Source organism: Biomphalaria glabrata, chromosome 10 (assembly GCF_947242115.1).
Source record: "Biomphalaria glabrata chromosome 10, xgBioGlab47.1, whole genome shotgun sequence".
Taxonomy (NCBI): Eukaryota; Metazoa; Mollusca; class Gastropoda; family Planorbidae; genus Biomphalaria; species Biomphalaria glabrata.
This window is the reverse complement of record NC_074720.1, coordinates 43,704,505-43,848,683: the sequence shown is the minus strand read 5'-3', so window position 1 is coordinate 43,848,683 and position 144,179 is coordinate 43,704,505. Positions and strand designations below refer to the sequence as shown.

Sequence of the window (144,179 nt, the reverse complement as noted above, 5' to 3'; positions counted from 1 at the left end):
AGCCACATGAGGAGGCATAAAACCCCAGTGCAAAGCCCTCAGCCCCCTGGATGACAAAGTGGTCATCATCGAACCACGATGGACGAACTATATATATATCTCTTTGTGGAACAAGAAGTTAGATCGTAATAAATACTAGTGTATCTGAGATATTGTATTTTGAACGTACTGAAAATTGAATATTTCAAGTATGATTGGCCCTTCAACTTGTTTTTTTGAAAGTATACTCTTATAAATATTCAGTTGTTGTTTTGTATTCAAATAATCAATCACATTCCATGTTTGTAAAAAGTTAAGACTAGTGGCTCTTCTACAGTCCTTCGAAAGTACACAAGACTTGTTTTGTTTGGTTATTAATTTAAGTAGTTGGATTTCCTTTTAGAATTTGCGATCTATAGAGTAGAAAATGATCTGATCATCTGCTTCGTTAACGAACAATGTTGCCAGCACCAGTCTGAAAGTCTTTTTTCCCCAAATTACGTTACAATACTGGGTTTGGATGGACTTAGAATAGCTAAGGACAATTATGAAATTGTAATATCTTTGTCGAGATATCAAACCAAGATTTCAGTGTCGGAAGCCAAACGGTTGACTGGTTACTCTTTATGTCGTAATATGTTGGAAAATAATGGGCATTAGATGCTTCAAGATATATAAAGAAGGTATAAAACGTATATTTGGTTGTTTATAAAAACGTACAAGTTTTAATAACTTTTAATTGTAGGTTTCAAAAATAAATAGAAGATAATGGATATTTTAGATTTTTTATAATATAGAATTGTAAAATATTTATCTAATTATTGTGCCTATTTAATTCTAAAACTAAAACAAATATTTTTTTATTATAAAAAATGCAAAAATTTTCATTAGAAAATGTCAATAGAGTTCTCTATGTCATTCTGTTACGAAAATAATGTACGGAAAGGTCAACCTTCAAAGGTAGATAACTGTTGGAAAAAAGGTTTATCTATTTTTAATATGTATAAATATTACTAGACTAACAATTTTAAAGGTCAACCGTAAGAAAATATGACACATAAAACCTATTTTTTTTTTGTTCATGCTTATTCTTTTAGGATAATCTATAACGTTTTAGTTATTTAAAGTTACAGATTTAAAAAAAAATGTTTATGAAGTATAGCCGAAAAAGAAGATTAAGATTTATTATTCAAAAGAAAATTTTTTTGAAAGTAATTTATATATAGAAATATTTTAAATCTTTCATATAGGACGTGTGGCTTTGTACGTTAAATGGTGGCTTTTGGAGCCAAAGGTACGAGGTTCAAATCTCTCTGTAAGCATAAATATATACAAATTTTTTTTGTCAAAAAGAAAAATCTGTACAACGATATCGTAAGTAAATAATGATAATGTTGTCTAGATATATATATATATATTCTTAGAAAAAAAACAATGGTTAGTCCGATGTATTGTTTTTTATTGTTCATATACATTTTCAAAAAATTTTATGACGTCCTGTTAAATATGTCTGAAAGTGAACAGATATCTAGAACTTTTTTTGTTTTCTTTTTTTTTTTTAAGAAAACCTCAGCTTTTTAGCTTTTGACTTCAGTTGTCTAGCTTAGTACATCCTAGGAATCCTTGGGCTTTTGCCTCTTTTCTTTGCCTTTTTTTTGGGGCGTTGCCTCTTTTTTCGGCTCTTGGCCTCTTTATTGGGCTTCTTTTTTTTTTTTTTTAATTTTTTTTTCAAAGAAAACACACAAAACATTATTCTAAATTAATAATAACACAAGGAAAATTTTATAAAAAAAAAAAAAATTTTTTTATCAAAGTCATTTTCCAGGATTTTCAGTATGATCGCAGAGTAGGCTGCAGCGATGATCCATAAAATGGTGACAGCAAGGGGTTCAGAAAATGATGACAGCAGAGGTCCAAAAAATGATGACAGCAAAGGTCCAGAAAAAGGTGACAGCAAAGGTCCATAAAATGATGACAGCAAATGTCCAGATATCGGTGAAAAAAACATTCACCAAATTTTTTTGAAAGTGTTCCTAAAAATAAGTATTGCCAAACTATATTTTAAATATATTTTTATAAGACTTATAAGTTATTAGCATTCATTTTTATTTAAATTATTTTTGCAACAATTTTTTCCTTAAGAACCTAAGACAAAGGACCTCCATCCTATATCCAATGGAGCCCTCTGGGGTATGCTAGATTTATAAAAATGTACATATATTGAAGCCATTTGGTTTCTATTAAAGTACAGAGCTCAAAGTAAGTATGTGTATGAAGAGCTTAAAAAATATTTCATTTTGGCATATAACTCATTTTTAAGATTAAATTTATTTTTATTATTATTTATTGTAATAGTGTTGTTGTTTTTTCATTTTCTGTTTCTGTTTTATTTTTTTTTAACAATTTAGTAGTCCATTTGGTCCATTTTCATGAAATCCTCTCCTGTTTGGGTTGTCTTGAAAATTTATTAATTTGCTCAAAGGGATGTAACCAAAAGAAATTACCACCTTGCATCTTCCAGTCCTAATTGTCTCTCTTGTTGAAAAAAAATTTATAAATAATTTATAGCTAATTTTTAGTAATTATAATTTTAAAGCAAATAAATGATGTATTAAATACATACACATGCACATTTTTAATAGTTATTACTTATACAAACACACACACCCATACATTCAAACTTATTTTCTTCATTGTTTAAACAGACGTTGAACGTTGTTCAAAGTTTATATATGAGGCATGGTCATGTCAGGGTTATGTATGGGATAATTAAATGGATTGTTTATTTGTTGTAACTTTGGTATGAGTTGTATCCATTTTTTATGTACTTTGAGGTTATGAATGTGATAAGTCTGCACGTGATGTAAACTTATTTTCTAAATTTTCTTTCTATGTGTTTGAGAAAGAGTAAGTATGTTTGTCCTTCGTTATCTCTGCAGAATGGAAGACCACCGCATCCCTAAACGACTCTTGTATGGCCAACTAAGCAAAGGAAAGCGCTCGCTAGGTGGTCAAAGAAAGCGCTTCAGGGACACCCTTAAAGCTTCTGTGAAGGCGTTTAGCATAGACCCAGCCACCTGGTAGACAGAGGCACATGACAGAGCATCATGGCGTCGCGCTGTGAAAACTGGCTCACAGGTTGCTGAGAAAAAAAAAAGAACAACGCTGGCAGAAGAAAAACGCCAGAGAAGAAAAGCAAGGCAAACGACACTAGCTCCAGCTGGAATAACCCGCCAAGTGTGCCGCTGAACATCCTGGGCTCACATAGGTCTCACCAGCTACATGAGGAGGCATAAAACCCCAGTGCAAAGCCCTCAGCCCCCTGGATGACAAAGTGGTCATCATCGAACCACGATGGACGAACTATATATATATCTCTTTGTGGAACAAGAAGTTAGATCGTAATAAATACTAGTGTATCTGAGATATTGTATTTTGAACGTACTGAAAATTGAATATTTCAAGTATGATTGGCCCTTCAACTTGTTTTTTTGAAAGTATACTCTTATAAATATTCAGTTGTTGTTTTGTATTCAAATAATCAATCACATTCCATGTTTGTAAAAAGTTAAGACTAGTGGCTCTTCTACAGTCCTTCGAAAGTACACAAGACTTGTTTTGTTTGGTTATTAATTTAAGTAGTTGGATTTCCTTTTAGAATTTGCGATCTATAGAGTAGAAAATGATCTGATCATCTGCTTCGTTAACGAACAATGTTGCCAGCACCAGTCTGAAAGTCTTTTTTCCCCAAATTACGTTACAATACTGGGTTTGGATGGACTTAGAATAGCTAAGGACAATTATGAAATTGTAATATCTTTGTCGAGATATCAAACCAAGATTTCAGTGTCGGAAGCCAAACGGTTGACTGGTTACTCTTTATGTCGTAATATGTTGGAAAATAATGGGCATTAGATGCTTCAAGATATATAAAGAAGGTATAAAACGTATATTTGGTTGTTTATAAAAACGTACAAGTTTTAATAACTTTTAATTGTAGGTTTCAAAAATAAATAGAAGATAATGGATATTTTAGATTTTTTATAATATAGAATTGTAAAATATTTATCTAATTATTGTGCCTATTTAATTCTAAAACTAAAACAAATATTTTTTTATTATAAAAAATGCAAAAATTTTCATTAGAAAATGTCAATAGAGTTCTCTATGTCATTCTGTTACGAAAATAATGTACGGAAAGGTCAACCTTCAAAGGTAGATAACTGTTGGAAAAAAGGTTTATCTATTTTTAATATGTATAAATATTACTAGACTAACAATTTTAAAGGTCAACCGTAAGAAAATATGACACATAAAACCTTTTTTTTTTGTTTATGCTTATTCTTTTAGGATAATCTATAACGTTTTAGTTATTTAAAGTTACAGATTAAAAAAAAAATGTTTATGAAGTATAGCCGAAAAAGAAGATTAAGATTTATTATTCAAAAAGAAAATTTTTTTGAAAGTAATTTATATATAGGAATATTTTAAATCTTTCATATAGGACGTGTGGCTTTGTACGTTAAATGGTGGCTTTTGGAGCCAAAGGTACGAGGTTCAAATCTCTCTGTAAGCATAAATATATACAAATTTATTTTGTCAAAAAGAAAAATCTGTACAACGATATCGTAAGTAAATAATGATAATGTTGTCTAGATATATATATATATATTCTTAGAAAAAAAACAATAGTTAGTCCGATGTATTGTTTTTTATTGTTCATATACATTTTCAAAAAATTTTATGACGTCCTGTTAAATATGTCTGAAAGTGAACAGATATCTAAAACTTTTTTTGTTTTCTTTTTTTTTTTTAAGAAAACCTCAGCTTTTTAGCTTTTGACTTCAGTTGTCTAGCTTAGTACATCCTAGGAATCCTTGGGCTTTTGCCTCTTTTCTTTGCCTTTTTTTTTGGGCGTTGCCTCTTTTTTCGGCTCTTGGCCTCTTTATTGGGCTTCTTTTTTTTTTTTTTTAATTTTTTTTTCAAAGAAAACACACAAAACATCATTCTAAATTAATAATAACACAAGGAAAATTTTATAAAAAAAAATTTTTTTTTTTTATCAAAGTCATTTTCCAGGATTTTCAGTATGATCGCAGAGTAGGCTGCAGCGATGATCCATAAAATGGTGACAGCAAGGGGTTCAGAAAATGATGACAGCAGAGGTCCAAAAAATGATGACAGCAAAGGTCCAGAAAAAGGTGACAGCAAAGGTCCATAAAATGATGACAGCAAATGTCCAGATATCGGTGAAAAAAACATTCACCAAATTTTTTTGAAAGTGTTCCTAAAAATAAGTATTGCCAAACTATATTTTAAATATTTTTTTATAAGACTTATAAGTTATTAGCATTCATTTTTATTTAAATTATTTTTGCAACAATTTTTTCCTTAAAACCTAAGACAAAGGACCTCCATCCTATATCCAATGAAGCCCTCTGGGGTATGCTAGATTTATAAAAATGTACATATATTGAAGCCATTTGGTTTCTATTAAAGTACAGAGCTCAAAGTAAGTATGTGTATGAAGAGCTTAAAAAATATTTCATTTTGGCATATAACTCATTTTTAAGATTAAATTTATTTTTATTATTATTTATTGTAATAGTGTTGTTGTTTTTTCATTTTCTGTTTCTGTTTTATTTTTTTTTAACAATTTAGTAGTCCATTTGGTCCATTTTCATGAAATCCTCTCCTGTTTGGGTTGTCTTGAAAATTTATTAATTTGCTCAAAGGGATGTAACCAAAAGAAATTACCACCTTGCATCTTCCAGTCCTAATTGTCTCTCTTGTTGAAAAAAAATTAATAAATAATTTATAGCTAATTTTTAGTAATTATAATTTTAAAGCAAATAAATGATGTATTAAATACATACACATGCACATTTTTAATAGTTATTACTTATACAAACACACACACCCATACATTCAAACTTATTTTCTTCATTGTTTAAACAGACGTTGAACGTTGTTCAAAGTTTATATATGAGGCATGGTTATGTCAGGGTTATGTATTGGATAATTAAATGAATTGTTTATTTGTTGTAACTTTGGTATGAGTTGTATCCATTTTTTATGTACTTTGAGGTTATGAATGTGATAAGTCTGCACGTGATGTAAACTTATTTTCTAAATTTTCTTTCTATGTGTTTGAGAAAGAGTAAGTATGTTTGTCCTTCGTTATCTCTGCAGAATGGAAGACCACCGCATCCCTAAACGACTCTTGTATGGCCAACTAAGCAAAGGAAAGCGCTCGCTAGGTGGTCAAAGAAAGCGCTTCAGGGACACCCTTAAAGCTTCTGTGAAGGCGTTTAGCATAGACCCAGCCACCTGGTAGACAGAGGCACATGACAGAGCATCATGGCGTCGCGCTGTGAAAACTGGCTCACAGGTTGCTGAGAAAAAAAAAAGAACAACGCTGGCAGAAGAAAAACGCCAGAGAAGAAAAGCAAGGCAAACGACACTAGCTCCAGCTGGAATAACCCGCCAAGTGTGCCGCTGAACATCCTGGGCTCACATAGGTCTCACCAGCCACATGAGGAGGCATAAAACCCCAGTGCAAAGCCCTCAGCCCCCTGGATGACAAAGTGGTCATCATCGAACCACGATGGACGAACTATATATATATCTCTTTGTGGAACAAGAAGTTAGATCGTAATAAATACTAGTGTATCTGAGATATTGTATTTTGAACGTACTGAAAATTGAATATTTCAAGTATGATTGGCCCTTCAACTTGTTTTTTTGAAAGTATACTCTTATAAATATTCAGTTGTTGTTTTGTATTCAAATAATCAATCACATTCCATGTTTGTAAAAAGTTAAGACTAGTGGCTCTTCTACAGTCCTTCGAAAGTACACAAGACTTGTTTTGTTTGGTTATTAATTTAAGTAGTTGGATTTCCTTTTAGAATTTGCGATCTATAGAGTAGAAAATGATCTGATCATCTGCTTCGTTAACGAACAATGTTGCCAGCACCAGTCTGAAAGTCTTTTTTCCCCAAATTACGTTACAATACTGGGTTTGGATGGACTTAGAATAGCTAAGGACAATTATGAAATTGTAATATCTTTGTCGAGATATCAAACCAAGATTTCAGTGTCGGAAGCCAAACGGTTGACTGGTTACTCTTTATGTCGTAATATGTTGGAAAATAATGGGCATTAGATGCTTCAAGATATATAAAGAAGGTATAAAACGTATATTTGGTTGTTTATAAAAACGTACAAGTTTTAATAACTTTTAATTGTAGGTTTCAAAAATAAATAGAAGATAATGGATATTTTAGATTTTTTATAATATAGAATTGTAAAATATTTATCTAATTATTGTGCCTATTTAATTCTAAAACTAAAACAAATATTTTTTTATTATAAAAAATGCAAAAATTTTCATTAGAAAATGTCAATAGAGTTCTCTATGTCATTCTGTTACGAAAATAATGTACGGAAAGGTCAACCTTCAAAGGTAGATAACTGTTGGAAAAAAGGTTTATCTATTTTTAATATGTATAAATATTACTAGACTAACAATTTTAAAGGTCAACCGTAAGAAAATATGACACATAAAACCTTTTTTTTTTGTTTATGCTTATTCTTTTAGGATAATCTATAACGTTTTAGTTATTTAAAGTTACAGATTAAAAAAAAAATGTTTATGAAGTATAGCCGAAAAAGAAGATTAAGATTTATTATTCAAAAAGAAATTTTTTTTGAAAGTAATTTATATATAGGAATATTTTAAATCTTTCATATAGGACGTGTGGCTTTGTACGTTAAATGGTGGCTTTTGGAGCCAAAGGTACGAGGTTCAAATCTCTCTGTAAGCATAAATATATACAAATTTTTTTTGTCAAAAAGAAAAATCTGTACAACGATATCGTAAGTAAATAATGATAATGTTGTCTAGATATATATATATATATTCTTAGAAAAAAAACAATAGTTAGTCCGATGTATTGTTTTTTATTGTTCATATACATTTTCAAAAAATTTTATGACGTCCTGTTAAATATGTCTTAAAGTGAACAGATATCTAGAACTTTTTTTGTTTTCTTTTTTTTTTTTAAGAAAACCTCAGCTTTTTAGCTTTTGACTTCAGTTGTCTAGCTTAGTACATCCTAGGAATCCTTGGGCTTTTGCCTCTTTTCTTTGCCTTTTTTTTGGGCGTTGCCTCTTTTTTCGGCTCTTGGCCTCTTTATTGGGCTTCTTTTTTTTTTTTTTATAATTTTTTTTTTCAAAGATAACACCTAAAACATCATTCTAAATTAATAATAACACAAGGAAAATTTTATAAAAAAAAATTTTTTTTTTTATCAAAGTCATTTTCCAGGATTTTCAGTATGATCGCAGAGTAGGCTGCAGCGATGATCCATAAAATGGTGACAGCAAGGGGTTCAGAAAATGATGACAGCAGAGGTCCAAAAATGATGACAGCAAAGGTCCAGAAAAAGGTGACAGCAAAGGTCCATAAAATGATGACAGCAAATGTCCAGAAATCGGTGAAAAAAAACATTCACCAAATTTTTTTGAAAGTGTTCCTAAAAATAAGTATTGCCAAACTATATTTTAAATATTTTTTTATAAGACTTATAAGTTATTAGCATTCATTTTTATTTAAATTATTTTTGCAACAATTTTTTCCTTAAGAACCTAAGACAAAGGACCTCCATCCTATATCCATTGTAGCCCTCTGGGGTATGCTAGATTTATAAAAATGTACATATATTGAAGCCATTTGGTTTCTATTAAAGTACAGAGCTCAAAGTAAGTATGTGTATGAAGAGCTTAAAAAATATTTCATTTTGGCATATAACTCATTTTTAAGATTAAATTTATTTTTATTATTATTTATTGTAATAGTGTTGTTGTTTTTTCATTTTCTGTTTCTGTTTTATTTTTTTTTTAACAATTTAGTAGTCCATTTGGTCCATTTTCATGAAATCCTCTCCTGTTTGGGTTGTCTTGAAAATTTATTAATTTGCTCAAAGGGATGTAACCAAAAGAAATTACCACCTTGCATCTTCCAGTCCTAATTGTCTCTCTTGTTGAAAAAAAATTAATAAATAATTTATAGCTAATTTTTAGTAATTATAATTTTAAAGCAAATAAATGATGTATTAAATACATACACATGCACATTTTTAATAGTTATTACTTATACAAACACACACACCCATACATTCAAACTTATTTTCTTCATTGTTTAAACAGACGTTGAACGTTGTTCAAAGTTTATATATGAGGCATGGTTATGTCAGGGTTATGTATGGGATAATTAAATGAATTGTTTATTTGTTGTAACTTTGGTATGAGTTGTATCCATTTTTTATGTACTTTGAGGTTATGAATGTGATAAGTCTGCACGTGATGTAAACTTATTTTCTAAATTTTCTTTCTATGTGTTTGAGAAAGAGTAAGTATGTTTGTCCTTCGTTATCTCTGCAGAATGGAAGACCACCGCATCCCTAAACGACTCTTGTATGGCCAACTAAGCAAAGGAAAGCGCTCGCTAGGTGGTCAAAGAAAGCGCTTCAGGGACACCCTTAAAGCTTCTGTGAAGGCGTTTAGCATAGACCCAGCCACCTGGTAGACAGAGGCACATGACAGAGCATCATGGCGTCGCGCTGTGAAAACTGGCTCACAGGTTGCTGAGAAAAAAAAAAGAACAACGCTGGCAGAAGAAAAACGCCAGAGAAGAAAAGCAAGGCAAACGACACTAGCTCCAGCTGGAATAACCGGCCAAGTGTGCCGCTGAACATCCTGGGCTCACATAGGTCTCACCAGCCACATGAGGAGGCATAAAACCCCAGTGCAAAGCCCTCAGCCCCCTGGATGACAAAGTGGTCATCATCGAACCACGATGGACGAACTATATATATATCTCTTTGTGGAACAAGAAGTTAGATCGTAATAAATACTAGTGTATCTGAGATATTGTATTTTGAACGTACTGAAAATTGAATATTTCAAGTATGATTGGCCCTTCAACTTGTTTTTTTGAAAGTATACTCTTATAAATATTCAGTTGTTGTTTTGTATTCAAATAATCAATCACATTCCATGTTTGTAAAAAGTTAAGACTAGTGGCTCTTCTACAGTCCTTCGAAAGTACACAAGACTTGTTTTGTTTGGTTATTAATTTAAGTAGTTGGATTTCCTTTTAGAATTTGCGATCTATAGAGTAGAAAATGATCTGATCATCTGCTTCGTTAACGAACAATGTTGCCAGCACCAGTCTGAAAGTCTTTTTTCCCCAAATTACGTTACAATACTGGGTTTGGATGGACTTAGAATAGCTAAGGACAATTATGAAATTGTAATATCTTTGTCGAGATATCAAACCAAGATTTCAGTGTCGGAAGCCAAACGGTTGACTGGTTACTCTTTATGTCGTAATATGTTGGAAAATAATGGGCATTAGATGCTTCAAGATATATAAAGAAGGTATAAAACGTATATTTGGTTGTTTATAAAAACGTACAAGTTTTAATAACTTTTAATTGTAGGTTTCAAAAATAAATAGAAGATAATGGATATTTTAGATTTTTTATAATATAGAATTGTAAAATATTTATCTAATTATTGTGCCTATTTAATTCTAAAACTAAAACAAATATTTTTTTATTATAAAAAATGCAAAAATTTTCATTAGAAAATGTCAATAGAGTTCTCTATGTCATTCTGTTACGAAAATAATGTACGGAAAGGTCAACCTTCAAAGGTAGATAACTGTTGGAAAAAAGGTTTATCTATTTTTAATATGTATAAATATTACTAGACTAACAATTTTAAAGGTCAACCGTAAGAAAATATGACACATAAAACCTTTTTTTTTTGTTTATGCTTATTCTTTTAGGATAATCTATAACGTTTTAGTTATTTAAAGTTACAGATTTTAAAAAAAATGTTTATGAAGTATAGCCGAAAAAGAAGATTAAGATTTATTATTCAAAAAGAAATTTTTTTTGAAAGTAATTTATATATAGGAATATTTTAAATCTTTCATATAGGACGTGTGGCTTTGTACGTTAAATGGTGGCTTTTGGAGCCAAAGGTACGAGGTTCAAATCTCTCTGTAAGCATAAATATATACAAATTTTTTTTGTCAAAAAGAAAAATCTGTACAACGATATCGTAAGTAAATAATGATAATGTTGTCTAGATATATATATATATATTCTTAGAAAAAAAACAATAGTTAGTCCGATGTATTGTTTTTTATTGTTCATATACATTTTCAAAAAATTTTATGACGTCCTGTTAAATATGTCTGAAAGTGAACAGATATCTAAAACTTTTTTTGTTTTCTTTTTTTTTTTTAAGAAAACCTCAGCTTTTTAGCTTTTGACTTCAGTTGTCTAGCTTAGTACATCCTAGGAATCCTTGGGCTTTTGCCTCTTTTCTTTGCCTTTTTTTTTGGGCGTTGCCTCTTTTTTCGGCTCTTGGCCTCTTTATTGGGCTTCTTTTTTTTTTTTTAATTTTTTTTTCAAAGAAAACACACAAAACATCATTCTAAATTAATAATAACACAAGGAAAATTTTATAAAAAAAAAATTTTTTTTTTTATCAAAGTCATTTTCCAGGATTTTCAGTATGATCGCAGAGTAGGCTGCAGCGATGATCCATAAAATGGTGACAGCAAGGGGTTCAGAAAATGATGACAGCAGAGGTCCAAAAAATGATGACAGCAAAGGTCCAGAAAAAGGTGACAGCAAAGGTCCATAAAATGATGACAGCAAATGTCCAGATATCGGTGAAAAAAACATTCACCAAATTTTTTTGAAAGTGTTCCTAAAAATAAGTATTGCCAAACTATATTTTAAATATTTTTTTATAAGACTTATAAGTTATTAGCATTCATTTTTATTTAAATTATTTTTGCAACAATTTTTTCCTTAAGAACCTAAGACAAAGGACCTCCATCCTATATCCAATGGAGCCCTCTGGGGTATGCTAGATTTATAAAAATGTACATATATTGAAGCCATTTGGTTTCTATTAAAGTACAGAGCTCAAAGTAAGTATGTGTATGAAGAGCTTAAAAAATATTTCATTTTGGCATATAACTCATTTTTAAGATTAAATTTATTTTTATTATTATTTATTGTAATAGTGTTGTTGTTTTTTCATTTTCTGTTTCTGTTTTATTTTTTTTTAACAATTTAGTAGTCCATTTGGTCCATTTTCATGAAATCCTCTCCTGTTTGGGTTGTCTTGAAAATTTATTAATTTGCTCAAAGGGATGTAACCAAAAGAAATTACCACCTTGCATCTTCCAGTCCTAATTGTCTCTCTTGTTGAAAAAAAATTAATAAATAATTTATAGCTAATTTTTAGTAATTATAATTTTAAAGCAAATAAATGATGTATTAAATACATACACATGCACATTTTTAATAGTTATTACTTATACAAACACACACACCCATACATTCAAACTTATTTTCTTCATTGTTTAAACAGACGTTGAACGTTGTTCAAAGTTTATATATGAGGCATGGTCATGTCAGGGTTATGTATGGGATAATTAAATGAATTGTTTATTTGTTGTAACTTTGGTATGAGTTGTATCCATTTTTTATGTACTTTGAGGTTATGAATGTGATAAGTCTGCACGTGATGTAAACTTATTTTCTAAATTTTCTTTCTATGTGTTTGAGAAAGAGTAAGTATGTTTGTCCTTCGTTATCTCTGCAGAATGGAAGACCACCGCATCCCTAAACGACTCTTGTATGGCCAACTAAGCAAAGGAAAGCGCTCGCTAGGTGGTCAAAGAAAGCGCTTCAGGGACACCCTTAAAGCTTCTGTGAAGGCGTTTAGCATAGACCCAGCCACCTGGTAGACAGAGGCACATGACAGAGCATCATGGCGTCGCGCTGTGAAAACTGGCTCACAGGTTGCTGAGAAAAAAAAAAGAACAACGCTGGCAGAAGAAAAACGCCAGAGAAGAAAAGCAAGGCAAACGACACTAGCTCCAGCTGGAATAACCCGCCAAGTGTGCCGCTGAACATCCTGGGCTCACATAGGTCTCACCAGCCACATGAGGAGGCATAAAACCCCAGTGCAAAGCCCTCAGCCCCCTGGATGACAAAGTGGTCATCATCGAACCACGATGGACGAACTATATATATATCTCTTTGTGGAACAAGAAGTTAGATCGTAATAAATACTAGTGTATCTGAGATATTGTATTTTGAACGTACTGAAAATTGAATATTTCAAGTATGATTGGCCCTTCAACTTGTTTTTTTGAAAGTATACTCTTATAAATATTCAGTTGTTGTTTTGTATTCAAATAATCAATCACATTCCATGTTTGTAAAAAGTTAAGACTAGTGGCTCTTCTACAGTCCTTCGAAAGTACACAAGACTTGTTTTGTTTGGTTATTAATTTAAGTAGTTGGATTTCCTTTTAGAATTTGCGATCTATAGAGTAGAAAATGATCTGATCATCTGCTTCGTTAACGAACAATGTTGCCAGCACCAGTCTGAAAGTCTTTTTTCCCCAAATTACGTTACAATACTGGGTTTGGATGGACTTAGAATAGCTAAGGACAATTATGAAATTGTAATATCTTTGTCGAGATATCAAACCAAGATTTCAGTGTCGGAAGCCAAACGGTTGACTGGTTACTCTTTATGTCGTAATATGTTGGAAAATAATGGGCATTAGATGCTTCAAGATATATAAAGAAGGTATAAAACGTATATTTGGTTGTTTATAAAAACGTACAAGTTTTAATAACTTTTAATTGTAGGTTTCAAAAATAAATAGAAGATAATGGATATTTTAGATTTTTTATAATATAGAATTGTAAAATATTTATCTAATTATTGTGCCTATTTAATTCTAAAACTAAAACAAATATTTTTTTATTATAAAAAATGCAAAAATTTTCATTAGAAAATGTCAATAGAGTTCTCTATGTCATTCTGTTACGAAAATAATGTACGGAAAGGTCAACCTTCAAAGGTAGATAACTGTTGGAAAAAAGGTTTATCTATTTTTAATATGTATAAATATTACTAGACTAACAATTTTAAAGGTCAACCGTAAGAAAATATGACACATAAAACCTTTTTTTTTTGTTTATGCTTATTCTTTTAGGATAATCTATAACGTTTTAGTTATTTAAAGTTACAGATTTAAAAAAAAATGTTTATGAAGTATAGCCGAAAAAGAAGATTAAGATTTATTATTCAAAAAGAAATTTTTTTTGAAAGTAATTTATATATAGGAATATTTTAAATCTTTCATATAGGACGTGTGGCTTTGTACGTTAAATGGTGGCTTTTGGAGCCAAAGGTACGAGGTTCAAATCTCTCTGTAAGCATAAATATATACAAATTTTTTTTGTCAAAAAGAAAAATCTGTACAACGATATCGTAAGTAAATAATGATAATGTTGTCTAGATATATATATATATATTCTTAGAAAAAAAACAATAGTTAGTCCGATGTATTGTTTTTTATTGTTCATATACATTTTCAAAAAATTTTATGACGTCCTGTTAAATATGTCTTAAAGTGAACAGATATCTAGAACTTTTTTTGTTTTCTTTTTTTTTTTTAAGAAAACCTCAGCTTTTTAGCTTTTGACTTCAGTTGTCTAGCTTAGTACATCCTAGGAATCCTTGGGCTTTTGCCTCTTTTCTTTGCCTTTTTTTTGGGCGTTGCCTCTTTTTTCGGCTCTTGGCCTCTTTATTGGGCTTCTTTTTTTTTTTTTTATAATTTTTTTTTTCAAAGATAACACCTAAAACATCATTCTAAATTAATAATAACACAAGGAAAATTTTATAAAAAAAAATTTTTTTTTTTATCAAAGTCATTTTCCAGGATTTTCAGTATGATCGCAGAGTAGGCTGCAGCGATGATCCATAAAATGGTGACAGCAAGGGGTTCAGAAATTGATGACAGCAGAGGTCCAAAAATGATGACAGCAAAGGTCCAGAAAAAGGTGACAGCAAAGGTCCATAAAATGATGACAGCAAATGTCCAGAAATCGGTGAAAAAAAACATTCACCAAATTTTTTTGAAAGTGTTCCTAAAAATAAGTATTGCCAAACTATATTTTAAATATTTTTTTATAAGACTTATAAGTTATTAGCATTCATTTTTATTTAAATTATTTTTGCAACAATTTTTTCCTTAAAACCTAAGACAAAGGACCTCCATCCTATAACCATTGGAATCCTCTGAGGTATGCTAGATTTATAAAAATGTACATATATTGAAGCCATTTGGTTTCTATTAAAGTACAGAGCTCAAAGTAAGTATGTGTATGAAGAGCTTAAAAAATATTTCATTTTGGCATATAACTCATTTTTAAGATTAAATTTATTTTTATTATTATTTATTGTAATAGTGTTGTTGTTTTTTCATTTTCTGTTTCTGTTTTATTTTTTTTTAACAATTTAGTAGTCCATTTGGTCCATTTTCATGAAATCCTCTCCTGTTTGGGTTGTCTTGAAAATTTATTAATTTGCTCAAAGGGATGTAACCAAAAGAAATTACCACCTTGCATCTTCCAGTCCTAATTGTCTCTCTTGTTGAAAAAAAATTAATAAATAATTTATAGCTAATTTTTAGTAATTATAATTTTAAAGCAAATAAATGATGTATTAAATACATACACATTTTTAATAGTTATTACTTATACAAACACACACACCCATACATTCAAACTTATTTTCTTCATTGTTTAAACAGACGTTGAACGTTGTTCAAAGTTTATATATGAGGCATGGTCATGTCAGGGTTATGTATGGGATAATTAAATGAATTGTTTATTTGTTGTAACTTTGGTATGAGTTGTATCCATTTTTTATGTACTTTGAGGTTATGAATGTGATAAGTCTGCACGTGATGTAAACTTATTTTCAAAATTTTCTTTCTATGTGTTTGAGAAAGAGTAAGTATGTTTGTCCTTCGTTATCTCTGCAGAATGGAAGACCACCGCATCCCTAAACGACTCTTGTATGGCCAACTAAGCAAAGGAAAGCGCTCGCTAGGTGGTCAAAGAAAGCGCTTCAGGGACACCCTTAAAGCTTCTGTGAAGGCGTTTAGCATAGACCCAGCCACCTGGTAGACAGAGGCACATGACAGAGCATCATGGCGTCGCGCTGTGAAAACTGGCTCACAGGTTGCTGAGAAAAAAAAAAGAACAACGCTGGCAGAAGAAAAACGCCAGAGAAGAAAAGCAAGGCAAACGACACTAGCTCCAGCTGGAATAACCCGCCAAGTGTGCCGCTGAACATCCTGGGCTCACATAGGTCTCACCAGCCACATGAGGAGGCATAAAACCCCAGTGCAAAGCCCTCAGCCCCCTGGATGACAAAGTGGTCATCATCGAACCACGATGGACGAACTATATATATATCTCTTTGTGGAACAAGAAGTTAGATCGTAATAAATACTAGTGTATCTGAGATATTGTATTTTGAACGTACTGAAAATTGAATATTTCAAGTATGATTGGCCCTTCAACTTGTTTTTTTGAAAGTATACTCTTATAAATATTCAGTTGTTGTTTTGTATTCAAATAATCAATCACATTCCATGTTTGTAAAAAGTTAAGACTAGTGGCTCTTCTACAGTCCTTCGAAAGTACACAAGACTTGTTTTGTTTGGTTATTAATTTAAGTAGTTGGATTTCCTTTTAGAATTTGCGATCTATAGAGTAGAAAATGATCTGATCATCTGCTTCGTTAACGAACAATGTTGCCAGCACCAGTCTGAAAGTCTTTTTTCCCCAAATTACGTTACAATACTGGGTTTGGATGGACTTAGAATAGCTAAGGACAATTATGAAATCGTAATATCTTTGTCGAGATATCAAACCAAGATTTCAGTGTCGGAAGCCAAACGGTTGACTGGTTACTCTTTATGTCGTAATATGTTGGAAAATAATGGGCATTAGATGCTTCAAGATATATAAAGAAGGTATAAAACGTATATTTGGTTGTTTATAAAAACGTACAAGTTTTAATAACTTTTAATTGTAGGTTTCAAAAATAAATAGAAGATAATGGATATTTTAGATTTTTTATAATATAGAATTGTAAAATATTTATCTAATTATTGTGCCTATTTAATTCTAAAACTAAAACAAATATTTTTTTATTATAAAAAATGCAAAAATTTTCATTAGAAAATGTCAATAGAGTTCTCTATGTCATTCTGTTACGAAAATAATGTACGGAAAGGTCAACCTTCAAAGGTAGATAACTGTTGGAAAAAAGGTTTATCTATTTTTAATATGTATAAATATTACTAGACTAACAATTTTAAAGGTCAACCGTAAGAAAATATGACACATAAAACCTTTTTTTTTTTGTTTATGCTTATTCTTTTAGGATAATCTATAACGTTTTAGTTATTTAAAGTTACAGATTTAAAAAAAAATGTTTATGAAGTATAGCCGAAAAAGAAGATTAAGATTTATTATTCAAAAAGAAATTTTTTTTTAAAGTAATTTATATACAATAATATTTTAAATCTTTCATATAGGACGTGCGGCTTTGTAAGTTAAATGGTGGCTTTTGAAGCCAAAGGTACGAGGTTCAAATCTCTCTGTAAGCATAAACATATACAAATTTTTTTTGTCGATAACAAAAATCAAAATCTGTACAACAATATCGTAAGTAAATAATGATAATGTTGTCTAGATATATATATATTCTTAGAAAAAAAACAATAGTTAGTCCGATGTATTGTTTTTTTTTTGTTCATATACATTTTCAAAAAATTTTATGACGTCCTGTTAAATATGTCTTAAAGTGAACAGATATCTAGAACTTTTTTTTTTCTTTTTTTTTTAAGAAAACCTCAGCTTTTTAGCTTTTGACTTCAGTTGTCTTGCTTAGTACATCCTAGGAATCCTTGGGCTTTTGCCTCTTTTCTTTGCCTCTTTTTTGGGCGTTGCCTCTTTTTTGGGCTCTTGGCCTCTTTATTGGGCTTCTTTTTTTTTTTTTTTTTATATTTTTTTTTTGAAAGAAAACACACAAAACATCATTCTAAATTAATAATAACACAAGGAAAATTTCATAAAAAAAAAAAAAAATTTTTTTTTCAAAGTCATATTCCAGGATTTTCAGTATGATCGCAGAATATGCTGCAGCGATGATCCATAAAATCGTGACAGCAAGGGGTCCAGAAAATGATGACAGCAGAGGTCCAAAAAATAATGACAGCAAAGGTCCAGAAAAAGGTGACAGCAAAGGTCCATAAAATGATGACAGCAAATGTCCAGAAATTGGTGAAAAAAACATTCACCAAATTTTTTTGAAAGTGTTCCTAAAAATAAGTATTGCCAAACTATATTTTAAATATTTTTTTATGACTTATAAGTTATTAGCATTCATTTTTATTTATATTATTTTTGCAACAATTTTTTCCTTAACAACCTAAGACAAAGGACCTCCATCCTATAACCATTGGAATCTTTCGTAGTCTGCTAGATTTATAAAAATGTACTTATATTGAAGCCATTTGGTTTCTATTAAAGTACAGAGCTCAAAGTAAGTATGTGTATGAAGAGCTTAAAAAATATTTCATTTTGGCATATAACTCATAGTCCATTTGGTCCATTTTCATGAAATCCTGTACTGTTTGGGTTGTCTTGAAAATTTATTAATTTGGTCAAAGGGATGTAACCAAAAGAAATTACCACCTTGCATCTTCCAGTCCTAATTGTCTCTCTTGTTGAAAAAAAATTAATAAATAATTTATAGCTAATTTTTAGTAATTATAGTTTTAAAGCAAATAAATGATGTATTAAATACATACACATGCACATTTTTAATAGTTATTACTTATACAAACACACACACCAATACATTCAAACTTATTTTCTTCATTGTTTAAACAGACGTTGAACTTTGTTCAAAGTTTATAAATGGGGTATTTTCATGTCAGAGTTATGTATGGGATAATTAAATGCATTGTTTATTTGTTGTAACTTTGGTATGAGTTGTATCCATTTTTTATGTACTTTGAGGTTATGAATGTGATAAGTCTGCACGTGATGTAAACTTATTTTCTAAATTTTCTTTCTATGTGTTTGAGAAAGAGTAAGTATGTTTGTCCTTCGTTATCTCTGCAGAATGGAAGACCACCGCATCCCTAAACGACTCTTGTATGGCCAACTAAGCAAAGGAAAGCGCTCGCTAGGTGGTCAAAGAAAGCGCTTCAGGGACACCCTTAAAGCTTCTGTGAAGGCGTTTAGCATAGACCCAGCCACCTGGTAGACAGAGGCACATGACAGAGCATCATGGCGTCGCGCTGTGAAAACTGGCTCACAGGTTGCTGAGAAAAAAAAAAAGAACAACTCTGGCAGAAGAAAAACGCCAGAGAAGAAAAGCAAGGCAAACGACACTAGCTCCAGCTGGAATAACCCGCCAAGTGTGCCGCTTAACATCCTGGGCTCACATAGGTCTCACCAGCCACATGAGGAGGCATAAAACCCCAGTGCAAAGCCCTCAGCCCCCTGGATGACAAAGTGGTCATCATCGAACCACGATGGACGAACTATATATATATCTCTTTGTGGAACAAGAAGTTAGATCGTAATAAATACTAGTGTATCTGAGATATTGTATTTTGAACGTACTGAAAATTGAATATTTCAAGTATGATTGGCCCTTCAACTTGTTTTTTTGAAAGTATACTCTTATAAATATTCAGTTGTTGTTTTGTATTCAAATAATCAATCACATTCCATGTTTGTAAAAAGTTAAGACTAGTGGCTCTTCTACAGTCCTTCGAAAGTACACAAGACTTGTTTTGTTTGGTTATTAATTTAAGTAGTTGGATTTCCTTTTAGAATTTGCGATCTATAGAGTAGAAAATGATCTGATCATCTGCTTCGTTAACGAACAATGTTGCCAGCACCAGTCTGAAAGTCTTTTTTCCCCAAATTACGTTACAATACTGGGTTTGGATGGACTTAGAATAGCTAAGGACAATTATGAAATTGTAATATCTTTGTCGAGATATCAAACCAAGATTTCAGTGTCGGAAGCCAAACGGTTGACTGGTTACTCTTTATGTCGTAATATGTTGGAAAATAATGGGCATTAGATGCTTCAAGATATATAAAGAAGGTATAAAACGTATATTTGGTTGTTTATAAAAACGTACAAGTTTTAATAACTTTTAATTGTAGGTTTCAAAAATAAATAGAAGATAATGGATATTTTAGATTTTTTATAATATAGAATTGTAAAATATTTATCTAATTATTGTGCCTATTTAATTCTAAAACTAAAACAAATATTTTTTTATTATAAAAAATGCAAAAATTTTCATTAGAAAATGTCAATAGAGTTCTCTATGTCATTCTGTTACGAAAATAATGTACGGAAAGGTCAACCTTCAAAGGTAGATAACTGTTGGAAAAAAGGTTTATCTATTTTTAATATGTATAAATATTACTAGACTAACAATTTTAAAGGTCAACCGTAAGAAAATATGACACATAAAACCTTTTTTTTTTGTTTATGCTTATTCTTTTAGGATAATCTATAACGTTTTAGTTATTTAAAGTTACAGATTTAAAAAAAAATGTTTATGAAGTATAGCCGAAAAAGAAGATTAAGATTTATTATTCAAAAAGAAAATTTTTTTGAAAGTAATTTATATATAGGAATATTTTAAATCTTTCATATAGGACGTGTGGCTTTGTACGTTAAATGGTGGCTTTTGGAGCCAAAGGTACGAGGTTCAAATCTCTCTGTAAGCATAAATATATACAAATTTTTTTTGTCAAAAAGAAAAATCTGTACAACGATATCGTAAGTAAATAATGATAATGTTGTCTAGATATATATATATATTCTTAGAAAAAAAACAATAGTTAGTCCGATGTATTGTTTTTTATTGTTCATATACATTTTCAAAAAATTTTATGACGTCCTGTTAAATATGTCTTAAAGTGAACAGATATCTAGAACTTTTTTTGTTTTCTTTTTTTTTTTTAAGAAAACCTCAGCTTTTTAGCTTTTGACTTCAGTTGTCTAGCTTAGTACATCCTAGGAATCCTTGGGCTTTTGCCTCTTTTCTTTGCCTTTTTTTTTGGGCGTTGCCTCTTTTTTCGGCTCTTGGCCTCTTTATTGGGCTTCTTTTTTTTTTTTTTAATTTTTTTTTTCAAAGAAAACACACAAAACATCATTCTAAATTAATAATAACACAAGGAAAATTTTATAAAAAAAAAAATAAATTTTTTATCAAAGTCATTTTCCAGGATTTTCAGTATGATCGCAGAGTAGGCTGCAGCGATGATCCATAAAATGGTGACAGCAAGGGGTTCAGAAAATGATGACAGCAGAGGTCCAAAAATGATGACAGCAAAGGTCCAGAAAAAGGTGACAGCAAAGGTCCATAAAATGATGACAGCAAATGTCCAGAAATCGGTGAAAAAAAACATTCACCAAATTTTTTTGAAAGTGTTCCTAAAAATAAGTATTGCCAAACTATATTTTAAATATTTTTTTATAAGACTTATAAGTTATTAGCATTCATTTTTATTTAAATTATTTTTGCAACAATTTTTTCCTTAAGAACCTAAGACAAAGGACCTCCATCCTATATGCATTGGAGCCCTCTGGGGTATGCTAGATTTATAAAAATGTACATATATTGAAGCCATTTGGTTTCTATTAAAGTACAGAGCTCAAAGTAAGTATGTGTATGAAGAGCTTAAAAAATATTTCATTTTGGCATATAACTCATTTTTAAGATTAAATTTATTTTTATTATTATTTATTGTAATAGTGTTGTTGTTTTTTCATTTTCTGTTTCTGTTTTATTTTTTTTTTAACAATTTAGTAGTCCATTTGGTCCATTTTCATGAAATCCTCTCCTGTTTGGGTTGTCTTGAAAATTTATTAATTTGCTCAAAGGGATGTAACCAAAAGAAATTACCACCTTGCATCTTCCAGTCCTAATTGTCTCTCTTGTTGAAAAAAAATTAATAAATAATTTATAGCTAATTTTTAGTAATTATAATTTTAAAGCAAATAAATGATGTATTAAATACATACACATGCACATTTTTAATAGTTATTACTTATACAAACACACACACCCATACATTCAAACTTATTTTCTTCATTGTTTAAACAGACGTTGAACGTTGTTCAAAGTTTATATATGAGGCATGGTCATGTCAGGGTTATGTATGGGATAATTAAATGAATTGTTTATTTGTTGTAACTTTGGTATGAGTTGTATCCATTTTTTATGTACTTTGAAGTTATGAATGTGATAAGTCTGCACGTGATGTAAACTTATTTTCTAAATTTTCTTTCTATGTGTTTGAGAAAGAGTAAGTATGTTTGTCCTTCGTTATCTCTGCAGAATGGAAGACCACCGCATCCCTAAACGACTCTTGTATGGCCAACTAAGCAAAGGAAAGCGCTCGCTAGGTGGTCAAAGAAAGCGCTTCAGGGACACCCTTAAAGCTTCTGTGAAGGCGTTTAGCATAGACCCAGCCACCTGGTAGACAGAGGCACATGACAGAGCATCATGGCGTCGCGCTGTGAAAACTGGCTCACAGGTTGCTGAGAAAAAAAAAAGAACAACGCTGGCAGAAGAAAAACGCCAGAGAAGAAAAGCAAGGCAAACGACACTAGCTCCAGCTGGAATAACCCGCCAAGTGTGCCGCTGAACATCCTGGGCTCACATAGGTCTCACCAGCCACATGAGGAGGAATAAAACCCCAGTGCAAAGCCCTCAGCCCCCTGGATGACAAAGTGGTCATCATTGAACCACGATGGACGAACTATATATATATCTCTTTGTGGAACAAGAAGTTAGATCGTAATAAATACTAGTGTATCTGAGATATTGTATTTTGAACGTACTGAAAATTGAATATTTCAAGTATGATTGGCCCTTCAACTTGTTTTTTTGAAAGTATACTCTTATAAATATTCAGTTGTTGTTTTGTATTCAAATAATCAATCACATTCCATGTTTGTAAAAAGTTAAGACTAGTGGCTCTTCTACAGTCCTTCGAAAGTACACAAGACTTGTTTTGTTTGGTTATTAATTTAAGTAGTTGGATTTCCTTTTAGAATTTGCGATCTATAGAGTAGAAAATGATCTGATCATCTGCTTCGTTAACGAACAATGTTGCCAGCACCAGTCTGAAAGTCTTTTTTCCCCAAATTACGTTACAATACTGGGTTTGGATGGACTTAGAATAGCTAAGGACAATTATGAAATTGTAATATCTTTGTCGAGATATCAAACCAAGATTTCAGTGTCGGAAGCCAAACGGTTGACTGGTTACTCTTTATGTCGTAATATGTTAGAAAATAATGGGCATTAGATGCTTCAAGATATATAAAGAAGGTATAAAACGTATATTTGGTTGTTTATAAAAACGTACAAGTTTTAATAACTTTTAATTGTAGGTTTCAAAAATAAATAGAAGATAATGGATATTTTAGATTTTTTATAATATAGAATTGTAAAATATTTATCTAATTATTGTGCCTATTTAATTCTAAAACTAAAACAAATATTTTTTTATTATAAAAAATGCAAAAATTTTCATTAGAAAATGTCAATAGAGTTCTCTATGTCATTCTGTTACGAAAATAATGTACGGAAAGGTCAACCTTCAAAGGTAGATAACTGTTGGAAAAAAGGTTTATCTATTTTTAATATGTATAAATATTACTAGACTAACAATTTTAAAGGTCAACCGTAAGAAAATATGACACATAAAACCTTTTTTTTTTTGTTTATGCTTATTCTTTTAGGATAATCTATAACGTTTTAGTTATTTAAAGTTACAGATTTAAAAAAAAATGTTTATGAAGTATAGCCGAAAAAGAAGATTAAGATTTATTATTCAAAAGAAAATTTTTTTGAAAGTAATTTATATATAGAAATATTTTAAATCTTTCATATAGGACGTGTGGCTTTGTACGTTAAATGGTGGCTTTTGGAGCCAAAGGTACGAGGTTCAAATCTCTCTGTAAGCATAAATATATACAAATTTTTTTTGTCAAAAAGAAAAATCTGTACAACGATATCGTAAGTAAATAATGATAATGTTGTCTAGATATATATATATATATTCTTAGAAAAAAAACAATAGTTAGTCCGATGTATTGTTTTTTATTGTTCATATACATTTTCAAAAAATTTTATGACGTCCTGTTAAATATGTCTTAAAGTGAACAGATATCTAGAACTTTTTTTGTTTTCTTTTTTTTTTTAAGAAAACCTCAGCTTTTTAGCTTTTGACTTCAGTTGTCTAGCTTAGTACATCCTAGGAATCCTTGGGCTTTTGCCTCTTTTCTTTGCCTTTTTTTTGGGCGTTGCCTCTTTTTTCGGCTCTTGGCCTCTTTATTGGGCTTCTTTTTTTTTTTTTTATAATTTTTTTTTCAAAGAAAACACACAAAACATCATTCTAAATTAATAATAACACAAGGAAAATTTTATTAAAAAAAAAAAAAATTTTTTATCAAAGTCATTTTCCAGGATTTTCAGTATGATCACAGAGTAGGCTGCAGCGATGATCCATAAAATGTTGACAGCAAGGGGTTCAGAAAATGATGACAGCAGAGGTCCAAAAAATGATGACAGCAAAGGTCAAGAAAAAGGTGACAGCAAAGGTCCATAAAATGATGACAGCAAATGTCCAGAAATTGGTGAAAAAAACATTCACCAAATTTTTTTGAAAGTGTTCCTAAAAATAAGTATTGCCAAACTTTATTTTAAATATTTTTTTATAAGACTTATAAGTTATTAGCATTCATTTTTATTTAAATTATTTTTGCAACAATTTTTTCCTTAAAACCTAAGACAAAGGACCTCCATCCTATATCCATTGGAATGCTCTGGGGTATGCTAGATTTATAAAAATGTACATATATTGAAGCCATTTGGTTTCTATTAAAGTACAGAGCTCAAAGTAAGTATGTGTATGAAGAGCTTAAAAAATATTTCATTTTGGCATATAACTCATTTTTAAGATTAAATTTATTTTTATTATTATTTATTGTAATAGTGTTGTTGTTTTTTCATTTTCTGTTTCTGTTTTATTTTTTTTTAACAATTTAGTAGTCCATTTGGTCCATTTTCATGAAATCCTCTCCTGTTTGGGTTGTCTTGAAAATTTATTAATTTGCTCAAAGGGATGTAACCAAAAGAAATTACCACCTTGCATCTTCCAGTCCTAATTGTCTCTCTTGTTGAAAAAAAATTTATAAATAATTTATAGCTAATTTTTAGTAATTATAATTTTAAAGCAAATAAATGATGTATTAAATACATACACATGCACATTTTTAATAGTTATTACTTATACAAACACACACACCCATACATTCAAACTTATTTTCTTCATTGTTTAAACAGACGTTGAACGTTCTTCAAAGTTTATATGTGAGGCATGGTCATGTCAGGGTTATGTATGGGATAATTAAATGAATTGTTTATTTGTTGTAACTTTGGTATGAGTTGTATCCATTTTTTATGTACTTTGAAGTTATGAATGTGATAAGTCTGCACGTGATGTAAACTTATTTTCTAAATTTTCTTTCTATGTGTTTGAGAAAGAGTAAGTATGTTTGTCCTTCGTTATCTCTGCAGAATGGAAGACCACCGCATCCCTAAACGACTCTTGTATGGCCAACTAAGCAAAGGAAAGCGCTCGCTAGGTGGTCAAAGAAAGCGCTTCAGGGACACCCTTAAAGCTTCTGCGAAGGCGTTTAGCATAGACCCAGCCACCTGGTAGACAGAGGCACATGACAGAGCATCATGGCGTCGCGCTGTGAAAACTGGCTCACAGGTTGCTGAGAAAAAAAAAAGAACAACGCTGGCAGAAGAAAAACGCCAGAGAAGAAAAGCAAGGCAAACGACACTAGCTCCAGCTGGAATAACCCGCCAAGTGTGCCGCTGAACATCCTGGGCTCACATAGGTCTCACCAGCTACATGAGGAGGCATAAAACCCCAGTGCAAAGCCCTCAGCCCCCTGGATGACAAAGTGGTCATCATCGAACCACGATGGACGAACTATATATATATCTCTTTGTGGAACAAGAAGTTAGATCGTAATAAATACTAGTGTATCTGAGATATTGTATTTTGAACGTACTGAAAATTGAATATTTCAAGTATGATTGGCCCTTCAACTTGTTTTTTTGAAAGTATACTCTTATAAATATTCAGTTGTTGTTTTGTATTCAAATAATCAATCACATTCCATGTTTGTAAAAAGTTAAGACTAGTGGCTCTTCTACAGTCCTTCGAAAGTACACAAGACTTGTTTTGTTTGGTTATTAATTTAAGTAGTTGGATTTCCTTTTAGAATTTGCGATCTATAGAGTAGAAAATGATCTGATCATCTGCTTCGTTAACGAACAATGTTGCCAGCACCAGTCTGAAAGTCTTTTTTCCCCAAATTACGTTACAATACTGGGTTTGGATGGACTTAGAATAGCTAAGGACAATTATGAAATTGTAATATCTTTGTCGAGATATCAAACCAAGATTTCAGTGTCGGAAGCCAAACGTGCTTACTCTTTATGTCGTAATATGTTTGAATTATAATGGGCATTAGATGCTTCAAGATATATAAAGAAGGTATAAAACGTATATTTGGTTGTTGATAAAAACGTACAAGTTTTAATAACTTTTAATTGTAGGTTTCAAAAATAAATAGAAGATAATGGATATTTTAGATTTTTTATAATATAGAATTGTAAAATATTTATCTAATTATTGTGCCTATTTAATTCTAAAACTAAAACAAATATTTTTTTATTATAAAAAATGCAAAAATTTTCATTAGAAAATGTCAATAGAGTTCTCTATGTCATTCTGTTACGAAAATAATGTACGGAAAGGTCAACCTTCAAAGGTAGATAACTGTTGGAAAAAAGGTTTATCTATTTTTAATATGTATAAATATTACTAGACTAACAATTTTAAAGGTCAACCGTAAGAAAATATGACACATAAAACCTTTTTTTTTTTGTTTATGCTTATTCTTTTAGGATAATCTATAACGTTTTAGTTATTTAAAGTTACAGATTTAAAAAAAAATGTTTATGAAGTATAGCCGAAAAAGAAGATTAAGATTTATTATTCAAAAGAAAATTTTTTTGAAAGTAATTTATATATAGAAATATTTTAAATCTTTCATATAGGACGTGTGGCTTTGTACGTTAAATGGTGGCTTTTGGAGCCAAAGGTACGAGGTTCAAATCTCTCTGTAAGCATAAATATATACAAATTTTTTTTGTCAAAAAGAAAAATCTGTACAACGATATCGTAAGTAAATAATGATAATGTTGTCTAGATATATATATATATATATTCTTAGAAAAAAAACAATAGTTAGTCCGATGTATTGTTTTTTATTGTTCATATACATTTTCAAAAAATTTTATGACGTCCTGTTAAATATGTCTTAAAGTGAACAGATATCTAGAACTTTTTTTGTTTTCTTTTTTTTTTTTAAGAAAACCTCAGCTTTTTAGCTTTTGACTTCAGTTGTCTAGCTTAGTACATCCTAGGAATCCTTGGGCTTTTGCCTCTTTTCTTTGCCTTTTTTTTGGGCGTTGCCTCTTTTTTCGGCTCTTGGCCTCTTTATTGGGCTTCTTTTTTTTTTTTTTATAATTTTTTTTTTCAAAGAAAACACACAAAACATCATTCTAAATTAATAATAACACAAGGAAAATTTTATAAAAAAAAAAAAAAATTTTTTATCAAAGTCATTTTCCAGGATTTTCAGTATGATCACAGAGTAGGCTGCAGCGATGATCCATAAAATGTTGACAGCAAGGGGTTCAGAAAATGATGACAGCAGAGGTCCAAAAAATGATGACAGCAAAGGTCAAGAAAAAGGTGACAGCAAAGGTCCATAAAATGATGACAGCAAATGTCCAGAAATTGGTGAAAAAAACATTCACCAAATTTTTTTGAAAGTGTTCCTAAAAATAAGTATTGCCAAACTATATTTTAAATATTTTTTTATAAGACTTATAAGTTATTAGCATTCATTTTTATTTAAATTATTTTTGCAACAATTTTTTCCTTAAAACCTAAGACAAAGGACCTCCATCCTATGACCATTGGAATGCTCTGGGGTATGCTAGATTTATAAAAATGTACATATATTGAAGCCATTTGGTTTCTATTAAAGTACAGAGCTCAAAGTAAGTATGTGTATGAAGAGCTTAAAAAATATTTCATTTTGGCATATAACTCATTTTTAAGATTAAATTTATTTTTATTATTATTTATTGTAATAGTGTTGTTGTTTTTTCATTTTCTGTTTCTGTTTTATTTTTTTTTAACAATTTAGTAGTCCATTTGGTCCATTTTCATGAAATCCTCTCCTGTTTGGGTTGTCTTGAAAATTTATTAATTTGCTCAAAGGGATGTAACCAAAAGAAATTACCACCTTGCATCTTCCAGTCCTAATTGTCTCTCTTGTTGAAAAAAAATTAATAAATAATTTATAGCTAATTTTTAGTAATTATAATTTTAAAGCAAATAAATGATGTATTAAATACATACACATGCACATTTTTAATAGTTATTACTTATACAAACACACACACCCATACATTCAAACTTATTTTCTTCATTGTTTAAACAGACGTTGAACGTTCTTCAAAGTTTATATGTGAGGCATGGTCATGTCAGGGTTATGTATGGGATAATTAAATGAATTGTTTATTTGTTGTAACTTTGGTATGAGTTGTATCCATTTTTTATGTACTTTGAAGTTATGAATGTGATAAGTCTGCACGTGATGTAAACTTATTTTCTAAATTTTCTTTCTATGTGTTTGAGAAAGAGTAAGTATGTTTGTCCTTCGTTATCTCTGCAGAATGGAAGACCACCGCATCCCTAAACGACTCTTGTATGGCCAACTAAGCAAAGGAAAGCGCTCGCTAGGTGGTCAAAGAAAGCGCTTCAGGGACACCCTTAAAGCTTCTGCGAAGGCGTTTAGCATAGACCCAGCCACCTGGTAGACAGAGGCACATGACAGAGCATCATGGCGTCGCGCTGTGAAAACTGGCTCACAGGTTGCTGAGAAAAAAAAAAGAACAACGCTGGCAGAAGAAAAACGCCAGAGAAGAAAAGCAAGGCAAACGACACTAGCTCCAGCTGGAATAACCCGCCAAGTGTGCCGCTGAACATCCTGGGCTCACATAGGTCTCACCAGCTACATGAGGAGGCATAAAACCCCAGTGCAAAGCCCTCAGCCCCCTGGATGACAAAGTGGTCATCATCGAACCACGATGGACGAACTATATATATATCTCTTTGTGGAACAAGAAGTTAGATCGTAATAAATACTAGTGTATCTGAGATATTGTATTTTGAACGTACTGAAAATTGAATATTTCAAGTATGATTGGCCCTTCAACTTGTTTTTTTGAAAGTATACTCTTATAAATATTCAGTTGTTGTTTTGTATTCAAATAATCAATCACATTCCATGTTTGTAAAAAGTTAAGACTAGTGGCTCTTCTACAGTCCTTCGAAAGTACACAAGACTTGTTTTGTTTGGTTATTAATTTAAGTAGTTGGATTTCCTTTTAGAATTTGCGATCTATAGAGTAGAAAATGATCTGATCATCTGCTTCGTTAACGAACAATGTTGCCAGCACCAGTCTGAAAGTCTTTTTTCCCCAAATTACGTTACAATACTGGGTTTGGATGGACTTAGAATAGCTAAGGACAATTATGAAATTGTAATATCTTTGTCGAGATATCAAACCAAGATTTCAGTGTCGGAAGCCAAACGTGCTTACTCTTTATGTCGTAATACGTTTGAATTATAATGGGCATTAGATGCTTCAAGATATATAAAGAAGGTATAAAACGTATATTTGGTTGTTGATAAAAACGTACAAGTTTTAATAACTTTTAATTGTAGGTTTCAAAAATAAATAGAAGATAATGGATATTTTAGATTTTTTATAATATAGAATTGTAAAATATTTATCTAATTATTGTGCCTATTTAATTCTAAAACTAAAACAAATATTTTTTTATTATAAAAAATGCAAAAAATTTCATTAGAAAATGTCAATAGAGTTCTCTATGTCATTCTGTTACGAAAATAATGTACGGAAAGGTCAACCTTCAAAGGTAGATAACTGTTGGAAAAAAGGTTTATCTATTTTTAATATGTATAAATATTACTAGACTAACAATTTTAAAGGTCAACCGTAAGAAAATATGACACATGAAACCTTTTTTTTTTTGTTTATGCTTATTCTTTTAGGATAATCTATAACGTTTTAGTTATTTAAAGTTACAGATTTAAAAAAAAATGTTTATGAAGTATAGCCGAAAAAGAAGATTAAGATTTATTATTCAAAAGAAAATTTTTTTGAAAGTAATTTATATATAGAAATATTTTAAATCTTTCATATAGGACGTGTGGCTTTGTACGTTAAATGGTGGCTTTTGGAGCCAAAGGTACGAGGTTCAAATCTCTCTGTAAGCATAAATATATACAAATTTTTTTTGTCAAAAAGAAAAATCTGTACAATGATATCGTAAGTAAATAATGATAATGTTGTCTAGATATATATATATATATTCTTAGAAAAAAAACAATAGTTAGTCCGATGTATTGTTTTTTATTGTTCATATACATTTTCAAAAAATTTTATGACGTCCTGTTAAATATGTCTTAAAGTGAACAGATATCTAGAACTTTTTTTGTTTTCTTTTTTTTTTTTAAGAAAACCTCAGCTTTTTAGCTTTTGACTTCAGTTGTCTAGCTTAGTACATCCTAGGAATCCTTGGGCTTTTGCCTCTTTTCTTTGCCTTTTTTTTGGGCGTTGCCTCTTTTTTCGGCTCTTGGCCTCTTTATTGGGCTTCTTTTTTTTTTTTTTATAATTTTTTTTTTCAAAGAAAACACACAAAACATCATTCTAAATTAATAATAACACAAGGAAAATTTTATAAAAAAAAAAAAAAAATTTTTATCAAAGTCATTTTCCAGGATTTTCAGTATGATCACAGAGTAGGCTGCAGCGATGATCCATAAAATGTTGACAGCAAGGGGTTCAGAAAATGATGACAGCAGAGGTCCAAAAAATGATGACAGCAAAGGTCAAGAAAAAGGTGACAGCAAAGGTCCATAAAATGATGACAGCAAATGTCCAGAAATTGGTGAAAAAAACATTCACCAAATTTTTTTGAAAGTGTTCCTAAAAATAAGTATTGCCAAACTATATTTTAAATATTTTTTTATAAGACTTATAAGTTATTAGCATTCATTTTTATTTAAATTATTTTTGCAACAATTTTTTCCTTAAAACCTAAGACAAAGGACCTCCATCCTATGACCATTGGAATGCTCTGGGGTATGCTAGATTTATAAAAATGTACATATATTGAAGCCATTTGGTTTCTATTAAAGTACAGAGCTCAAAGTAAGTATGTGTATGAAGAGCTTAAAAAATATTTCATTTTGGCATATAACTCATTTTTAAGATTAAATTTATTTTTATTATTATTTATTGTAATAGTGTTGTTGTTTTTTCATTTTCTGTTTCTGTTTTATTTTTTTTTAACAATTTAGTAGTCCATTTGGTCCATTTTCATGAAATCCTCTCCTGTTTGGGTTGTCTTGAAAATTTATTAATTTGCTCAAAGGGATGTAACCAAAAGAAATTACCACCTTGCATCTTCCAGTCCTAATTGTCTCTCTTGTTGAAAAAAAATTAATAAATAATTTATAGCTAATTTTTAGTAATTATAATTTTAAAGCAAATAAATGATGTATTAAATACATACACATGCACATTTTTAATAGTTATTACTTATACAAACACACACACCCATACATTCAAACTTATTTTCTTCATTGTTTAAACAGACGTTGAACGTTGTTCAAAGTTTATATGTGAGGCATGGTCATGTCAGGGTTATGTATGGGATAATTAAATGAATTGTTTATTTGTTGTAACTTTGGTATGAGTTGTATCCATTTTTTATGTACTTTGAAGTTATGAATGTGATAAGTCTGCACGTGATGTAAACTTATTTTCTAAATTTTCTTTCTATGTGTTTGAGAAAGAGTAAGTATGTTTGTCCTTCGTTATCTCTGCAGAATGGAAGACCACCGCATCCCTAAACGACTCTTGTATGGCCAACTAAGCAAAGGAAAGCGCTCGCTAGGTGGTCAAAGAAAGCGCTTCAGGGACACCCTTAAAGCTTCTGTGAAGGCGTTTAGCATAGACCCAGCCACCTGGTAGACAGAGGCACATGACAGAGCATCATGGCGTCGCGCTGTGAAAACTGGCTCACAGGTTGCTGAGAAAAAAAAAAGAACAACGCTGGCAGAAGAAAAACGCCAGAGAAGAAAAGCAAGGCAAACGACACTAGCTCCAGCTGGAATAACCCGCCAAGTGTGCCGCTGAACATCCTGGGCTCACATAGGTCTCACCAGCTACATGAGGAGGCATAAAACCCCAGTGCAAAGCCCTCAGCCCCCTGGATGACAAAGTGGTCATCATCGAACCACGATGGACGAACTATATATATATCTCTTTGTGGAACAAGAAGTTAGATCGTAATAAATACTAGTGTATCTGAGATATTGTATTTTGAACGTACTGAAAATTGAATATTTCAAGTATGATTGGCCCTTCAACTTGTTTTTTTGAAAGTATACTCTTATAAATATTCAGTTGTTGTTTTGTATTCAAATAATCAATCACATTCCATGTTTGTAAAAAGTTAAGACTAGTGGCTCTTCTACAGTCCTTCGAAAGTACACTAGACTTGTTTTGTTTGGTTATTAATTTAAGTAGTTGGATTTCCTTTTAGAATTTGCGATCTATAGAGTAGAAAATGATCTGATCATCTGCTTCGTTAACGAACAATGTTGCCAGCACCAGTCTAAAAGTCTTTTTTCCCCAAATTACGTTACAATACTGGGTTTGGATGGACTTAGAATAGCTAAGGACAATTATGAAATTGTAATATCTTTGTCGAGATATCAAACCAAGATTTCAGTGTCGGAAGCCAAACGGTTGACTGGTTACTCTTTATGTCGTAATATGTTGGAAAATAATGGGCATTAGATGCTTCAAGATATATAAAGAAGGTATAAAACGTATATTTGGTTGTTTATAAAAAACGTACAAGTTTTAATAACTTTTAATTGTAGGTTTCAAAAATAAATAGAAGATAATGGATATTTTAGATTTTTTATAATATAGAATTGTAAAATATTTATCTAATTATTGTGCCTATTTAATTCTAAAACTAAAACAAATATTTTTTTATTATAAAAAATGCAAAAATTTTCATTAGAAAATGTCAATAGAGTTCTCTATGTCATTCTGTTACGAAAATAATGTACGGAAAGGTCAACCTTCAAAGGTAGATAACTGTTGGAAAAAAGGTTTATCTATTTTTAATATGTATAAATATTACTAGACTAACAATTTTAAAGGTCAACCGTAAGAAAATATGACACATAAAACCTTTTTTTTTTTTGTTCATGCTTATTCTTTTAGGATAATCTATAACGTTTTAGTTATTTAAAGTTACAGATTTAAAAAAAAATGTTTATGAAGTATAGCCGAAAAAGAAGATTAAGATTTATTATTCAAAAGAAAATTTTTTTGAAAGTAATTTATATATAGAAATATTTTAAATCTTTCATATAGGACGTGTGGCTTTGTACGTTAAATGGTGGCTTTTGGAGCCAAAGGTACGAGGTTCAAATCTCTCTGTAAGCATAAATATATACAAATTTATTTTGTCAAAAAGAAAAATCTGTACAACGATATCGTAAGTAAATAATGATAATGTTGTCTAGATATATATATATATATTCTTAGAAAAAAAACAATAGTTAGTCCGATGTATTGTTTTTTATTGTTCATATACATTTTCAAAAAATTTTATGACGTCCTGTTAAATATGTCTTAAAGTGAACAGATATCTAGAACTTTTTTTGTTTTCTTTGTTTTTTTTAAGAAAACCTCAGCTTTTTAGCTTTTGACTTCAGTTGTCTAGCTTAGTACATCCTAGGAATCCTTGGGCTTTTGCCTCTTTTCTTTGCCTTTTTTTTGGGCGTTGCCTCTTTTTTCGGCTCTTGGCCTCTTTATTGGGCTTCTTTTTTTTTTTTTTTTAAATTTTTTTTTTCAAAGAAAACACACAAAACATCATTCTAAATTAATAATAACACAAGGAAAATTTTATAAAAAAAAAAAAAAATTTTTTATCAAAGTCATTTTCCAGGATTTTCAGTATGATCGCAGAGTAGGCTGCAGCGATGATCCATAAAATGGTGACAGCAAGGGGTTCAGAAAATGATGACAGCAGAGGTCCAAAAAATGATGACAGCAAAGGTCAAGAAAAAGGTGACAGCAAAGGTCCATAAAATGATGACAGCAAATGTCCAGAAATTGGTGAAAAAAACATTCACCAAATTTTTTTGAAAGTGTTCCTAAAAATAAGTATTGCCAAACTATATTTTAAATATTTTTTTATAAGACTTATAAGTTATTAGCATTCATTTTTATTTAAATTATTTTTGCAACAATTTTTTCCTTAAAACCTAAGACAAAGGACCTCCATCCTATAACCATTGGAATCCTCTGGGGTATGCTAGATTTATAAAAATGTACATATATTGAAGCCATTTGGTTTCTATTAAAGTACAGAGCTCAAAGTAAGTATGTGTATGAAGAGCTTAAAAAATATTTCATTTTGGCATATAACTCATTTTTAAGATTAAATTTATTTTTATTATTATTTATTGTAATAGTGTTGTTGTTTTTTCATTTTCTGTTTCTGTTTTATTTTTTTTTAACAATTTAGTAGTCCATTTGGTCCATTTTCATGAAATCCTCTCCTGTTTGGGTTGTCTTGAAAATTTATTAATTTGCTCAAAGGGATGTAACCAAAAGAAATTACCACCTTGCATCTTCCAGTCCTAATTGTCTCTCTTGTTGAAAAAAAATTAATAAATAATTTATAGCTAATTTTTAGTAATTATAATTTTAAAGCAAATAAATGATGTATTAAATACATACACATGCACATTTTTAATAGTTATTACTTATACAAACACACACACCCATACATTCAAACTTATTTTCTTCATTGTTTAAACAGACGTTGAACGTTGTTCAAAGTTTATATATGAGGCATGGTCATGTCAGGGTTATGTATGGGATAATTAAATGAATTGTTTATTTGTTGTAACTTTGGTATGAGTTGTATCCATTTTTTATGTACTTTGAAGTTATGAATGTGATAAGTCTGCACGTGATGTAAACTTATTTTCTAAATTTTCTTTCTATGTGTTTGAGAAAGAGTAAGTATGTTTGTCCTTCGTTATCTCTGCAGAATGGAAGACCACCGCATCCCTAAACGACTCTTGTATGGCCAACTAAGCAAAGGAAAGCGCTCGCTAGGTGGTCAAAGAAAGCGCTTCAGGGACACCCTTAAAGCTTCTGTGAAGGCGTTTAGCATAGACCCAGCCACCTGGTAGACAGAGGCACATGACAGAGCATCATGGCGTCGCGCTGTGAAAACTGGCTCACAGGTTGCTGAGAAAAAAAAAAGAACAACGCTGGCAGAAGAAAAACGCCAGAGAAGAAAAGCAAGGCAAACGACACTAGCTCCAGCTGGAATAACCCGCCAAGTGTGCCGCTGAACTTCCTGGGCTCACATAGGTCTCACCAGCCACATGAGGAGGCATAAAACCCCAGTGCAAAGCCCTCAGCCCCCTGGATGACAAAGTGGTCATCATCGAACCACGATGGACGAACTATATATATATCTCTTTGTGGAACAAGAAGTTAGATCGTAATAAATACTAGTGTATCTGAGATATTGTATTTTGAACGTACTGAAAATTGAATATTTCAAGTATGATTGGCCCTTCAACTTGTTTTTTTGAAAGTATACTCTTATAAATATTCAGTTGTTGTTTTGTATTCAAATAATCAATCACATTCCATGTTTGTAAAAAGTTAAGACTAGTGGCTCTTCTACAGTCCTTCGAAAGTACACAAGACTTGTTTTGTTTGGTTATTAATTTAAGTAGTTGGATTTCCTTTTAGAATTTGCGATCTATAGAGTAGAAAATGATCTGATCATCTGCTTCGTTAACGAACAATGTTGCCAGCACCAGTCTGAAAGTCTTTTTTCCCCAAATTACGTTACAATACTGGGTTTGGATGGACTTAGAATAGCTAAGGACAATTATGAAATTGTAATATCTTTGTCGAGATATCAAACCAAGATTTCAGTGTCGGAAGCCAAACGTGCTTACTCTTTATGTCGTAATACGTTTGGATTATAATGGGCATTAGATGCTTCAAGATATATAAAGAAGGTATAAAACGTATATTTGGTTGTTGATAAAAACGTACAAGTTTTAATAACTTTTAATTGTAGGTTTCAAAAATAAATAGAAGATAATGGATATTTTAGATTTTTTATAATATAGAATTGTAAAATATTTATCTAATTATTGTGCCTATTTAATTCTAAAACTAAAACAAATATTTTTTTATTATAAAAAATGCAAAAATTTTCATTAGAAAATGTCAATAGAGTTCTCTATGTCATTCTGTTACGAAAATAATGTACGGAAAGGTCAACCTTCAAAGGTAGATAACTGTTGGAAAAAAGGTTTATCTATTTTTAATATGTATAAATATTACTAGACTAACAATTTTAAAGGTCAACCGTAAGAAAATATGACACATGAAACCTTTTTTTTTTTGTTTATGCTTATTCTTTTAGGATAATCTATAACGTTTTAGTTATTTAAAGTTACAGATTTAAAAAAAAATGTTTATGAAGTATAGCCGAAAAAGAAGATTAAGATTTATTATTCAAAAGAAAATTTTTTTGAAAGTAATTTATATATAGAAATATTTTAAATCTTTCATATAGGACGTGTGGCTTTGTACGTTAAATGGTGGCTTTTGGAGCCAAAGGTACGAGGTTCAAATCTCTCTGTAAGCATAAATATATACAAATTTTTTTTGTCAAAAAGAAAAATCTGTACAACGATATCGTAAGTAAATAATGATAATGTTGTCTAGATATATATATATATATTCTTAGAAAAAAAACAATAGTTAGTCCGATGTATTGTTTTTTATTGTTCATATACATTTTCAAAAAATTTTATGACGTCCTGTTAAATATGTCTTAAAGTGAACAGATATCTAGAACTTTTTTTGTTTTCTTTTTTTTTTTTAAGAAAACCTCAGCTTTTTAGCTTTTGACTTCAGTTGTCTAGCTTAGTACATCCTAGGAATCCTTGGGCTTTTGCCTCTTTTCTTTGCCTTTTTTTTGGGCGTTGCCTCTTTTTTCGGCTCTTGGCCTCTTTATTGGGCTTCTTTTTTTTTTTTTTATAATTTTTTTTTTCAAAGAAAACACACAAAACATCATTCTAAATTAATAATAACACAAGGAAAATTTTATAAAAAAAAAAAAAAATTTTTTATCAAAGTCATTTTCCAGGATTTTCAGTATGATCACAGAGTAGGCTGCAGCGATGATCCATAAAATGTTGACAGCAAGGGGTTCAGAAAATGATGACAGCAGAGGTCCAAAAAATGATGACAGCAAAGGTCAAGAAAAAGGTGACAGCAAAGGTCCATAAAATGATGACAGCAAATGTCCAGAAATTGGTGAAAAAAACATTCACCAAATTTTTTTGAAAGTGTTCCTAAAAATAAGTATTGCCAAACTATATTTTAAATATTTTTTTATAAGACTTATAAGTTATTAGCATTCATTTTTATTTAAATTATTTTTGCAACAATTTTTTCCTTAAAACCTAAGACAAAGGACCTCCATCCTATGACCATTGGAATGCTCTGGGGTATGCTAGATTTATAAAAATGTACATATATTGAAGCCATTTGGTTTCTATTAAAGTACAGAGCTCAAAGTAAGTATGTGTATGAAGAGCTTAAAAAATATTTCATTTTGGCATATAACTCATTTTTAAGATTAAATTTATTTTTATTATTATTTATTGTAATAGTGTTGTTGTTTTTTCATTTTCTGTTTCTGTTTTATTTTTTTTTAACAATTTAGTAGTCCATTTGGTCCATTTTCATGAAATCCTCTCCTGTTTGGGTTGTCTTGAAAATTTATTAATTTGCTCAAAGGGATGTAACCAAAAGAAATTACCACCTTGCATCTTCCAGTCCTAATTGTCTCTCTTGTTGAAAAAAAATTAATAAATAATTTATAGCTAATTTTTAGTAATTATAATTTTAAAGCAAATAAATGATGTATTAAATACATACACATGCACATTTTTAATAGTTATTACTTATACAAACACACACACCCATACATTCAAACTTATTTTCTTCATTGTTTAAACAGACGTTGAACGTTGTTCAAAGTTTATATGTGAGGCATGGTCATGTCAGGGTTATGTATGGGATAATTAAATGAATTGTTTATTTGTTGTAACTTTGGTATGAGTTGTATCCATTTTTTATGTACTTTGAAGTTATGAATGTGATAAGTCTGCACGTGATGTAAACTTATTTTCTAAATTTTCTTTCTATGTGTTTGAGAAAGAGTAAGTATGTTTGTCCTTCGTTATCTCTGCAGAATGGAAGACCACCGCATCCCTAAACGACTCTTGTATGGCCAACTAAGCAAAGGAAAGCGCTCGCTAGGTGGTCAAAGAAAGCGCTTCAGGGACACCCTTAAAGCTTCTGTGAAGGCGTTTAGCATAGACCCAGCCACCTGGTAGACAGAGGCACATGACAGAGCATCATGGCGTCGCGCTGTGAAAACTGGCTCACAGGTTGCTGAGAAAAAAAAAAGAACAACGCTGGCAGAAGAAAAACGCCAGAGAAGAAAAGCAAGGCAAACGACACTAGCTCCAGCTGGAATAACCCGCCAAGTGTGCCGCTGAACATCCTGGGCTCACATAGGTCTCACCAGCTACATGAGGAGGCATAAAACCCCAGTGCAAAGCCCTCAGCCCCCTGGATGACAAAGTGGTCATCATCGAACCACGATGGACGAACTATATATATATCTCTTTGTGGAACAAGAAGTTAGATCGTAATAAATACTAGTGTATCTGAGATATTGTATTTTGAACGTACTGAAAATTGAATATTTCAAGTATGATTGGCCCTTCAACTTGTTTTTTTGAAAGTATACTCTTATAAATATTCAGTTGTTGTTTTGTATTCAAATAATCAATCACATTCCATGTTTGTAAAAAGTTAAGACTAGTGGCTCTTCTACAGTCCTTCGAAAGTACACTAGACTTGTTTTGTTTGGTTATTAATTTAAGTAGTTGGATTTCCTTTTAGAATTTGCGATCTATAGAGTAGAAAATGATCTGATCATCTGCTTCGTTAACGAACAATGTTGCCAGCACCAGTCTAAAAGTCTTTTTTCCCCAAATTACGTTACAATACTGGGTTTGGATGGACTTAGAATAGCTAAGGACAATTATGAAATTGTAATATCTTTGTCGAGATATCAAACCAAGATTTCAGTGTCGGAAGCCAAACGGTTGACTGGTTACTCTTTATGTCGTAATATGTTGGAAAATAATGGGCATTAGATGCTTCAAGATATATAAAGAAGGTATAAAACGTATATTTGGTTGTTTATAAAAAACGTACAAGTTTTAATAACTTTTAATTGTAGGTTTCAAAAATAAATAGAAGATAATGGATATTTTAGATTTTTTATAATATAGAATTGTAAAATATTTATCTAATTATTGTGCCTATTTAATTCTAAAACTAAAACAAATATTTTTTTATTATAAAAAATGCAAAAATTTTCATTAGAAAATGTCAATAGAGTTCTCTATGTCATTCTGTTACGAAAATAATGTACGGAAAGGTCAACCTTCAAAGGTAGATAACTGTTGGAAAAAAGGTTTATCTATTTTTAATATGTATAAATATTACTAGACTAACAATTTTAAAGGTCAACCGTAAGAAAATATGACACATAAAACCTTTTTTTTTTTTGTTCATGCTTATTCTTTTAGGATAATCTATAACGTTTTAGTTATTTAAAGTTACAGATTTAAAAAAAAATGTTTATGAAGTATAGCCGAAAAAGAAGATTAAGATTTATTATTCAAAAGAAAATTTTTTTGAAAGTAATTTATATATAGAAATATTTTAAATCTTTCATATAGGACGTGTGGCTTTGTACGTTAAATGGTGGCTTTTGGAGCCAAAGGTACGAGGTTCAAATCTCTCTGTAAGCATAAATATATACAAATTTATTTTGTCAAAAAGAAAAATCTGTACAACGATATCGTAAGTAAATAATGATAATGTTGTCTAGATATATATATATATATTCTTAGAAAAAAAACAATAGTTAGTCCGATGTATTGTTTTTTATTGTTCATATACATTTTCAAAAAATTTTATGACGTCCTGTTAAATATGTCTTAAAGTGAACAGATATCTAGAACTTTTTTTGTTTTCTTTGTTTTTTTTAAGAAAACCTCAGCTTTTTAGCTTTTGACTTCAGTTGTCTAGCTTAGTACATCCTAGGAATCCTTGGGCTTTTGCCTCTTTTCTTTGCCTTTTTTTTGGGCGTTGCCTCTTTTTTCGGCTCTTGGCCTCTTTATTGGGCTTCTTTTTTTTTTTTTTTTAAATTTTTTTTTTCAAAGAAAACACACAAAACATCATTCTAAATTAATAATAACACAAGGAAAATTTTATAAAAAAAAAAAAAAATTTTTTATCAAAGTCATTTTCCAGGATTTTCAGTATGATCGCAGAGTAGGCTGCAGCGATGATCCATAAAATGGTGACAGCAAGGGGTTCAGAAAATGATGACAGCAGAGGTCCAAAAAATGATGACAGCAAAGGTCAAGAAAAAGGTGACAGCAAAGGTCCATAAAATGATGACAGCAAATGTCCAGAAATTGGTGAAAAAAACATTCACCAAATTTTTTTGAAAGTGTTCCTAAAAATAAGTATTGCCAAACTATATTTTAAATATTTTTTTATAAGACTTATAAGTTATTAGCATTCATTTTTATTTAAATTATTTTTGCAACAATTTTTTCCTTAAAACCTAAGACAAAGGACCTCCATCCTATAACCATTGGAATCCTCTGGGGTATGCTAGATTTATAAAAATGTACATATATTGAAGCCATTTGGTTTCTATTAAAGTACAGAGCTCAAAGTAAGTATGTGTATGAAGAGCTTAAAAAATATTTCATTTTGGCATATAACTCATTTTTAAGATTAAATTTATTTTTATTATTATTTATTGTAATAGTGTTGTTGTTTTTTCATTTTCTGTTTCTGTTTTATTTTTTTTTAACAATTTAGTAGTCCATTTGGTCCATTTTCATGAAATCCTCTCCTGTTTGGGTTGTCTTGAAAATTTATTAATTTGCTCAAAGGGATGTAACCAAAAGAAATTACCACCTTGCATCTTCCAGTCCTAATTGTCTCTCTTGTTGAAAAAAAATTAATAAATAATTTATAGCTAATTTTTAGTAATTATAATTTTAAAGCAAATAAATGATGTATTAAATACATACACATGCACATTTTTAATAGTTATTACTTATACAAACACACACACCCATACATTCAAACTTATTTTCTTCATTGTTTAAACAGACGTTGAACGTTGTTCAAAGTTTATATATGAGGCATGGTCATGTCAGGGTTATGTATGGGATAATTAAATGAATTGTTTATTTGTTGTAACTTTGGTATGAGTTGTATCCATTTTTTATGTACTTTGAAGTTATGAATGTGATAAGTCTGCACGTGATGTAAACTTATTTTCTAAATTTTCTTTCTATGTGTTTGAGAAAGAGTAAGTATGTTTGTCCTTCGTTATCTCTGCAGAATGGAAGACCACCGCATCCCTAAACGACTCTTGTATGGCCAACTAAGCAAAGGAAAGCGCTCGCTAGGTGGTCAAAGAAAGCGCTTCAGGGACACCCTTAAAGCTTCTGTGAAGGCGTTTAGCATAGACCCAGCCACCTGGTAGACAGAGGCACATGACAGAGCATCATGGCGTCGCGCTGTGAAAACTGGCTCACAGGTTGCTGAGAAAAAAAAAAGAACAACGCTGGCAGAAGAAAAACGCCAGAGAAGAAAAGCAAGGCAAACGACACTAGCTCCAGCTGGAATAACCCGCCAAGTGTGCCGCTGAACATCCTGGGCTCACATAGGTCTCACCAGCCACATGAGGAGGCATAAAACCCCAGTGCAAAGCCCTCAGCCCCCTGGATGACAAAGTGGTCATCATCGAACCACGATGGACGAACTATATATATATCTCTTTGTGGAACAAGAAGTTAGATCGTAATAAATACTAGTGTATCTGAGATATTGTATTTTGAACGTACTGAAAATTGAATATTTCAAGTATGATTGGCCCTTCAACTTGTTTTTTTGAAAGTATACTCTTATAAATATTCAGTTGTTGTTTTGTATTCAAATAATCAATCACATTCCATGTTTGTAAAAAGTTAAGACTAGTGGCTCTTCTACAGTCCTTCGAAAGTACACAAGACTTGTTTTGTTTGGTTATTAATTTAAGTAGTTGGATTTCCTTTTAGAATTTGCGATCTATAGAGTAGAAAATGATCTGATCATCTGCTTCGTTAACGAACAATGTTGCCAGCACCAGTCTGAAAGTCTTTTTTCCCCAAATTACGTTACAATACTGGGTTTGGATGGACTTAGAATAGCTAAGGACAATTATGAAATCGTAATATCTTTGTCGAGATATCAAACCAAGATTTCAGTGTCGGAAGCCAAACGGTTGACTGGTTACTCTTTATGTCGTAATATGTTGGAAAATAATGGGCATTAGATGCTTCAAGATATATAAAGAAGGTATAAAACGTATATTTGGTTGTTTATAAAAACGTACAAGTTTTAATAACTTTTAATTGTAGGTTTCAAAAATAAATAGAAGATAATGGATATTTTAGATTTTTTATAATATAGAATTGTAAAATATTTATCTAATTATTGTGCCTATTTAATTCTAAAACTAAAACAAATATTTTTTTATTATAAAAAATGCAAAAATTTTCATTAGAAAATGTCAATAGAGTTCTCTATGTCATTCTGTTACGAAAATAATGTACGGAAAGGTCAACCTTCAAAGGTAGATAACTGTTGGAAAAAAGGTTTATCTATTTTTAATATGTATAAATATTACTAGACTAACAATTTTAAAGGTCAACCGTAAGAAAATATGACACATAAAACCTTTTTTTTTTGTTTATGCTTATTCTTTTAGGATAATCTATAACGTTTTAGTTATTTAAAGTTACAGATTTTAAAAAAAATGTTTATGAAGTATAGCCGAAAAAGAAGATTAAGATTTATTATTCAAAAAGAAATTTTTTTTGAAAGTAATTTATATATAGGAATATTTTAAATCTTTCATATAGGACGTGTGGCTTTGTACGTTAAATGGTGGCTTTTGGAGCCAAAGGTACGAGGTTCAAATCTCTCTGTAAGCATAAATATATACAAATTTTTTTTGTCAAAAAGAAAAATCTGTACAACGATATCGTAAGTAAATAATGATAATGTTGTCTAGATATATATATATATATTCTTAGAAAAAAAACAATAGTTAGTCCGATGTATTGTTTTTTATTGTTCATATACATTTTCAAAAAATTTTATGACGTCCTGTTAAATATGTCTGAAAGTGAACAGATATCTAAAACTTTTTTTGTTTTCTTTTTTTTTTTTAAGAAAACCTCAGCTTTTTAGCTTTTGACTTCAGTTGTCTAGCTTAGTACATCCTAGGAATCCTTGGGCTTTTGCCTCTTTTCTTTGCCTTTTTTTTTGGGCGTTGCCTCTTTTTTCGGCTCTTGGCCTCTTTATTGGGCTTCTTTTTTTTTTTTTTAATTTTTTTTTCAAAGAAAACACACAAAACATCATTCTAAATTAATAATAACACAAGGAAAATTTTATAAAAAAAAAAATAAATTTTTTATCAAAGTCATTTTCCAGGATTTTCAGTATGATCGCAGAGTAGGCTGCAGCGATGATCCATAAAATGGTGACAGCAAGGGGTTCAGAAAATGATGACAGCAGAGGTCCAAAAAATGATGACAGCAAAGGTCCAGAAAAAGGTGACAGCAAAGGTCCATAAAATGATGACAGCAAATGTCCAGATATCGGTGAAAAAAACATTCACCAAATTTTTTTGAAAGTGTTCCTAAAAATAAGTATTGCCAAACTATATTTTAAATATATTTTTATAAGACTTATAAGTTATTAGCATTCATTTTTATTTAAATTATTTTTAAAACAATTTTTTCCTTAAGAACCTAAGACAAAGGACCTCCATCCTATATCCAATGGAGCCCTCTGGGGTATGCTAGATTTATAAAAATGTACATATATTGAAGCCATTTGGTTTCTATTAAAGTACAGAGCTCAAAGTAAGTATGTGTATGAAGAGCTTAAAAAATATTTCATTTTGGCATATAACTCATTTTTAAGATTAAATTTATTTTTATTATTATTTATTGTAATAGTGTTGTTGTTTTTTCATTTTCTGTTTCTGTTTTATTTTTTTTTAACAATTTAGTAGTCCATTTGGTCCATTTTCATGAAATCCTCTCCTGTTTGGGTTGTCTTGAAAATTTATTAATTTGCTCAAAGGGATGTAACCAAAAGAAATTACCACCTTGCATCTTCCAGTCCTAATTGTCTCTCTTGTTGAAAAAAAATTAATAAATAATTTATAGCTAATTTTTAGTAATTATAATTTTAAAGCAAATAAATGATGTATTAAATACATACACATGCACATTTTTAATAGTTATTACTTATACAAACACACACACCCATACATTCAAACTTATTTTCTTCATTGTTTAAACAGACGTTGAACGTTGTTCAAAGTTTATATATGAGGCATGGTCATGTCAGGGTTATGTATGGGATAATTAAATGGATTGTTTATTTGTTGTAACTTTGGTATGAGTTGTATCCATTTTTTATGTACTTTGAGGTTATGAATGTGATAAGTCTGCACGTGATGTAAACTTATTTTCTAAATTTTCTTTCTATGTGTTTGAGAAAGAGTAAGTATGTTTGTCCTTCGTTATCTCTGCAGAATGGAAGACCACCGCATCCCTAAACGACTCTTGTATGGCCAACTAAGCAAAGGAAAGCGCTCGCTAGGTGGTCAAAGAAAGCGCTTCAGGGACACCCTTAAAGCTTCTGTGAAGGCGTTTAGCATAGACCCAGCCACCTGGTAGACAGAGGCACATGACAGAGCATCATGGCGTCGCGCTGTGAAAACTGGCTCACAGGTTGCTGAGAAAAAAAAAAGAACAACGCTGGCAGAAGAAAAACGCCAGAGAAGAAAAGCAAGGCAAACGACACTAGCTCCAGCTGGAATAACCCGCCAAGTGTGCCGCTGAACATCCTGGGCTCACATAGGTCTCACCAGCTACATGAGGAGGCATAAAACCCCAGTGCAAAGCCCTCAGCCCCCTGGATGACAAAGTGGTCATCATCGAACCACGATGGACGAACTATATATATATCTCTTTGTGGAACAAGAAGTTAGATCGTAATAAATACTAGTGTATCTGAGATATTGTATTTTGAACGTACTGAAAATTGAATATTTCAAGTATGATTGGCCCTTCAACTTGTTTTTTTGAAAGTATACTCTTATAAATATTCAGTTGTTGTTTTGTATTCAAATAATCAATCACATTCCATGTTTGTAAAAAGTTAAGACTAGTGGCTCTTCTACAGTCCTTCGAAAGTACACAAGACTTGTTTTGTTTGGTTATTAATTTAAGTAGTTGGATTTCCTTTTAGAATTTGCGATCTATAGAGTAGAAAATGATCTGATCATCTGCTTCGTTAACGAACAATGTTGCCAGCACCAGTCTGAAAGTCTTTTTTCCCCAAATTACGTTACAATACTGGGTTTGGATGGACTTAGAATAGCTAAGGACAATTATGAAATTGTAATATCTTTGTCGAGATATCAAACCAAGATTTCAGTGTCGGAAGCCAAACGGTTGACTGGTTACTCTTTATGTCGTAATATGTTGGAAAATAATGGGCATTAGATGCTTCAAGATATATAAAGAAGGTATAAAACGTATATTTGGTTGTTTATAAAAACGTACAAGTTTTAATAACTTTTAATTGTAGGTTTCAAAAATAAATAGAAGATAATGGATATTTTAGATTTTTTATAATATAGAATTGTAAAATATTTATCTAATTATTGTGCCTATTTAATTCTAAAACTAAAACAAATATTTTTTTATTATAAAAAATGCAAAAATTTTCATTAGAAAATGTCAATAGAGTTCTCTATGTCATTCTGTTACGAAAATAATGTACGGAAAGGTCAACCTTCAAAGGTAGATAACTGTTGGAAAAAAGGTTTATCTATTTTTAATATGTATAAATATTACTAGATTAACAATTTTAAAGGTCAACCGTAAGAAAATATGACACATAAAACCTTTTTTTTTTGTTTATGCTTATTCTTTTAGGATAATCTATAACGTTTTAGTTATTTAATGTTACAGATTTAAAAAAAAATGTTTATGAAGTATAGCCGAAAAAGAAGATTAAGATTTATTATTCAAAAAGAAAATTTTTTTGAAAGTAATTTATATATAGGAATATTTTAAATCTTTCATATAGGACGTGTGGCTTTGTACGTTAAATGGTGGCTTTTGGAGCCAAAGGTACGAGGTTCAAATCTCTCTGTAAGCATAAATATATACAAATTTTTTTTGTCAAAAAGAAAAATCTGTACAACGATATCGTAAGTAAATAATGATAATGTTGTCTAGATATATATATATATTTTTAGAAAAAAAACAATAGTTAGTCCGATGTATTGTTTTTTATTGTTCATATACATTTTCAAAAAATTTTATGACGTCCTGTTAAATATGTCTTAAAGTGAACAGATATCTAGAACTTTTTTTGTTTTCTTTTTTTTTTTTAAGAAAACCTCAGCTTTTTAGCTTTTGACTTCAGTTGTCTAGCTTAGTACATCCTAGGAATCCTTGGGCTTTTGCCTCTTTTCTTTGCCTTTTTTTTTGGGCGTTGCCTCTTTTTTCGGCTCTTGGCCTCTTTATTGGGCTTCTTTTTTTTTTTTTTTAATTTTTTTTTCAAAGAAAACACACAAAACATCATTCTAAATTAATAATAACACAAGGAAAATTTTATAAAAAAAAAAATAAATTTTTTATCAAAGTCATTTTCCAGGATTTTCAGTATGATCGCAGAGTAGGCTGCAGCGATGATCCATAAAATGGTGACAGCAAGGGGTTCAGAAAATGATGACAGCAGAGGTCCAAAAAATGATGACAGCAAAGGTCCAGAAAAAGGTGACAGCAAAGGTCCATAAAATGATGACAGCAAATGTCCAGATATCGGTGAAAAAAACATTCACCAAATTTTTTTGAAAGTGTTCCTAAAAATAAGTATTGCCAAACTATATTTTAAATATATTTTTATAAGACTTATAAGTTATTAGCATTCATTTTTATTTAAATTATTTTTGCAACAATTTTTTCCTTAAGAACCTAAGACAAAGGACCTCCATCCTATATCCAATGAAGCCCTCTGGGGTATGCTAGATTTATAAAAATGTACATATATTGAAGCCATTTGGTTTCTATTAAAGTACAGAGCTCAAAGTAAGTATGTGTATGAAGAGCTTAAAAAATATTTCATTTTGGCATATAACTCATTTTTAAGATTAAATTTATTTTTATTATTATTTATTGTAATAGTGTTGTTGTTTTTTCATTTTCTGTTTCTGTTTTATTTTTTTTTAACAATTTAGTAGTCCATTTGGTCCATTTTCATGAAATCCTCTCCTGTTTGGGTTGTCTTGAAAATTTATTAATTTGCTCAAAGGGATGTAACCAAAAGAAATTACCACCTTGCATCTTCCAGTCCTAATTGTCTCTCTTGTTGAAAAAAAATTAATAAATAATTTATAGCTAATTTTTAGTAATTATAATTTTAAAGCAAATAAATGATGTATTAAATACATACACATGCACATTTTTAATAGTTATTACTTATACAAACACACACACCCATACATTCAAACTTATTTTCTTCATTGTTTAAACAGACGTTGAACGTTGTTCAAAGTTTATATATGAGGCATGGTCATGTCAGGGTTATGTATGGGATAATTAAATGGATTGTTTATTTGTTGTAACTTTGGTATGAGTTGTATCCATTTTTTATGTACTTTGAGGTTATGAATGTGATAAGTCTGCACGTGATGTAAACTTATTTTCTAAATTTTCTTTCTATGTGTTTGAGAAAGAGTAAGTATGTTTGTCCTTCGTTATCTCTGCAGAATGGAAGACCACCGCATCCCTAAACGACTCTTGTATGGCCAACTAAGCAAAGGAAAGCGCTCGCTAGGTGGTCAAAGAAAGCGCTTCAGGGACACCCTTAAAGCTTCTGTGAAGGCGTTTAGCATAGACCCAGCCACCTGGTAGACAGAGGCACATGACAGAGCATCATGGCGTCGCGCTGTGAAAACTGGCTCACAGGTTGCTGAGAAAAAAAAAAGAACAACGCTGGCAGAAGAAAAACGCCAGAGAAGAAAAGCAAGGCAAACGACACTAGCTCCAGCTGGAATAACCCGCCAAGTGTGCCGCTGAACATCCTGGGCTCACATAGGTCTCACCAGCTACATGAGGAGGCATAAAACCCCAGTGCAAAGCCCTCAGCCCCCTGGATGACAAAGTGGTCATCATCGAACCACGATGGACGAACTATATATATATCTCTTTGTGGAACAAGAAGTTAGATCGTAATAAATACTAGTGTATCTGAGATATTGTATTTTGAACGTACTGAAAATTGAATATTTCAAGTATGATTGGCCCTTCAACTTGTTTTTTTGAAAGTATACTCTTATAAATATTCAGTTGTTGTTTTGTATTCAAATAATCAATCACATTCCATGTTTGTAAAAAGTTAAGACTAGTGGCTCTTCTACAGTCCTTCGAAAGTACACAAGACTTGTTTTGTTTGGTTATTAATTTAAGTAGTTGGATTTCCTTTTAGAATTTGCGATCTATAGAGTAGAAAATGATCTGATCATCCGCTTCGTTAACGAACAATGTTGCCAGCACCAGTCTGAAAGTCTTTTTTCCCCAAATTACGTTACAATACTGGGTTTGGATGGACTTAGAATAGCTAAGGACAATTATGAAATTGTAATATCTTTGTCGAGATATCAAACCAAGATTTCAGTGTCGGAAGCCAAACGGTTGACTGGTTACTCTTTATGTCGTAATATGTTGGAAAATAATGGGCATTAGATGCTTCAAGATATATAAAGAAGGTATAAAACGTATATTTGGTTGTTTATAAAAACGTACAAGTTTTAATAACTTTTAATTGTAGGTTTCAAAAATAAATAGAAGATAATGGATATTTTAGATTTTTTATAATATAGAATTGTAAAATATTTATCTAATTATTGTGCCTATTTAATTCTAAAACTAAAACAAATATTTTTTTATTATAAAAAATGCAAAAATTTTCATTAGAAAATGTCAATAGAGTTCTCTATGTCATTCTGTTACGAAAATAATGTACGGAAAGGTCAACCTTCAAAGGTAGATAACTGTTGGAAAAAAGGTTTATCTATTTTTAATATGTATAAATATTACTAGACTAACAATTTTAAAGGTCAACCGTAAGAAAATATGACACATAAAACCTTTTTTTTTTTGTTTATGCTTATTCTTTTAGGATAATCTATAACGTTTTAGTTATTTAAAGTTACAGATTTAAAAAAAAATGTTTATGAAGTATAGCCGAAAAAGAAGATTAAGATTTATTATTCAAAAAGAAAATTTTTTTGAAAGTAATTTATATATAGGAATATTTTAAATCTTTCATATAGGACGTGTGGCTTTGTACGTTAAATGGTGGCTTTTGGAGCCAAAGGTACGAGGTTCAAATCTCTCTGTAAGCATAAATATATACAAATTTTTTTTGTCAAAAAGAAAAATCTGTACAACGATATCGTAAGTAAATAATGATAATGTTGTCTAGATATATATATATATTCTTAGAAAAAAAACAATAGTTAGTCCGATGTATTGTTTTTTATTGTTCATATACATTTTCAAAAAATTTTATGACGTCCTGTTAAATATGTCTTAAAGTGAACAGATATCTAGAACTTTTTTTGTTTTCTTTTTTTTTTTAAGAAAACCTCAGCTTTTTAGCTTTTGACTTCAGTTGTCTAGCTTAGTACATCCTAGGAATCCTTGGGCTTTTGCCTCTTTTCTTTGCCTTTTTTTTGGGGCGTTGCCTCTTTTTTCGGCTCTTGGCCTCTTTATTGGGCTTCTTTTTTTTTTTTTTTAATTTTTTTTTCAAAGAAAACACACAAAACATCATTCTAAATTAATAATAACACAAGGAAAATTTTATAAAAAAAAAAAATTTTTTTTATCAAAGTCATTTTCCAGGATTTTCAGTATGATCGCAGAGTAGGCTGCAGCGATGATCCATAAAATGGTGACAGCAAGGGGTTCAGAAAATGATGACAGCAGAGGTCCAAAAAATGATGACAGCAAAGGTCCAGAAAAAGGTGACAGCAAAGGTCCATAAAATGATGACAGCAAATGTCCAGATATCGGTGAAAAAAACATTCACCAAATTTTTTTGAAAGTGTTCCTAAAAATAAGTATTGCCAAACTATATTTTAAATATATTTTTATAAGACTTATAAGTTATTAGCATTCATTTTTATTTAAATAATTTTTATGCAACAATTTTTTCCTTAAGAACCTAAGACAAAGGACCTCCATCCTATATCCAATGGAGCCCTCTGGGGTATGCTAGATTTATAAAAATGTACATATATTGAAGCCATTTGGTTTCTATTAAAGTACAGAGCTCAAAGTAAGTATGTGTATGAAGAGCTTAAAAAATATTTCATTTTGGCATATAACTCATTTTTAAGATTAAATTTATTTTTATTATTATTTATTGTAATAGTGTTGTTGTTTTTTCATTTTCTGTTTCTGTTTTATTTTTTTTTAACAATTTAGTAGTCCATTTGGTCCATTTTCATGAAATCCTCTCCTGTTTGGGTTGTCTTGAAAATTTATTAATTTGCTCAAAGGGATGTAACCAAAAGAAATTACCACCTTGCATCTTCCAGTCCTAATTGTCTCTCTTGTTGAAAAAAAATTAATAAATAATTTATAGCTAATTTTTAGTAATTATAATTTTAAAGCAAATAAATGATGTATTAAATACATACACATGCACATTTTTAATAGTTATTACTTATACAAACACACACACCCATACATTCAAACTTATTTTCTTCATTGTTTAAACAGACGTTGAACGTTGTTCAAAGTTTATATATGAGGCATGGTCATGTCAGGGTTATGTATGGGATAATTAAATGGATTGTTTATTTGTTGTAACTTTGGTATGAGTTGTATCCATTTTTTATGTACTTTGAGGTTATGAATGTGATAAGTCTGCACGTGATGTAAACTTATTTTCTAAATTTTCTTTCTATGTGTTTGAGAAAGAGTAAGTATGTTTGTCCTTCGTTATCTCTGCAGAATGGAAGACCACCGCATCCCTAAACGACTCTTGTATGGCCAACTAAGCAAAGGAAAGCGCTCGCTAGGTGGTCAAAGAAAGCGCTTCAGGGACACCCTTAAAGCTTCTGTGAAGGCGTTTAGCATAGACCCAGCCACCTGGTAGACAGAGGCACATGACAGAGCATCATGGCGTCGCGCTGTGAAAACTGGCTCACAGGTTGCTGAGAAAAAAAAAAGAACAACGCTGGCAGAAGAAAAACGCCAGAGAAGAAAAGCAAGGCAAACGACACTAGCTCCAGCTGGAATAACCCGCCAAGTGTGCCGCTGAACATCCTGGGCTCACATAGGTCTCACCAGCTACATGAGGAGGCATAAAACCCCAGTGCAAAGCCCTCAGCCCCCTGGATGACAAAGTGGTCATCATCGAACCACGATGGACGAACTATATATATATCTCTTTGTGGAACAAGAAGTTAGATCGTAATAAATACTAGTGTATCTGAGATATTGTATTTTGAACGTACTGAAAATTGAATATTTCAAGTATGATTGGCCCTTCAACTTGTTTTTTTGAAAGTATACTCTTATAAATATTCAGTTGTTGTTTTGTATTCAAATAATCAATCACATTCCATGTTTGTAAAAAGTTAAGACTAGTGGCTCTTCTACAGTCCTTCGAAAGTACACAAGACTTGTTTTGTTTGGTTATTAATTTAAGTAGTTGGATTTCCTTTTAGAATTTGCGATCTATAGAGTAGAAAATGATCTGATCATCCGCTTCGTTAACGAACAATGTTGCCAGCACCAGTCTGAAAGTCTTTTTTCCCCAAATTACGTTACAATACTGGGTTTGGATGGACTTAGAATAGCTAAGGACAATTATGAAATTGTAATATCTTTGTCGAGATATCAAACCAAGATTTCAGTGTCGGAAGCCAAACGGTTGACTGGTTACTCTTTATGTCGTAATATGTTGGAAAATAATGGGCATTAGATGCTTCAAGATATATAAAGAAGGTATAAAACGTATATTTGGTTGTTTATAAAAACGTACAAGTTTTAATAACTTTTAATTGTAGGTTTCAAAAATAAATAGAAGATAATGGATATTTTAGATTTTTTATAATATAGAATTGTAAAATATTTATCTAATTATTGTGCCTATTTAATTCTAAAACTAAAACAAATATTTTTTTATTATAAAAAATGCAAAAATTTTCATTAGAAAATGTCAATAGAGTTCTCTATGTCATTCTGTTACGAAAATAATGTACGGAAAGGTCAACCTTCAAAGGTAGATAACTGTTGGAAAAAAGGTTTATCTATTTTTAATATGTATAAATATTACTAGACTAACAATTTTAAAGGTCAACCGTAAGAAAATATGACACATAAAACCTTTTTTTTTTTGTTTATGCTTATTCTTTTAGGATAATCTATAACGTTTTAGTTATTTAAAGTTACAGATTTAAAAAAAAATGTTTATGAAGTATAGCCGAAAAAGAAGATTAAGATTTATTATTCAAAAAGAAAATTTTTTTGAAAGTAATTTATATATAGGAATATTTTAAATCTTTCATATAGGACGTGTGGCTTTGTACGTTAAATGGTGGCTTTTGGAGCCAAAGGTACGAGGTTCAAATCTCTCTGTAAGCATAAATATATACAAATTTTTTTTGTCAAAAAGAAAAATCTGTACAACGATATCGTAAGTAAATAATGATAATGTTGTCTAGATATATATATATATTCTTAGAAAAAAAACAATAGTTAGTCCGATGTATTGTTTTTTATTGTTCATATACATTTTCAAAAAATTTTATGACGTCCTGTTAAATATGTCTTAAAGTGAACAGATATCTAGAACTTTTTTTGTTTTCTTTTTTTTTTTAAGAAAACCTCAGCTTTTTAGCTTTTGACTTCAGTTGTCTAGCTTAGTACATCCTAGGAATCCTTGGGCTTTTGCCTCTTTTCTTTGCCTTTTTTTTGGGGCGTTGCCTCTTTTTTCGGCTCTTGGCCTCTTTATTGGGCTTCTTTTTTTTTTTTTTTAATTTTTTTTTCAAAGAAAACACACAAAACATCATTCTAAATTAATAATAACACAAGGAAAATTTTATAAAAAAAAAAAATTTTTTTTATCAAAGTCATTTTCCAGGATTTTCAGTATGATCGCAGAGTAGGCTGCAGCGATGATCCATAAAATGGTGACAGCAAGGGGTTCAGAAAATGATGACAGCAGAGGTCCAAAAAATGATGACAGCAAAGGTCCAGAAAAAGGTGACAGCAAAGGTCCATAAAATGATGACAGCAAATGTCCAGATATCGGTGAAAAAAACATTCACCAAATTTTTTTGAAAGTGTTCCTAAAAATAAGTATTGCCAAACTATATTTTAAATATATTTTTATAAGACTTATAAGTTATTAGCATTCATTTTTATTTAAATAATTTTTATGCAACAATTTTTTCCTTAAGAACCTAAGACAAAGGACCTCCATCCTATATCCAATGGAGCCCTCTGGGGTATGCTAGATTTATAAAAATGTACATATATTGAAGCCATTTGGTTTCTATTAAAGTACAGAGCTCAAAGTAAGTATGTGTATGAAGAGCTTAAAAAATATTTCATTTTGGCATATAACTCATTTTTAAGATTAAATTTATTTTTATTATTATTTATTGTAATAGTGTTGTTGTTTTTTCATTTTCTGTTTCTGTTTTATTTTTTTTTAACAATTTAGTAGTCCATTTGGTCCATTTTCATGAAATCCTCTCCTGTTTGGGTTGTCTTGAAAATTTATTAATTTGCTCAAAGGGATGTAACCAAAAGAAATTACCACCTTGCATCTTCCAGTCCTAATTGTCTCTCTTGTTGAAAAAAAATTAATAAATAATTTATAGCTAATTTTTAGTAATTATAATTTTAAAGCAAATAAATGATGTATTAAATACATACACATGCACATTTTTAATAGTTATTACTTATACAAACACACACACCCATACATTCAAACTTATTTTCTTCATTGTTTAAACAGACGTTGAACGTTGTTCAAAGTTTATATATGAGGCATGGTCATGTCAGGGTTATGTATGGGATAATTAAATGGATTGTTTATTTGTTGTAACTTTGGTATGAGTTGTATCCATTTTTTATGTACTTTGAGGTTATGAATGTGATAAGTCTGCACGTGATGTAAACTTATTTTCTAAATTTTCTTTCTATGTGTTTGAGAAAGAGTAAGTATGTTTGTCCTTCGTTATCTCTGCAGAATGGAAGACCACCGCATCCCTAAACGACTCTTGTATGGCCAACTAAGCAAAGGAAAGCGCTCGCTAGGTGGTCAAAGAAAGCGCTTCAGGGACACCCTTAAAGCTTCTGTGAAGGCGTTTAGCATAGACCCAGCCACCTGGTAGACAGAGGCACATGACAGAGCATCATGGCGTCGCGCTGTGAAAACTGGCTCACAGGTTGCTGAGAAAAAAAAAAGAACAACGCTGGCAGAAGAAAAACGCCAGAGAAGAAAAGCAAGGCAAACGACACTAGCTCCAGCTGGAATAACCCGCCAAGTGTGCCGCTGAACATCCTGGGCTCACATAGGTCTCACCAGCTACATGAGGAGGCATAAAACCCCAGTGCAAAGCCCTCAGCCCCCTGGATGACAAAGTGGTCATCATCGAACCACGATGGACGAACTATATATATATCTCTTTGTGGAACAAGAAGTTAGATCGTAATAAATACTAGTGTATCTGAGATATTGTATTTTGAACGTACTGAAAATTGAATATTTCAAGTATGATTGGCCCTTCAACTTGTTTTTTTGAAAGTATACTCTTATAAATATTCAGTTGTTGTTTTGTATTCAAATAATCAATCACATTCCATGTTTGTAAAAAGTTAAGACTAGTGGCTCTTCTACAGTCCTTCGAAAGTACACAAGACTTGTTTTGTTTGGTTATTAATTTAAGTAGTTGGATTTCCTTTTAGAATTTGCGATCTATAGAGTAGAAAATGATCTGATCATCTGCTTCGTTAACGAACAATGTTGCCAGCACCAGTCTGAAAGTCTTTTTTCCCCAAATTACGTTACAATACTGGGTTTGGATGGACTTAGAATAGCTAAGGACAATTATGAAATTGTAATATCTTTGTCGAGATATCAAACCAAGATTTCAGTGTCGGAAGCCAAACGGTTGACTGGTTACTCTTTATGTCGTAATATGTTGGAAAATAATGGGCATTAGATGCTTCAAGATATATAAAGAAGGTATAAAACGTATATTTGGTTGTTTATAAAAACGTACAAGTTTTAATAACTTTTAATTGTAGGTTTCAAAAATAAATAGAAGATAATGGATATTTTAGATTTTTTATAATATAGAATTGTAAAATATTTATCTAATTATTGTGCCTATTTAATTCTAAAACTAAAACAAATATTTTTTTATTATAAAAAATGCAAAAATTTTCATTAGAAAATGTCAATAGAGTTCTCTATGTCATTCTGTTACGAAAATAATGTACGGAAAGGTCAACCTTCAAAGGTAGATAACTGTTGGAAAAAAGGTTTATCTATTTTTAATATGTATAAATATTACTAGACTAACAATTTTAAAGGTCAACCGTAAGAAAATATGACACATAAAACCTTTTTTTTTTTGTTTATGCTTATTCTTTTAGGATAATCTATAACGTTTTAGTTATTTAAAGTTACAGATTTAAAAAAAAATGTTTATGAAGTATAGCCGAAAAAGAAGATTAAGATTTATTATTCAAAAAGAAAATTTTTTTGAAAGTAATTTATATATAGGAATATTTTAAATCTTTCATATAGGACGTGTGGCTTTGTACGTTAAATGGTGGCTTTTGGAGCCAAAGGTACGAGGTTCAAATCTCTCTGTAAGCATAAATATATACAAATTTTTTTTGTCAAAAAGAAAAATCTGTACAACGATATCGTAAGTAAATAATGATAATGTTGTCTAGATATATATATATATTCTTAGAAAAAAAACAATAGTTAGTCCGATGTATTGTTTTTTATTGTTCATATACATTTTCAAAAAATTTTATGACGTCCTGTTAAATATGTCTTAAAGTGAACAGATATCTAGAACTTTTTTTGTTTTCTTTTTTTTTTTTAAGAAAACCTCAGCTTTTTAGCTTTTGACTTCAGTTGTCTAGCTTAGTACATCCTAGGAATCCTTGGGCTTTTGCCTCTTTTCTTTGCCTTTTTTTTGGGCGTTGCCTCTTTTTTCGGCTCTTGGCCTCTTTATTGGGCTTCTTTTTTTTTTTTTTATAATTTTTTTTTTCAAAGATAACACCTAAAACATCATTCTAAATTAATAATAACACAAGGAAAATTTTATAAAAAAAAATTATTTTTTTTATCAAAGTCATTTTCCAGGATTTTCAGTATGATCGCAGAGTAGGCTGCAGCGATGATCCATAAAATGGTGACAGCAAGGGGTTCAGAAAATGATGACAGCAGAGGTCCAAAAATGATGACAGCAAAGGTCCAGAAAAAGGTGACAGCAAAGGTCCATAAAATGATGACAGCAAATGTCCAGAAATCGGTGAAAAAAAACATTCACCAAATTTTTTTGAAAGTGTTCCTAAAAATAAGTATTGCCAAACTATATTTTAAATATTTTTTTATAAGACTTATAAGTTATTAGCATTCATTTTTATTTAAATTATTTTTGCAACAATTTTTTCCTTAAGAACCTAAGACAAAGGACCTCCATCCTATACCCATTGGAGCCCTCTGGGGTATGCTAGATTTATAAAAATGTACATATATTGAAGCCATTTGGTTTCTATTAAAGTACAGAGCTCAAAGTAAGTATGTGTATGAAGAGCTTAAAAAATATTTCATTTTGGCATATAACTCATTTTTAAGATTAAATTTATTTTTATTATTATTTATTGTAATAGTGTTGTTGTTTTTTCATTTTCTGTTTCTGTTTTATTTTTTTTTTAACAATTTAGTAGTCCATTTGGTCCATTTTCATGAAATCCTCTCCTGTTTGGGTTGTCTTGAAAATTTATTAATTTGCTCAAAGGGATGTAACCAAAAGAAATTACCACCTTGCATCTTCCAGTCCTAATTGTCTCTCTTGTTGAAAAAAAATTAATAAATAATTTATAGCTAATTTTTAGTAATTATAATTTTAAAGCAAATAAATGATGTATTAAATACATACACATGCACATTTTTAATAGTTATTACTTATACAAACACACACACCCATACATTCAAACTTATTTTCTTCATTGTTTAAACAGACGTTGAACGTTGTTCAAAGTTTATATGTGAGGCATGGTCATGTCAGGGTTATGTATGGGATAATTAAATGAATTTTTTATTTGTTGTAACTTTGGTATGAGTTGTATCCATTTTTTATGTACTTTGAGGTTATGAATGTGATAAGTCTGCACGTGATGTAAACTTATTTTCTAAATTTTCTTTCTATGTGTTTGAGAAAGAGTAAGTATGTTTGTCCTTCGTTATCTCTGCAGAATGGAAGACCACCGCATCCCTAAACGACTCTTGTATGGCCAACTAAGCAAAGGAAAGCGCTCGCTAGGTGGTCAAAGAAAGCGCTTCAGGGACACCCTTAAAGCTTCTGTGAAGGCGTTTAGCATAGACCCAGCCACCTGGTAGACAGAGGCACATGACAGAGCATCATGGCGTCGCGCTGTGAAAACTGGCTCACAGGTTGCTGAGAAAAAAAAAAGAACAACGCTGGCAGAAGAAAAACGCCAGAGAAGAAAAGCAAGGCAAACGACACTAGCTCCAGCTGGAATAACCCGCCAAGTGTGCCGCTGAACATCCTGGGCTCACATAGGTCTCACCAGCCACATGAGGAGGCATAAAACCCCAGTGCAAAGCCCTCAGCCCCCTGGATGACAAAGTGGTCATCATCGAACCACGATGGACGAACTATATATATATCTCTTTGTGGAACAAGAAGTTAGATCGTAATAAATACTAGTGTATCTGAGATATTGTATTTTGAACGTACTGAAAATTGAATATTTCAAGTATGATTGGCCCTTCAACTTGTTTTTTTAAAAAGTATACTCTTATAAATATTCAGTTGTTGTTTTGTATTCAAATAATCAATCACATTCCATGTTTGTAAAAGTTAAGACTAGTGGCTCTTCTACAGTCCTTCGAAAGTACACAAGACTTGTTTTGTTTGGTTATTAATTTAAGTAGTTGGATTTCCTTTTAGAATTTGCGATCTATAGAGTAGAAAATGATCTGATCATCTGCTTCGTTAACGAACAATGTTGCCAGCACCAGTCTGAAAGTCTTTTTTCCCCAAATTACGTTACAATACTGGGTTTGGATGGACTTAGAATAGCTAAGGACAATTATGAAATTGTAATATCTTTGTCGAGATATCAAACCAAGATTTCAGTGTCGGAAGCCAAACGGTTGACTGGTTACTCTTTATGTCGTAATATGTTGGAAAATAATGGGCATTAGATGCTTCAAGATATATAAAGAAGGTATAAAACGTATATTTGGTTGTTTATAAAAACGTACAAGTTTTAATAACTTTTAATTGTAGGTTTCAAAAATAAATAGAAGATAATGGATATTTTAGATTTTTTATAATATAGAATTGTAAAATATTTATCTAATTATTGTGCCTATTTAATTCTAAAACTAAAACAAATATTTTTTTATTATAAAAAATGCAAAAATTTTCATTAGAAAATGTCAATAGAGTTCTCTATGTCATTCTGTTACGAAAATAATGTACGGAAAGGTCAACCTTCAAAGGTAGATAACTGTTGGAAAAAAGGTTTATCTATTTTTAATATGTATAAATATTACTAGACTAACAATTTTAAAGGTCAACCGTAAGAAAATATGACACATAAAACCTTTTTTTTTTGTTTATGCTTATTCTTTTAGGATAATCTATAACGTTTTAGTTATTTAAAGTTACAGATTTAAAAAAAAATGTTTATGAAGTATAGCCGAAAAAGAAGATTAAGATTTTTTATTCAAAAAGAAATTTTTTTTGAAAGTAATTTATATATAGGCATATTTTAAATCTTTCATATAGGACGTGTGGCTTTGTACGTTAAATGGTGGCTTTTGGAGCCAAAGGTACGAGGTTCAAATCTCTCTGTAAGCATAAATATATACAAATTTTTTTTGTCAAAAAGAAAAATCTGTACAACGATATCGTAAGTAAATAATGATAATGTTGTCTAGATATATATATATATATATTCTTAGAAAAAAAACAATAGTTAGTCCGATGTATTGTTTTTTATTGTTCATATACATTTTCAAAAAATTTTATGACGTCCTGTTAAATATGTCTTAAAGTGAACAGATATCTAGAACTTTTTTTGTTTTCTTTTTTTTTTTTAAGAAAACCTCAGCTTTTTAGCTTTTGACTTCAGTTGTCTAGCTTAGTACATCCTAGGAATCCTTGGGCTTTTGCCTCTTTTCTTTGCCTTTTTTTTGGGCGTTGCCTCTTTTTTCGGCTCTTGGCCTCTTTATTGGGCTTCTTTTTTTTTTTTATAATTTTTTTTTTCAAAGAAAACACACAAAACATCATTCTAAATTAATAATAACACAAGGAAAATTTTATAAAAAAAAATAAATTTTTTTTATCAAAGTCATTTTCCAGGATTTTCAGTATGATCGCAGAGTAGGCTGCAGCGATGATCCATAAAATGGTGACAGCAAGGGGTTCAGAAAATGATGACAGCAGTGGTCCAAAAAATGATGACAGCAAAGGTCAAGAAAAAGGTGACAGCAAAGGTCCATAAAATGATGACAGCAAATGTCCAGAAATTGGTGAAAAAAACATTCACCAAATTTTTTTGAAAGTGTTCCTAAAAATAAGTATTGCCAAACTTTACTTTAAATATTTTTTTATAAGACTTTTAAGTTATTAGCATTCATTTTTATTTAAATTATTTTTGCAACAATTTTTTCCTTAAAACCTAAGACAAAGGACCTCCATCCTATATCCATTGCAATCCTCTGGGGTATGCTAGATTTATAAAAATGTACATATATTGAAGCCATTTGGTTTCTATTAAAGTACAGAGCTCAAAGTAAGTATGTGTATGAAGAGCTTAAAAAATATTTCATTTTGGCATATAACTCATTTTTAAGATTAAATTTATTTTTAATATTATTTATTGTAATAGTGTTGTTGTTTTTTCATTTTCTGTTTCTGTTTTATTTTTTTTTAACAATTTAGTAGTCCATTTGGTCCATTTTCATGAAATCCTCTCCTGTTTGGGTTGTCTTGAAAATTTATTAATTTGCTCAAAGGGATGTAACCAAAAGAAATTACCACCTTGCATCTTCCAGTCCTAATTGTCTCTCTTGTTGAAAAAAAATTAATAAATAATTTATAGCTAATTTTTAGTAATTATAATTTTAAAGCAAATAAATGATGTATTAAATACATACACATGCACATTTTTAATAGTTATTACTTATACAAACACACACACCCATACATTCATACTTATTTTCTTCATTGTTTAAACAGACGTTGAACGTTGTTCAAAGTTTATCCATTGAGTATGGTCATGTCAGGGTTATGTATGGGATAATTAAATGAATTGTTTATTTGTTGTAACTTTGGTATGAGTTGTATCCATTTTTTATGTACTTTGAGGTTATGAATGTGATAAGTCTGCACGTGATGTAAACTTATTTTCTAAATTTTCTTTCTATGTGTTTGAGAAAGAGTAAGTATGTTTGTCCTTCGTTATCTCTGCAGAATGGAAGACCACCGCATCCCTAAACGACTCTTGTATGGCCAACTAAGCAAAGGAAAGCGCTCGCTAGGTGGTCAAAGAAAGCGCTTCAGGGACACCCTTAAAGCTTCTGTGAAGGCGTTTAGCATAGACCCAGCCACCTGGTAGACAGAGGCACATGACAGAGCATCATGGCGTCGCGCTGTGAAAACTGGCTCACAGGTTGCTGAGAAAAAAAAAGAACAACTCTGGCAGAAGAAAAACGCCAGAGAAGAAAAGCAAGGCAAACGACACTAGCTCCAGCTGGAATAACCCGCCAAGTGTGCCGCTGAACATCCTGGGCTCACATAGGTCTCACCAGCCACATGAGGAGGCATAAAACCCCAGTGCAAAGCCCTCAGCCCCCTGGATGACAAAGTGGTCATCATCGAACCACAATGGACGAACTATATATATATCTCTTTGTGGAACAAGAAGTTAGATCGTAATAAATACTAGTGTATCTGAGATATTGTATTTTGAACGTACTGAAAATTGAATATTTCAAGTATGATTGGCCCTTCAACTTGTTTTTTTGAAAGTATACTCTTATAAATATTCAGTTGTTGTTTTGTATTCAAATAATCAATCACATTCCATGTTTGTAAAAAGTTAAGAGTAGTGGCTCTTCTACAGTCCTGCGAAAGTACACAAGACTTGTTTTGTTTGGTTATTAATTTAAGTAGTTGGATTTCCTTTTAGAATTTGCGATCTATAGAGTAGAAAATGATCTGATCATCTGCTTCGTTAACGAACAATGTTGCCAGCACCAGTCTGAAAGTCTTTTTTCCCCAAATTACGTTACAATACTGGGTTTGGATGGACTTAGAATAGCTAAGGACAATTATGAAATTGTAATATCTTTGTCGAGATATCAAACCAAGATTTCAGTGTCGGAAGCCAAACGATTGACTGGTTACTCTTTATGTCGTAATATTGTTATAATATAATGGGCATTAGATGCTTCAAGATATATAAAGAAGGTATAAAACGTATATTTGGTTGTTGATAAAAACGTACAAGTTTTAATAACTTTTAATTGTAGGTTTCAAAAATAAATAGAAGATAATGGATATTTTAGATTTTTTATAATATAGAATTGTAAAATATTTATCTAATTATTGTGCCTATTTAATTCTAAAACTAAAACAAATATTTTTTTATTATAAAAAATGCAAAAATTTTCATTAGAAAATGTCAATAGAGTTCTCTATGTCATTCTGTTACGAAAATAATGTACGGAAAGGTCAACCTTCAAAGGTAGATAACTGTTGGAAAAAAGGTTTATCTATTTTTAATATGTATAAATATTACTAGACTAACAATTTTAAAGGTCAACCGTAAGAAAATATGACACATAAAACCTTTTTTTTTTTTGTTTATGCTTATTCTTTTAGGATAATCTATAACGTTTTAGTTATTTAAAGTTACAGATTTAAAAAAAAATGTTTATGAAGTATAGCCGAAAAAGAAGATTAAGATTTATTATTCAAAAGAAAATTTTTTTGAAAGTAATTTATATATAGAAATATTTTAAATCTTTCATATAGGACGTGTGGCTTTGTACGTTAAATGGTGGCTTTTGGAGCCAAAGGTACGAGGTTCAAATCTCTCTGTAAGCATAAATATATACAAATTTTTTTTGTCAAAAAGAAAAATCTGTACAACGATATCGTAAGTAAATAATGATAATGTTGTCTAGATATATATATATATTCTTAGAAAAAAAACAATAGTTAGTCCGATGTATTGTTTTTTATTGTTCATATACATTTTCAAAAAATTTTATGACGTCCTGTTAAATATGTCTGAAAGTGAACAGATATCTAGAACTTTTTTTGTTTTCTTTTTTTTTTTTAAGAAAACCTCAGCTTTTTAGCTTTTGACTTCAGTTGTCTAGCTTAGTACATCCTAGGAATCCTTGGGCTTTTGCCTCTTTTCTTTGCCTTTTTTTTGGGGCGTTGCCTCTTTTTTCGGCTCTTGGCCTCTTTATTGGGCTTCTTTTTTTTTTTTTTTAATTTTTTTTTCAAAGAAAACACACAAAACATCATTCTAAATTAATAATAACACAAGGAAAATTTTATAAAAAAAAAAAAAATTTTTTTATCAAAGTCATTTTCCAGGATTTTCAGTATGATCGCAGAGTAGGCTGCAGCGATGATCCATAAAATGGTGACAGCAAGGGGTTCAGAAAATGATGACAGCAGAGGTCCAAAAAATGATGACAGCAAAGGTCCAGAAAAAGGTGACAGCAAAGGTCCATAAAATGATGACAGCAAATGTCCAGATATCGGTGAAAAAAACATTCACCAAATTTTTTTGAAAGTGTTCCTAAAAATAAGTATTGCCAAACTATATTTTAAATATTTTTTTATAAGACTTATAAGTTATTAGCATTCATTTTTATTTAAATTATTTTTGCAACAATTTTTTCCTTAAGAACCTAAGACAAAGGACCTCCATCCTATATCCATTGGTACCATCTGGGGTATGCTAGATTTATAAAAATGTACATATATTGAAGCCATTTGGTTTCTATTAAAGTACAGAGCTCAAAGTAAGTATGTGTATGAAGAGCTTAAAAAATATTTCATTTTGGCATATAACTCATTTTTAAGATTAAATTTATTTTTATTATTATTTATTGTAATAGTGTTGTTGTTTTTTCATTTTCTGTTTCTGTTTTATTTTTTTTTTAACAATTTAGTAGTCCATTTGGTCCATTTTCATGAAATCCTCTCCTGTTTGGGTTGTCTTGAAAATTTATTAATTTGCTCAAAGGGATGTAACCAAAAGAAATTACCACCTTGCATCTTCCAGTCCTAATTGTCTCTCTTGTTGAAAAAAAAATAATAAATAATTTATAGCTAATTTTTAGTAATTATAATTTTAAAGCAAATAAATGATGTATTAAATACATACACATGCACATTTTTAATAGTTATTACTTATACAAACACACACACCCATACATTCAAACTTATTTTCTTCATTGTTTAAACAGACGTTGAACGTTGTTCAAAGTTTATATATGAGGCATGGTCATGTCAGGGTTATGTATGGGATAATTAAATGGATTGTTTATTTGTTGTAACTTTGGTATGAGTTGTATCCATTTTTTATGTACTTTGAGGTTATGAATGTGATAAGTCTGCACGTGATGTAAACTTATTTTCTAAATTTTCTTTCTATGTGTTTGAGAAAGAGTAAGTATGTTTGTCCTTCGTTATCTCTGCAGAATGGAAGACCACCGCATCCCTAAACGACTCTTGTATGGCCAACTAAGCAAAGGAAAGCGCTCGCTAGGTGGTCAAAGAAAGCGCTTCAGGGACACCCTTAAAGCTTCTGTGAAGGCGTTTAGCATAGACCCAGCCACCTGGTAGACAGAGGCACATGACAGAGCATCATGGCGTCGCGCTGTGAAAACTGGCTCACAGGTTGCTGAGAAAAAAAAAAGAACAACGCTGGCAGAAGAAAAACGCCAGAGAAGAAAAGCAAGGCAAACGACACTAGCTCCAGCTGGAATAACCCGCCAAGTGTGCCGCTGAACATCCTGGGCTCACATAGGTCTCACCAGCCACATGAGGAGGCATAAAACCCCAGTGCAAAGCCCTCAGCCCCCTGGATGACAAAGTGGTCATCATCGAACCACGATGGACGAACTATATATATATCTCTTTGTGGAACAAGAAGTTAGATCGTAATAAATACTAGTGTATCTGAGATATTGTATTTTGAACGTACTGAAAATTGAATATTTCAAGTATGATTGGCCCTTCAACTTGTTTTTTTGAAAGTATACTCTTATAAATATTCAGTTGTTGTTTTGTATTCAAATAATCAATCACATTCCATGTTTGTAAAAAGTTAAGACTAGTGGCTCTTCTACAGTCCTTCGAAAGTACACAAGACTTGTTTTGTTTGGTTATTAATTTAAGTAGTTGGATTTCCTTTTAGAATTTGCGATCTATAGAGTAGAAAATGATCTGATCATCTGCTTCGTTAACGAACAATGTTGCCAGCACCAGTCTGAAAGTCTTTTTTCCCCAAATTACGTTACAATACTGGGTTTGGATGGACTTAGAATAGCTAAGGACAATTATGAAATTGTAATATCTTTGTCGAGATATCAAACCAAGATTTCAGTGTCGGAAGCCAAACGGTTGACTGGTTACTCTTTATGTCGTAATATGTTGGAAAATAATGGGCATTAGATGCTTCAAGATATATAAAGAAGGTATAAAACGTATATTTGGTTGTTTATAAAAACGTACAAGTTTTAATAACTTTTAATTGTAGGTTTCAAAAATAAATAGAAGATAATGGATATTTTAGATTTTTTATAATATAGAATTGTAAAATATTTATCTAATTATTGTGCCTATTTAATTCTAAAACTAAAACAAATATTTTTTTATTATAAAAAATGCAAAAATTTTCATTAGAAAATGTCAATAGAGTTCTCTATGTCATTCTGTTACGAAAATAATGTACGGAAAGGTCAACCTTCAAAGGTAGATAACTGTTGGAAAAAAGGTTTATCTATTTTTAATATGTATAAATATTACTAGACTAACAATTTTAAAGGTCAACCGTAAGAAAATATGACACATAAAACCTTTTTTTTTTGTTTTTTTGTTTTTTTGAACGTACTGAAAATTGAATATTTCAAGTATGATTGGCCCTTCAACTTGTTTTTTTGAAAGTATACTCTTATAAATATTCAGTTGTTGTTTTGTATTCAAATAATCAATCACATTCCATGTTTGTAAAAAGTTAAGACTAGTGGCTCTTCTACAGTCCTTCGAAAGTACACAAGACTTGTTTTGTTTGGTTATTAATTTAAGTAGTTGGATTTCCTTTTAGAATTTGCGATCTATAGAGTAGAAAATGATCTGATCATCTGCTTCGTTAACGAACAATGTTGCCAGCACCAGTCTGAAAGTCTTTTTTCCCCAAATTACGTTACAATACTGGGTTTGGATGGACTTAGAATAGCTAAGGACAATTATGAAATTGTAATATCTTTGTCGAGATATCAAACCAAGATTTCAGTGTCGGAAGCCAAACGGTTGACTGGTTACTCTTTATGTCGTAATATGTTGGAAAATAATGGGCATTAGATGCTTCAAGATATATAAAGAAGGTATAAAACGTATATTTGGTTGTTTATAAAAACGTACAAGTTTTAATAACTTTTAATTGTAGGTTTCAAAAATAAATAGAAGATAATGGATATTTTAGATTTTTTATAATATAGAATTGTAAAATATTTATCTAATTATTGTGCCTATTTAATTCTAAAACTAAAACAAATATTTTTTTATTATAAAAAATGCAAAAATTTTCATTAGAAAATGTCAATAGAGTTCTCTATGTCATTCTGTTACGAAAATAATGTACGGAAAGGTCAACCTTCAAAGGTAGATAACTGTTGGAAAAAAGGTTTATCTATTTTTAATATGTATAAATATTACTAGACTAACAATTTTAAAGGTCAACCGTAAGAAAATATGACACATAAAACCTTTTTTTTTTGTTTTTTTGTTTTTTTGAACGTACTGAAAATTGAATATTTCAAGTATGATTGGCCCTTCAACTTGTTTTTTTGAAAGTATACTCTTATAAATATTCAGTTGTTGTTTTGTATTCAAATAATCAATCACATTCCATGTTTGTAAAAAGTTAAGACTAGTGGCTCTTCTACAGTCCTTCGAAAGTACACAAGACTTGTTTTGTTTGGTTATTAATTTAAGTAGTTGGATTTCCTTTTAGAATTTGCGATCTATAGAGTAGAAAATGATCTGATCATCTGCTTCGTTAACGAACAATGTTGCCAGCACCAGTCTGAAAGTCTTTTTTCCCCAAATTACGTTACAATACTGGGTTTGGATGGACTTAGAATAGCTAAGGACAATTATGAAATTGTAATATCTTTGTCGAGATATCAAACCAAGATTTCAGTGTCGGAAGCCAAACGGTTGACTGGTTACTCTTTATGTCGTAATATGTTGGAAAATAATGGGCATTAGATGCTTCAAGATATATAAAGAAGGTATAAAACGTATATTTGGTTGTTTATAAAAACGTACAAGTTTTAATAACTTTTAATTGTAGGTTTCAAAAATAAATAGAAGATAATGGATATTTTAGATTTTTTATAATATAGAATTGTAAAATATTTATCTAATTATTGTGCCTATTTAATTCTAAAACTAAAACAAATATTTTTTTATTATAAAAAATGCAAAAATTTTCATTAGAAAATGTCAATAGAGTTCTCTATGTCATTCTGTTACGAAAATAATGTACGGAAAGGTCAACCTTCAAAGGTAGATAACTGTTGGAAAAAAGGTTTATCTATTTTTAATATGTATAAATATTACTAGACTAACAATTTTAAAGGTCAACCGTAAGAAAATATGACACATAAAACCTTTTTTTTTTGTTTTTTTGTTTTTTTGAACGTACTGAAAATTGAATATTTCAAGTATGATTGGCCCTTCAACTTGTTTTTTTGAAAGTATACTCTTATAAATATTCAGTTGTTGTTTTGTATTCAAATAATCAATCACATTCCATGTTTGTAAAAAGTTAAGACTAGTGGCTCTTCTACAGTCCTTCGAAAGTACACAAGACTTGTTTTGTTTGGTTATTAATTTAAGTAGTTGGATTTCCTTTTAGAATTTGCGATCTATAGAGTAGAAAATGATCTGATCATCTGCTTCGTTAACGAACAATGTTGCCAGCACCAGTCTGAAAGTCTTTTTTCCCCAAATTACGTTACAATACTGGGTTTGGATGGACTTAGAATAGCTAAGGACAATTATGAAATTGTAATATCTTTGTCGAGATATCAAACCAAGATTTCAGTGTCGGAAGCCAAACGGTTGACTGGTTACTCTTTATGTCGTAATATGTTGGAAAATAATGGGCATTAGATGCTTCAAGATATATAAAGAAGGTATAAAACGTATATTTGGTTGTTTATAAAAACGTACAAGTTTTAATAACTTTTAATTGTAGGTTTCAAAAATAAATAGAAGATAATGGATATTTTAGATTTTTTATAATATAGAATTGTAAAATATTTATCTAATTATTGTGCCTATTTAATTCTAAAACTAAAACAAATATTTTTTTATTATAAAAAATGCAAAAATTTTCATTAGAAAATGCCAATAGAGTTCTCTATGTCATTCTGTTACGAAAATAATGTACGGAAAGGTCAACCTTCAAAGGTAGATAACTGTTGGAAAAAAGGTTTATCTATTTTTAATATGTATAAATATTACTAGACTAACAATTTTAAAGGTCAACCGTAAGAAAATATGACACATAAAACCTTTTTTTTTTGTTTATGCTTATTCTTTTAGGATAATCTATAACGTTTTAGTTATTTAAAGTTACAGATTTAAAAAAAAATGTTTATGAAGTATAGCCGAAAAAGAAGATTAAGATTTATTATTCAAAAAGAAAATTTTTTTGAAAGTAATTTATATATAGGAATATTTTAAATCTTTCATATAGGACGTGTGGCTTTGTACGTTAAATGGTGGCTTTTGGAGCCAAAGGTACGAGGTTCAAATCTCTCTGTAAGCATAAATATATACAAATTTTTTTTGTCAAAAAGAAAAATCTGTACAACGATATCGTAAGTAAATAATGATAATGTTGTCTAGATATATATATATATATTCTTAGAAAAAAAACAATAGTTAGTCCGATGTATTGTTTTTTATTGTTCATATACATTTTCAAAAAATTTTATGACGTCCTGTTAAATATGTCTGAAAGTGAACAGATATCTAGAACTTTTTTTGTTTTCTTTTTTTTTTTTAAGAAAACCTCAGCTTTTTAGCTTTTGACTTCAGTTGTCTAGCTTAGTACATCCTAGGAATCCTTGGGCTTTTGCCTCTTTTCTTTGCCTTTTTTTTTGGGCGTTGCCTCTTTTTTCGGCTCTTGGCCTCTTTATTGGGCTTCTTTTTTTTTTTTTTAATTTTTTTTTCAAAGAAAACACACAAAACATCATTCTAAATTAATAATAACACAAGGAAAATTTTATAAAAAAAAATAATTTTTTTTTATCAAAGTCATTTTCCAGGATTTTCAGTATGATCGCAGAGTAGGCTGCAGCGATGATCCATAAAATGGTGACAGCAAGGGGTTCAGAAAATGATGACAGCAGAGGTCCAAAAAATGATGACAGCAAAGGTCCAGAAAAAGGTGACAGCAAAGGTCCATAAAATGATGACAGCAAATGTCCAGATATCGGTGAAAAAAACATTCACCAAATTTTTTTGAAAGTGTTCCTAAAAATAAGTATTGCCAAACTATATTTTAAATATTTTTTTATAAGACTTATAAGTTATTAGCATTCATTTTTATTTAAATTATTTTTGCAATAATTTTTTCCTTAAGAACCTAAGACAAAGGACCTCCATCCTATATCCAATGAAGCCCTCTGGGGTATGCTAGATTTATAAAAATGTACATATATTGAAGCCATTTGGTTTCTATTAAAGTACAGAGCTCAAAGTAAGTATGTGTATGAAGAGCTTAAAAAATATTTCATTTTGGCATATAACTCATTTTTAAGATTAAATTTATTTTTATTATTATTTATTGTAATAGTGTTGTTGTTTTTTCATTTTCTGTTTCTGTTTTATTTTTTTTTAACAATTTAGTAGTCCATTTGGTCCATTTTCATGAAATCCTCTCCTGTTTGGGTTGTCTTGAAAATTTATTAATTTGCTCAAAGGGATGTAACCAAAAGAAATTACCACCTTGCATCTTCCAGTCCTAATTGTCTCTCTTGTTGAAAAAAAATTAATAAATAATTTATAGCTAATTTTTAGTAATTATAATTTTAAAGCAAATAAATGATGTATTAAATACATACACATGCACATTTTTAATAGTTATTACTTATACAAACACACACACCCATACATTCAAACTTATTTTCTTCATTGTTTAAACAGACGTTGAACGTTGTTCAAAGTTTATATATGAGGCATGGTCATGTCAGGGTTATGTATGGGATAATTAAATGAATTGTTTATTTGTTGTAACTTTGGTATGAGTTGTATCCATTTTTTATGTACTTTGAGGTTATGAATGTGATAAGTCTGCACGTGATGTAAACTTATTTTCTAAATTTTCTTTTTATGTGTTTGAGAAAGAGTAAGTATGTTTGTCCTTCGTTATCTCTGCAGAATGGAAGACCACCGCATCCCTAAACGACTCTTGTATGGCCAACTAAGCAAAGGAAAGCGCTCGCTAGGTGGTCAAAGAAAGCGCTTCAGGGACACCCTTAAAGCTTCTGTGAAGGCGTTTAGCATAGACCCAGCCACCTGGTAGACAGAGGCACATGACAGAGCATCATGGCGTCGCGCTGTGAAAACTGGCTCACAGGTTGCTGAGAAAAAGAAAAGAACAACTCTGGCAGAAGAAAAACGCCAGAGAAGAAAAGCAAGGCAAACGACACTAGCTCCAGCTGGAATAACCCGCCAAGTGTGCCGCTGAACATCCTGGGCTCACATAGGTCTCACCAGCCACATGAGGAGGCATAAAACCCCAGTGCAAAGCCCTCAGCCCCCTGGATGACAAAGTGGTCATCATCGAACCACGATGGACGAACTATATATATATCTCTTTGTGGAACAAGAAGTTAGATCGTAATAAATACTAGTGTATCTGAGATATTGTATTTTGAACGTACTGAAAATTGAATATTTCAAGTATGATTGGCCCTTCAACTTGTTTTTTTTAAAAGTATACTCTTATAAATATTCAGTTGTTGTTTTGTATTCAAATAATCAATCACATTCCATGTTTGTAAAAAGTTAAGACTAGTGGCTCTTCTACAGTCCTTCGAAAGTACACAAGACTTGTTTTGTTTGGTTATTAATTTAAGTAGTTGGATTTCCTTTTAGAATTTGCGATCTATAGAGTAGAAAATGATCTGATCATCTGCTTCGTTAACGAACAATGTTGCCAGCACCAGATCGAAAGCTTTTTTTTTTTTAAAATTATTGTACCTATTTGGGTTGGATGGACTTAGCGAAAATTACGAATTTGTAAAATATCTGTCTTCATCGAGATTTAAAACCAAGATATTTGGGTTGGAAGCCCAACGTTTGACTGTTTACTCTTTAAGTCATTGAGTCTGTCAAAATACTGGACATTAGGTGCTTAAAATTATATAACGAACGTAAAAAACTTATATTTGGTTGTTTATAAATACATACTAGTTTTAATCATTTTCAATTGTTGGTTTTATAAATAAAATTTGCTGTCTTTGGTTAGTGATATGGCTATTATTCTTAGTGGTTTGACTATCATTGGTAAGTGGTATATCATTAGCTAGTTATATGTCTATCATATCTTAGTTGGATGCAGTGGCGTAACTAAGGGGGGGGGGATGGGGGGGAGAATTTTAAAATCCCCCCGGGCCCCCACCTAGGGGGGGCCCCCAAATGGGTGTCCGAAATTTATTTGTAAATACATAAATTAATATATTTGATTGATAAATAGTGTCAACGGGTGTCTTTTTTTAATCAACATTTATGGATTAAATTTATCACAAAGACTAAACCTAGATATTTTAAAGATATTTTTGCCGCAGAGATCAGTTTTTAAAAATGGAATGCTTCTTCCAATTTAAACTTTGTTGCCACGAATAAAACTGCATGATATACAGCGAATTCCAGGTATCTTGTTACCTTTACTAATAATAGATCTAAATGGCGAGTATTATATGGCTACACTAATTAACCTTGAAGCAAAATTTACAGAATCGAGTATAAATAAAAGTTATTCTTAACAATGCTAAAATTGTCCATTATTCGGGTTTGGCGTCTATAATTTCAGAATTAAAGTTCACACTCGAGTTATTACCCCTTTATTCATCTTTCCTCAATCCAATGGAAACTCTCTCTTTTTATTTACATCTAATATCTAATCCTGCTTTCGCACAAAACATAAACAAAAAATAATGACGTAATATCATATAATATTAATACATCCTTCCTATTGAAGTTATTATCACACCCTTCCTTTTAAAGTTCTTAATAGTGATATCTACTAGCAGGGCCGCCCTAGCATTTGCGGGGCCCTATGCGAAACGGATCGCGCGGGCCTAGTCTGGGTAGGGATAAGCATAATGTCAAAATTATTATTTTTTGAATTAGAAAATAGGCATACTTTCGTCTTTGCAATAAATTTTTAATCAAATGAAAGCTCGCAGTGCCACTTTTTAATTATTGGCACCCCAAAACGTCAATTTCGTCTATTCTTCAGGAGATTTGAATAAATTCAAAAAAGTTCAGGACTTTATCGTATATTTTGCCTTTTCATGAGATTTCCTGGAGGCCCTGAAAAATCAGGAGGTCGCGAAAACCCTGTTATTTTATAGGCCTATACGTTATAATTGTTTAATTTAATAATGTACACTTGGAATTAGCGCGGGGCCTATGAAAGCGCGGCGCCCACTGCGACCGGCACTGTCTACTAGGAACTTTAACAATTCGTCCACTTCTGGTTTTTTTGACTGAACAAGTTCTCTAGACGTTGGTGTATAACTGTCTGTTTCGTTTGTAGCAACACTTTGCAGTTCATTGTCTTCATCGGTATTATAGTACCCAGAGATGTTTTCATCGAAACTCTTATTTAAAAAGCGTTGATTTCTTCTGTATGTTATTCCATTGTTTGTCTTTATGATGTAAGATCTGGGTGATGAATTTTTTTTAATGACAACTGCTTTCTGCCATGTTTGACCTAGACGAACTCTCCGACAGAATAATCTTTAGGTAGTCTTGCTTTTGCATCGTATTTCACTTAGCTTTTCGTCTGTCGTTCGTTGAGTAATGTCTCCGCATTTTCAGCTACCGATGGTTTCAATAGTTTGGGATCAGTTGGAAGGATTCCCTGAGTCTTCTACTCGTCAGCAGTTGTGATGGTGAATATGGCAGTCCACTTATAGGAGTATTTCTATACTCGAGCATAACGAGATATGGATCTTTCCCACTTTTGTATACTCTGAATCCTTTTGCTTTCGAATAAAACATAAACAACCAACAATGACGTAATGCCATATAATATTAGCACATAATCTTCTTCATGCAGTGGAAAATTACGAATTTTTTGCCTATCTTGAATTCTGGTGAAAGCTCCTGTGCCCAATTAATATAGTTCGGAAGAAACTAAAAAAGTCTGGACTGCATATACGAGAATCTGCTAAAGAAATTAGTACCCTTTCATGCTTTCTGCAAAATGATGAGAAACTGACAAAAACCCAATCCATCGAAAAAGCAAAAGAAGGTAGTGAATACTATGGATTCCCTGTAATCAAAACAACCATATGAAAGAAAAGACTTGATGGGAAGTTGAGTTCTAATGTAGGACTGTCAATACAACTGCAATTCAAACGTGTTGCGACAGAAGTGCTGGACAGATTTCATATGGAGATGAAGGGCAGATTCCAAAGGCTGGAAAGAAAATGGATACCTTTGGGTTTCTTCTTGAACCAAGACACCTGTTAGAAGACACGCTTGTTACAAACTGTGCTACTTTTCCTGTTTGTATGATGAAATAAATGAAAAATCACTTTTTCAATGATGTCATTGATGCACAAGCACTTTTCATCAACAAACAGTAATACAATCACCAATAGAAAGGCTTCATATGGGAATTACGTGTGCTCAGACTTTGCAACCTCCTCCGAATACCGCTAACTCAGGCCACTTCCATTACGTCATGTGAGAGATCATTCTCAAAGCTCAAGCTCATCAAAAAGAATCTCAGGAGCACAATGACGCAAGAAAGGCTTATCATGGTTTTAATGTCAGTGAAGTCACAAATACTAGAAAGTATCGATGTAGTTGATGTTATAGATGTCTTTGCTGCACAGAATGCACGACGTGAAGCGATATCAATTTAGATTTGTCACTTGTGCATTATTTAACTAATAAACAACGGTATTATTCATTAAAAGAGTCTTGATGATTACTTTTTGTTAAGTTTACTGATATACTGAACCAATTTGATTTGGGGCTTATATATTTTTGCGTACATTATCTCATGTCATATGTCGAATGTCAAAATGCAAGGGGCCCCCAAAGAGGTCAATCCCCCCGGGCCCCCAAATCCCTAGTTACGCCCCTGGTTGGATGACTACCATTGGTTATTTATTTGGCTGTCATTTGATAGTGGTTTGAGTATTATTGGTTAGTGGTGTGACTATCATTGATAAGTGTTATAACTATTATAGGTTAGTGGTATGACTATAATTGGTTAGTGGTATAACTATCATTGGTTAGTGGTATGATATTCTTTGGTTAGTTGTATAACTATCATTGGTTAGTGTTATATTTATTATTGATTAGTGTTATAACTATTATTGGTTAGTGTTATAACTATAATTGGTTAGTGTTATAACTATCATTGGTTAGTGGTATAACTTTCATTGGTTAGTGGTATAACTATCAATAGTTTATGGTATAACTAACATTGGTTAGTGATTAATGACATTGTATGTGAAAGCCAAGATTGGACATTTGATGATGCTGTCTGTCAAAACCAATAACCCCCGGGTTAAGAGGAGATGTGATGAAAATGATTTGAAAAAAAAATAAAATGATGAACTCTAGAAAAAAATAAAATGATGAACTCTAGAGACCTATTGTATTGAAATTCGAAAGATGCACTATGTTAACAGCATGGAGTATGGAACGGGTTGACTGAGGCAGCCAGGAAAACCAGTGACCTGGCAGAATTTAAATAATCGTTTAACATGCATAACTAGAAGGAACGTCAGTATTATATAACAAGTGGATTCGAAATAGATTTAAAATGACCTAACTGTTATATGCTTATGATTGGATATGTCACACATTGGTCGAGACCATCCTCCGAATACGAGAGAAACTAGTGAGAAACGTAACATCTTTGTTTTTCTCAATTTGAAGGACTTCTATGGATTATATTTACAAATTCCCCCCCCCCTTAAGTTTTCTAGGGAGTCACTTAACATATGTTTTAACCGAATCTTAACATCTTTTTCATTGTTGCATCACGCAACTCTGATTAACAAGCTTTGTCGGCATTTCGTAAACTTTTAACTAGATTTTGATCTAGTATTTGCAAATGTTATTAAAATTTTAAAACTCTTTAAGGTTATAATACCTAAAAATAGTATTTAAAAAAAATGTATTGGAAATAATGTAGCTCTAATTACAGACGCAAACTTAACGTAAAAGAAATTGGGTATAGGATAAAATGGATATTGTTGTCTGTCTCTCCGTCTGTCTGTCTATGTCGGTCTATCGCTATCTCTATCTGTCTGTCTGTCTCTGTTTGTCTCTGCCTGTCTGCTGCATTTCTGTCTGTCTGTGTATAGTATTTTACTGTAACATGTTACCTAAATTTGTTTTTCTTTGCTTTTTATATCCTTCTTTGACTTTGACAAACCCCAGAGAGTACCTGATGACATAATGAGGAGATCTTTCGTCTTCTTAACTCTATCTCTCCGTAATTATTTACCACATTCTGATGGAATCAAGGTCTGTATCGTCGGTTAGGAGAGAAAGAGTTAATAGTGTAGAGCATCTAATCCAAGCAATCAATGAAAACTAGAAGGTAATTAAATACCATTTATGTATTTACAGCTATACTCAAATAGTTAGACTTCAGCTATCAAGTCACAGGGAGTAATGTCTCAAGTTCTACAAGTCCTACTTAACACTATGACGGAACACCGAGACACTTCCCAGTGTCGCTCCAGGTCCGCCAAACAGTTCACTGGTATCACGCAGGACAACCCTTAGCCCCGGACAGTCCAGACTCCCATAACCAGCAGATCCCTTCAGCCGGATCTAAGACAGTCCTTCTTCCTGTAGAATCAACATGTCTTCTCCTCCTTGTGTTGAACGGTGCTCTAATGCGCACCATCAGAGTGGGCGCGGGAGCGGAGTTACAACAATAGTAACAAACTATTGAAAAAAAAAATACATATAGATATTTCGATTTCATTAGTTTATCTTATTCATTACTCTATCTTATTTAAATACATTGTTCCCCTTCACCTATCCCCAGGGCCGGTCTTAGGCCACTGCAACCTATGCGGTCGCAGTGGGCCCCGCGCTTTCATAGGCCCCGCGCTAATTCTAGTTGTAATTATTAAATTGCAAATATATACAAAAAATTCCAGGAAATCTCCTCAAAATATACACAATTTTCATTTGTGGGTGTCATTCATTGCGGAAAACGCGCGATAAAAGAAATAAAGGCATTGTCAACTTCCATTAATAAAATGTAATAATCGGGCGAATTTTCACCTTAATCGCAATTTTGTACTTAGTAAAAAATGAATAAAATTCAAAGTCGAATTTATTTTCTAATACGAAATCTTAATTTTCACTTATTATCTAGATTCCCACCCAGACTAGGCCCCGCGCAATCAGTTTCGCATAGGGCCCCGCAATTGTTAGGACCGGCCCTGCCTATCCCTTAGTCCAGTGTTTCCCAAACTTTTTAATTAACGGAACACTTTTGCACACTCTGAGTATTTAGCGGAACGCTTTGCAAATTGTTTCATAGAGATTATTTCACGTGGTGGATTACTAGTTAATTATTCCATTAGTTCGTAGTGGTCGCCCCTACCTCCGTTACATAGATGTAATAAAACGGGACCTCAAATCAGTGAACATCAATACTGACTAATTGGGAAGACATAGCTCTAGACCAGGGGTCGGCAACCTGCGGCTCTCGAGCCACATGCGGCTCTTTAGATGTTAAGCTGCGGCTCTTTAGTTCCATACTCAAATATTATTTATTTTATCGAAAAAAAAAATTGAATCGATTAACTAAGATTAGGCACCGATTCTATCTCTCAGACACTTGTACTCGCTTTTCACCGCACCCCTCCCCGTGTCTTCAAATGTAACATATTTGCAGGATATTCAATCCTCTTCTTCCTTATCAATGATGTCTTGCGACATAAAAGACACGGCACAAGTTGGCTTTCTGTTAGGTATATGTCTTCCCAAAGAATTGCTAGCACTCTCGTGACAAACTGGAGGAGAAGATTTAGCGAATGCCGAGAAAAATGAATTGAAGTCTAAAAGATCTATTTAAATTAATTCGTTTCAATAGCAATTGATGGAGCCAGAAGTATGAAAGAAAAAAATAAAGGAGAATCTGCGAGTCTCCACGTATTTCTTATAACAAGAAGTGCTTGTCAATAGCACTCTACCATCGCCAGTTTAAAAATAATTCTTAAACGAAATGAAGAGTATTCCGACCTTCTTCTTCCCATTAAAGTGCGATGGCTTTCTACAGGTATGGAGTTGAAACTTCCAGCTTTGTGCTTGAATAAAATAAATACATTCCTAAATGATTAAGGTATTAATCACCCATAATTAGAGAACGACAAATGGTTGCAATAATGTTACTTTATGATAGATTTATAAGCAAAAGTAAAGGAGATGAATCTAAAACTACAAGAAAATGAAAACCCAGCCGATGTTTTGATAGAAAATAAGAGCGGTGGCTGAGCAGTAAAGCGCTTGGCTTCAGAACCGAGGTCCCGAGTCAGAATCTTTGCGAAGGCTGGGATTTTTAATCGCTGGATATTTTTTGGCGCTTCCAAATCCACCCAGCTCTATTGGGTACCTGAAGGATGCCAATAACTGAGTTTGAGGAATACCTACTGGCGGAAAACTAGTGTTCCGGGGAACACTGGGAAACACTGCCTTAGTCTGTTGAACCGTTTGGGTATTTTCTTCATTCCTCTCTGTCTTTTGCATTGGATAGAATTTCATTCAATTAGAGGCTTGTCCATTCTTCTATGTTTTCTTTCTATCGCCTTCTATTTCCGCCTCTCCTTCTTTTCCCTGGTACTGTTAAAATGTTATTTAATAAAAAAAAACATGTGAAATATCTGTATATGAGCAAGATGAACTATCATTCAATGAAATTGTCTGCGCATACAGAGGACTACAGCGCCACACGACACCTTGGTAGAAATTTCGACGCCGCTGGTCCAACATTGTATCGAGTATCCAGTACCGAGTATAAAGATTTTGAAAGAGGTAGTGAAATTAAAAGATAAATAAAATAAAATCTTCTCAACCTTCTCCTTACCCTCCCACCCCTCCTATACCCTCCCCTTTCCTTTTCTTGTTGTGACCTTGAAGGAAACCATGAAGACATTTTCTTCCACATATAATTTTTCAACCTGACAACAGCTTTACATCAAAAATGGCACACACGAACACACTCACACACACTCATTCACATACACAATAAATACATTACTGGGTAATCGATTCCAAAATATGAGCGCATAATCTCTATCAGAATCGTTACAAACTTTGTCCTAAAAAATATCGGATGGATGAAATCGAGACTTTTAATACAATATCTGTTCTTTTGTTTTCAACATAAATAGATGCAAGGGACATAATTCGCAGTATCAAACTGAACGTTTAGAGTTGTCTAAAATTGATCGTTATCTGAAGAAACTAAAACAAAACACCCTCGTTTTAATTAACCAACTTTAATGAGACATATTCCATTCGTATCCTATTCCGATTCAATTTAAAAAGATCCTAACACTAACCAACTTTTTCCTGTTCTGTATATCCGATATTTGTTATGACAACATTTAAATCAATTTGATTGATTAATAGGGAGATCGACCGAGACCTAAAATATGTTAATTATAACAGAGTATATAATGTAGAAAAAATCTGAGGGTATATAGACGCAAACGAGTAGAAGTACTTTGCCTATACAAGTATTATGATTGTGCAATGTATGTATAATGTATCACATTGATTTTATTATATAATATTTAATTAAAGTTATGAAATGACCAACTATTTTATGGTAGAAGAATAGGTCATGCTGACCTGATCACTTTGACCTATCCCTCGGTCTGTTGGACCGTAAGGGCACCACACGAGATCTGTCGGCCGTCTTTCTCCATTCCTCTCTGTTTTCTGTCTATTGACTTGGATAGAACCTCTTTTAATGGCTGGCCCGTCCATTCTTTTATGTTGTCTTCCCATCGCTTTGTCTGTCTGCCTCTCCTTCTTTTTCCTGGTACTGTTTCCTGAAGGAAGGTCTTTGCGAGCCCCGAAGACCTTGTAATATGGCCATATAGTTTGTGTTTTTTAAATAGTTAACAGATAATCGTGGGTTCCAATCACTGTAGTAACTCTGCTTCTAATCTCTTCGTTCGTGAGGTGGTCTTTCAATGTGATACCCTAGGATCCTTCTATAGCACATCAATTCAATTTCTAGCATTCTCCTCTCTAGCTCTGCAGTCAGCGTACATGAGTCGCAAGCATATAAAAATGTGTCCATGACAAGGGATCTTGGGTTCAAATCTCGGTGAAGACTTTGATTTTGAATTTCGGGAAATTTAGGGCGCCTCTGAGTCCACACAGCTCGAATGAGTACCTGACATTAGTTGGGGAAAATTAAGGCGGTTGGTTGTTGTGCTGGCCACATGACACTTCCGTCAACCTTGGGCTACAGAAACAGATGACCTTTACATCATCTGCTCTATAGATCTAAATGTCTTAGAGGGGAACAACTACTACTTACTAGTTAATAAATAAGATAAAATAAGATAATTTTATAGTTTTTAAAATTTGACTAAGCTTACGGGAGAAAAGCCTTGTGCAGAGAATTATGTCGTTCGCTAAGAATTTTAAACTATCAATAGTCTATAAAACCTATTTCTTTATAAGTACTTAAACAGCTCAGTGGCTAGCGTGCCGGTTTTCAATCATGGAGACTTGAGACCTCAAAGTCAAAGTCTTACTCGAGCCACTTTGTTTTTTAAATTGCTTTTGAAAAGGCAGCCCCCCCCCCCCTCCTCAAACTGGTCGACAAAACTGATTAAACAATAGCACACTGACCATGGTATAAACTCGAAATCTGAGTAGTGCAAAAATAATTATTAATAAAAATAATTCTAATCCCAAAAATGTATTATGTTAGTCTAAATCTATTTAAAAATTAATTTCATGGTTGATTCAAAATAATTGATGCTATTGTTTTTAAAGTATTTTTTTTTATTTGATTGTTGTGTTGACGCGATTCAATTCTTAAAGCTTGCCAACTCAAGGTGAGGGGATGTAACCATAACTGGATAGTAGAGTAGCGGTTGTTGCCCTTGGACACAGATATCTCTGTCACGGATTTTTTAATATTTTTTACTCTGATATAAATGTGCTCTCGCGCAAGCCTGATGACCCTATCAGTTTATACCGAGATTAACAAAATGACATTGTAAGTATAAAGTCTTTTTAATTTACACTATAAAGTCTTTACAATTTAAACCAGGTTTAATTAATTGTATGATACATAACAGCGACAAAATGATTTTCATGTATCGAATGGTCATTAAGAGTTGAAGATAAATTACTTCCTAGTCCGAACATCCCACAGGACGAAGAGGGATGGCAATGGGCAGGGTTTGAACCCTGGACCATCGACAAGACCGAAAAAAAACTATCCATAAAATTGTCATTTTTCTTTTAATGGATAACTAAAAGAAAAAAAAATTAGATTTATAATTTTCTATATTTATTTATAAGAATTAGGGTGGCGCGGTGGCTGAGCGGTAAAGCGTTTGGCTTCCGTACCGGGGATCGGGGTTCGAATCCTGGTGAAGACTGTGATTTTTAATTTCGGGATCTTCGAGCGCCTAATGTGTACCTGACATTAGTTATGGAAAAGTAAAGGCGGTTGGTCGTTGTGCTGGCCACATGACACCCTTGTTAACCGTAGGCCACGGAAACAGATGACCTTTACATCATCTGTCCTATAGACCACTAGGTCTGAAAGGGGATTTTTACTATTTATAAGAATTACTCTTCTGTTTATATAGTTCGAAAACTTTTATTTGGTTGGTCATTGTGCTGGCCACACGACACCCTCGTTAACAGATGACCTTTACGTTAACGGTCCAATACATCGCGAGTTCTGAAAGGGGAATTTCTTTTTCTTTCATCACTTCGCTATCTTTAATATGTCTAATATCTTTCATATGTCTAATATCTTTAATATCTCTAATATGTCTAATATCTTTCATATCTCTAATATGTCTAATATCTTTAATATCTCTAATATCTCTAATATGTCTAATCAAATACGCAGAAAGACACAAAGATAAAGGCACATTCCTCGTCCCATATGCTAGGACAAATTTGTACAAATACTCCTTCTTCCGTAGTGCTATTAAAGCATGGAATGGGTTACCTGAGCTAGCCAGGAGAACCAGCTACTGGCAGAATTTAAGTCATTGGTTAACATGAATGATAATATTGACTAGGAACACGCGTAGGACGTAATATTCTTTTTTTTTTTTAAGTAACGTCTGTATTTCATAAGATAAGATGCGCACAGCCTTCATCTAAATATAGTGTTGAAGCTAGGTGCTGAAACAAATGTGATACATAAATGGATAGCAGCACCAGGGACCAAACAGTCCCTTATTTTCGTAGCATTTAATTCACTACTTTTTCAATGAAAATTTTTTTTTAATCGGATAATTATTTAAAAAGTTATAGTGTTTTGAAAATTAGACACTGTCTATGCATATTTAATGAGGCAAAAGCAATCATTAGTCATGTTTTTATTTTAAATATTTAAAATATTTATTCATATTTTTTTCTAAAAACAAATTACAGATTATTATTCAGAATGGGATACAGTTTCTAATTATCGTAAAAGCTTAATTGACATAATTTTGAAAATAGAAATTTTATTTTACCAAACATAGTCCACTCTTAAAAACTTGGTCCCTGGTTTCTGCTATTCATTAATGTTTAATATATATATATGTATGTATCACCTTAATCTAAAACTTATGTTTTAGTTGTAAAGATGTTTGATTGTTAATTAAGGGTTTTCTGGTTGTCAAGTAGTTTTAACTGTTTTAATTCTGAATTACCAATGCATGATGGGAAAAAAAAAACACATCTTATATTGTTATTATTTCCTTGCCAGGTCTCTGTGTCTGTTTGGGATGTTGTTGACACTTGTCCAGTCCTTGACCAACATGTTTCATCCGACGAACAATATTTGGAGCAACAATGCCAAAGGACAAATCTATTTTAATGAGAGTGATTACAAGCCGACCTGTGGATGGAAGCTGATTATGACGTCAGCTTTTCCTTTGTCTACAGTCACTGTAAGTGAAACTTTTCTGGTACAGTCACTGTAAGTGAAACTTTTCTGGTACAGTCACTGTAAGTGAAACTTTTCTGGTACAGTCACTGTAAGTGAAACTTTTCTGGTACAGTCACTGTAAGTGAAACTTTTCTGGTACAGTCACTGTAAGTGAAACTTTTCTTGTACAGTCACTGTAAGTGAAACTTTTCTTGTACAGTCACTGTAAGATGAAGTCAATTCGATGCAAGTTATAGATTCTAGTTCTCTTAATGTAAACACTGTAGGTTATGGTCTATTTATTCAATCACTGTAGGTTATGGTCTCTTTTTTCAATCACTGTTGGCTATAGTTCACTTTATATAATCACTGCAGGTTATAGTTCTCTTTATATAATCATTGCAGGCTATAGATCTCTTTATATAATCACTGTAGGTTATAAACTCTTTATATAATCACTGTAGGTTATAGTTCTCTTTATAATATCATTGCAGGCTATAGTTCTCATTATATAATCACTGTAAGCTATATTTCTCATAGTAGAATCATTGTAAGTTATAGTTCTCTTTATAGAATCACTGTATGCTATAGTTCTCTTTATATAATCACTGTAGGCTATAGTTCTCTTTATATAATCATGGTAGGCTAGAGTTCTCTTTATATAATCACTGTAGGCTAGAGTTCTCTTTATACAATCTGTTTACAATCACTGTAAGTTAAAGTTCTCTTTATACAATCACTGCAGGCTAGAGTCTCATTATATTAATAAGCTTGTTCTGATGCAGCCTACCTGAAACTGGCTGAACCAAACCAAAACTTTGTTAGTTTTTCATAGAAGCTTTTTGGAGCTCTGTGAAGTCACGTGACCATGTTTCCGGGAAAGTTACATTTAATGTATATGTCTCTGAATGTTGTTGTCGTGAGATAATCATGTCGACTCTACTTTTAAAAAGTCTAACTGTTACGTGGCCTCACTGCAAAATGTGTTTGTGAAATACATGCATAGGTCAGTTGGAATGTTGAAATAATAACCAGACGTGTGTAAGTTTGCGTGAGAGCTATAACCCAAACTTTTACAGAGATATATACATTTTTATTAAAGATAATAAAGTGATACTATTTGTTGATTGATACTATTTGCTGATTGATACTATTTGTTGATTGATACTATTTGATAATTGATGCTATTTGTTGATTGATACTATTTGTTGATTGATACTATTTGTTGATTGATACTATTTGATAATTGATGCTATTTGTTGATTGATACTATTAGCTGATTGATACTATTTGTTGATTGATACTATTTGCTGATTGATACTATTTGCTGATTAATACTATTTGCTGATTGATACTATTTGCTGATTGATACTATTTGCTGATTGATACTTTTTCCTGATTGATACTATTTGCTGATTGATACTATTTTTTAATTGATACTATTTGCTGATTGATACTATTTGTTGATTGATACTATTTGATAATTGATGCTATTTGTTGATTGATACTATTTGATAATTGATGCTATTTGTTGATTGATACTATTTGTTGATTGATACTATTTGTTGATTGATACTATTTGATAATTGATGCTATTTGTTGATTGATACTATTTGTTGATTGATACTATTTGTTGATTGATACTATTTGATAATTGATGCTATTTGTTGATTGATACTATTTGCTGATTGATACTATTTGTTGATTGATACTATTTGCTGATTGATACTATTTGCTGATTAATACTATTTGCTGATTGATACTATTTGCTGATTGATACTATTTGCTGATTGATACTTTTTCCTGATTGATACTATTTGCTGATTGATACTATTTTTTAATTGATACTATTTGCTGATTGATACTATTTGTTCAATGATACTATTTGCTGATTGATACTGTTTCCTGATTGACAGGTCTATGGAGGTGTGGTCGATATGATCGATAATTTTACCTTTTTTGTTACCAATGACGACTACCACGAAGAACCAGTGGACAGTATTCTCGCAGTACTATTCCAAGGACAATTCGGGTAAGTTGGTCAATGGGATGTTTTGCAACTCGAAAAAAAAACGGGGATTACTTTTAAAAAATATTGAACATTACAACCTTGAAAATTACCTTTACAAACTGGAAAATTATAATACCTTACAAACGTAAAAAAATTATCTTTACAAACGTGAATAATACCTTTACAGACGTGAACAATACCTTTACAGACGTGAACAATACCTTTACACACGTGAACAATACCTTTACAGACGTGAACAATACCTTTACAAACGTGAACAATACCTTTACAGACGTGAACAATACCTTTACACACGTGAACAATACCTTTACACACGTGAACAATACCTTTACAGACGGGAACAATACCTTTACAAACGTGAACAATACCTTTACACACGTGAACAATACCTTTACAGACGTGAACAATACCTTTACACACGTGAACAATACCTTTACACACGTGAACAATACCTTTACAAACGTGAACAATACCTAATCCCTTCTCCTCAAACATCTAGTTCAGCGGTTCTCCACCTTTTAAGCTCGGCGACCTTTTTTTACTATCCACCACTCTGGCGAGACCCCCCCTCCCCCGTTCACACACACAGCAATAGAAGATTAGACTTTTTCGATGGTCTTTGGCTACCCCTGGCAAATCGTCAATCGACCCCCAAGGGGGTCGCGATCCACAGGCTGAGAACCCCTGATCTAGTTAATTAAAATAGGCTTTGTGTTTCTTGTTCTACATAAAATATACAACACTTTATCCAAATAACAACTCCAGACTTGCAACAAAGATGGCCTCCCCCCCGCCTTCTTTTGTTTACTCTGCATCTCTGGTCCCCTGTTACCGCCCCCCCCCCCATCAATAATAAAGCATTTCTAAGATTAAAGTTGAGTTACGTGTATCACGTGACTAGAGAAAACCGGGTACGATAAAAACAATATACGCTGGCTTAGACTACGTTACAAAGTTGTTGAATCTATCTATAGACTGCGGATTGCTCGTAACCAAGAGCAGTAAAATGTGCTCCACAGTTCATCAAGTAAAAAGTAAAGTCCCCATTTTCAAACCTTGTGGTCAATAGGACATAGGACGTAAAGGTCATCTGTTTCTGTGGCCTACGGCTTACGAGGGTGTCATAATGCGTCAAAGTTTAGAAAATAATATTGCATGGCGTTGGGGCGTGGTGGCCGATGGGTAGAGCACTTGGCTTCTTACCTAGGTATCGTGAGTTCGAAACTCGTGTCGCCCCAACTCTAATGGGTAGTGGAAGTAAAGTAATAGTGGTCTGTCGTTGTGTTGGTCAGATAACACCCTCATTAACTATTAGGCCATAGTAATAAATGAGGTTTACTTTATCTGCAATGTCTGAAATGTCTACCTTTTATATCGCAACAAATAACATAATCACAAATCGGGTCAGAGTGAAGAGGGAAGAGAGAGAAAAGAGTGAAGAAGGAAAAGTGAAGAAGGAAGAGTGAAGAAGCAAGAGTGAAGAAGGAAGAGTGAAGAAGGAAGAGTGAAGAGGGAAGAGTGAAGAGGGAAGAGTGAAGAAGGAAGAGTGAAGAAGGAAGAGTGAAGAAGGAAGAGTGAAGAAGGTAGAGTGAAGAACGAAGAGTGAAGAACGAAGAGTGAAGAAGGAAGAGTGAAGAAGGAAGAGTGAAGAAGGAAGAGTGAAGAAGGAAGAGTGAAGAAGGAAGAGTGAAGAAGGAAGAGTGAAGAAGGAAGAGTGAAGAAGGAAGAGTGAAGAAGGAAGAGTGAAGAAGGTAGAGTGAAGAACGAAGAGTGAAGAAGGAAGAGTGAAGAAGGAAGAGTGAAGAAGGAAGAGTGAAGAAGGAAGAGTGAAGAAGGAAGAGGGAAGAAGGAAGAGTGAAGAAAGAAAGATGAAAGAGGGTAGAGTTAAGAGTGAATTGGGAAGAGTTAAGAGTGAAGTGAGAAGAGTGAAGAAAGAAGAGTGAAGAGAGAAGAGGGAATATGGAAGAGGGAAGAGTTGAGAGTGAAGTGAGAAGAGTGAAGAAAGAAGAGTGAAGAGAGAAGAGTGAAGAGAGAAGAGTGAAGTGAGAAGAGTGAAGAAAGAAGAGTGAAGAGAGAAGAGTGAAGAGAGAAGAGTGAAGAGAGAAGAGGGAAGAGAGAAGAGGGAAGAGTGAAGAGGGAATATGGAAGAGTGAAGAGTTAAGAGTGAATAAGAGAGAAGAGGGAAGAGTTAAGAGAAAAGTGTGAAGAGTGAAGAGGGAATGTGGAAGAGGGAAGAGGAAAGAGTGAAGAGTGAAAAAGGAAGAGAGAAAGCGTAGAGATGGAAGAGTTAAGAGTTAAGAGGGAAGATGAAAGAGTAAAGAGTGAAGAGTGAATCTATTTCTTCTTTCAATCAATCCTTTTGTCCATGCTAACTAATTTCAATATAAATTTTAAGTCTTATTGTACAGAGGTGTGAAAGAAGTGACACCTAACTGATAAACATTCATTTGGCTCTGACCCACTGACCTGTATATTTCAGACTAAGCTACCCAGCAATCCTGGTCAACATGTACTGTGTGTGTAACGCTACGTCCTTAGCATCATGCCAGGTAAATTCCTTTCCCAATATCTTATCTTATCTTATATCTTATCTTATCTTATAAATTATGGACGTTCCTTCAAAATATAAGATAATTACATCCTAGCTTATCCATGTGCTAATCTAGTTATCTTGGTTAGTGACTTAAAAGCCTTTGTTTTTTCTTATCTTATCTTATATAATACAGACGTTACTTCAAAAAAGAAGATGATTACGTCCTACGCGTAGTCATGCATATTAACCAATGACTTAAATTCTGCCAAGTCACTGGTTTTCCTGGCTATCTCAGGCAACCCATTCCAAGCTCTAATAGCACTAGGGAAGAAGGAGCACTTGTACAAATTTGTCCTAGCATATGGAACGAGAAATGTGCCTTTATCTTTATGTCTTTCTGATTTAGTTAACCTGCTCCGTACTCTAATGGTATTAGGGAAGAAGTGGCACTTATACGAATTTGTACCAGCAATAGGACTACGAAATGTGCCTTTATCTTTGTGTCACGAGTATTTAATTAAATTATGCTCTTCTATTTTGTAATAATAATAATAATAATTAGTTTCCTTCCTACGGAAATACGACTCCGATGCAACCCCTCTGAACCTACACAATGCTGATGTCAATATCGGTTTGGACGATGTAGGGCATGAGATTCGCCAATGGGAAGAAAAAACACTCCACGGAAAATTTCCGGCTTCATTACATGGGGACAACATCGACAAGGCTGCTTCCTTAACATGGCTCAAAGCAGGTCATCTCTACCCTGAAACAGAAGGCTTTGTTACAGCAATACAGGACAGAGTAATCAGGACAAAAAATTACGAGAAGCATATCCTGAAACTCAATGTTGTCGACAAATGCCGAAAATGTGGAAATGTGGGCGAGTCGATTGAACACATTATGGCAGGATGTCCAGCCCTATCAGAATCAGCCTACCTAGGTCGCCATAACCAAGTTGCTAAGTTAATACACCAGCACTTGGCTTTGACGTACAAATTGATCGGTAAGGACACTCCCCCTTATTATAAATACTCTCCGCAAGAGGTTCTCGAGTCTACTGAACATCTGCTGTACTGGGATAGGCCTATTCTGACCGACAAAACGGTAGATTTCAATCGCCCGGATCTGCTGTTCATCGATAAAAAAGAAAAAACCGCTACCATTATCGATATCGCCGTACCACTGTCTCATAATTTAAGAAAAACTGAGATAGAAAAACAAAGAAAATATGGGAACCTAGGCTTGGAGATTAAGCGTCTATGGAAATTGTCCAAAATAACAATATACCCCATTGTTATATCAACCGAGGGGATAATAACAACTAACCTCACAGACACCTTCAAGGCCCTTAACATTCCTAGGAACATCTTCGTTGCCTGTCAGAGGGCGGTACTGCTGCAGACCTGCCACATTACCAGAAAATTCCTCAGTGGAAACTGTTAATGGGACTACGATGAATTTTGTTTCTCTTTAGCGAAACTCGACCCTGGCATCGCCAGAGAATGACTACTCGTTCATTTCTACCATAATAATAATCTTTATTGACCGTATGGAAATTTGTCTTACAATGTGTGCATTACACCAAACAAAAAACATTATAACTATAAGAAACCAAAGTGTACATTCACACCAGACTCACTCATAATTTACATGTGACAAAGTTTATACCAGATTGTTCTTATTTAATGATTTGATTGCCAGGGGAACTAAAGAGTGTTTGTGTCTGTTTGTCTTTGCTATCGGTGTCTTGTATCTCTTTTGTGATGGTAAAATCACAAAATCCTGACACAAAGGGTGATTCTTTAGTGTTCAGTATAGTATTTCCACACCTTACGCTTCAGACTTGAGGTGTCTCTAAATGTATTGATCTTATCAATGGTGTTTAATCAAAATTTAATATTTGTTGGTTAAACTTTAAATTTGACATCTTATGATAGAGACTTATGAACACTCCAACAAAAAAAAACAAAAAAAACGCTATGACTTTTACTATTAACTAAATATTCTAAAAGTCATATCCAGTTTGTGAAAAAACAGTTAAAACTCAAATGTGACTAAAAATGGCATTTGCAATGATTATTTAATATTTACTATTTTTAACTATTGACACTGTATAGGGCGTCCAGTTTGAGACGATTCCAAGAATAAATCAGACAATGACGTCATCAAATTCTGCTCAGCTTATCACAATCTCAGGGTTTTATGCCAAGTTTTTATCAGCCGGTGAGTCGATAAGGGATGCTAAATATAATGTGTATGTTTCTAGGTGTGTGTGTATTTGTTGGTGTGTAGGTGTGTGTATAGGTTAATCCTGGTGTAGACTGAGATTTTGTATTTAGATATGTTTGCGCACCCCTAAGTCTACCCAGCTTTAATGGGTACCTGACATTAGTTGGGGAAAAGTAAATGCGGTTGGTCGTTGTGCTGGCCACATGAGACATTCTTCAGTCGTGCCCCACAGAAACTGATGACCTTTACATCATCGGCCTTTATAGAACGCGTGGTCTGAAAGGGGAACTTTTCCTTTTTGCTTTACTGAGTAGATGTCGTTTATTTGAAACCTGCTGCTATATTTTATATATGTGTGGGAAGCCTGGTCGAGAGGCTAAGTGCGCTTGAACTTGGCTTGTCTTGGCTACCTAGAAGGGGGCTCGAGGTTCGACACCGGACTCTCGGGCATTACAACTCTCGGGCAGAGTTGCGTTTACTGAGCGCCTAAAGGCAGCACGGAAAACCAACTCCTAGATACCCCCTCCCCCCCACCGGTCCACAAATGAGATTGGACCAAAGCGCTCTGAGCATGCTTTAAGCCATGAAAGTAGCGCTATATAAAAGCTATAATAATAATAATAATAATTACTTAATGATTCTCTCTGTGTGTTTGTTGCAGTGTCTTGCAGCAAGAAACTAGACGAGGTAACAAATTCATGCTACACCGGGTCACAGAGTTACGTGCTGACACCGGTGAAGTACTTTGTGGACTGCTGTGCACTGTGCTGCAAGTCCCCGCAATGCTTTGGCCTCAACTTCAATTCGCAGACCAGCAGATGTGACGTGATATTCAGCCCTGTTCAGTCAACGCAGTTGGAGCCAACTTCCGGCTGTCAGTTTTGGAATGTCACGCTATAAACTGTTAAACTAGAGGGAATCAAAACGAGGAGACTAGTGTTATGTACATTTTACTGTTGTTCAAAGTTGGTTACCTAATATTTCAAGTATTCAGTATTAGATCAATATAAATATATTTTACAATGCACAGTGCTATGTGTGTGACTGGGCCGCTTAGTAGCCCACAACACTGGGCCGTAAAACCTTTTCTAGGCCTATTATGCACTAAGGCTCCCTGCTGAGATTAATCTCTTGAATCAAGGTCCAGGTATCTGGCAGTGTTCCTCGTGATTTTCCTGTCTCCGTACAGGGCAAGACTACGTTCTCAAGACTAATTGCACTTTTGAAACCTGTCATATTCCGTCTTAGCATTCTGTAATAATATTAACAATAATAATAAATAATAATAATAATTTATAGAGCGCTGTTAACAAACATAATGTAGGCTCAAGGCGCTGTGAAAACATTACAAACACAAACACGAGAGCTAAAATGACAAACCAATCTAAAAAAAAAGTTTTGAACAGATAGGTCTTAATGTTCTTATTGAATGTAGTGAAGCATGTTGTCTGTCTGAGATCAATGGGGAGTGAGTTCCAAACCTTTGGTCCGTGCACTGAACCGTAACTTTTGAGGGAGAGACGTGGGCATCACGGGAAGAGTCACGCAGTGTCCTCTGAGGGACATATGGAGTGACCGTTTAGGATGAGCTCCACTGTTGTGATGTCCTCCAGGAATGGAAGTTCTCTCGAAATCTTACCAAGTAGGCTCCTATCAGTAAAGTCTTTCTTTCAGACCTTGCGATCTATAGGGCCGATGAAGTCAAGTTCATCTGTTTCTTTGGCCAATGGTTAATGAGCAGGGTGTCATGTGGCCAGCACAACGACCAACAGCCTTTACTTTCCCCCCAACTTAAGTCAGGTACCCATTAGAGTTGGGTGGACTCAGGGGCGCCCTATAAATCTTAAATTCAGAATCCCAGTCTTCACAGAGATTCGAACCCAGTCTCCTGGACCTTAGGTTTGGAAGCTTAACCACACAGCCTATCTCTCCATCCGCCAATAGTCGGACCTGTTTTGGACCTGTTTTAAACCAGTTTTGGACCTGTTTTGTCATTAACAGCCTCTGTATGTTAAGGTTGCCTGGGTGGTTGTGAAGGTCATTGTCTGTGGGGGGGGGGGGATGTTAGATCACTGGTGAGCTACTTCACGCTTTATGTAAATAAAACTTTATGTAAATAAAACTTTATGTAAATAAACTGTACCTAATTTAATTTTTTGCTAAAATAAACACAAACTGACATGAAACAAAATGTGTTCTACATATTCGTATGTATCAAATGTCCAGTGAAATGTGGTCAAGAGAATTATTTACATATTAGGCTCTTCTTATATATTAATCTAATAATATTACACCAAGATTTGTGCTTCATAGAGCATTTCTAGAAAAAAACACACACACACCATGACCCAATTTTTCATGTATTAGTATTTCGAACAATAAATCAATCGCTTTCATTCCCAATTTTCGGATCTCCAAGCTCGATTTCTTTAATTCAAAGCACCTGTCGTAGCCGATTTAAAAAAAAGTATATTATAAAAGATGACGTCATCTGTTTCTATGGGCGACGGATAGCGATGGCATTGTGTGGCCAGAACAACGACCAACCGTACTTTGACCAACTTTACTACAAAAACCGATTAGAGTTGAGTCCTACAAAATCCCGAAGTTAAAAGATAAGTCTTCATTGAGATTCGAAACCTTGACCCCCCTCTGTTCGAAAACCAAGCGCTTTATCCCTCGGCCACCAAATCTCCCTGGAAAATGATAGCTAGAAATAAAATTTTTACTTATTAAAAACCGAGAAAGTCATCGTTTTTTATACCCAGAACAACATAGTATTTTTTTTTTTAATTTCCTATTCTAATTTCAGACTACAGAGGATTTAAAATCAAACATAAAAACTCGGGGCAAGCAGCCGCTAAAAGGTCTCGCTTTGGTGTCAGGGGTAATAGTCAGAGCAGAATACAATGTTACGCAAATGTCAGGACACGAAACTTGCCCAAAAAACTTTCTGGGAATCGTTAAACTCCTCAGCCTCGGTATCATCTTCAGCTCTGTACTCTCCATTAGAGACACGCCTTCCTTGGCGGTGTCTTCCATGAAAGCGTATACATTACGCAGTATCCAAAGTACACACGAGATAACTTTGTACTTATAGTTTCAACGTAGCCAATGGTTAAGTAAACGTACTTATGGCCCCTCAGGCCTAAGCATTCCCTAAGAGTCGATACCAAGGTCAAGATGACCGGAGATACGATGACCTCTCATCGTCCTTGGTTCAACTGTAGTAAACATTCTTATCTGGTCCAGGGTTCCAAAACAGGACTAATCGAAGACAAAAGAGATGTCACCCGGGGGGGGGGGAGGGAGATATCTACTGGAGGATATAATTCTGATCACGTCTTTCGGTTCAATAGACAATAACAAAAAAAAAGCAATAAAGAAGGAAAGAAAGAATGAAATGGATCTAGATATTTCTTGAAGTTTAATACATTGATTATTTTTTTTAGGAAAAAAAAAGGGGGGGAGGTGCGTTGATCGCGTTCTTTTAAAGGATCTATATGTCCTGTTGTTCTTGGCTTGATAAACAAAAAAAATAATGGGAAAAAAAAGGCGTGTAGGATTTCATTTTGTTGGTGCGTGTGTGTGTTTGCGTGTGGGGGCAATGTGGTAGAAGAAGGGAAGCCTCTTTGTTCAAGGTAGGGGCAATAATTAGAACGCAAATCCTTTTTCTTGGGCCTGGAAGCTAGTGTTATATGAGCGTCGTTGGACCATGGCATTTAGTCATTGTTCGAGTTGAGTTACTTACCCTTCTACCATCCTGTTGTATACAGTCTACTTTACACTACCGTACTAACAATCTTTAAATATGCTAACTATATATTAGTCAACTTTATGTAACTGAGCTGTAGTGGGCCATAAATGCATAAATAAATTATAGCTGTTATATAGCGCTAATTCTATGGTTATAGCGTGCTCAGAGCGCTATGCTCCAATCTCAGTTGTGGAACTGTGGGAGAAGATTTTCCGTGCTGCCTTTAGGCACTCAGTGAACACAACTTTGCTCGAGTCGGGTGTTGAACCTCGAGCCCGCTTCATAGGTAGCCAAGCCAAGCCAAGTTCAAGCGTACTTAGCCTCTCGACCAGGCTTCTCACATGCAATTCAATCATACGTCAAGTAAAAGTGTATGTCGTGTCAGTGTGTGCGAAAGTCAGATCTAACCCACTTGCATAATTTTTGAAGAGCGAACCGATTCATCCAATTGTTACATGTATGTTTATACAAGATATGTAGGTCAAAGCCTGGTCCCTCAAAGTTAACATCTGTTATTTTCTCTAAATCTCCGAGCTGAAGTCGAAATTTAAATATATAAAACTTTTAAATCAACTGAAACCAAAAAAAAAAAATCGCTGTTCTTTTCAAGGCCGTGACGGTCAGAAAGGTCAAACTGCCCTTAGTACCCTTTACATTGGAAAAAATGGCGCAAGCCGTCACGTCACTAAAAATGTTTTTCCTAGGATTCGAAATTGTTTGTAAAAAAAATCTTTAAACAATAATTGATTTACATTCTACTGGCAATATTCGGGATGATTTATCAATAAGAAGATGACGGAATATCAATTCTTGGGACGTTCGATCCGACCGAAAAATTCTTCTAAGAAGAAAGACTAAGAACTGCTTGCCCCAGAGGCGTAGCTAAAATGGGGGAAAGGGAGGAGGTGGGAGAATTTGAAAACCACCCCGTGCCCCAAAATGAATGCTTAAAATTAAATATTATATACTACGCAAAATGCCAGGGCCCCCCCAAAGAGGTTAAGCCCACCCTCCCGGCCCCCAAATGATGGAAATTTCCTAGCTACGCCCCTGGCTTGCCCGTTACAAAACGAAGGCCAAAGTTTTTGCTCAGATTAACAATAAACAAAATAGAAATGGTCTGTTTCTAAACTATTCAGTTTTATCAGTAATCATTGACTAGATATCGACTTCAACGACTATCGCCGCTTCTATCAGTGAGTATCGATTGGTATCAGTGAGTATCGATTCTCACAGCAGGGTGATGATGGTATTTTTATGATGTAGTCGAATCTGCGAATTGCAAAGTTCAGACAGAGGGCAGGAGAATCCATTAGGAATCGCCCACGAGCGCAATAAAACAAGCTTCCATAGGACAATATGCGCAACATTTTTAAAAAGTCTTTTTTTTTTAAACAAAGCTTATCTAAGACTAAGAACTCCGCAATTACAAACATACCTCTCAATTATGTAGACGTTAATTCCCTTATTTGATATACACTAAAATAATTAATTACCAATTTATAATTGACTGAAAATAACTGAAGCAACAACAGCAACAACAAAAAAGTACAGACCTTCATCAACAGATGTCTGAAAAATATCTTAAAAATACACTTGTACAACAAAATAGGAAACGCAAATCTGGGGGAGATGGGTGGGCAGAGAAATATAGAGGTGCAGATCTTAGAGAGAAAGTGGAGATGGATTGTTCACACCCTTAGAAAAGTTACCAACAACAGAACTAGGCAGTGTACGAGATGAAGCCGAGAGAACAGGGAGTCTCTAGGAAGCCATTAAGAAACTAGCAAAAGACCGTGGAGTGTGGCGTGTTTTTACTGAAGCCATTAAGAAACTAGCAAAAGACCGTGGAGTGTGGCGTGTTTTTACTGAAGCCCCATGTTCCATAACAAACGCAAAGGAAATATGATGATAGTGATGATGAATTGACTAATTGGTTAATTTTTCGAAAAATGGATTCACGTTTTTTATGTACAATAATTGTATGTTTTAAATTTCAAGTTGGTTCGAGAATTGTGGGAAAGTTAGCGAGTACAATCATCTATGGGGACCAAACATTACCTATTTAGCCATATCTGTGAATACTGGAGGATTCATTTCCCTTGTTGGTATGAAACCAAATAATTCATTAATAGTAATTAATTGTAAAATGTTTTTCACGTGTGGGATGTTCCTTCAGAGTTGAAGAGAGTTTACTTCCTAGTTCAAACCTCCCGCAGGACGACGGGGGAAGGGAGCGGGTAGGGTTTGAACCCGGGACCATCGATGAATCCGAACGACAGTCCAGCACGCTAACCGCACGACCAGGCTGTTAACCATGGGGCACAGAAACAAAATGACCTTTACATCATCTGCCCCATAGATGGTGTGAAAGGGGAACTTTACTTTAATTAATTAAATAATTAGTTGATCTGTTTCATAAATTTATGTCTATGTTAATGAATAAGTTTCAACTTGATTCGAGAAAGGGATGGCGAAATAGCGTTTACAAGCCTTTTATCAGACAGACAGGATGAGTTAATATAAGCTTTGTTATAATTTATTAGGTGGCTTCCATAAGACTATAACATATTCAGTCTCCCATAAAGCGCTAAATGATTTAGATTCTGCTATAAGGCGAAAATTTATTTAGAGGCTCCCATAAGGCGATAACTTTTTAAGAGGTTTCCTTTACGCGTTTACTTTATCAGATGATGTCATAAGGCGATTAACTTACTTAGAGGCCGTCTTAGGGTGGTAACTTGACTAGGGTTTCTTCTGTAGAATGCATTAGTCAATGTTATTGAAATGTTGATGAGAAAAAGAAGAGAGAGAGAGAGAGAGAGAGAGACAGAGAGAGACAGAGAGAGACAGAGAGAGTGAGAGAGACAGAGAGAGTGAGAGAGACAGAGAGAGTGAGAGAGACAGAGAGAGTGAGAAAGAGAGAGAGAGAAACTTTAGGAAATAGAAATGAGAGCAAAATAGAAAAGTCTCTCTTTTCATTCCCTCTCCTTTCCCCTACATTTTCCTACTTTCTTCCTCTTCTTTGTTTGTAATTTTAACTGTACTTTTCTTTCAAATTTCTTGATTTGGAGGAGGTGGTAGGAATCTTGCGTCCTGCTCGGAGTCTTAAAGTCTGTTAGCGTATTGATTTATGTGCTGTCAGTGACGTTGGCATATACATCCTCATTGAAATATGACTCATTATTGACATTGTCAACTATATCATTAATATTAACATATATATATATATTAGAATTATTGACATATATTTAACATTAACATATATGTACACTAAATGACGTTGACCAATATAGCCTTATTATCATTAACATAATACACTTACTGACATAAAAAACCACATTGACATTTGTAAGGCTTTGACATTGACACATATACCATTATTGACATATGTACCAATATTGACATTGACACATATACCCTCAAACATTGACATATGTACCAATATTGACATTGACACATATACCCCCAAACATTGGCACACAAACCTTTATTGACCTAGGTACCAACATTAGCATTGACGCATATACCATTAAATATTGACACATATGCCTTTATTAACATATGCACCAATACTGACTGTTACGACACAAAACTCTTCGAAATAGTAATAGACTCTCAGGTTATTACTCTATAAATACTTTAATATTACAACAAGTTATGTAAATACGAACATTTCATTTCTCTTCCTGTCCATTTCTCCCGGCTTCCCCTTTTTAAACATCCCTTCCATTCATTACACAAATTCGCACCTTTATTCATGCACACCGTGCTGCGCTAGAAACCGTAACACTGACATTGACGCCTATACCCTCAAACATTGACGTACATACCCTCCTTGACATATCTATCCTCATTAGCATTAATACCTTCATTGACATATGTACCAGCTTTGACAGTAAGGACACTTAAAGGTAGAGCTTAAAAAACTTTACTGTGAGGTAAACTACACTGATAAAGGAACAATTCAAACTTCCACAGTCGTGTGCTGGCCCTTCTTTCAATATAAGATAAGATAAGATAACATCATTTTATTCCCCCCCCCCCCCCAAAAAAAAAAATGGAAATTCAGTTCGACTACAATTGTTAAACTTCTGTAATTTCTTGTCCGCCTATTCGACAAATAAAAAAACCTAATCTTGTTTGAGCGACTATTTTAAGGAAATTCAATTTGATCAAACATATCGATTATGCAAAGTTTCAAAACCAAATAAAAAATAATCATCCGCCTGAGAGATAATATGAAACAATAAACATACATCACATCGTATCTCCCGTTCTCAGGTTCCGGCCGATAACAATAGAGGACGATAATTTGAATTATTGAGGCGGTATGGGGGCCAGGGCTGACGTATTGGTTTTGGGACAGACCTGGAGATGCTGTCTGGTACAAATCAAAGGACGCTGAGATTTCGCAAGAGCAGAACAGACAGCAGAAAGGTGAGGCTGGTACTTCAGTTGTTGTAGTTGGTTGTGGTGTGTCCAGGTTTGTTTGACTTATACTGACCCCTTACTGACCCCTACTTAAAGTGTGAATCTGTGAGGAAACTGTACGTAAACAACCACTCGTAGGTAAATAGTGTAATTTCTAAAATCTCTACATTTTAGACCACTACAACTTAACACTTACCTATATTTATAACTGTATCTTTATCTGTATCTATATCTATACGTTTATTAATGATTATGCTTGCCCTTTTAGACCACTACAACTTAACACTTACCTATATCTATAACTGTATCTATATCTGTATCTATATCTATACGTTCATCAATGATTATGCTTGCCCTGTATGTGGCAAAATATGTAGGTCACAGCTGGGGCTGCATATCCACGGGAGATACTGCATTCCTCATTAATCTTCTGACAAGCCTTATTATTATCTATGTCTATATTTCAATCATTATCTAGATCAATATCTCGATCTCTATCTATCTATCTATCTATCTATTTATCTGTTTGTCTGTCTGTCTGTCTGTCTCTCTCTCCCTCTCTATCTATTCATCTATCTATCTATCAATCAATCTATCTATCTATCTATCTATCTATCTATCTATCTATCTATCTATCTTTTTATCTATCTATTTATCTGTTTGTCTGTCTGTCTGTCTGTCTCTCTCTCCCTCTCTATCTATTCATCTATCTATCTATCTATCTATCTATCTATCTATCTATCTATCTATCTATCTATCTATCTATCTATCTATCTATCTTTTTATCTATCTATTTATCTGTTTGTCTGTCTCTCTCTCCCTCTCTATCTATTCATCTTTCTATCTATCTCTATATATCTATCTAATCTATCTATCTATCTATCTATCTATCTATCTATCTATCTATCTATCTATCTATCTATCTATCTGTTTGTCTGTCTGTCTCTCTCTCCCTCTCTATCTATCTATCTATCTATCTATCTAATCTATCTATTTATCTGTTTGTCTGTCTGTCTGTCTGTCTCTCTCTCCCTATCTATTCATCTATCTATCTCTTTATGTCTATCTATCTATCTATCTATCTATCTATCTATCTATCTATCTATCTATCTATCTATCTATCTATCTATCTATCTAATCTATCTATTTATCTGTTTGTCTGTCTGTCTGTCTGTCTCTCTCTCCCTATCTATTCATCTATCTATCTCTTTATGTCTATCTATCTATCTATCTATCTATCTATCTATCTATCTAGTATCTATCTATCTATCTATCTATCTATCTATCTATCTATCTAATCTATCTATATATCTAATCTATCTATCTATCTATCTATCTATCTAATCTATCTATCTATCTATCTATCTATCTATCTTTTTATCTATCTATCTATCTAATCTATCTATTTATCTGTTTGTCTGTCTGTCTGTCTCTCTCTCTCTCCCTCTCTATCTATTCATCTATCTATCTATCTATCTATCTATCTATCTATCTGTATATGCAGGGGCGGACTGGCTATATGGGCATTCGGGCTAATGCCCGGTGGGCCGGTACCCAAATGGGCCGGTAGGGTCACCTAAAGGTCCACTTGAATGCCACTTTGGTACGTATTAAATTGTTAATGGCTTTATAACATTCTCTGAGCGTCGTGTTAAAAACAAATCTTCTATAGACTCTACATTGTAGGTCCTAAATAGTCCTAATACTAATTTAATTTAAGACATTTTCCAAAATAATGTAATAGCCTACATCCGTAGAGAAGTGCAACTTGTAAGCTTCATCCTTTTAGGGCCTACACACTTAGCGATGAAAAAAGCAACATGGGGCCTTTATGTCTTATTGGAGGCCCATCGTGAGATATACAAGTTATGGGCCGGAGTGTATAGACATGCCTGGGCCGATTTTGACACTCAGTCCGCCCCTGTGTATATGTAAAGTGCGTAGGGAACAAGAAGATGGGGTTCACTACTATTTCAACACTGGATGGAAGTTTTTCGTGTCCAAAGTGCCAGGACTGTGTCCCTTTTTTGTTGCAGTTTCTCCAATCTGTTCAAAGGAAATTTGGCTGTACAGCGTACAAAAAATGACCGTAACAAAGTGAGGAGGGGTTTTGTTACGCGGTCACAGAACCCCTACGACGAAAGTCAAGGGACATAATTATGTACGTTGTTACATATTGAACTATATGTTGACTCCATCGATTATTATATCTATGTATTATCAATCAACTTCGCAGACAACAAAACAGTTTATGTGTACAGACTGAATGTGCCAGGCGAACTACAATCCTGTTTGATTATCTAACCCCCCCCCCTGAAAAAAAATCCTGGCTACGCCCATGGGTCACTTTCAAATGTCGAGGGAGACAAATTTGAGACTGCCGAGGACAGACGTAGACGAGAAAATAAAATCTAAATAGACAATGTGTTCGTGCGGCAAAATATATAGGTCGCAGCTTGGGCTATAAGTAGCCTCGTGTACGACTGCACTATCTATTAATTATCGGGCACGATTATTATTATCATTATTATTATTATGCTCATTAGTGTTTGTAAGGGTGTTACGTATTAAATAGACACAGAATTACAATTTAAATCTTTTTTTTTTAGACAATGTTAGAGAACAAACTAAAATGAACGAATATTTGTGAATCGCTCTTAAATATTTAAATCGTGAATACCCTTTTTATATCGCAACTTTCAGGCATATAGCACGCTCAGAGGATTAGTGTCCAATACGATCACGGTGGAAGGTTCACTTGCTGCCCCTAGGCGCTTAGCAAACACAGCCCTGCTCGAGTCGGGATTGGAACTTGAGCTCACTTGATAGGCAGCCAAGCGACTCCTGCCACCCAGTACTGGACCACACATCCCACACCGTATACCTTATAGAAAGAATGATGCATAACATGTCACATGCATGTTTATTTTGTTCACAAGTCTCTTAATATTGAAAAAGAGTACATATTTGAGGTCAAAAGCTTCATTTAGACACAAAAGATAGGAATATTTATATGTTTGGTTTAAATAGTTTATATATATACAATTAGTCATATATATCACATTATACATTCTAGACCCCTTTTTTGAAACCTGCTGTTCCCGAGCGCCTGTTCAGAACCAATGTTTACATACGTTGCCATGGCAGCTCTATTCTGTACTGCAGGAGCTGCTAGCAATATGTTCGTCAGACAACCGCAGTTGCCCTATCACAACTCGGCGTATGGTTGGCTATTCTACAACGTGTCCGAGTACCAACCAACCTGTGGTTGGCAGATCATATTGACCTCTTCCTACCCTTTGTGCAGTATTCAAGTAAGTACATTTGATGTGTTGAATCATGGGAAGGTTGATCCATTCATTAGTTATTCGTCATTTCCGGTTACCATTTCGTAGTGTCTTCTTTTTCTTCAACCTACATACAGAGTACTTGGAGACTGTATTAGTAACCATGCTATAGACTATGCAGGAGATATACTAGTATAAATTAGTATAAATGTGGTTTATAGACTTTATACATATCAAATGCGGACTGAAAAAAAACAACAAATGTTTAATTCTGTTTAACCTGTTTGAATAACAAAAACATTAATCGTTGAAATCGGCTTGTAAAATAGCGTTGTTCATATGCAAAATGATATCTACCTTTTAATCGTTACAAAATTTTTAAGTTTTATTTTCCATGTCATTCAAATGATAATAGTCCGCAGACATGGTCTCTCTCAAAGTTGTGGCAGTCAAATCGACTTGTTGGAGTGGCTTGAAACAAGTTACTGGCTACGTACCTATGCGCGGACCAATGTGTGTCGCTGACAATAACAAATTTGTAAATGAATTAAATGAAAGTGGTAATGGTCTTAAGCCCGATCATTACCTATAAAATGCTTCCAATGGCATGCGTCTCCTACAGCCTCTGACAACCAGTCCAACTCCTGGCCTACCCGTGTGACTCAGATACTGAGCCCGACGGAACCGTTATCACCAACAGAAGGGGCAAAGGCAAGCAACTGGCGCATAAAACCATTAAGCTTCGGTCAGGAATGGCTCGTTAGCCATGATTAGACCAATCTGAGAGAAGGAAAACTCTGAATCCAAACCTCCGCTGCCTTACGGCTATACCCAAACACTAGAAAGGCTTCGGGAGACAGAATCTGGTGACCCTTAGGCATATTGTGGCAGACCGTGCGACAGCCTAGCAGAGCCTGCGGTGCTACTGATGCCAAACTGTATCGGATATTCTGTTCCATTGGTCAGATCAGCAGCGTGGCGAGGGAGGGAACTGCTGAGTGGGCAACATCGTTCCTACCTTAAACAATGCCCAGGCTTTCATCTCGCTTACGAGATGAACCATAGTCGTTCTACGACTGAGGGAGGTCAATACATAAACAAATCTACTCCTCAAAAATATTATTTTGCTCGAATCTTAGAATTCAATAATGTTGAACACATAGACTTATATATATACATATATAGTATCTAGACTGGACATGGCGATCATTTAAAACTACAAAACATATCATGAATTTTTTTTTCAAAGTTGAAACAAGGCGTTGTTTTGTAAGGTAGATACAAGAAGTAATTAATTTTTTTTTCAACCCTAACCTACGTAACATATAGACCCTAACTTAAGTTTTAGATCTAGATCTAGTAATTGAACATCAAAAGTAAGAGTACTCTCGTCTAATAATTATTATTTTGCAATTTTTAGATACATAATCTAGAAAGATCTAGATAATCAATCTATTTAAAAATACATAAGATGATTAAAATCAACAGACATGAATTATTTCAATGTAGGATTTTTAAAACATTATCTCAATGGAAACTAACAGGAAATGGCTTTGTTTCATATATTAGCGTGAATATACAGTTCTGTGATTAATAGCCCATTCTAAAGAAAATCCGAGAAATGATTTTGCATTAATTCTAAACTTTGAAAACTAAAGATCATTACTTTTCTAAGACAGAAAGATTGATTCCTTGAGAGCTTGAAAAAGAGTTACGTACATAAAAATCTATATATATTTATGTCTGTGAATCGATCAGTCGCGGATAAGAATTTGTTTCCGGTTTCCAGTCTAGATCTAATATATAAGTCTATGAATTAACACAATTAGGAAAGAATAGGAAGAATTATGATATAGGTTTTAAACGTAGTGCTTTTTTAAACTCCCTTTGGCATCTCAGCTCTGTGTTTGATTCGAGGGCATGTGACCTCGACCTAAAAGCTTGCATAAATTAGCATAATCTTTGTGTACAAAAGATTAGAATTCAGCATTAAGATCAATGGAACCATGTTAAGTCCGCACAGGATGTGATGTATTACACATGTTGAATGTGACGTATTACCATGTTATATCCGCACAGAATGTGACGTATTACACAGAGCCACAAACGAACAACAAATCTTCCGACAACGGAGGCCTATCTCAGACCTCAAATCCCAGACAAAAAAGAAAATGCTTGGGAAACAAGAAAAAGTAATCAAGCAAAATATTACAACAAAACAGCGAGGCGCACCGAGCGACCACACATTCAGCCTGAGAGCAAAGTGTGGATGCAAAAGAAGCCTGGCGATTTATGGGAACCAGCAGTGGTCATCTCAGTAGCGGAGACCCCGAGATCCTACTGGGTAAAAACACCGAATGGGATAACACACCGACGAAATAGAAGATTGTTAAGAGACACATGTACAAAATCAAGGGTCATGCCTGATATTTTTGAAATGGACACCCCAGAGACAGTCATTAATGGTCAAACCACACAGCCAGAGAACGAGAGCGATACAAATGTGCAACAGGAACAGACTAACACTACCAATCCGCCGCCTGTAATAACTCGATATGGTAGGCAAGTGCGGCCACCAGTACGTTACCCTGACGCAGATAATTAGATACATGTATATCTTTTTATTATTATGCAATTTCTATATAATTAATATCTATTTGTAAACCAGACTCTTGGTTTGTTTACTACACATTTTATAATTTATATTGTTACTATTGATAATATTATCAATTGAACATACTGTTGTGTTAAACATGTATTCAGTTTACTAATTTGTTTATAGTGAGACAGAAATCATTTGTATAGTCAATTGATATCTCAAAGCTTTCAAGGAAGGAGATGTGATAGTAAGTGTATGTGTTTTGAGTGGCTGGTAGTGCAATGTGTGCCAGTGTATGAAATGACCAGTGGACCTTGAGTGTACATGGTTGAGTGAACAGCAGTGTGTCAGGACTGTGTGTAAAAGGAGGTGAGTTCTAGAGAACAAGTGGCTGGAGTAAAGAGCATAAATAGAGACGAATAAAATCATTGTGTTTATTGAAGCTCATGTTGATTTAGTGTCTATTACGCTGTCCAGCTCATAAAATGTTCATTTAGGTTTGCACCTGATTCTCCCTGTTCAAATCTTCACAGTTCTGGGACGGCCTCGTGCAGCAAGTGGACAACTACACCTTCATCCTGACCAATAAAGATTACGTCGCCAATACATTGAATAAAAGGAGTGACATCGCCATCGTTGGGCTGTTTCTGTACGTACACCATTTAACGGGCCGCAATCACCAATCGTAAACAAATAGCATTCAGCCACGTGGTTCTCTATCTCTTCTATACAAATTGCGTAATACACACAGGCTGTCACGTGACAGTTTTTTTCCCCATTGTTTTAACAATATTATCACGTGGCTAAATGTTGTTTGTTAACGATTGGTGAATGAAAAGTCCTGGAAATCTCCAGAAAACTTATAAAAATATCCTGAAAAATAGACATTATTGTCATTTTGAGGGGCTAATCACAAATGCGATTATAAAAAAAAAGGCTTTGTCAGCTTTCTTTAATAATTTTTTTTTGCTAAGATGCATGTATTTTCTAATTTTAAAAATTTTAATTTTGACATTATGCCATTGGCTACGCATAGGTCCCCGCAAAAGTTTGGACGTTCCAGATTGAAATGTATTATAAGTTATTCTAGGATTGTTTAGAAATAAAAGGAGAACTCAAATTTCTTGCATTTGTTTTCTCATTTCAGAAACACCTGGCCATCAGTCACAGCCAACTATTTGTGTCTTTGTAATACCACAACTTCATCGATATGCCAGGTAAACTGTCACAAACCAAACCATTAGTAGCAATATTAACAATTAACATTAATTTCTTTATGGAGAACCCACGATCTCTTATTCAAATCTCATCCACGCGATTTGAATACAAGTAACTAATTTTAAAGCTTTGAAACTCACTCTCCATTGACGCCAAGCAGACACGCTTCACTACGTTTAAGAAGATTAAGACCTGTTCTAAACTTTTTTTTTATAGATTAGTTTGTTATTTTAGCGCTCATGTATGTTTGTTATGCTTAATCATAGCGCCTTAATCACAGCGCCTTAATCATAGCGCCTTAATCATAGCGCCTTAATCATAGCGCCTTAATCATAGCGCCTTAATCATAGCGCCTTAATCATAGCGCCTTAATCATAGCGCCTTAATCATGTTTGTTAACAGCGCTCTATAAACTAAAGTATTATTACTATTAAATACAAAACATTGGGTTCCCGTTTCTGACCTGGTGAAGACTGAGATTTTTAATTCCGGGATCTTCGGGCGCCTCTGAGTCCACCCAGCTCTTGTGGGTACCTGACATTAGTTAGGGAAATGTAAAGGCGGTTGGTCGTTGTGCTGGCCACATGACACCCTCGTTAACCGTAGGCCACAGAAACAGATGACCTTTACATCATCTGCCCTATAGACCACAAGGTCTGAAAGGGGAACTTTACTTTTACTGTGGTATTGTTGGAGAGAGATAGTCGCAAGTCAATAATAAAAATGATGATCTTTGTCTTTGAAAGAAGCCTTGGGCTCAAATATGTGTTGATCTTAAATCTAGAATTTTTTGTGATGGCGATAATAGAAAGGAATGTGGGTGGGCTCTGGGAGAGGCTTAACCTTGGGTAAAGATGCAAGATAGCAATGCTGACTTGAAATGTTCTTTTTTTGGGGACCTTGATGGTTTTGGTAGATGTCTAGTTCCTGGTCACTGCTAGATGATTGGAGGTCCTCCATGGTTCTAGCCCTCCTCGGAGATTGTGTATGTTTCAACGTATTTTCTTCACCTCCTTCTCCTTCTCCTTCTGACCTTGTGATTTATAAGGCAGATTGTGTAAAGGTCATCTGTTTCTTTGGCCTACGGTTAACGAGGGTGTGATGTGGCATTTACAACAACCAACCGCCTTTACTTGTCCCTAAATAATGTCAGGTACCCATTAGAGCTTGGTGGACTCAGAGGCACCCAAAGATCCTGAAATTAAAAAGATCCCGGTCCTCATCAAGATTCTAACTCGGGACCTACGTCTCGGAAGCCAAGCGCTTTGCCGCCCAGCCACTGCGCCTCCATTATTATTATTATTATTATTATTATTATCAAATGTAATTAAGAAAAACTTTTGCACTATGTAATATGATATTTCGTGTATCGATGCTGGAGGGATAACTCTAGCTTATTATTTGGAACCGTTGTTGAGTTACGTGCCTTTCCATTTTAGATCGCGAACGGTAGTTTCCATAGTATCATAGTAAGGTGTTTTATAGCGGTAAAGATTAATGTGATTTTGTTAATATTTCTTTTATCTCAGAATATTTTCTTTTACATTTAAGTCGTATTAATCACACGAGGCGCGGTGGCTGAGCGGTAAAGCGCTTGGCTTCCGAACCGGTGACCGGGGTTCGAATCTTGGTGAAGACTGGGATTTTAAATTTCGGCATCGTCGGGCGCCTCTGAGTCCACCCAGCTCTAATGGGTACCTGACCCATGTTAACCGTAGGCCACAAAAACAGATGACCTAAAGACCACAAGGTCTGAAAGGGGAACTTTACTTTTTAATTTTAACCATCGTAATTGCGTTGCAACTAGAAATTGTAGCAGTCCTTAACCTAACCGTATGGGAATATTACTTCCCTAATTATGATAACTTCAGCTCATTATATTTTTATGGGTTATTTTTTCAATATTTTTCCACTATGTCAACAGCGTAAATTTTTCGTTGAAATAGCTGTTTTATAGCTCCACTTTTATATTTATTGCATGCTCAGAGCGCTAGGGTCCAATCTCATTTGAGAACCAGTGAGGGAAGAGGAAAGTGTGAGATATTTGCATATGTCTAGTAGAGGAAAGTGTGAGATATTTGCATATGTCTAGTAGAGGAAAGTGTGAGATATTTGCATATGTCTAGAAGAGGAAAGTGTGGGATATTTGCATATGTCTAGAAGAGGAAAGTGTGAGATATTTGCATATGTCTAGAAGAGGAAAGTGTGGGATATTTGCATATGTCTAGAAGAGGAAAGTGTGGGATATTTGCATATGTCTAGAAGAGGAAAGTGTGGGATATTTGCATATGTCTAGAAGAGGAAAGTGTGGGATATTTGCATATGCCTAGAAGAGGAAAGTGTGGGATATTTGCTTATGCCTAGAAGAGGAAAGTGTGGGATATTTGCATATGCCTAGAAGAGGAAAGTGTGGGATATTTGCATATGCCTAGAAGAGGAAAGTGTGGGATATTTGCATATGCCTAATGCCGGCCCTCGCTGAGATAGTCCATTCATAGATAGTATCGAATACACTTACGCCTTTTTGAAACAGCGCGTTTAACACAATCTTTTCTTTTCAAGGCTGCCTTGGTCGTGCGGTAAGCGCGCCGGCCTTATGTTTCGATAGTCTCGGGTTCCCCGCCAGCTGCCATCCCCAGTCGTCCTGCGGGAAGTTTGGACTAAGAAGCAGATTATCTTTAATTCTGAAGGAACATCCGAAGCTTAAAACTAACAAACATTTACTAGATTCGATTCTTGGTCACAATGTTTCTTATACAAGTGCTGTTTTTTAAACTTCCATTGACATCTCGGCTCTAAGTTTGATTCGCGGGCCTTGACCTAAGAGCGTACATAAATTAGCATAATCTTTGTGTAAAAAAATGTGTGTTCGAGATTAGAAGCTCAATGGAAACATGTTATATCCGCACAGAATGTGACGTATTACACAGAACCACCAACGAACAATACTCTTTCCAGTATTCCGTGCTCAGAGCCAAGCACTACCACCACTACCATATCTACAACCACAGCCCAAAGTCCTTCCTCATTACCAGTGCTCACGGTCAATGACATCTACACCCAGGCAGTACTTACAGGTCAGTTGCCTCGTGGCATTACACACATAGATATATCTATACCCAGGGGCGGACTAGCTATATGGGCATTCGGGCAAATGCCCGGTGGGCCGGTACCTAAATGAGCTGGCAGGGCCACGAAAGGGCCGCATGGATAAAAGGGCCCTCTGAGCGTTGTGTTAATAAAAACTTTCACAGACTCTACAATGTAATACTATTTTAATGTAACACATTTTCCTAATATTGTGATAGCCTACATCCGTAGATAGTGCTAGTAGAAGGCTTTATCCTTTTAGGGCCTACACATTTAGATATTAAAAAGCAACATTAGGAGTATATTTGTATCCAGATTTAGCGTTCACTGTATGCATGGATATCGATACATTATCAAACTTAACATAATGGCTTAGAGGACAGTTAGGTTTGGAATGGTATGCCCATCATATGATATAGAAGTTATGGGCCGGATTGTATAGAAATGCCCGGGGCCGATTTCGACACCCAGCCCGCCCCTGTCTATACCCAGGTACTTAAAGGGCAGTTACCTCGTGACATTTACACACATAGACATATAGATAGTAATAATCAGCCTGTTTTCAGTACTGAATTAACCTATACGCAACACAATCTAAAGCTTTGGGCTCCGACTCTCTTTAGGGCTCCTCAAAAAAGTTACTGGGGAATTTACCTAAAGCCAACATAAGTTATAACTTAAAGCCCCCACTTTCTTTTAAGACCCACAAAAAAAGTTCCAGGGATATTTGCATTCAGTTAGAAAATCAAATATAAAATTGTGTTTGCGTGTGGGTGGGGAGGGTGAGCGTATAAAGGGTCCAATATCTCAAATGGCTAAGGGCTTCATCAAGGCAAAATTCAGTCCTGCCTCTGTTGGACCGTTGGGGCACCATGCAAGATTAGTCAACCGTCTTTCTCCATTTCTCTCCGTCTTTTCCCTTAGTTAGAACCTCTTTCAAGGGCAGGCCAGTCAAATTTTTTTTTATGTTGTCTTCCCATCGCTTTCTCTGTCTGCGTCATCTTCTTTTACCTGGTGCTGTTACCTGAAGGAAGGTCTAAGCGAGCCCCGAAGACTTTGGATCATCGGTAGTGACTTTGAACTAAACATATACATAAAAGCTTTTCACACATCCCAAGCAGTTAGAATACTGGTCAACGAGCGAATGAATAAAAACTAAAGCCAAATAAGTAAACTCAATTGATCGATGTAGTCTCTAAAAACGATTCTCTTTTTTTTAAAGAGTTCCTCACTAACTTTTCAACTATTTCAGTTCTCATTAATCAAAACTTTGATTTTATTAAATAGATACAATAATCATCTACACTTTCTCATTTAGCTTCCAACTTTATCAGACTCAACGTCACTCTGTCCAGATGTTACACCGGCGCCCTGTACGCTCCACTCAGCTCTATTGTCCAGCTGATAGACTGCTGCGCCCTCTGCGCCAAATACTCCTCATGTAAAGGGATCAACTACCACCCAACTGGCCGAATTTGTGACCTCATCACTGAGCTAACTGACCTCATCGGCACCAACCTGCTAAAACCGGTTCCAGATTGCACGTACTGGAAGGTTATATATAGATGGTGACCTTGCCGTGACGCAAAGATTGCAGACGTCACGTGAACAATGAAAATTAAAAATTACATTTTAACTCTTTCTCTCCTAACTGACGATACAAATGTTGATTATACCAGAATGTGGTAAATAATTAAGGAGAGAAAGAGTTAAGAAATGTGGAAATCCACAGGGATTTTTTAAAAAAGGCATACAAGAAATCTGACAGAATCAAAGCTGGACTTAGCTTAACTGTTGCTAGTTTTTAAAAAGTCTTTAAAAATCTGTATTAACTTGTATAGTATCATTATGAAAATATCTTCATTGTCTATTATGTAGAGGTCTGTGGAATTTGTACTGATCAGAAGATGGGTTGTTTGTTTTCTTTACGCGAAGTTTTTTTATTACTTGTGAGTTTGTAGCAATAAAATACAGACCAAGACACAATAAAGTGAATCAACAGAATATGAACTTTTAATCCAGGGACAGGAACAGTCTCGTCCCAGTCACTATAATAAACGATGTTTTTCTATAAAGGCCAAGCCTCAACTGTCTGTTTATCTATATCTACCATCTAGTCTCGTTTTGAATATAGGCCGTCATAAATGAGCGCTTATTGACAGTCATCAAAAGTGCGTCTCTACAATTATCACACAAAGAGGGTATTTTTCAATTCGATTAGCTGTGAAATGATTTTTTTTTCTGTTCGCCTTGAGACCTCATTCTGAAATGAGGCCCTGCCCACTGATTAAGAGGCTTACGTTTTGTGTACACTGTACATATAGTTCTGGATGTGAAAATTGTAAAATATTCTTGTTTCAATGAATGTACAATTTTGTATTGTGATCTTTGTCATGTATAAGATAACATTTATAACTATAATAAAAAGTATAATGTAACCAAAGCAGTTCCGCCAATTTTTATTTTAAACTTGGTATTAACGATCTTTAGATGATACTAAAGGCCATAATGTTATCGTTACCACTGGCAAAACTGTTTATTTCTGCTATTATAGTATATATCTTTTAGCTTGATGAAAAAAAAAAAGCTAAAAAAAAAGATACGAAATAAGAAGCAAAATATTTTTAAAAATTTGAAAAACCAAATGCTTATTTAACGGGAAGAGCTACTCATTTACAACTATATATCTCTGTAAGGTAGATTTCCTTTAAAAATATTAATAATGAGTTGATTTATTGATTACTTTTTAAATTGATTCACACTGCGCCCACCCCTTTGAAACCGTAAACCATATCCTCTTTGAATGCCCCTCCCTAATCCACCTTAGGCAGACCCTACTACCACTCCAGCCCAACATAACCAACACCCTGTACGGCAGTGCTGAACAACTGAAGAAAACAGCACACTTTTTTTCCTTGGCACAGTCTGCAAAAGAGCTCACAGCTCAGCAGCAGTAAAGCTGGCTAGAAGAAGAAGAAGAAGAAGAAATTGATTCATACTTTGTTAGGTACAATAAATGTGTTTCAATTTTATCCGAGAATGTATGTGAGTGAAATAACTTGTACAATTATCTAAGGGGACAGAACCACACATATTTAGCCATATCGATTAATACTAAGAATCCATTTCCCTTGCTGGTATCAAACAAGTAATTAATTTCCAGTAATTAATCGACTATTTAATTATTTTTTTTAAATTTATTTATGTTTCGTTAGGTACAATAAATAATTTTGTAAAGTTTTAACTTGATCCGAAAACTGATGTGTGAGAAATCATGTGTTAATAATTTTTATCAGACAGACAAACAGGAATACAGGCTGCATTACAAACCATAAACAAAACACACAAAAAAGCGATGAACTACAACGAAAATAACAACAAAACAAACATACAACAACAATGACAACAACAACATTGCTAGATGCACCTTTAGGCAATACTAGATGTAGCGTAGAGCCCCCGAGAAACCGAAAAAGTTTTTCTATATACTTTTTCTTACATCTATTCTTGTGTACTGGCAGTCGCGAAATGACTATGGGTTATTTCATGCAGATGCAGAGGCGTAGCTTGTCATGTGGGAGTGGGGCGGGCCGCACGGGGGGCATCCAGTGGTGAGGGGAGTCAGACTAAGGACAAACATACTTGAACAAAGACAAACCACTGAATTGGAAATGTTCGCTTCAAATGACAAAAAACGAATTTCGTCTAAAAGCGAAATATGCCTAAATCAGGGGTTCTCAACCTGTGTATCGCGATCCCCCCCCCCTTTGGGGGGTCGATTAACGATTTGCCAGGGGTCGCCTAAGATTATCGAAACTATGGATTGTTAGTGTCTTTTCTTCTATTGCTATATGTGTGTGCGGGGTGGGTGGGGGGTCGCGGCAGAGTGGGGTTTGTAAAAGGGTGTCGACGAGCTTTAAAGGTTGAGAACCGCTAGCCTAAACATTTGTCGCAGTTTCTTCAGAAGTCTTTAAACATCTGAAACAAAGACATGTATGAAATTTCTAACTTTTGTGAAAAAAAAAAAAAGATTCATTTTCTAATATTCTCTTATTTGCATATTTCTGACAAGTGCGATAACTGTGGCTATATGCGATACAATTCTTGATAGTTTTGCGAGAAATAAAGCACGAAACATTTATTTGAAAAATCTTTTTTTATTAAATTGATTTCTTTTCGGCATTGGGCATCATATACCATACGCCGTTACGATCCGGGAGATGAATGCCTGGGCATTACCTATAGTCGGAACGATGTCGCCAACTCAGCACCCCCCCCCCCCAACTGATATGTCCAAAGCAACGGCAAATAGTGATACAGTTTGGGATCAGAAGAGACAGACAAAGCGACGGGCAGACAACATAAAAGAATGGACGGGCATTGAAAGAGATTCAATCCATAGAGGAAAGGAGAACGACGGTCAACAGATCTTGTGTGGTGCCCCAATGGTCTAACAGACTAATGGATAGGTGAAGGTGTAGGCTACTCCAGAAACCTTTCCCATGTTGGGTAAACAAAATGTGTTTCTTTTTTTTAGTTAAAAAAAAAACCAACTGGATCATGTGATCATGTGTGTGATAGTTGACCTCAGTCTACTTTATGTACCATCCACCTCTTCACTCCCACCCCGTGACACTCACATGAAGCACTAACCAGCTCTAGTACAGCGCAGCATTAGGCTATATCACTAGAATAAAACTAGGTTAGTGTTAATTAGGCAATAATACTAGAACATAACTAGGCAATTAGCCTACTCTGAAACATCAATTAGACGAAAGCAGATTGAACATAATAAGCCGATAGAACTGGGGCACTATTAGGCAAAATCACGACTGGAACATAATTAGTTTTTTGCATTAGACTTATAGTAGGTAATAACATTGGAAAAAATAGTCAAAAGCACCGAAATATAATAAGTTAGTTTCACTGGTATATAATAGGGTAATAGCGCAGGAATATAATTAGGAAATATAGATGGAATATATATAGGAAATAGCACTGGAATGTAATTAGGCAATATCACAGAAACATAATAAGGGAAAGCATTAAAAAATAATTAGGCAGAAACACTGGCATGGCTTTTAGCACAAAGTATTAGCATGGATGGAAGGTATTCACTCATGACAAGTGGCTGGTGGTCGTGCGGTTTGCGCGCTGGACTGTCGTTCGGATTAATCGATGGTCTCGGGTTCAAGCCCTGCCCGCTCCCATCCCATGTCGTCCTGCGGAAGGTTCGGACTAGAAAGTAAACTATCTTTAACTCTGAAGGAACATCCGAGACATGTAAAAACATTTAACAAACATTTTTACAGACTCAATAAAATGTTTGTTTGTTAAATGTTTTACATGTTTCGGATGTTCCTTCAGAGTTGAGGATAGTCCAGCGCGCAAGCCGCACGTCAAGGCAGCCATCCAATAGATCAACTGACGAGTATAAATTGTAATTAATAGAACCTTTTGAACAAACTAACTTTTTATTCTCATCTGGGATCAACCATTGAATCCTATTCTAGACAAAATTAATACATTTTTGAATAGCACAACAGATTAACTATAGAATGAAGCTTATCTAATCACCTACGCCTGAATCGCTTAGTTTTGGTCTATTGCAGTGTTTCCCAAACTTTTGACCTATGTGTACCCCTTTTGTAATTTTTGTAATGCTGAGTACCACTCGCCCCCCCCCCCCCCATACACATTAGAATTTATTAACAGGACATGACTACTGGGTATTTAAAAAAATAAATAAAAATAAACTCTGTTAATGTGGTGCAGGGCGTGCCACCTCTAGGGTCTTCCCTAACCCTCTGGTGTATTGGATCGTAGCGGCATCACACAACATTTGTCGACCGTCTTTTGCCTTGGATGGAGACTGTCTCAATCGCAGGTCTGTTTATTTTTTCCATGTTGTCTTCCCATCGCTTTCTCTGTGTGTCTTTTTTTTTTATTATGATGTTATATTATATCTCGAAACTCTTTAAGATTCTTTTGATATAATTTTAGTTAACGTTTTTTGACAGGTTATCTCATATTAGCATACAAAAAAATGAAAGGTTTATCCTTAAGGAACAATAATACAAAACAACTATATAAAGTTTACTTGGTGTTTCGCTTACTCAAACTCCGTTAGTTCCAAACAAAAGGATCTCTGGCATTAATTTATTCAACTGTAGGCAAGTACGTGACCCCAAACCCTCACCTTCTCTCCTTTTTTTTTTTTTTTAAATACGATTTTAAAAAAACAACTAAAAACATTAGGGATATTTTCTATACAAGGCCAAGGTTTGATTGAGCAGTTGAAACATGGAGGATTCACATTGTTTCTAATGATTAAAACTCGATATTGATAGAGGGGAAGCATTCTCAACGACTATGCATCGGCGTAGACACGAATTTATTATTAATGTGGGTATAAAAAAAAATGGTGATCAAGAGACTAAATTTAACTTTCAGAGTGCAGTCGGCGGTCAAATATCTTTCCTGGCACAATTTCATTATTTTATTATATTATTTGCCAGATTTCTATAACTTTGAAATGTATATATACAGACGCAGACGACAAAAAGAAATTCTTAATTCGACCACCGGTGGACAACAGTTATGCTTGCTTATGTAGGTCACAATTGGGGCTACGTAGCCACGGAAAATACTGTATTTCTTATTTGCCTTCGGACTCGAAGACAAGGCTTATTATTATTATTTAATTTAATTTCCCCCTCCCCCGCCCCCAAAACAAAAAAATAATCCATAAACTGTAGATAAGCGTGTTGATACTTTTAATGCAGAGATCTTTTAAATGTAGGCTGTTAATACGTCTTCATATCTATCTATCTATCTATCTATCTATCTATCTATCTATCTATCTATCTATCTATCTATCTATCTATCTGTCTGTCTGTCTGTCTGTCTGTCTGTCTGTCTATCTATCTGTCTGTCTGTCTGTCTGTCTGTCTGTCTGTCTATCTATCTATCTATCTGTCTATCTATCTATCTATCTATCTGTCTGTCTGTCTGTCTGTCTGTCTGTCTGTCTGTCTGTCTATCTATCTATCTATCTGTCTGTCTGTCTGTCTGATGGCTATCTGTTCAACTATCTATATGTCTGTATATCCGACCGTCTGTATGTTCAATCTATCCACACATCTTGACAAACACCCACATGTCAGGTGCGTTTCTGAAGATGGCAAAAAGTGGGCGTTTCCAATATGCTTTATTCTTTTAAAGTGACACACACTAGATAGGTCAGACAACGCCAATAAGACTCTTGAGGATTGGGGGTGTGACCACCGGAGTTTCAATGTTGCCAACCTTATTTGTTATTTAATGTCCAGAGTCACTCTGGCAACAAGGGAAATAACACATGAGAGATTCTTTAACGTAAGGATCTGTAACGAAGAAGCAGACACAACCATTTTTTATAATCTGACTGGTTTATAATTTTATAACATCGGATCCTTTTATATGTATATATATGTATAAGATATGTGCCTCTATTGGTAGGTATGAAGGTTATTATAAATTATAACAACCTGGCATTATTATTATGTATAGTGGAACACTGATCTATATTTCGATATTTAGAAATTCAGAAATTATAATTTGTACCACATATTTGTGACAGTTACTGTATATAGTGCCTAATCCTGTGACGATTATATGTTCATGGTTGTTTCCGTAATACAATGTGTATTTTCTTATCTTCTTATCTTATCTTATATAATACAGACGTTACTTCAAAAAAGAAGATGATTACGTTATACGCGTCATGCATTTAGTCATGCATATTAACCAATGACTTAAATTCTGCCAAGTCACTGGTTTTCCTGGCTAGCTCAGGCAACCCATTCCATGCTCTAATAGCACTAGGGAAGAAGGAGTATTTGTACAAATTTGTCCTAGCATATGGGATGAAGAGTGTGTCGTTATCTTTGTGTCTTTCTGAGTATTTTATTAAATTTTGTTTTTGTATTTAAAGATTATGGTTCAGTGTTTTATGTATAATTGCTACTTTACTTTTGAGTCTTCTGTCCTGAAGGCTTTCTAAATTTAGTGATTTTACTCAAGGTGTTACTCTAGTCAAATGTGAATATTCGTTTGTTATGAATCTCACTGCTCTTCAATGGTGCTAATACATCTACTTGGTATAATAAATAATTTTTGAATTATCTAAGGGGACGGAACCCTACATAATTAAGTGTATCTTTGAAAACTAAATTATTCATTGCCATTGTTAGTTTCAAACAAAATAATAAATTGCCAGTAATAATGGATTAAATGGTTAATTTCTAAATATTTATGAATGTCTTGTCTATGTCCATGAATAATTGTGGAAAGTTTCGACTAGATCAGAAAATGAGCTGAAATGACGTGTACAAACCTTTTACCAGACTAACAGACAGACAGACAGACAGATAGACAGTGTCAGTTGATATATACTTTATACAAAAAAGTTTATTTGTATCATTACAATGTGAGTTTGACTTGTCAGTTTCAGCCTCACATTGGTCACATTTCTTGCATTGGTTACTGTGGATGGCGTCAATCTGTTCTACCGTGGTGGCGCCCCTTACAATAACGGGGCGTCTGGTACAATGACTTACAATAACAGCCTCTACATCCCGACTTGTGGGTTCAAGGTCATCTTCTCGTGCAACGTACCTATTTCAATAACGGTAACTCTCTTTAAAGATCTAAATATTTTATATTTTACTTTTTTGAACTATTTTTTTACAAATGTTTTTTTTCTGGTAGGATAAAGTAATTCATAGTTCTTAGAGTTGGTATGCTAGATTTGAAGCTTACTTGGTAAGTTTAACTTTTACTACATCAAAACAACACTACATCTTTTTAACAAAGCTTATATCAACTCACTCTGTCTGTCTGTATGTCTGTCTGTCTGTCTGGCCAAAAGTTTGTACACGTTATGTCTCCCACACCCAATCTCGGATCAAGCTGAAACTTTTGCACAATTATTTTTTTTACCTGACAACGTAAGAATCAATAAAAAATTAAATAATTACTTTATTAATTATTGGTAATAAATTACTTTGTTTGGTATCTCAAACATGGGAAAGAAATAGTACTTGACTGAAGTGGTGGTATAAGCTGAATTAGTCCCCTTTATCTAAGACTACCGTCTGAGGCTTAGTGAATACAAACACGAAATAGAAACAATAGATAACTATAGGCCTACAATCTTTCATGTTCATAGGCTCTTCGCTAGCAGAGTGGTTACCGCGTTGGCTTGAGAAGCCTGAGAAGGCTTTAGCCCACTAGTTCGAATTCAGGTCTTTCCCTATAAAAAAAAAAAGCAATCACCCAGATTCCCCGTTCTTTCTCCCCCTTTCTGCCTGGTCCAGACAAGTGATAGAACAAATTTAGTTACATGACTGATCCAAACTAATTAATACACATTAATATAAGCTTTGTTTTTTTAAAAGTATTTTATATTTACTTTGCTTGTTATTACTTCCCTTTTAGTTTGCTTGTTATTACTTCCCTTTTACTTTGCTTGTTATTACTTCCCTTTTACTTTGCTTGTTATTACTTCCCTTTTACTTTGCTTGTTATTACTTCCCTTTTACTTTGCTTGTTATTACTTCCCTTTTACTTTGCTTGTTATTACTTCCCTTTTACTTTGCTTGTTATTACTTCCCTTTTACTTTGCTTGTTATTACTTCCCTTTTAGTTTGCCCTGTATCTTGTAAAAAAAAAAGGAAAGTAAAAACTAAAAGTGGCTCAACAAAAATGGCTGAGACAGATTTTGGGTGTCAGTTACACAGATCGGGTCTCAAACAAAGAAATCCTTTGCCGAACTGGGAGTCGAACACTTGGTGAGGTTGTGACAGAGCGTCGCATGAGGTTTGCGGGGCATGTTCTACGACAAAATGAACTACGCATACCAAGAGTTGCGATGACATGGAGGCCAATACGAGGAAAGCGCAAACAGGGACGTGCTCGTACAACTTGGCGCCACACCTTCATGGAGGACCTCAGAACAGTGGACACCAGGTGGGAGGAGGCTTCAGACATTGCCAACGACAGATCTTTATGGAGACAGCTTGCTGCCCAATGCGCCGAACGGCGCGGGAGGACCTAAGTCTTAGTCTAAGTCCCCCTTTCAATCCTTGCGATCTATAGGGCAGATGATGTTAAGGTTATCTGTCATGTGACCAGTACAACGACCAACCGCCTTACGCTTTGCCCAACAAAAATGAGACATCCATTTGAGTTGGTTGAACTTTACATACTATACATATTAAAAGTCGTTACTGGTGTGAACTTAATGACACTAATAAATTCAATAGTGATGTACCTTCAAGCGTTGAGATTCCATTCTTGTATAATTGTACTGATACAAATAAGGGCCCACCTGGGCACGCCATCCTATTTTTGAATCAATGCTTTACAAAAGGATCCACTAACGAGTTCAAATTGGATATTTGACTACATTCTAACAGGGTCTTTTTCGTCCCTTAGGTCTGGGACTACACAGTGGTTCAAATGGACAATTACACCTTCATGCTGAACAGCAGTCAGGCAGGAATTACTGGACGAACAAGTTCTGTGTTATTATCTGGTCAATTTACGTAAGTGCTTGTTTTGTTGTTAATATGTCTTCATGTCTATCTATCTATCTATCTATCTATCTATCTATCTATCTATCTATCTATCTATCTATCTATCTATCTAATTTAAAAGATAAAATGTGACATGAGAGGATCTATGTATTACTCAGTATTGGATCATTGAGTCTTATTTGAGAATTTTGTGAACTGATATTCAATCTAATATGACCTTTTTTATTATCAAAATGTAAGTTATAAAGTGACTAAAAAACTAGCTTATATTATGATGGCAATAGGGTAGAATCTATTAAATAAAAAAAATTAGGAAAAAAAATTTTTATACTGTCCACGAGAAAAAAAGAAATTTAATTGCTACTTATCATTCATGATAATTTATTTCTGCTCATTAAATTCTCAAGATTATCTTTGATTTAACTTTTGTTTCCCTTCTATCAGGAATTTTGTCTGGCCGGAAATTGTTGCCAACTATTTTTGTGTGTGTAACTCATCTACAGCCAATGCATGTAGTGTAAGTTGTCCTACACACATTTGAATAGCCTAGTATTTAAAAGTAATGAGTAATGGCCCAGTATTTAAAAGTTATCTATGATGTCCCCGTTATTTAAAGTAATCACTGATGTCCCAAGTGATTTAAAGTAATCATTGATGGTCCCGTTTTTTAAAGTAATCAAGGATGGCCCAGTAATAAAAAGTAATCAGTGATAGCCCCGTTTTTTTTTTAAAGTAATCAGTGATGGCCCATTATTTAAAAGTAATCAGTGATGGCCTAGTGATTCAAAATAATCAGTAGTGACCAAACGTTTTTAATCTTGCGGGCTATTTAAAAATGTCCAACTTGGGTGTCTACATCACTTAAAAGAAAATCGTCAATTCGAATGAAACTAAATCTCTACAGTCTACGGCTTCATTATTTACTATAGAAAAACCTGCTGAAATCTCATCTCGGGCCTTCGATATCCAGCGGGCAGTACTTTTGATATTGGAATACATCTAAGTAATCAATATGAAATACAAGAAAAAAGACGCCAATTATAAGCTGTCTCAAAATGACCAACGTATAATTTTTCGACTCAGAACTGGACACAACAGAATGAGGTAACATATGTTCCGGAAGCTTCAAGTCGGGACGAGCTACACCTGCCCTTGTGGAGCATCACCAGAGAATGCTGACCATGTCCTTCAAAGCTGCATACTATATAAAGAGGCATGAACAAGACTCCCCAAAACCTTCCTATAGAACAAAAACTATACGGAGAACTGCCTGGAAACCACTGCGCAGTGCATCTCAGATCTAGGATTACAGATCTGAACCCTCCGACATTTAAAATGAGAACGAAAAAGAAGAAAATCAAGATGAAATCACGTGATATGATGCATATACTTGATTGGATACTATTAGCTTTTGAAGAGCACAAGAGAACATGGAATCTGTTCCATATCATGTTTGTTGCATGATACTCCCCTGACCCCCTCTCGCTACGCCTATGCACGTAGGACCAGGTTGTAGATATCTTTTATTAAGATGAAACGTCTGTAATGAGTAAGATAAAAAGATTAGTGTTATAGTTGCTGTGTTTATGGATACAAGTGCTATTGATGTGTTTATGTGTGTCAAAGCGTTGTATTTATTTGTCCTAGTATTTCTTAATTTCTTGTCTGTTCGTTTTAATGGGATCCCAGAAAACCCAAGCCAAAGTACGTTATAAAGTTAAAAGATGAAAAATATTTAACAGGCAGTTCCATATCAAACAGCCTCTCGTCCAGACGTGTCAACAGTAGTTTCAACAACATCAACAACACCTGTAACTACAGCCTCATCAGTAGCCAGGAGTTCCTCTCTTCCATCACTCACCATCGCAGAAATTTTCAACTCAGTCAATTCAACAGGTATTTAAGTTCTTCTCTTCCATCATACACCATCGCAGACATTTTCAACTCAGTCAATTCAACAGGTATTTTAAGTTCCTCACATCAATCATACACCATCACAGACATTTTCAACTCAGTCAATTCAACAGGTATTTAGGTTCCTCCCATCAATCATACACCATCGCAGATATTTTCAAGTCAATCAGTTCAACGGGTATTTAAGTTCCTCCCATCAATCATACACCATCGCAGATATTTTCAAGTCAATCAGTTCAACAGGTATTTAAGTTCCTCCCATCAATCATACACCATCGCAGATATTTTCAAGTCAATCAGTTCAACAGGTATTTAAGTTGTTGAAATCTCAATGAAGTGGCTTTGATTTAAACAGCTTGATTCTTAATTTTGATATGAATAGACCCATGAATTCGTTGATGTGTACTCTAAAACATTTAAAATTGTATCAATACATATTGTTACGATCTTCTCTACCAGGCCTTCTGCGAACACTACTTAACAACACAACACAGCACATCTAACACAAGAACTTGACAACAAGAGCTTCAAGTAACAAAGTGGCGGTTTATTTACAAATACATAAACAGCCAATAATCACAATTGGCTACAGTAACTTCAAATGCTTTTTTACACAACAGAACTGCCTAACTAGCACTACAAGTCTCTCTAGCTCGTACAGCTACATTTTTTGATGACTCGCTTTGTAGCACACGGTCCTTACTGCTTGCTGTCCTGGACTCTACTGTCCTTTCTTGCACACTGTCTCTCGACATTAAAGGCTCTTGGTCACATGACCACAACACAGTTCATACTTGCGGTTATTAGCAGTACTGTCCCTTGTCTATCGACAGCCGTTGACCCGTTGACCTGTGTGATTGGCCTGAGTCGTGTGTATCAGTAGGCCGCACATAGATTAACCCTTTCGGTCCGTCACTGGAGTTACTACAATATTTAGGCGATATTTCACTGTCGCGGCTCTTATCGATGAGTCATAATGACTGTTTGGCGCGAAGTAATACCTGCCTGTCATGACATCTGTTACATAAACTGACATCAGAGCCATATCATGACATCGGTGTTTTATCTTGACATCAGTGTCTTATGACAAGAGTGTCTTAGCATGAAATCAGTGTCTTATCCTGACATTAGCGTCTAATCATGACCTAAGTGTCTTATCGTGACATCAGCTTTTTATTGCGACATTAGCGACTTACCTTGACAACATTGTCTAATCATGACATCAGGGTCTTATCGAGACAAGGCTGTACCCAAACATGGAAAGGCATGAAAAGCCAACCCTGAGTTAGCATCAAGAGCCGTCAACCCATACACAGCCTGCATCCCACAGTGCTGCAGGGCCCAACCTGCGAAGCCGCTAACGTCAAATTGTATCGGCACCTGTCGTTTATTTGGAAACTTCAGCTGCTGTGAGAGGGGAGGGGGATAACTGCTGTGAGTGAGACGTCATTACAGCCATAGCTAAGACCCAGGCATTCATCTCATTTCTTTACAAGGGTCAATAGGGGCGTCTCATATAGACTCAAAGATGTCAGTGTATAAATGTCATATTTTAAGGCTTGAATGTCACATACAATTGCCTATCATTGTCTTATGATTGTTTTATCATTGTCGTATTATTGTCTTATCATTGTCCTATCATTGTCTTATTTTGTCTTATCATTGTCCTATCATTGTCTTATTTTGTCTTATCATTGTCCTATCATTGTCTTATTTTGTCTTATCATTGTCCTTTCATTGTCTTATCATTGGCCTATCATTGTCTTATCATTGTCTTATCAATTGTCCTTGTATTGTCGTATCATTGTCTTATCATTTTCGTATCATTTTCGTATCATTGTCTAATCATTTTCGTATCATTGTCCTATCATTGTCGTATCATTGTCTTATCATTGTCCTATCATTTTCGTATCATTGTCTAATCATTTTCGTATCATTGTCTTATCATTTTCGTATCATTGTCGTATCATTGGTGTATCATTGTCGTATCATTGTCTTATCGTTATCTTATCATTGTCGTATCATTGTCTTATCATTGTCATCTTATCATCCCCCAGCTCCTACAGAGACCAACATGAACAGCGCAGACAGCTTGTGTTACACTGGGTCCTTGTATACAACCCTGAGCGCCATCTACCACTTTGTCGACTGCTGTAGTCTGTGCTGTACCTACAAGGCGTGCCAGGGGGTCAACTACTTCTCCATCACCGGCCAATGTGACCTCATCTTTGAGCTCTCCACGTCGCAAACTTCTATAGGATTTATGGCGACTCTGGCGGACTGCAAGTTCTGGAGAGTTACCTTCAGGGGCTGAAACTCTGTCTCAATATGTTCAGTATGAAATAACATTTAAGTCCAACAGTTTAAAACTAAAGAGCATATTGAAAGCTTAAACAAGTAACAAAAAAAAAGTGTTCCTTTCAAAAAACATTAATTTTGTTTCTGACTCTGATGATACATAATGAAGAGCGACTATTTTGTTCTATAACATCAGATACTAAGCTCAAAGTAAGGCGTATGTATGTATATCCCGAAAAAAAACTCGAAACCGTTGGACAAATCATGATAAAACTCCGCATAAATGTTCTTTTGAGCATGGCGTAGTGTATGTTTACCCTCCCAAAACTGGAGGGCCCTAAAGGCAGACACAAGGTACCTAAACTTATCTCTCATAAAGAAAAAAACTTTTTAACAAATCAGGCAATCCCGTTCTCACATTATTTTATATCGGATAGCAATGTGTCGTCTGAAAGGATAAACACAATTTCACAAATCTACTTTTATTTTCGTGGCAAAATGAAGAAAAAAATGTGAAGGGAACATTTTTCAATTTTAATGGATGTTATCTTATAAAATAAAAGACGTTACTTCAAAACAAAAACAAAAAAAAAAACAAAGATGATGATTACGTCCTACGCGTCATGCATCTAGTCATGCATGTTAACCGATGACTCAAGTTCTGCCAAGTCACTGGTTTTCCTGGCTGGCTCGGGTAACCCATTGGAGATAATTTCAGTAAAGTAGTTCAGTAATACCCAAGATAAGGCTCGCATGTTATATCCGCTGGTGACTAATACATGATTGAATTTAAGTGATGGGTTTTAACATTTTTCACTCCGCACTATTCTCCCCCTTTCCTATAGTGTACTATGTAGCTCAATATATCAGAATGTGTAAATCAATTGAAGAAGTTTATAGGCCAATAAACTTAAAAGAGGTGTGTCAAATGCACATCCATTTATTTATTTAACTCATCAATCATGAATACATGCGTGTATCTTGTCACTATTTTCGCTCCATCAAACTATTCATTAATATGACTATGTAGTTAAAGTGTATGGTTGCTGTATGTATACATTCCTAGACCGTTTTGTAAACATAGATACAAAGTAGTAAACCCAGACATAACACTCTGTTGCAATTCTCCACTATGACAGTCTCAGAGTTACAAGAACGTGGAAGAACCAATTAGCTCAGCTCTAACTGAAAGTTTCAAATTGGCCTGAGACCTTCTCTGCGTTTCTTCTCTCAATCTCTAATAACTACTGGACTCCTATATTACTAGTTGTCACGCTGTTTTGTTTTCTTGTTTCATTATTTCCATTATAATTTGTGTCTCTCTAATTGTAACACAAGCAAAATGTAAAAATTAAAAAAAGCAATAATAATTAATTATCATTAATTCATTGACATTTTGGTTTTTTATCTAAGTAGACCTACATATTTAGCCATATCTATGAATACTGAAGGAATAATTTCCCTTGTTGTGACCAAACAAAATAAATAACTAATTACCAGTAATTAATTGACTAATTGTTGTTGTTTTTTTATGATGTAGTTTTTGTCTTTGCCAATGAATAATTATGCAAATTTTCAGCTTGATCCGAGATTGGGTGTGGGAGAAATAACGTGTGCAAACTTTTGACCAGACAGACAGGGAGAGTTGGTTTAAGTTTTGTAATAACCACGGCAGGTTAAGAGCTGCGTATACACGAATGCACTAAAGAAATACAGAGTTGATTACTATTTTCTTTCAGTTTAATATCTTCAAACTGGATTGAATGAAATAATTACTCTAGCAATAAGGCCAAATTTGAATAGAACATAAATTAATTGTATAGATTGAAAGCTTAACTGATTAAAAATGTTTGTATTACTGTTTAACAGAATTACTGATCAAAACAACCAATGACCAATAAGCTGATATTTTTCCACATTCTCCCTTTACCTATCTCCTAGTCTGTTAAACCGTTGGGGCGCCATGCAAGATGTGTCGACCGCCTCTCTCCATTCCTCTCTGTCTTTTGCCTTAGATAGAACCTCTTTCAATGCCAAGCCATTCCATTCTTTTAATTTGTCTTCCCATCCCTTTCTCTGTGTGCCTCTTCTTCTTTTTCCTGATGATGTTCCCTGAAGGAAGGTCTTTGCGAGACGCAATGACCTTGTAATATGGCCATAGATTTGTAGCTTGCGTTTTTTTTACGATCATTAGCAGGTCATCGAGGGTCCAATCGCTGTAGTAAGCCTGTCTCTGATCTCATGGTTTGTGATGCGGTCTTTTAATTGTCCCTTTAAGTCCTCCCCAAAAGACGTTTCTAGTTGAATACGTCATTAGATGAATACGTCATTAGATGAATACGTCATTAGATGAGTACGTCATTAGATGAATACGTCATTAGATGAGTACGTCATTAGATGAATACGTCATTAGACGAATACGTCATTAGATGAATACGTCATTAGATGAGTACGTCATTAGATGAATACGTCATTAGATGGATACGTCATTATATGAGTACGTCATTAGATGAATACGTCATTAGATGAATACGTCATTAGATGAATACGTCATTAAATGAATACGTCATTAGACGAATACGTCATTAGATGAATACGTCATTAGATGAATACGTCATTAGATGAAAACGTCATTAGATGAATACGTCATTAGATGAATATGTCATTAGATGAGTACGTCATTAGATGAGTACGTCATTAGATGAATATGTCATTATATAAGTACGTCATTAGATGAATACGTCATTAGATGAGTACGTCATTAGATGAATACGTCATTAGATGAGTACGTCATTAGATGAATACGTCATTAGACGAATACGTCATTAGATGAATACGTCATTAGATGAATACGTCATTAGATGAAAACGTCATTAGATGAATACGTCATTAGATGAGTATGTCATTAAATGAATACGTCATTAGATGAATATGTCATTAGATGAGTACGTCATTAGATGAGTACGTCATTAGATGAATATGTCATTATATGAGTACGTCATTAGATGAATACGTCATTAGATGAGTACGTCATTAGATGAATACGTCATTAGATGAGTACGTCATTAGATGAATACGTCATTAGATGAAAACGTCATTAGATGAATACGTCTTTAGATGAATACGTCATCAGATGAAAACGTCATCAGTTAAATACGTCATTAGATGAATACGTCTTTAGATGAATACGTCATCAGATGAAAACGTCATCAGTTGAATACGTCATTAGATGAATACGTCATTAGATGAATACGTCATTAGATGAATACGTCATTAGATGAATACGTCATTAGATGAATACGTCATTGTCAACCCTATGTTACAGTCTCTCATGTTCGGTTCCTGAATATTAATTTACTAAATTATCTCATCCAGGACGTCCAGCCAGACCATTCGTCACAGAGGCCCTGAACACCTGATCTTCTACGTCACAACCTGTGGGCAGTTTAGACCAATAGCGCGTTGCCTCGTCACAAGTCTGGCAACGAACTATTGGTCTAAACTGCAAACAGATTGTGTCGTTGAAGATCATTGATCCGGCCCTCTGTGTAGAATGGTCTGGCGTCCAGACATGTTGGTCCGACCCTCCCCCCCCCCCCCAAAAAAAAAAAGAAGTAATAAAGAAATAGACACTAATTTTCATCAAGGCCCCAACACGTACACAGACTTGACCTCTAGCCTGGTCAGTTCTAACACTCGAGATAGCCACTACTTGCAGTGAGGCTTGGACATTACTGAAAGAAACTTGATACGCATGTTTTTAATCCCTACGATGGCTTACTCTTTATGATGATTTAAAAACCTATGTGACATAACTCTTCTTGCCTGCCTGGACGAGTTGGAATTCTTTGTGGGTTTTTTTAAATTTATTTTATTTTCCGAGTGAACATTGAAAATATATGTTTATAGTAAACTAACTTTCTACAAAAATTTAATTGTACTGCTGAATTCGAGCTCGCATTACTGAGGGAGACAACCGATAAAATAAAAAAATTACTTGTGAAATCTGAGTTGTCTCTTTTTTAAACTTTGTACGGCCAACAAAGTGTCCTTTCAACTAGAGTTAACAACAAAAAAAAAAAAAAGTAGATCTATGTGTCACTATCATTAATAACCTCCTTTCAGATTTTGCAACCTATTTGACAGATGATGTAACGGTCATCTGTTTATGTGGTCCACTCTTAAAGAGGCAACGACCACATTTACATTTGGTCAGACACCCCTTAGAGCTGGGTGGACTCAAGAGGCGCCCTAAAGACTCCTAAATAAAAAAATCTCTATCTTTACAAGGATTTGAGCCCGAAACCTCCGGTTCTGATGCAACACATTTTATAAATCAGCCACTATCTCACTATCGAATATTACAATATTAAGTTTAATAAGATTCAGATTTATTTGTATATGAAATGCCAGTTTATTGTAAACATAAGCTAAATTCCTTCAAAGATACACAAGTGTATGTAAATAACAAAGTATAACAATAAAAATGGCATTGTCTTCAATTCCGAAAATTAAGGATGAGAGCAGTGTTTCACATGACTACGCAGACCCAGCTGCGATCTGCATATTTTTTAGCATATAATGCAGACAAAGCCGTTGTCCGCCGGCGGTCTTTTACAGTTTTCTTCCCGTCTTCTGCACCTGTCTTCAATAAGTGTCTTTCGGTCTCAAATGTGTGTCTCGTGAGAGCTCTCCGTCTCTTTCATTTCAGAGACCATCTTCTGCTAGTTACTTTCTTCTATGCCAGTGAGGGCAAAATGGCGTCTGGATGGATCTTTATAGCGCTTACGTCGTCATCGTTTAAGCTCGAAGGGAAGATCCGCCTTTGGCATGAAGTCGTCACCTCTGCGGGGGTGGGTGATAACAGATGTCAAACCTGTGACCGCAGCTGTCTATCCAAGGATTGATCTCTTAAGTCAAATTAGAAGTTGCAAAGAGGAAAAGATTGTCTTTAGACGTAAATAGCGACAGCGCGCGCCTGCGTGCGCACACATGCACGCACGCACACGCTCATGCAAGGGAAAAACTGAAGTGCTGTTGTAAGCAGACTTATTTCCTTTATAGGTCGCCGCTTAAAAGTAAATTTGAAATAATCAATAGATAACTATACAATCTTATATAATTTATTAGCATCTCACTAGCAGAGTGGTTAGTATGTCGGCTAGCGGAGGCTTGAGCCATGAGTTCGAATTCAGGTCACTCCCACTTTTTATTTTTATTTTATATAAATACTATCAAAAAGAAATTGCGGTAAAATTCACCCAGACACCTCTATCTCCCCCCCCCCAACCACTATTTTCCCAACCAGTCCACATAAGTGATAGGATCATAATGTATTGAGAAAACTAAACGCATGAAATAGCACTAAATAAAAACAATTGGTGAAAATATCGTACTTATTTATTGTCGTTGGTCTAGATCTAGTACAACTTTAATTACACGACTGATCCAAACTGACTGAGACAATTACACTTCGTATAAACTTGTTTTTGTTTTGATTTTTCTCAAAATTATTTTTTTATGTTTTTCATGTTACATATTTTGCTATCTTATAAAACACTAAAGTTTAATTGTAAGAGAAAGACGAAGGTAGAAACCAAAAATAAAACAAATTGCTAAACCTAGATAAAGAAAGCTAACCTCGAACCCAAAAGACAAACGTTCATAATATTATTATGCTATTAAATGTGACATTGTTACATTGTTGCGAACTTGTGATTCGAGTCTTCGTTTGCACTTATCAATGCCTTCTCTTAATTTGTTAACAGCTACTATACTAGAGATGCTTTTATAAAAATAAGCGCCTGTGCGGTAGAGAGTTGCAACAGTTTTTAAAGTTGTGAATATTTTTAAAGTGTTTTCTACGTTAGTTAAGTTAAGTTGTGATTAAAAATCTTATCTTATATGATACAGACGTTACTTCAAAAAAAAAAAAAAAAAAGAAGATGATTACGTCCTACGCGCCATGCATTTAGTCATGCATATTAACCAATGACCTAAATTCTGCCAAGTCACTGGTTTTCCTGGCTGGCTCGGGCAAATGACAAAGATTACACTAAAAAAAGCATTGCTACTGAAGTTCTCTTTAATCAAGCAAAAACACAACTTGACAATATTGATTCTTGGTTCAATATCATAGAGATGTCTTGATTTTTTTTTTTATTTTGTTTTATATTAATTTTAACAATTTAAATAAAATGTACATATTTCATTGAAAACAAAGACAGAAGGGTGTACTGTAAACACAGACAGAGATGTGTATATTAACACAATGATGTGTATTGTTGAACACAGACAGAGATGTGTATGTTAACACAGAGACTTGTATTGTTGAACACAGACAGAGATGTGTATGTTAACACAGAGATGTGTATGTTAACACAGAGACTTGTATTGTTGAACACAGATAGAGATGTGTATTGTTAACACAGAGATTTGTATTGTTGAACAAAGACAGAGATGTGTATATTAACACAGAGATGTGTATTGTTGAACACAGACAGAGATGTGTATATTAACACAAAGATGTGTATTGTTGAACACAGACAGAGATGTGTATATTAACAGAAAGATGTGTATGTTAACACAGAGACTTGTATTGTTGAACACAGATAGAGATGTGTATTGTTAACACAGAGATTTGTATTGTTGAACAAAGACAGAGATGTGTATATTAACACAGAGATGTGTATTGTTGAACACAGACAGAGATGTGTATATTAACACAAAGATGTGTATTGTTGAACACAGACAGAGATGTGTATATTAACACAAAGATGTGTATTGTTGAACACAGAAAGAGATGTGTATATTAACACAGAGACTTGTATTGTTGAACACAGACAGAGATGTGTATGTTAACACAGAGATGTGTACTGCTAAACTCTAATACAAGAATCCCATCAAGTTCTATGAAGGAAATAAAACTGGCACCCTGGGAGAAAGTAGAACCCACCTCTGGGCTTCCCGTCCCCTGAAGATACATTGAAGACCAGGTCGCAATGACCCCCTGCCTCCCAGAGGTTAATTCCCAGGCATGCTAGATCATCCCTGCACAAGAAGCTACAGTCAAACAAGTGGGGCCTGGCCTCGGACAGCGTTCTTGTGTCGTTCACATGACAGAGGTCTGGCGCTTTGGTCAGATGAAGGTTGAAATCTGCTGTAGACACACAAGAAAAAAAACGCAGTCATATTATCCATGTATCAGGTATGTTATATTATCTTATAAATTACGGACGTGTTTTTTTTAATCTCATCTTACAGACTTTACTTGAATAAAGAAGATAATCACGTCATACGAATGTGTCAATCTAATCATGCATGATAATCCGTGTCCCGTTAATTTTAGACATAAATTCTGCTACTTCAGTAGTTTTCCTGACTGATTCAGGCAACCCGCTCATGCGCTAATGGCATAAGTGAGACGGAGAACTTTATATTATATCATACTTGAAGTATTATTGTACGGTATAATGGACGTGAAAGTTGAGATCAATCAAGTCAAAAGTAAACAAATGTTGAGGGCTGGCTTAGAAAGGCTAACAGACTGGCTTAAATCGCGTTTAGAGGGAGGGAATGTATTGAAAGTAGCTGAGCGTACTAAAGCAATCGAACTCAGAGCGTGCCTTTCTTCTTCTTCTTCTTCTAGCCAGATTTATTGCTGCTGAGCTGTTAGCTCTTTTACAGACTATGCCAAGGAAAAAAAGTGTGCTGTTTTCTTCAGTTGTTCAGCACTGCCGTACAGGGTGTTGGTTATGTTGGGCTGTAGTGGAAGTGGGGTCTGGCTAAGGTGGATTAGGGAGGGGCATTCAAAGAGGATATGGTTGACGGTTTCAAAGAGGTGGGCACAGTGTCTGCAAAGGGGGAGTTGTGTGGAGTTTATTTTGTTCAGGTGGTAATTTAATAGTGGTGTGTGTCCAGTTCTTAGTTGGAAAATTGTAGAGCGTGCCTTTAAAAAGGGGAAGTAATTGAGGAGTACGGTCAATATAATTAGTAACATTTGAGACAGTTGGCCTAGAAAATATTAATTGATAGCATCAGGATAGTCACAGAGACTTATCTATATGATCTATATGAATATAAACATTGCTTTTATGTTGGACACATGAGGTCAGACGCTGCGCCGTCTGCTACTAAAACCAGAAGGTACAATCAGCAATCATACACTAGCAGCATAGTAAAATTAGTACTAAACAATTAAATGAGAACTACTCAAATACACAACTTTCATAGAGTTATGGTACTTTATGAATGAAGTGCTACAGAAGGATCCTAGGCATCACATTCAAAGACCGCATCACTAACCAAGAAATCAGAGACAGGGTTACTGTAGCGATCGGAGCCCATGACAACCTGCTAACTATTGTAAAAAGACGAAAGCTTAAAACCTTTGGCCACATTACAAGATCTACGGGGCTCGCAAAGACCTTCCTTCAAAGAACAGTGCCAGGAAATGAAGAAGAGGCAGACAGAAAAAGCGATGGGAGTACAACATTAAAGAATGGACAGGCCTGTCATTGAGAGAGGTTCTAAACAAGGCACAAAAAAAAGGGAGGAATGGAGAAAGACGGTCGACAAATCTTGCCTGGTGCCCCAACGGTCCAACAGACTAAGGGATAGGTAAAGGTAAAAAAATGAATGAAATTGTGAAGGAGAATAAAACTTAGATTGCTTCACATTTGATGCATCTAAAGATTTCGATATACAATCTTTGAATTCATTTAACAAATTGTGACTACCAACGATACCAAATGTAACTTATTAGTCATTTGCAGATTCGGCTGCGTAGACATATAGACCTTGTCTTTCTGTGGACGTGGATACTGTGGTGGAATAACTCCGCCGATCGGCCCGTTTGCACTTTTCCGATGGGGATGATGGCCTACGACTCCTAGGGGTAAAGTCTTAGAGCCACCATGTGGTCAATATTTTGTTGGTATTATATAGGCACATAGACAGGCATAAGCAAAACGCAAAGCTTAATGATTTTGTGGAAGAACAAATATTTAATAAAGAATAATTAAGAAATACAATCAGCGAGTAAAGGGGGGGGGGGGGTGTACACAATGATTTATAACGAATTATAAGCCAATATCATCACGGGGATGTTGCTCATAGAACTCGTGTATGGTTTGCTTATTCGGCTGTCTCTCACTTATCTGTATCCAAGATTCTCCTTCGGGGTGGGGTGAGTTGAGGCTCCGCTGTGCTGGTAGCCAGTTGATGGTACCCTGCAGGTAGGCAGGCACTAGTGTGATGAATATGAGGATGCCACGCGGAGGGCTTTCTCCCGTATTAGGCGCAGACTGGTCCTGGGACTTCAGCATGGAATGCCTTCAGTTCTTGTCGAGAGTGATAAGTGACTCACCCTCAACAGGAATGTGTGGAGAGCTGCTGAGGTCTGCCTTCAGGCAACAAAACACGCCAGCCCTGGTGTAGGAGGCTATGAGATGAGACGTGAGAGGAGCCTGAATTATTAAACCATACAGGCTGGTTGGCGAGGGGCGCATCCTTGATAGGAGCGTCTCCCTCAGACTAACTAAGATACTTGCTAATCAGCATTTTACTAGGTCTAATAATAATTGTTCTACAAATAATATAGTAATAATATTACGAAAACATATATAAATGTACAAGACAGGGGCATAAATGAGGAGGGAAACAGAGGAAACATATTACAGGATTGTAGCCCCTGTGACCTCATTGACCCACAGATTATCAAGTCCACGGTCGCTATGACCAGTGGACCGTGACAAGATAAAAAAAAAAAGGGGGGGGGGGGGTAGAAGAAGGCTCATAACTAATGCAGGCCGACCGGCCGAAAATAATGGGGTAGACACGCGAGACTGATTCTCTGGCCTAAGCATGCATGGTAACAGCACAGTACGTGCATAGCAAAAACAAGCATAATTATAATGTATATATATGTGCACATATACAGGCACATATGCTCAGGCAAGGAAATAATCTAGACGCGAGTAGGTCCAGATGAATATGGGGATGAATGAATAACAAATGCATAAATAGACAGTAGGGTTAACAAAGTTGTAGGGTGGATGTCCCCCGTTAGGGGTACAGTCAACATTGACGAGTTATTAAGGAGCACATATTCATAGAGATTTACAAATGTAATATTTGGAAGCAAACAAGTGTTAGCATGGTAATGATACATGAACATAAATGTTACAGGCGAAGACACACTAAATAATAATGATATAAAGTTTTTCCAACTCACCCGCTTTACCTCACACACAAGTTCCCAAATGAATCGTTGACTTGAGAGTCTTCTGACTTCTCAGTGATTCTGATCTAGAATGGCATTAACCTGAAACTTTCGTCTCCGGCTTTTAGAGGTTCCCGAGCGGTACGTTAGAGTAGTGACGATACAATGGCCATCGAGTCTTCCGAATTTAGAATTGTTAAATTGAGCCAATCTTTTTATTTGGGGCTCACTCACCTGACTTTTTTAACCCGCGACCTTGGGGGGGGGGGGGCGAAGGAGGATGAAAGCGGAACCATGCAACAATTATCAGGCTGGACCATCGCTCGATGGCACAGCGGACGGGAGCGATTTGAATAGCCATGGGCGTTAGGAGTGTCAACTCAAACTGGTGTATGTGGACACCAAACTGGCCTTTACGGTTGCGTGCGTCTGTTTCGGCCTTTGGGGCGTAACTTGGGATGTGTGTCTTTGGCCTATAATTTGGTGGTTGGATCTAACCTTGGTGTAATAGGCTGTTTGTGTTCTACGCTGGTCAGTTTAGTGTTGAGATGGGGCTATACAATGCTAACCAGTGGTAAAACGGGGGGGGGGGGGTTGTTCCGCACTGGTCAGTTCTGTATTGAGAGAACGTATTTCGTCACAGATACACGCTTGTATATCTCTAATTAACTTGTATGTAAAGTACATGGATGGCTGCCTGGTCGTGCGGTTTACGCGCTGGACTGTCGTTCAGATTTATCGATGGTCCAGGGTTCAAACCCTGCCTGCTCCCATCCCCCGTCGTCCTGCTGGAGGTTTGAACTAGGAAGTAATTATCTTCAACTCTGAAGGAACATCCGAAACATGTAAAACATTTTACAATGCAGGTTTAAAAACAAACAAGATATGTAACTTAAATAAAGACATTTTTTTTCTACAGGGCAGATAATAGGGTCTTCTGTTTCTTTAGTCAAGGTTAACGAGCAGGGTGTCATGTGACCAAGCACAACGACCAACCGCCTCTACTTTCCCCGAAATAAAGTCAGGCCCCCATTAGAGTTTGGTGGAAATCAGGGGCGCCCTAAAAATAACAAAATTCAAAATCCCAGTCTTCACCAGGACCCTACGTTCGAATGCCAAGAGCTTAACCACTCAGCCACCGCGCCCCCTAATTATATTATTTACTGATGACCAAACTGTATTTTGAAGCCACTTAGGTTCGGTTCCATTGGATTTTTTTCGGGGCCGCTGCCCGTGGCTTGCATGGCTGAAAATTATAGCGCTCAGGCTTAAAAAGGTCGCCATCACTGGACAATCATTTTATAGAGTGGTTTTCATACAAAACTGTAAGATATGATTATAAAAAAAAAAATTAACTTACTTAATGTGCTAGAGGCTTGGTTGACACCGGAAGCTTGTTGAGGTGTTGGCATGGATACCATCGTCTGATAGACTGATGACGTATACTGCAAGACGGAAGTTGTCATACAATTAGCGGAACTGCTTCCGGAGGTTGGGGTAACATTTGTTATTTCTGATGTGTTTATGGTATCTGATGATGTTGATAGTGATGGCAGTGTTGATGTGTGTGCTGCTGTGGTTGAAGAGTTTGCAAAAGAGATGGTAAAAGACGTTGAAAATGCTATCTTTAAGGATGTTGCTTCTGTAGATGACACAAATGATGTTGCTAGTGTTGATAAACTAGCTTGCACTATTGCTACCGTTGATGGAGTAGTAGCCGAGGCAGCATAGGTCGTTGATGGTTCTAGTGTTGATGCTAGATTTATTAGCTTTGCTGTTGATAGGTCCAGCGGTGGTGACAGTGATGTGGTTAATTTTAAAGCAGATGCTGCGGATGAATCTAGTATCACGTTAACGGATGCATCTAATGCAGAACTGACGTCTGTTGCTTTGAAAGTAGTCCCTGTCTTTGAGCTGAGATACAACATAGATGATGGAGTAGGACTGTCTGGTATTGTGTAGTGATCTTTAAAAGAACTACTGGTAGCTTCAGGACTAAATGAAGACAAATATTCTAAAATAGTTGTCAATCCAAGAGAAGGTAACTCTGCAAGAGTTGATGATGTAGTTGTCTGCCCATCACCAGAGGAAGCAGTGGATGACGACACGCTGTCTTGAACTGAAGAGTATGGATCACGTGAAAGTTTAGCATCAGATACAATCTGTTAAGTTAATATAATCAACAAGAGATAAAGCCACAAGTACTTCAAATTCAATCTTTAAAAGTTTAAAGAAATAGTCAGATTATAAATTCAGAAATAAGCAAATTTATGGTTGGGTATATTAGCATACAAGTTAATTGATGATCTATGGATAATATATCTGATGTATTGTTCATAGATTGAATGTTTGAGAGCAGATGAAAAAGCTGATATGTTGGTTGAAGAAATCGTAAGCGCTAAACCATTGAAGGCATGCTTAGGGCTATAAATTGATGTCATGGTAAGCGCTGTACAATTTAATACATGGTAATTGCTATACAATTGAAGGAATGGTAAGGTCTATACAAGTGAAGTCACGGTAATCGCTTTACAATTTAGGACATGATAATTTCTATACGATTGAAGACATGTTAAGCGCTATACAATTGAAAGCATGGTAAGCGCTATACGATTGAAAACTTAGTAAGCGCTATACAATTGAAGGCATGGTAAGCGCTATACGATTGAAGGCATGGTAAGCGCTATACAATTGAAGGCATGGTAGCGCTATACGATTGAAGGCATGGTAAGCGCTATACAATTGAAGGCATGGTAAGCGCTATACAATTGAAGGCATGGTAAGCGCTATACAATTGAAGTCACGGTAAGCGCTATACGATTGAATGCATGGTAAGCGCTATACGATTGAAAGCATGGTAAGCGCTATACGATTGAAGTCACGGTAAGCGCTATACGATTGAAGGCATGGTAAGCGCTATACGATTGAAGTCACGGTAAGTGCTATACGATTGAAGGCATGGTAAGCGCTATACAATTGAAGGCATGGTAAGCGCTATACAATTGAGGGCGTGGTAAGCGCTATACAATTGAGGGCATGGTAAGCGCTATACAATTGAAGACATAGTTATCACTAATACACTATGTGTAGGTATATAGGTTAGTGGTCCATGCTAAGATAGCACACCTCATTCATTTAAGCGGCCGGTGGGATTTTCAAATAAACAGGCGTTGGAGTGTTCAGATACACAACTGGATGGTTGGTCAGTAATACAGGTGGGGGGCTGTTCAGTTATACAGGTGGGTGGTTGTTCTTACATCATTACATGCAGGTGGGTGGCTGTTTATTTATTCGGGTGGGTGGATGTTCAGATGGATTTTGGGTAGACTAGGGGCAACAAAATATCAAAGTATTGTTACAAATGAACAGTGATAGGTAGAGGTCAACGTATGACCCCGGCGAGATGACACAGCAGCTAGTGTTCCCTGGAATCTACATGTACAAACAAAGACAGGATGTGACGTGTCCACACGTGTTGTTCCAGGGGACGAACAGATCTAAGTAGGGGGACAGTTACTAATGAACAGTGACAGATAAAGGTCACTACGTGTGACCCCGACTTGATGACACTGCAGCGAGTGTTTTCTGGAATCTACATGTATAAATAAAGACAGGATGTGACGTTTCCTGACATGTTATTCCAGAGGATACAAGGAGTGTTTGTGCAACTTTGGAGAAGCGATTAGGGACTCTATATAAGCCAGAGAGTTAATGTGAAAGTCAGTCGTATGGAGTCGTGAGTGAGCCGTTACAGTCGATACAGACGATGTAAGACGTGTGCGGCTCTGTGGAAGAGAAATGTGTACGACTCGAAGTAAGTTAACTAGGGTAGAGTTAACTGGCGTGGACTACTGTCGTTAAAGTCTATACAGCGTACTACAGTGGACTTGAGCCGTTACAGTCGATACAGTCGATGTAAGACGTGTGCGGCTCTGATTCGGTAGACTTGAGTACGACTTGGTTCAGCTTTGGAAGACCTGGAGCGACACTGGGAAGTGTGTCGTTGGTCTGTTCTGTGGAATACGGCGAATATGCCTACTAATACTTCTAGCCAGAAGATTCAGAAATACGTAACAGTATAATATGCATCTAGGTTACAGGTTTACTTTACCTGGCAATCGCCATGGGTCGATTGATTGCAAACACAGAACCAATCCACTATGATGACAGGGTCTTTAGTTCTGAAGAATTAAATAATATAGGTTAAATGACAACATTATATTTAAGTCATAACTTAATCATTACCGTGCAGATTATCATAAAACAGAGGCGAATCTAAACATTTTTTTGTGTGTGTGTGAATGTGTATCGGATGTATAAACTAAGACTGGACTGTCGTTCGGATTTATCGATGGTGCCCGCTCCCATCCCCCGTCGTCCTGCGGGAGGTTTGGACTAGGAAGTAAATTATTTTCAACTCTGAAGGAACATCCGAAACATGTGAAAAAAAAAAACAACAACATAAGAATAAATTTAAAAATATGAATTAGTGATGAACTATTTTGTTTGGTGTCATGCATATGAATGACTGTATGTATGTATAATTTACAAATGTGCGAATGACCGGAAGTGTGCTAGTTGTCAGACAGAGGAGGAGACCAGCGTGTGATGTGTGCCATGAAGTTTGATGACGTTTCTGTGTTTAGATCAAGCTGTGTAAGTGTTTGACCCAATTACAGCTGAACACTGGGTTCTATTGTTAAACTATGGGTACTATTGTTAAACTATGGGTACTATTGTTAAACTATGGGTACTATTGTTAAACTATGGGTACTACTGTTAAACTACGGATACTATTGTTAAACTATGGGTACTATTGTTAAACTATGGGTACTATTGTTAAACTATGGGTACTACTGTTAAACTACGGATACTATTGTTAAACTATGGGTACTATTGTTAAACTATGGGTACTATTGTTAAACTATGGGTACTACTGTTAAACTACGGATACTATTGTTAAACTATGGGTACTATTGTTAAACTATGGGTACTATTGTTAAACTATGGGTACTATTGTTAAACTACGGATACTATTGTTAAACTACGGGTACTATTGTTAAACTACGGATACTATTGTTAAACTACGGGTACTATTGTTTAACTACGGGTACTATTGTTAAACTACGGGTACTATTGTTTAACTACGGGTACTATTGTTTAACTACGGGTTCTATTGTTTAACTACGGGTACTATTGTTTAACTATGGGTACTATTGTTAAACTATGGGTACTATTGTTAAAGTACGGATAATATTTTTAAACTACGGGTACTATTGTTTAACTACGGTTACTATTGTTTAACTACGGGTATTACTGTTTAACTAAGGATACTATTGTTAAACTACGGGTACTATTATTTAACTACGGGTACTATTGTTAAAGTACGGATAATATTTTTAAACTACGGGTAGGCCTACTATTGTTTAACTACGGGTACTATTGTTTAACTACGGGTACTATTGTTTAACTACGGGTACTATTGTTAACTACGGGTACTATTGTTTTACTACGGGTACTACATCTATAGGTTCCTACTTTCTAATAGTTTCAGGTTAATTACATTTCGTTTCTGTATCTATTTGTTGATGCGGCCCGCGACACGAGTGTTGGAAATTAAAATGGCCCACAGGATGAGTAAGGTTGGGCATCACTGGTCTATATAGATCTAGGTATAAAATACCCAAAAGGTCCAATCAAGGTGATGTCTTGGTCATTTGGTCTTGATATACTTAAGTCAGCGTACTTGACCTTGGAATTTAGCAAATAGGTGTAGTCGTCGACCTTTGTGTACGTGAAAAACTCGTCGCCTCCCTTGAGAACGCAAGAAAACAAATCATAAAGACTACACAAATAATAATTACAGTTATAATAATAATAATATTAATTATAATACTTATAATGATAATACTTATAATAATAATACTTTTAATGATAATATAATATATAAAACAAACATAATAGAAAAACAATTATTAAACTTTTTTATACAGCAACCATCAGCAGTCTAATTAACTTTGCCATCACCTGCTGGTATGGTAATACTTCACTGGCACAAAGACTTAGACTAAATAGACTAATTAAAAAAGCATCGCACATCACTCAAATACAGCTACCATCTCTTGAAGAGCTTTTCCAAGAAAGATGCCTTTCCAAAACACTCTTTATTCTTAATGACAACCTGCACCCATTAAACCACTGTTACATAAGGTCTGAACGAAGTGGTCGTCTCCTTTCCATTAGGACTAAAACAGAAAGATTTAAAAACTCCTTTATCCCACTTTCGGTCAGAGTGTTACAAGATCAGCTGTCGTCATCGAGAAGTTCATAGAAGTCAAATTTATAAAGCGCTGGTTGTGAATGTGTATGTGTTTTCGTGTGTGAATGTTGTTCGAATTTTTCATCTATACTAATTATTGTTACAGCAGTTACGCCGATGTTGTCAATTGTAGTCAAAATTAATTTCCATTTGATTGGATCAATAAAATTATCAAATCTTATCTTATCTTATAATGTAGGCTCAAAACGCTATGAGAAAAAACCTAAAGACGAGAGTTTAAATAACAAACTAAAATGTAAAACGTTTTAAACTGTTAGGTCTTAAAAATTCTTGCTGAGTATATTGAAGTATGCAAATGCTAGGAAAAGTGATTAAACTTCCCTAGTGCTATTAGATCACGGAATGGGTTCCTCTTGCAACCATTTCCACCCGAGAGCCACGTTGAGGAAGAGTAGCTAGCCTGGGCGCCACGTCGAGGCATCGAAGCTAGCCCTGGTGGCAGAGTAGCTATCCCGGGCGCCAAGTTAGGGTTATTATTTCCTTAAACCTTGACACTCTTGGTCATCGAATATCCCGAGCGTGCTACTTGCAAGTAGAGAGACAGCGGGCTCAGGTAAGAAGGTAAATTACCTCTTTCAGAACTTGCGATCTATAAGACAAATGATGTTAAGGTCAACTGTTTCTATGGCCGACGGTTAACGAGGGTGTTGTGTGGCCAGCACATTGACCAACCGCCTTTACTGTCGAAAAACCACAAAGGGGGAAGGACATCTGTGTGTCCTTAACAAAACACTCTTAAAAATCCCCGTCTTTACCGTGATTTTAATCCGAGGCCCATCTGCTCGGAATCCAAGCTCTTTACCACTCAACCACCTTCCCCCAACCACACCCTCCCCACAGTCATGAGAAATTCAGGGGCTGGTCGAATTCGATTCGTTAGGAGAAACACTGTACATTAATTAAACACACTAATAATAATAATAATTATAATAAGGCTTGTCTTCTAGTCCGAAGATCAGTGAGAAATGCAGTATTTCCTGTGGCTGCGCAGCCCCAACTGTGACATACATATTTTGCCAAACCCAGGGCAAGCATAACCAATATTAAATGTGTAAATAAATTCTGTAAATTATTTAGAGCTGTCAATGAAGTACATGTTTAGCTATACCTCTGCATGCTATCTCCATTTTTTGACATTTGAAATCTATACATATAGATAATTATATTTCCTTATTTTAAAGTATTGCCAGCCTTTCCAATATTCATAGTGTCCCAAACCAATCTACCGAGCAACACAGGAGATAGGTGATATAATAAATTAAAAACTATCCTGGAATTCCTATAGTGATGAATCTGCTAAAAAATCAAACAAAGCATTAGGCTTTATTAAAAGAAATATCTAAAAAACAAATAAGAATATAAACTAAAATGTTATTCAACCTTGGTTAGGCCAATAATAGAATATGCATCCTCTGTTTGGGGCCCCTAAACTCAAGAAAACACTAAGAAACTGTAACAGACACAAACTAGAGCAGTGAGATTCATAACAATCAAATATTCACCTTTAGTAAAATCACTAAATTTAGAAAGACTTCAGGGCAGAAGACTCCAAAGTAAAGTAGCAATTATACATAACACACTGAACATAATCTTCAAATACAAAAACAAAACCTAATAAAATACTCAGAAAGACACAAAGATAAAGGCACATTCCTCGTCCCATATGCTAGGACCATTTGTACAAAAGCTCCTGCTTCCCTAGTGCTGTTAGAGCATGGAATGGGTTGCCTGAGCTTTGGCAGAATGTAGATCATTAGTTAACATGCATTACTAGATTGACCTAGGTCATTAGTTAACATGCATGACAAGATTGACCTAGGTCATTAGTTAACATGCATGACAAGATTGACCTAGGTCATTAGTTAACATGCATGACTAGATTGACCTAGGTCGTTATCATCTTCATTTTTGAAGTAACGTCCTTATTTTATAAGATAAGATAAGATACGTTGTCAAAATGTGGAACAAAAGCTACTCAGACACCCACCTGGTCACTTAGGTACTTACTGTCATGTTGGTAATGACCATTCCGGATTGAAGTATTAGCTTCCAGCCACAGGTCGGAACGTAGACGCTGTAATTGAGTTGCGTGTAGGCCCAGATGTGGTCAATGTTATTACTTGATTTGTAGCTATACATGTTGGCATAGGTCAGTGCAGCATGGCGGCACACACAGAACAGACCCACCAGAAGTAGGGTCGAGGACATCCTGGCTTTTTATTCAGATCTTTAATTACACATTTATCCTTTAATGTTTAAAACTAAGCATTTTGCTGAAATTAATTTTTTTAAATGCATATTTAGTTTTTTTTTCAAAAATAGATAAGCTACATTGTCGTGAGGGATACGGCAGAAAACTTCAGATTGCCAGAGTGAAAAGACGTGTTTTTTTTTTGTAGTGAGTTTGATTTTGTTCAAAATACCAATTTATATTTATTACTCAAGTCTACTACATCCAGTCAAGTTGACTTAGACTTTAGGGGAAAGTGGGGCAATATGAGATGGCGGGTAATATGGGCATTTGTAGTATTTTTTCATAGGTCAGTATTATTACAAATTTGGCGAAGTGGAAACGAGGCTAAAGCTAAGAAACAACATTCGCAATTTAAATTCACGTTATGGCTGTTCAAGCGGGAAGGGAGGTAATACGAGATACTTAACTCTAAAGAGTTATTAAACCTTTAACTGCTACATTTTAACCAAATGCCAACATACAATGGATTCTGTATATACGAAATAACCTTTCTACTAAAGATCAGATCGATTGAAGCAATGAACGCTATAGACAATATTGTTTACATAGAGGTTATTCAAATGACTTAAAGTTTTATAAGATACTAGTCGACCGGCGGCGTAGCATACGCCTCAATTTTGCAGGGCCGGCCTTAGGCCACTGCAACCTATAGGATTCGCTCTAAATCAAGGTGTATAAATTATTAAATTAAACCATTGTATAACTTAAAACAGATTTCCCGCGCCCTCCTGTCGATTTACCAGGAGCTCCTGGAAATCTCCCCGAAATCGCAAAATATACGAAGATAAAAGTCCACAAAATATACGGAAATATATACACAAAATTTGTCATTTTGGGGTGTCATTCAATATGGAAAACGCCAATCTTACGCGCGGCATTATGCATCAGCAGTAATTCTGTAATCTGGTGAAGGAGGCTTCTCGCGCCTAAAAACTAAAGGATGCCTACAGCGGTCTAGTTGCTCTACTAATTTTCTGGTGCTACAAGGCAACCGTCGTCCAAAACATAAGAAATCCTGTTTTTTTACCGGTATTCGAGCCTGGGGCCCATCTGTTCGTAAGGAGCTTCTTCGGTGTGCTAGAGGTCAACCCGTTAAACAGCGCCCGCATTTCTTTTGCTCTCTAGTTTTGCTTATATGACTCATCACCAGCACCATAGTGAGGGGTATTTAGGAAACATTGTTTGTAGATCGGTGTTTTTGTCTTACTAATCCCAGGGTATGTGATTGTATAGCAGTTGTATTGCGATTGTTAATATTTCATGTTTTCATTGATGCTATTATGGTTTACAGAATTAACATAAATTATCAAAGCTCATTGTTAAATCTAAAAATTCTTTCTCTCGTCGAGATAAAAATTACTATAATTAAACTCACCCGAATAATTCACTATAAAAACATTTTATTTTTATAAACTGAATATACACATTAAAGTGTATATGTTAATTTAGAGGATTCAATTAGCAGAAGTCTAGCCCGAAGTGAAACAGATAATTCATGTTTACCTAGTGATCAGGAATTTAATTGCGTATCCAAAACAGAAAAGTGTTATGCTAATATTTTACTAGGAACAGTATTGCCAAACAATATAATAAACATATCCAGAACGAGGCATAATATTAGCCAAAACGAGGCTAGTCAACATGACCACATAATCTCTAACCAGATTTAAATATCATTTCTGTGAAATAGTTTTTTTATGGTCAGGTTTTTATTTTAACCTTATCTTTTTTAACTAGCATTAAGCTAAGGGAGAAAACTATGCCTCATTCTAAATGCAGACTATGACAACAGCATTATCTCCCTTGTCGACAGTGCTACTGCACATCTTTGATTTGTTTACGAATTAAAAGTTCATTTGTTCTACAGATAAGGTTAATAACAATGTGTTCTTTTTAAATCTGTCAATTGATCGATATGAAAAACGATTTTTTTTTTAGATTCCAATATTTTACCAGCTGGATCGAATCGTCCATTGATTACCTTTACCCTTTAACCTTTACCTATCTCTTAGTCTACAGGACCGATGGGGCACCATGCAAGACTCTTCGACCGTCTTTCTCCATTCCTCTCTGTCCTCTGCCCCAGTCAGAACCTCCCCAATGGCAGGCCAGTCCATTCTTTTATGTTGTCGTCCTGTCCTCCACCCTCCTGGCACCGTTCCCTGAAGGAAGGTCTCCGCGAGCCCCGAAGACCTTGTAACATGGCCAAAGATTATAAGTAATCGATTTATTTTACAATAGTTAGCAGGTCATCATGGGGTCCAATCGCTGCTGTAACCCTGTCTCTGATATCTTGGTTTATGATCTTGTCTTTGAATGTGATACCAAGGAACCTTCTGTAGCATCTCAATTCCATTGCTAGGATCCTCCTCTCTAGCTCTGCAGTAAGCGTCCAAGACTCACAAGCATACTAAAATGTGGCCATTGATTAGGTCATATTAAACTGATCGGATAATAATATTGTAAGGCTTTTTATCCACTATATATTTGTAAGTTACCGCTCTCTGGTTGATCAAGAGATCTTAGCGACTGTAGTCGAAGCAAGCACCGTGGCATAGGGTAATTGATACAATTACGCTGAATAGAAGCCTTGATTTTTTAAAAAAATGTTTATGTTTTCTTGTTATTATGTATCCATGAACCGGAAGGAAACCTTGACGACTGATTGGAAAGATTGTAGTTTATATCTGTGGCATTTTACGTCTCGGGAGATGATCTTTTCCCTTTGCAACTTCTTGTGTGACTAAAGAGGCCAATGCTTGATACACAGCTGCGATCGCAGGTTGGGCATCTGTAATCACCAGGCGCCGT

At 34.2% G+C, this 144,179-nt stretch overlaps 4 protein-coding genes and 1 long non-coding RNA gene across 5 annotated transcripts; 4 read left to right on the top strand and 1 right to left on the bottom strand.

Moving 5' to 3' along the window:
- The first annotated feature begins 80,565 nt into the window (after positions 1–80,565).
- LOC106065508 (uncharacterized) lies at positions 80,566–90,911 on the top strand. The gene is made up of 6 exons (XM_056043300.1): positions 80,566–80,694; positions 82,417–82,600; positions 84,495–84,610; positions 87,090–87,159; positions 89,264–89,369; positions 90,037–90,911. Exons 1-6 carry the CDS (start codon positions 80,633–80,635, stop codon positions 90,273–90,275), a joined length of 777 nt encoding a protein of 258 aa, XP_055899275.1. The 5' UTR covers positions 80,566–80,632; the 3' UTR covers positions 90,276–90,911.
- A 9,794-nt stretch (positions 90,912–100,705) lies between these two features.
- Positions 100,706–104,141, top strand: LOC129928583 (uncharacterized). The gene is made up of 2 exons (XM_056043248.1): positions 100,706–100,880; positions 103,986–104,141. The coding sequence occupies exons 1-2, from the start codon at positions 100,707–100,709 to the stop codon at positions 104,139–104,141; spliced, it is 330 nt and encodes a 109-aa protein (XP_055899223.1). The 5' UTR covers position 100,706.
- A 458-nt stretch (positions 104,142–104,599) lies between these two features.
- On the top strand, positions 104,600–109,977 carry LOC129928843 (uncharacterized). The gene is made up of 3 exons (XR_008780362.1): positions 104,600–104,669; positions 107,582–107,747; positions 109,079–109,977. It is a non-coding gene; the product is annotated as an uncharacterized LOC129928843 (long non-coding RNA).
- A 5,119-nt stretch (positions 109,978–115,096) lies between these two features.
- On the top strand, positions 115,097–122,598 carry LOC106065500 (uncharacterized). Its single transcript, XM_013224341.2, has 6 exons — positions 115,097–115,256; positions 116,249–116,432; positions 118,240–118,349; positions 118,785–118,857; positions 120,083–120,236; positions 122,312–122,598. Exons 1-6 carry the CDS (start codon positions 115,243–115,245, stop codon positions 122,566–122,568), a joined length of 792 nt encoding a protein of 263 aa, XP_013079795.2. The 5' UTR covers positions 115,097–115,242; the 3' UTR covers positions 122,569–122,598.
- Positions 122,599–129,417: 6,819 nt separating this feature from the next.
- Positions 129,418–142,999, bottom strand: LOC106065501 (serine-rich adhesin for platelets-like). The gene is made up of 6 exons (XM_056043131.1): positions 142,872–142,999; positions 141,122–141,341; positions 138,458–138,588; positions 136,886–136,955; positions 134,135–134,936; positions 129,418–129,711 (listed from the first exon to the last, which is right to left on the bottom strand). Exons 2-6 carry the CDS (start codon positions 141,320–141,322, stop codon positions 129,455–129,457), a joined length of 1,461 nt encoding a protein of 486 aa, XP_055899106.1. The 5' UTR covers positions 141,323–141,341; positions 142,872–142,999; the 3' UTR covers positions 129,418–129,454.
- Positions 143,000–144,179: the final 1,180 nt, after the last annotated feature.

Coding starts and splice junctions, on each gene's coding strand:
- LOC106065508 (XM_056043300.1), top strand. CDS start 80,633: ATGTGCTCTCGCGCAAGCCTGATGACCCTATCAGTTTATACCGAGATT. Junction 84,611..87,089: donor CTATTCCAAGGACAATTCGG/GTAAGTTGGTCA, acceptor TGTATATTTCAG/ACTAAGCTACCCAGCAATCC. Junction 89,370..90,036: donor TGCCAAGTTTTTATCAGCCG/GTGAGTCGATAA, acceptor TGTTTGTTGCAG/TGTCTTGCAGCAAGAAACTA.
- LOC129928583 (XM_056043248.1), top strand. CDS start 100,707: ATGGCAGCTCTATTCTGTACTGCAGGAGCTGCTAGCAATATGTTCGTC. Junction 100,881..103,985: donor ACCCTTTGTGCAGTATTCAA/GTAAGTACATTT, acceptor AAATCTTCACAG/TTCTGGGACGGCCTCGTGCA.
- LOC106065500 (XM_013224341.2), top strand. Junction 118,350..118,784: donor TTATTATCTGGTCAATTTAC/GTAAGTGCTTGT, acceptor CCCTTCTATCAG/GAATTTTGTCTGGCCGGAAA. Junction 118,858..120,082: donor CTACAGCCAATGCATGTAGT/GTAAGTTGTCCT, acceptor AATATTTAACAG/GCAGTTCCATATCAAACAGC.
- LOC106065501 (XM_056043131.1), bottom strand. CDS start 141,322: ATGTCCTCGACCCTACTTCTGGTGGGTCTGTTCTGTGTGTGCCGCCAT. Junction 138,589..141,121: donor TGGTCATTACCAACATGACA/GTAAGTACCTAA, acceptor TGCGTTCTCAAG/GGAGGCGACGAGTTTTTCAC. Junction 136,956..138,457: donor ACCTTGATTGGACCTTTTGG/GTATTTTATACC, acceptor TTAATTCTTCAG/AACTAAAGACCCTGTCATCA.